The sequence below is a fragment of the Salvelinus fontinalis genome, chromosome 13 (genome assembly GCF_029448725.1).
Source record: "Salvelinus fontinalis isolate EN_2023a chromosome 13, ASM2944872v1, whole genome shotgun sequence".
Lineage (NCBI taxonomy): Eukaryota > Metazoa > Chordata > Actinopteri > Salmoniformes > Salmonidae > Salvelinus > Salvelinus fontinalis.
Window position 1 is genome coordinate 49,415,105 of NC_074677.1, and position 122,929 is coordinate 49,538,033.

Below are 122,929 nucleotides of genomic sequence, written 5' to 3' on the forward strand. Positions count from 1 at the left end.
AGAAGAGGACAGTGTGTGGGGAGAAGAGTAGAGAAGAGGACAGTGTGTGGGGAGAGGTGGAGAGAAGAGGACGGTGTGTGGGGAGAAGAGTAGAGAAGATGACAGTTGTGGAGAGAAGAGGACAGTGTGTGGGGAGAAGAGTAGAGAAGAGGACAGTGTGTGGGGAGAGGTGGAGAGAAGAGGACGGTGTGTGGGGAGAAGAGTAGAGAAGGTGACAGTTGTGGGGAGAAGTGGAGAGAAGAGGACAGTGTGTGGGGAGAAGAGTAGAGAAGAGGACAGTGACAGTGAAAAGATCCTAATAGTCAACCCTAGCACTTAAGTAGATCCACTGTAGATTATTTCACATTGATATCACAGTAGCAGTAATTTGGATCAGGTTTTGAGCCATTAAAAAGTAAATCAGGGCCCTTATTCATAAAGCGTGTTAAGGATGACTGCTCTGAGATGCTTTGAGAGTACGAGCGGTGGGAGGTGGGGAGAAGAGGACGGTGTGTGGGGAGAAGAGTAGAGAAGAGGACAGTTGTGGGGAGAAGTGGAGAGAAGAGGACAGTGTGTGGGGAGAAGTGGAGAGAAGAGAACAGTGTGTGTGGAAATAAGTGGAGAGAAGAGGACAGTGTGTGGGGAGAAGAGTAGAGAAGAAGACAGTGTGTGGGGAGAAGTGAAGAGAAGAGAACAGTGTGTGTGGAAATAAGTGGAGAGAAGAGGACAGTGTGTGGGGAGAAGTGGAGAGAAGAGGACAGTGTGTGGGGAGAAGTGGAGAGAAGAGGACAGTGTGTGGGGAGAAGAGTAGAGAAGAGGACAGTGTGTGGGGAGAAGAGTAGAGAAGAGGACAGTGTGTGGGGAGAAGAGTAGAGAAGAGGACAGTTTGTGGGGAGAGGTGGAGAGAAGAGGATGGTGTGTGGGGAGAGGTGGAGAGAAGAGGACGCTGTGTGGGGAGAAGAGTAGAGAAGAGGACATTGTGTGGGGAGAAGAGTAGAGAAGAGGACAGTGTGTGGGGAGTTGAGTAGAGAAGAGGACAGTGTGTGGGGAGAGGTGGAGAGAAGAGGACGGTGTGTGGGGAGAAGTGGAGAGAAGAGGACAGTGTGTGGGGAGAAGAGTAGAGAAGAGGACAGTGTGTGGGGAGAGGTGGAGAGAAGAGGACGGTGTGTGGGGAGAAGAGTAGAGAAGATGACAGTTGTGGAGAGAAGAGGACAGTGTGTGGGGAGAAGAGTAGAGAAGAGGACAGTGTGTGGGGAGAGGTGGAGAGAAGAGGACGGTGTGTGGGGAGAAGAGTAGAGAAGGTGACAGTTGTGGGGAGAAGTGGAGAGAAGAGGACAGTGTGTGGGGAGAAGAGTAGAGAAGAGGACAGTGACAGTGAAAAGATCCTAATAGTCAACCCTAGCACTTAAGTAGATCCACTGTAGATTATTTCACATTGATATCACAGTAGCAGTAATTTGGATCAGGTTTTGAGCCATTAAAAAGTAAATCAGGGCCCTTATTCATAAAGCGTGTTAAGGATGACTGCTCTGAGATGCTTTGAGAGTACGAGCGGTGGGAGGTGGGGAGAAGAGGACGGTGTGTGGGGAGAAGAGTAGAGAAGAGGACAGTTGTGGGGAGAAGTGGAGAGAAGAGGACAGTGTGTGGGGAGAAGTGGAGAGAAGAAGATAGTGTGTGAGACTAGAAGGTAAATACAAATAGAAGAGAGCAGGAAAACAAACATGACAAAAACATGATAAAGAGATGAAAGGTGAGAAGAGGGATAAAAGAGAAGAAGATAAAGAAAGTAGAGAGAGAGAAAAAGAGCCGTGTGAGTTTACAGCGAGGTCCCAGTCCTGTGCTGAGTGAGAGAGAGAGAGCTGAGGAGTGGGCTCATTTTCACAGAAGGGCTTTGCAGCTAGCCCAGGCGTGAATCCCTGAGGAGCAGTTCGTGAGCCCAATGCTCATCTTTTCCCATTCTCTCTGCTTCTTTCATTCGGTCTCTCTTTGCTCTCTCACTCACCAAGCTGGCTTCAGCTCTGCATGGAAAGAGAAAACAGCCCTTTAAACTCTGACTCACATATGCATAATGCATGGTGAATGTGCATAATCACCAGGTGTCTCAATTATCACCCCCATGCATTTAACCGTTTTCATTATTCTTCCTCCTCCCTTCCCACAGCAGCTCCTGTATCCTCCTCCCTCTCTCCCTCTCTCTCTCCATTCCTCCCTCCCTCTGTCTCTCTCTCTTCTCTCTTCATGCTAATGGACAAGCCCCCAGTGATACCACCCACGTTGTCTGCCACTGCCCAACAAGGGCCAGTCAGCTCGCACACACAGCCAGTCTCCCAGCCATACTGGAGAGGTAGATTTAGATGTATTGGCCCCCGGGGGCCGGAGTTTACCCTTATCAGCTGCTCCTCGCAGGCCTTTGCTCGGGCACTCTCTGTCCCTACCAGCTGTAGAGCCTCATTAAATCATCCGCATGATTAAACCAAACTAATAAATGAGAGGACACCAGTTCACTGAGCAATGGGACGATCTTAGCTGGGTAAATTAGAAGAGAGTGTCTTCAGACGTGAGTTCTACTGGATGAACTCCTGGCCCTGTGGATTAGACTAATATCTTCGTCAGGGCGACTCTCAGCATAGAGACGCATTACTGTAAAGCATATGGACCAAATCTGTGATGTAAACTTAAAAAAGGGATGCATATATAAAGTGTTGAAAACAGAACTGAAAATAACCTTGGTTATTTTCTATAGTAAAAAGTTTAAATATTGCCAGATCCTCTCTCTGTCACGCCCTGATCTATATCACCTGTCTTTGTGCTTGTCTCCACCCCCCTCCAGTGTTCACTCATCTTCCCCATTATCTCCTGTGTACTTATACCTGTGGTTTCTGTTTGTCTGTTGCCAGTTCGCCTTGTTTGTCATGCTTACCGGCGTTTGTCCTGTTTTTCTCGCCCTCCTGGTTTTTGACCTCTGCCTGACCTGACAATGACCCTGCCTGCCGTCCTGTGCCTTGCCTCTGTTGTTGTAATAAACATTGTTACTTCGACACGGTCTGCATCTGGGTCTTACCATATCCTGATAGTAAGAATTGGCCATGACTGACCCAGTAGACCCGGGCCAGCTACGCGACGCAATCTCCTCCAAAGGTCCCACCATCGGGAGGCATGAGAAACTGCTTCGTGGCCTTATGGAGGGGGTCCAAACGTTGGCTGAATGCCATGACCAGGCATTGGACGGTTTGCTGGAGCAATTCCATAGGTTGTCTGGGAGGCAGCCTACCACGGTGGTAACCCCAGAGCCCCTCAGTAACCCAGCTGCTAGCAGCGCCGTCTCATCGGCCACTCCACCTTCTTGGGAGCCCCGTTTAACCCCCCCCCCCCCCCCCCCCCCCCGGAATGCTTCAATGGAGAGTCGAGCCCCTGTCGGACGTTTCTAGCTCAGTGTGCCCTCATTTCCGAGCTTCTGCCATCCTCCTTCCCCTCGGATCTCATCACGCTGATGTCCGGGAGGGCTCTCACCTGGTCTACTGCTGTATGGGAACAGCAGCCAACCACATGTGTTAGTCTGGAGGGATTCAGGGCAGAGGTGAAGAAGGTTTTTCACCCCCCGTTCTCCAGGAGAGAAGCTTCCCGGAGGCTAATCCAGCTTTGGCAGGGCTCCTGCAGTGTGGCTGACTATGCGGTCGATTTCCGCACGTTGGCAGCAGAGAGTGCTTGGAACCAGGAAGCACTGTTCGATATGTTCCTGCATGGCGTCTCGGAGGAGGTCAAGGACGAGCTTGCTGCTCGGGAGTTACCTGCAGATCTCGATTCCCTCATCGCTTTGATCATCCGAATCGATGTGTGACTATGGGAACGACAGAGGGAGAGGAAATTAAATTTCGTTCGCACTCCCAGGGATCCCACCTTGCCTCCGAGTCAAGCCGGAGCTCCCGGTGGTCTCATTGCTGAGAGGACCCAAGGATTCCCCACCTGCCCCAAAGGCTGCCGGAGCCTATGCCACTAGGCAGAGCTGGGCTGTCGCCAGCGGAATGGAAATACAGGATCCACACGAAGAGTTGTCTGTATTGCGGGACTCTTGGACATTTCGTGTCCCCTTGTCCTCTAAAGAAGCCAGGCTCACCGGTAAGAGCAAGGACTCTGGTGGGCCATATGGAGAACATTTCTGCTTCCCTTGCTCGCACCCCTTTTCATGCCATTCTGCTGTGGGGAAACCAGTCCAAATCTCTCCGGGTTCTCATTGACTCTGGGGCCGACGAGAGTTTTTTGGACGCTACCCTGGCTTCCGAGCTGAACATCCCCACTCAGCCTCTCTCCACTCCCATGGATGTTAGAGCGCTGGACAGGCGCTCTATAGGCCGAGTCACCCACAACACCACTCCCATCCACCTACAGGAGTCAGGGAACCACAGCGAGGCTATCCAGTTCCTGCTCATCAAGTCCCCTCTGATTCCCGTTGTATTGGGATTCTATTGGCTCCAACGACACAATCCCCTCATTAACTGGTCTACCGGTGCCATCATGGGCTGGAGCCCGTTCTATCATGCCCATAAACTGAAGTCAGCACAATCTGACGTCTTCCTGGAGGCTCGGAAGGTGCCCCGGGCATCTCCGCCATTCTGCAGAGTACCAGGACCACCAGGAGGTGTTCAGCAAGGCCCGGGCCAAGTCGATTCCGCCGCACCGACCCTATGACTGCCGGATTGACATTCTCCCTAGCATCACGCCGCCCCAGGGACATCTGTACTCTCTGTCGGGACCGGAGACCAAGGCAATGGAGGACTACATTGGGGACTCCCTAGCTGCTGGATTTATCCGTCCCTCTTCCTCTCCTGTCGGCACAGGCTTCTTCTTCGTGGAGAAAAGGACATGACCCTGCACCTGTGCATTGACTACTGGGGACTCAACAACATTATGGTAAAGAACTGTTACCCGCTCCAGGGGGCCACTGTGTTTTCTAAACTGGATCTACGGAACGCCTCCCACCTGGTGCGTATGCGAGAGGGGGACGAGTGGAAGACCGCCTTCAACACGACCAGTGGCCATGTACAAGCGTTTGTCCTTGGATTTTGACCTCTGTCTGACCTGACCCTGCCTGCCGTCCTGTACCTTGCCTCTGTTGCTGTAATAAACATTGTTACGTCGACACGGTCTGCATCTGGGTCTTACCATATCCTGATACTCTCAGTGGTTACAGTCAGAGTAAGGTGGGTGGCCAAATTCATTTTAACTGGTATGATTCATGTTTTGACCTTTTCAAGGGAAAAGTCTGCCAATTGCACATCCTGTTGAACATATCGTTTGTAACCCATTATGCAGATAATAGAGAGAATAAGAGAATTACACATTGTATCTGAGAGCCTTAATCACTTAGTCACTAATATCTGGTGGGTAATGCTTGGGTCCATTGTGATCACTGAAGCCTCACTGTGGAATTTTTAGTCTCCTAACATTTGCATTTTTGCAGACACTCTTATACAGAGCATCTAAGGTTAAGTGCCTTGCTCAAGGGCCCATTGGTAGATTTTTCACCTAGTCATCATAGGGATTTGAACCAACAGCCTTTTGGTTATTAGTCCAATGCTCTTAACCACTAGGCTACCTGCCACCCATTCAGGACAGAGCCTAGCAGCCAGCCAGTAATCCCCCTTCCCAACCCCAATTCTGTTCTCTCACCTGTGGTAGAGGACAACCCTCGGTTCACACCATTCAGCCTTCATCTATCAACTCGCTAAGCCCGTCTGTCAACAGATGCCCTGGCAGCGCCTGCAATGCAGATATTAATATGATACATTCTAATCTACCTAGTGGACACATAAATAAGCCTACAGATGCCCCTCACATGCCATGTGGATGTGGGTGTTGGGCTGCCGGGGGAGACCACTGCAGTGTGAAGAGGGAGGGGGGAGGGAGGCAGGAGGGAGAGTGTGAGTATCTCCTCTCCTCTGTCTCTCACTGTCACCTGTCTGTTAGATCTGTGAATATGATGCGACGCGATGTCCCATCCAGCTTCTCTCACACACATGTTTCATGGAGAGATACAGCCAATGAGAGAAGAGACACACACGCTTCAGGATAATCCGCCTGTGTGTCCTCAACTGCTCTTTACAGTACTTGAGTGTTCTCATGTATCTGAGAAATCTTGATCAGATACTCAGGCACTGGAGTGTGTGGGTAGACAGAGAGAAATTAAATTAATCACTCCCCACTGGGCACAGACGTCAATTCAACGTCTATTCCACGTCGGCGCCACGTCATTTCATTGAAACAACGTTGATTCAACCAGTGTGTGAGCAGTGGGTCATCAAATGTCCTGATGAATTCATTATGGACCTCTGACTCCAGACCATTTACTCAAACACACATTGATTTCAGATGGAGCTACTCAATCATGATGGTGCACAATGGCCGTGCTTTTAGGGAAAAGTTGCGTTACCATAGCCTAAGGATAATGAAACCACATTTCTATGAAAGTAAATGAAGTGGTTCTAAGACCATTCCACTTGCAGTCCCTTCTCTGTGTATTGGAATGGGTCAGTGCTCATCCCTATTCAGTTATTTGGCAGTCAATACTCATGGGCCTGTCACATGCTGCTAGCTTGAGGGATGAGTTGTGAGTGACTGTAACCTTTACATTCCCAGACTAGGCCAGCTACTGTCATATGATTCTCCTCCTACATCTTCTGTCTCAACTCGCTCGCCCATCTAGACTGGTAGAGGGTGGCTCTTCTCATTTCGGTCCTCTGTTGGACTGGAGCCCATCTCCAGAGGCATGGCTCACAGAGCACTTAGTCACACCGCCACTCACTGGGCTGTGGGTGTGCAGGATGCATGACACTGATACGGCAAAGGACGATTCAAAGTTTAACCAGCGAACTTGGTTTACAGATGGAGGTTTGCTTTTCGAGCTTATGTCGGTTACTATTCAACCAAAGGTTTGGGCTAGCGTTAATGTTTGGTTAAAGAGCTGGTGCTGGCTTTGGGTTTATGATTAAAGTAGGTTGGAAATTAATTTGAGCTACAGGCAGAGTTAGAGTTGGTGCTATGATCATGTAGTATACCATATCTTCCAAAGATGTAACGTGAAGCTTGTTGCCGATCTATTGAGGAATGGTATTAAAATAATAACAGTAAAATAGCAATGTGTTGATCTGCGTTTTTCAAGAAGGGGGTTAAAAAAAAAATGCGGTCTTGAACTGTACTTTTATCTGAGCGTGACAGGCTAGCTGCAGAATGGGCCTCCCAACCTGACATTGAGCTGGAAGTGCAGCAACGGAGTGAGATCTGATTGTTCTTTAAATGGCAATGTGGAGGGGGACAATGTAAGAGATTGGGATGCTCGCCTGACAGAGCAGCTTAGACTGGAAGAATAGAGGAAAGAGTGCATTTGAGTGAGGGAGAGAGAGGAAGAGAAAGTGAGGGGGGGAGAGGAAGAGGAGAGAGGAATGACTGATTTCCCCCATCGACTCTTAATCCAGTTTTCAATTGTCAACTTCACCGAAGCAATTTCACTTCAAAGGCTTTGAGACATGGCCAATTACGTCGCATCCAAGATTTCCTTTTGGAATTCAAAAATATATCATTAAAGAGAATTTTAATTAATATGGAGTCACGGGCAGAAAATACATCTTTTAGCTGTCTCGGTGTTCATATGAGGACACAGAATGGATCCCATTCATCAAGGCTCTTTCACAACCATTAAGTCGCTCCTCCAGAAACCATGAACAAATGAAAGTGACAGATCCATTGTAGCATAGAGTGACTTGCTGGGACCCACTCTAGTGAATGTGTGAATCTTATTTAGACTACCAATTCTAGTGAGCCAGTGAATCTGACGCACCTACTCCAATATGCACAAGAGAATTAACATACCCAATCTGGTGAGGCCGAAAATCTTGCTAGCATGTTTTTTGGGGGGGTTCCTTTGAACAGAGATGAGAGAGAGAGGATATGGGGATGAGGGACTAGTGGGGTTGGGAGGGGGAAAGACACATGTGCAGACTGATAAATGTGGAGAGATGACAGGGGAGAGGGAGGATAGAGACACAGAAAATACCCAGTTAATGGAAAGGGATAATAGAGACACAGAAAATACCCAGTTCATAGAGAGAGAGGATAGAGACACAGAAAATACCCAGTTCATAGAGAGAGAGGCTAGAGACACAGAAAATACCCAGGTAATAGAGAGAGAGGACAGAGACACAGAAAATACCCAGTTCATAGAGAGAGAGGATAGAGACACAGAAAATACCCAGGTAATAGAGAGAGAGGACAGAGACACAGAAAATACCCAGTTCATAGAGAGAGAGGATAGAGACACAGAAAATACCCAGTTCATAGAGAGAGAGGATAGAGACACAGAAAATACCCAGTTCATAGAGAGAGAGGATAGAGACACAGAAAATACCCAGTTCATAGAGAGAGAGGATAGAGACACAGAAAATACCCAGTTCATAGAGAGAGAGGATAGAGACACAGAAAATACCCAGTTCATAGAGAGAGAGGATAGAGACACAGAAAATACCCAGTTCATAGAGAGAGAGGATAGAGACACAGAAAATACCCAGGTAATAGAGAGAGAGGATAGAGACACAGAAAATACCCAGTTCATAGAGAGAGAGGATAGAGACACAGAAAATACCCAGTTCATAGAGAGAGAGGACAGAGACACAGAAAATACCCAGTTAATGGACACGATTTATTCCTCAGCAAATCCTACACCCCCACCCCCACCCCCACCCCCACCCCCACCCCTCCAAACTCCAGCAGCCATATCCATTCTGTTTCGCCCCAGAAACTATGAATTCTTTCACTCTGTTAATGGAGATTAATGGACACAGGCAACAATATTACACAGAAAGGGAAGGAGAGAGAGAGAGAGAGAGAGAGAGAGAGAGAGAGAGAGAGAGAGAGAGAGAGAGAGAGAGAGAGAGAGAGAGAGAGAGAGAGAGAGAGAGAGAGAGAGAGAGAGAGAGAGAGAGAGAGAGAGAGAGAGAGAGAGAGAGAGGGAGATAGGGGGAGGCAGAGAGAAATAGGGAATGGGGGTTGGTAGAAACAAGAGCAAAGTGAAATATAGATGTCATTAGGGAGAGAAGAAGGGAACACTGACTTCCGCTTTGAAAAACACCTTATCACAGCGGCTCTAAAAAGGCCCTCCGTCGGAGCAAGGTGTTCCCCTAAGGATTGCAGCTTATTTTCCCTGCCATGCTCAATGAGAGAGCTATAGGGGGTTAGTCACACACACACACACACACACACACACACACACACACACACACACACACACACACACACACACACACACAACACATAGTCCAGCATGGCGCAGCATGACCCAGTTTGGCCCAGCATGGCGCAGAATGGCCCAGTTTGTCCCAGCATGGCTCAGCACAGCCCAACATGGCGTAGCATGACGCAGCATGGCCCAGCATGGCTCAGCTTGGCCCAGCATGACCCAGCAATATAGTAACACTATCACCAAGCCCATTGTCTCTGCTCAACATGGAAACATGTTACAGCACAGCAGAACACAGTAGAGCACAGAGGAGTCAGGCAGAGCACAGTAAGACAGGGCATGGCACAGGATAGGACAGTTCACAGTAGCACAGGATAGGACAGTTCACAGTAGCACAGGTAAGGCCAGCTAATTGTATATGAATATGTAACTAGCCAGGAGTCACGCTGCTTCAGACAGCTGCCAAGAGTTCCCATTATCTGAGACCGTGTCAAACGGCCAGACTGTTTCAGACGGTGTCCGACCGCTGCAGACTATTGACAGTAAACAGTCAGAGTGCTGCAGGCTGTTTGGGACAGTGTGTGTGTGTGCTAAAGTAGAGAGTCTGAGTTAGTGAGGCTTGCAGGCGGCCAGGCAGCTGAGGGGCTGTGGGGCCGTAGTTTAGTTGGTTACATAACCAGAGCTGTGACAGACTGGGGCGTCCAACATTGAGAGAGAGGGGGCTACAGCAGAGTAGTTTCCAGGAAACTCAAAGGGCCTTAATCTTCTTATCCATGGCAGATTGGTGCATGTGTTTGTGTGTGTGTTGTGTGTGTGTGTGTGTGTGTGTGTGTGTGTGTGTGTGTGTGTGTGTGTGTGTGTGTGTGTGTGTGTGTGTGTGTGTGTGTGTGTGTGTGTGTGTGTGTGTGTGTGTGTGTGTGTGTGTGTGTGTTGTGCAGTTTGTTTGTCCTAGCATCCCTCCCACTCATAGTCTATTCTTCATCCCTCAATATCCTACGTGCTTTTCATCTGTTTAACCCCAATCTTCTCCACCTCTGTCTGTCATCCGTATCTATCCCTTTATCTCCCACATTCCCACAATCCCTTCATCTCTTTGTTTCATCCTCTCTATCCCTCCTTCTCTGTCTGTCCTATCCTCTGTGATCAGAAGATGAAAGATCCCCTCGGAGGAGAGAAATAGAGGGTGTTCTCTCTCTGCCCACTGAGACGGCTAGGGATTCTCTCTGCCTCTGGCCATGGGGCAAATGAAGGGGTGGAGGGGTGAAGTGGAGAGGCAAGGAGGGTGAGGGAGGCAGGGTGAGGGAGAGGGGCTATGGACTGGATTCTGCTGGTTGTGGGAAATGATACCCACCAACTCCTCCTGCAACTCCAACAGAGACAAGCCTTGAGGAGAGAATAGGAGGAGGAAGTGGAAAGGGGGTGGGGGGGGCAGAGAATGGAGAGTTAGAACAAGCGGTTGAACGAGATCCAACAAGGAGAAGACAGAGGAAAAGAAGACATGAACAGAGACAGACTCTTAGAGGGGGGAAAGAGGTACTTCTAAATCTAACCATGTCCTTAAGGAGAGCTCTTCCATTCCCCCAATTACACACACACACGCGCATACCAGAGGAGGCTGGTGGGAGGAGCTATAGGAGGACAGGCTCAGTGTAACGGCTGGAATGGAATACATGGAAAGGAGTCAAACATGTGGGTTCCATATGTGTTTGATACCGTTCCATTGATTCTATTCCAGCCATTACACTGAGCCTGTCCTCCTATAGTTCCTCCCACCAGCCTCCACTGAAACATACATATACACACACACACACACACACACACACACACACACACACACACACACACACACACACACACACACACTTGTCCAGTGCTCTCATATTTTTGACTCCCCAGCACCACCTTCATCAATCCTCCTCTCCCTCTGTCCTCTACTTCCCTCATTTCCTCTCTTCCTGGTCTCCCTCTCCTCCTTGATGGTCTTTCTCACACACCATGACTATCTCTCACAAACAGAGCAGCCACCGGATTAAGAAAGAAGAAGAAAGTTAGTGTAGGCAGCCAGCCCCTCCTGCTGGCCACAGCCAGAACAGATCCAGCCATGGTGTCCTTCTTGAGAAGCAGAGCAAGGGTAGTGTGTTATTGATTCAGTGATTCAGTGATTCATTGTGGTGGAGGAATTAATCTATGATTACAGGACTAATCAAATTCATCGGATTCATTTGTCTTGCTAAAGGTCGCTCCATCTTTGTGGCTAAAATATGGGTGACTCTGCTCATTCATTTGTGTTAATAGGCGTGTTTACATGTAATACATTCTAAGCTCTATTGGACTCAAACAGAGGCAACTTCAGCTGAGCAACATAGAATGAGGTATGTCATGTTCTAATTGATCGAGAGTGCTTAACTGAATGAGGCATCATACCTCAACATGCTGAATATTGATGCTGACTGTAATACTCTGATTTCCAACATAATTTATAAATGACTAAATATCTTCTAATGCTTTAACTGTGTTTAATCTCAGAGGAGATTCGTATTGATGTGAAGGCAATGATGCCTGACTGAAGGGTGCCATGCCTCACTGTCTGCCACTTCAACTGAGAAGGGGGTCTGATCAGAACAAGGGGGAGAGGAGAGATGACACAGTGATGATGAATATCTGTTTGTTCCTGTTTCATCAGTACCAAACACCAACCAAGAATTTACGGTGCATTCAATTCAAGCACAATTGGAGCCATTTGACATTGTGCTATTTAAATTAGAATGACCTTTCATCTTCAGAATACGACACTTCAAGTTGGATATGGAAATGAATCAGTGGGAACAACGTTGTTTCTATGTTTTGAAATGAAATTACGTTGAACCAATGTGGAATAGAAGTTGAAGTCTGTGCCCAGTGAGAAAAGGCTGTGAAGCTACAACCTTCTCATTGTGGATCTGGTAGGACAAAAAAGCATGGCCAATTTTGTTTCCCCTCCATGTTGTCCATCAGGTTCTACTGGTGACAGGGCGACATGTTGTGTGGACTAAAACACGTCAAACCGGGTGTATCACAAAGCATGATGAAATTATGAAATGAATTAGCCAGCTACAGTACATTTGAGAAACATTGAGAAGTCATTTTTTGTCAAATTAACCAGTTATCTATCTTTGATAAGCAGCCAGCTAGCTAGCAATAGCTAGCTGTTAGCTTGCTAGCTAGCTGGCTCCAATGCCAATTTCAAGTCTTTCTAAACTAAGTTATTTCAGAATGAAAGTTACTTGGTTAGCTTATCATGCTGTGGCATTATGTTAGCTAGCTATCCACAGCTAGATCATGTGATCATGTGAACATGCTTGTTGCGTTGGTTTCCACTAGTTACCACAGCCACAAAGTCATAACTGACTATGTTGTAAAAATTCATCAGAATCTTAATTTAAGGTTAGGCGTAAGCATAAGGTTAGCAGTGTGGTAAATGTTAGGTTAAAGGTTTAGGTTTAAAATCCAAATGTACGCTTTTTTTTTTTAGAAATAGGCTGGCTTTATAGCTGTGGTAACTAGTGACTACTGTTCTCCCTGGTGCACTTGTTCGTTGGTGAGCTGGCTGCTCGTTCTAAATAGTATAATCTAATCTGTTCAAAACAGTGGCAGCGTGTGCAGTAGTGGTCATCGGTTTTTGTCATGCAAAAGAGAAATAGGTGTATTTATGCTTCTGTTCAAATGCACAGATCTCTTTATATATATTTTCAAATAAACTAGCGGTAGTTTGAAAACGTGGCAGTATTCTGTCATGCTGCTTTAGTTGATAACTCCCACCATCTCTTGCCCTGGGTATTCAGCCAATCAGCTTCCTCAGCTGACAGAGACACACACACTCTATCTCATGCTAGCTTCTTTCTCTCTCTCTCTGTGTATCCGTCCCTCTCTTTCTCTCTTCATCTCTTCTTCAGCCTGAGGCCTCTCATTAAACCTGGCTCATCAAAATTGGTGAGTAACAAGTGTGTTCACTCCTTGTCATCAAGGGGTGAGGTATTGTAATGTTAAGGAGCCCTTTTATCTCTAAAAGGTCTGAGTTTATTATTTTTTACCTTTATTTAACAAGGCAAGCCAGTTAAGAACAAATTCTTATTTACAATGAAGGCCTACCCCTGCCAAACCCTAACCCAGATGACACTGGTGCAATTGTATGCACTGTAAGAAATTGTAATAGGGACTGGAAACTAGTAATAACTACATTTCAACATAAGTCATCTTTTATACAAAATACACATACTCCTCATTTCTCTTGGACATATGCTGGACTTATTAAGACACCAACTACAGACACACATAATTCCCCTCCCCCATGATAACCACAGACACACACAACTCAGGGTTGGAGCTCAAGACAAAGAACTATCTCAGGAACCAATGGAACGTGGACACCAGGCCTGTTCAGGACTACCCAAGACCCAGATCGACCAATCGGAAGGCCAGACTCGCAGATCTACCTACTTTGCTTGTTGTCTATATAATACTGTACAATTGTTGAAACTATCTCTTTTCCGGACGGTTCAATAAGAATCAGACAGAAAGAGCCTTGCTGCAAGATTTTACTAAGATATCTTTACATGTGATTAAACGGCCTTATTATAAAATTATCCACCTCGTCCTATTGTCTCCTCTTGTTCTCCTGTCAACAGTAAACGTTTTACTAACAGCACCCTATGGAACTGATACAGCCTGGAATTGAACCAGGGTCTGTAGTGACACCTCTAACACTGAGATGCAGTGCCTTAGATCGCTGCGCCACTCAGGAGCCCCAAGTGTATACAACCTCACCTTACGTAACTATCAATTACTACAGTCCTTATCTGTATCAGAGACAACCCTTCTCACAGCACAGCAGTGCCTCTGACTGGGGTTTGGAGATAGTGGAGGAGAGGGGAGGGAGAAACACAAACTTTTATTCCTTTTCTCTGGATTTCTGCCTTTGTCATTGTCCTTATGTGACCCCATGCGGTTAGTCAGAAGTCTGGGGGAGTGACAGTGTGTGACAGAATTAAGTGACTGGAAGAGAAAGGAGAGGGGGAAGAGAGAAGGGGAAACAGAATGAGAGAGAGAGATTTGGACCCCTACACGGCTTCACAGCAGAGGTTTAAATCCTTTAACACGATTTCCCTCATCCTATTACAGACATGGTTATGGGAAGTGAGACTGTTAAATACGTGCGTGTGTGATGCTAATGGTAGCATAAAACATTTAATCAACATTCACATCAAAACCGCATTCACCAACTCATTATCTGTCTTTGAATTTCCTTCATCTTCCCTTTTCACCCTCTCCTCTCAGCATCAGTAAAAGGTCAAATGAAGGTGAAGCTTCAATCTTTCCTTCTAACAGAGAGACAGGGGACTTAGATGTATCGATGAGGTATAAGACGGAGACATGTCAGTGAGATCAAAGAAACTCATTACAACTCAGATCCCCCCTGCATGGTTCACACACCCACACCTCTCTTTCTTACACTCCTTCCCTCCTTCCTTCCTTGCTGACTCTCTCTCTCTATCTCTCATTCTCTCATACACACTATGTTTCTCTCACTCTCTCTCTCTCTCTCTCTCTCTCTTTATCTATCTCTTTCTTCCAGCCTACAGCTGACAATCATGTGACAGTCAATAGAAATACGAGTTGTATGAAAAGGGAAGGGAGGTAAAGTGTTAAAAGCCTTGGGAGCATGGTGGTCATTGAGGGGGACACTGTCAGTAGGATAGAGACACATTGCACTTTAATTATACATGCAACAACTTGTGTAGTCTACTGTAACTAAACAGAGATTTGTCCAGTTTAATCCTAAAAGGATTGTCCCACTCTTGGTTTCTGTCACTGTTAACTGTGAGCCATGCTCCATCCCACTGACTTTCACTGCAGGACCTGCTGCTGAGGAGATGATGGGTGCAGTAGGTGAGGAAACAGCGACACCCTCTGTGTAACTGGTGTAAATACACTGTACCAGGCGTTACTACAATGTCTTCTAAAGACAAACCCGTTTCATACGTAGTTACATACACTCCTATTTTTGCTATTTTTGTACTGCACGGTGAACAGAACAGAACTAAATAGAACTGCAGTGAATTTTCTCCAAGCCTGAAATACTTTCGCATGTAACTTCCCTTAACCATACCTATTTTGGAACCAATTATAAGTTGAAATGCATACACAGTTATTCCAAATGCCTCATATCAGAGTAACTACCATTATAATTTAGTTCACTCAATGTGTCCATTTCTCTATCCAACCTTTCCAAGACAGGAAATAAAGTTGAGATTCTGACAATCTTGGGAGGAAACATCATTTATTGAGCTCCTGTGTCCGTCCCTTTAAAGAATCCCCTTCCCCACTGCAGTATCACCTTGAAATGTGTCCTCTTTGAAGTGTCTGCAGGGACTCTGACAAGGCAGATAATTGGAATGGTGGAGGTTGTGACAAGGGGCAGGTCCAGAACCCACAGCACCTGGACAGATTACAGGAAACCCTATCAGTATTCCCAAAGGGCTTCAGAGGTGCAGGCGTGTATAGGACAAGGCTTTGGAGAGAGAGAAGCTGTGATAGAGTGAGAGCTAAGGTCTCTGTGTGTGTGTGTGTGTGTGTGTGTGTGTGTGTGTGTGTGTGTGTGTGTGTGTGTGTGTGTGTGTGTGTGTGTGTGTGTGTGTGTGTGTGTGTGTGTGTGTGTGTGTGTGTGTGTGTGTGTGTGTGTGTGTGTGTGTGTGTGTGTGTGTGTGTGTGTGTGTGTGTGTGTGTGTGTGTGTGTGTGTGTGTGCGTGTGCGTGTGTGTGGACCACAATTAGCTCTCACAGCCTCACTGCAGAATTAGACGTTTATCCACGTTTCAAATACATTTTAGAATGTTAAGGGTTAAGGTTTTTGATAGGGTTAAAACAGGAATAGGCACTCATTCAGAATAGTTAAGGTAAGGGTTAAGGTTTGGGATAGGGTTAAAACAGGAAGTGTAGGCACTCATTCAGAATAGTTAAGGTAAGGGTTAAGGTTTGGGATAGGGTACAAAAATAAAAAATAATTAAGTATCCACTACTAGGATTGAACACGCAGCCTTCTGATCCAGAATCATTTGATTACGCACATCCACAACATCCAAAACCCCCAAAACCCAAGCCTGCTTGATGGTAATAACAGTTACTGTTGCCCCTAGTGGCCGGCATTTCCCGACGACGTCAGGACATGGATAGACGTCCAATTTCAAAGTCACTCTTGAGCGATCTGCTTGGGTTTATGATACTCTATGTAGGCTATGTTGGCAGTCCATTGCTTTACAATGGGAGGAGAGTGTAAGAGTTTCGATTTTAGGAGGACCATCATTTTAGAAGCACTCGTGTGTGTAATGTGTTCAAACCCAAATTGATTGAACACACCTCTCATCAGAGAAAACCGACGGTGAAAAACTATAACACTCCAGGAGATGAGGTGCGGTGAAATAATCAAGCATTCAGTGGGAGTGTGAAATGACAAGGATAGAGGAACATAAATCACACAGCCTTACGAGACGACACAGACATCACACCTGCTCCTGACACACAGACATAGCAGCCGTGTCTGGATCATTACCAGTGGTGTAAAGCAATTAAGTAAAAATACTTTGAGTATCTGTATTGTACTATTGATGTTTTGGACTACTTTTACTTCACTACATTTCTAAAGAAAATAATGTCCATGCATTTTCCCTGACACACAAAAGTACTTTGGACATTTTGAATGCTTAGCAGGACAGGAAAATGGTCCAATTCACACACTTTTCAAAAGAACATCCCTGGTCATCCCTACTGTCTCTGATCTGACGGACTCACTAAACACACATGCTTCGTTTGTAAATTATATCTGAGTTTTGGAGTGTGGCCCTGGCTATCTGTAAATCAATTTTGAATAATAAAATTGTGCTGTCTGGTTTATACTTTTACTTTTGATACTTAAGTATATTTTATCAGTGGCGCAGTGGTCTGAGGGACTGCATCATAGTGCTAGCTGTGCTGCTAGAGATTCTGGGTTCGAGTCCAGTCTCTGTTGTGACCGGGAGACCCATAGGGTGGCTAACAATTGGCCCAGTGTTGTCTGGGTTAGGGGAGCGTTTGGCCGGCGGGGATGCCCTTGTTCCATCAAGCACTTGTGACTCCTGTGGCGGGCCGGGGACAGTGCATGTTGACACGGTCGCTAGATGTACAGTGTTTCCACCAGCACATTGGTGCTGCTGGCTTCCGGGTTAAGTGCGCATTGTGTCAAGAAGCAGTGCGCCTTGGTTGAGATGTGTTTCAGAGGATGCACGGCCTTCGCCTCTCCCGAGTCCGTACAGGAGTTGCAGCAACGAGACAAGACTATAAATACTAATTGGATACCACGAAATTGAGGAGAAAAGGGGTTAAAAAAAAGTATATTTAAAACCAAATACTTTTAGACTTTTACTCAAGTAGTCTTTTACTAGGTGACTTTCACTTTTACTTGAGTCATTTTCTATTAAGATATCTTTACTTTTACTCAAGTATGACGATTGAGTACTTTTCCCGCCACTGATCATTACTTGACATCAGGTAGAATTTAATATAGTCTTACCCTCTAGTCATTCGACTGAAACATATGGTTTGGTGACAGCTGGTGTACTCAGGGGCCTTGTACCCTGCTTATGAATCAACTTTCATACCTGGAGATTGGTTATCGGGATGTGTTCCCCAATAGATAACATTATCCTTAGGTCCTTTGAAAGAGGCCTACATCATCCCATTTAACAGACTAAACCTACTCACTATGTTTACTCTTTTCCATTGTCACACACTTTGTATCAAAGGTATGAATGGCCATGTGACTTGTCACATAACCGAAAGATGTGAAGTATGTAGAATGTAACAAATCAAGCTAATAGCGGTGATTTTAGCACCATGGACAGCGGCGATAAATGCGTTCCGGAAGTTCAGAATTTCAGCACCACATAGCAGTTTATACCGACCTTCACTCAGGTACTCTACTATTGCTTCACAACTATCTACTGGGATAACCCCAATTTACTCGAACAAGAGGCCTACACACGCCATAGACTGGTGAGCCATATTTGATTCTAAACATTTAGGCCTACCTTAAAGGTAGAATCAGTGATATGACGTAGATGCAGAACGTAAACAGCATAGTGGGTCAATTTCCGCAAAACAATTAAGAGTATTGAAGGGAGAATCTCAACTTCTCCGCTGTTTTGGTCCCGTGACTGCCACGATGTTAACAGCGTGAAAAGAACACGTGCACATGCGCAGATACTGTGTGTGACAGTGTGAGACAAAAGTGTTGCATCTCGCTCATCTCAATATCTCCGGTGCTGCTCGTGGCAACGTCACTTCGCTGAGCTTACTTTTAGAAATGGTGACTAATAGGGAATTAATCTGCAAATAATTGAAATAGACAATGATTTATTAATTGACACGACATCTACAGAGTATAGACTAAATAGGATGTAAGCTCAAATCTATTCCTGTGTGTGGGTACAATCACAAGTTATGTCCACCAGAGAGCACTATTCTACTGCGCCATGTTGAATGTCCTAAACTTCTCTCCCCTCACACACAACCATGGAGGGATGCACTCACAGTGGAGTCATTTACTGAGAGAGAAAAACACCACCTCGCAAATACACTGCACATAAAGCTGAAGCTCTGTATAGAGCCCAATAATATACACTGAGTGGACAAAACATGAAGAACACCTGCTCTTTCCATGACATAGACTGACCAGGTGAATCCAGGTGAAAACTATGACCCCTTATTGATGTCACTTGTTAAATCCACTTCAAGCAGTGTTAATGAAGGGGAAGGGACAGGTTAAATAAGAATTTGTAAGCCTTGAGACAATTGAGACATGGATTGTGTATGTGTGCCATTTAGAGAGTGAACGGGCAAGACAAAAGATTGAAGTGCCTCTGATCGGGTTATGGTAGTAGGTGCCAGACTGTGTTTTTCACTATCAACAGTTTCCCGTGTGTATCAAGAATGGTCCACCACCCAAAGGACATCCAGCCAACTGGACACAACTGTGGGAAGAATTGGAGGCAACATGGGCCAGCATCCCTGTGGAATGCTTTCGACACCTTCTAGAGTCCATGCCACGATGAATTGATGCTGTTCTGAGGGAAAAGGGGGTGAAACTCAATATTAGGAAGGTGTTCCCAATGTTTAGTATACTCAGTGTATATTGTATCTGTCTGTCTCTGTGTGTGTGTGTGTGTGTGTGTGTGTGTGTGTGTGTGTGTGTGTGTGTGTGTGTGTGTGTGTGTGTGTGTGTGTGTGTGTGTGTGTGTGTGTGTGTGTGTGTGTGTGTGTGTGTGTGTGTGTGTGTGTGTGTGTGTAACAGCATTGTCCTGTCTTGTGGTCTTGGCTATAGAGAGAGTGGTCAGTATAATTAGGTGCTCATTAGAGTGCTTTGTGCTCCTGCCTTAAAGTCGATGGAAACAGACTGATGGGGTTTGCCACTGGCTCCAATTAGCACCTGGTCAGAGAAGACTGTACGCAGAGACCTGGCTACAAAACACACCCAATACAACACTTTGTATGCATCACACGAATGCTCCGGCATTACCGTGTAGCACAGCGGCACATGGAACGCCATCCTGCTACCAACACACGTACATTCACAATCACCTGTACCTATTTAACCCAGTCCTCACACAAATGTATACTGTAAGCATACAGTTGATTATGACACAGTGTATTACACAGACAGCGTTCTAAAACGCAGTGCCTCACCAAATCCTGCTCTTATTTTGTCCGTTTAGTTTTTCTCCCACTCACTCCCCTCATCCTTTCCCATCTCTCTTCTCCCTCCCTCACCTTATTTGATGATGTGTACGGTGATGACTACTGTCTGTGAGACCATGGCCCAGACTGAGATGAATATAGATGAACAACATTATATGTCTGAAATAAAAGGTTTGATTCAAGCCTTATGGCAGAAGTTCCGCACTATAGCACGATTGAAATGTAAAGCCAATGTTCCTGCTTTCGCAGAGACTCTGCATCCACGGTAAACAGCTCAATCTGAAATTACTTTTACGTTTCAGTCGCGCTATAGCGCTGAACTTTCGCGATGCTGATTTAATCAAGCCCAAAGTTGTTGACATACACAGGCGTGGTGGGCTAGGGGTTGATGTGTGTGTGTATGTGTGTGTGTGTGTGTGTGTGTGTGTGTGTGTATGTGTGTGTGTGTGTGTGTGTGTGTGTGTGTGTGTGTGTGTGTGTGTGTGTGTGTGTGTGTGTGTGTGTGTGTGTGTGTGTGTGTGTGTGTGTGTGTGTGTGTGTGTGTGTGTGTGTGTGTGTGTGTGTGTGTGTGTGTGTGTGACGTTTCTTAGCATTTCAACCTCGGATGTAGAAACCTGCAAGCTATCATCTACATAACCAGGCAACAAACCCATACATTTACAACTTCATATGGACAGCTGTGTATGAACAGTCGATTCACGATTGAAACTCATAGAACTGTAGCACATTATTGACCCATGTCCTAACCTAAAGAATATGATCTCCTGGTACACACACATGCATAGGACACACGGCATGCACACAAACACACACACACACACACACACAAACGCAGAGTTGCTGAGTAAAACCCCTGGGGCTGGTTTGGGCAGCTCTTCTACTTTGTTGTTGTGGTTAATCACACGGACTCACAGAGCGGATGATGCGCCTGCAGCCGCCAGCTCTCTTCTCTGTCAGTCCTCTGCTCTCCCCTTACCTGTGATGAGTGGTCACAGACCCCCCTGGGGCACCAGCACCCAACAACCCACCCCCTTTCTCATTTTAACATGACATCTGAGTTTTGCTTGCTACAGAATAACAGCACACTGAAACACCAGCCAATAATCATATCCCTTTCCTCAGCCCATTGAATACCAAGGCTATACAGTATATATTTTACTCAGACTGAGCAAGACAGGGCCCACACAAGGGAAAGGGGGATACCTAGCCAGTTGTACAACTGAATGCCTTCAACTGAAATGTGTCTTCCACATTTAACCCAACCCCTCTGAATCAGAGAGGTGCGGGGGGCTGCCTTAATCGACATCCACGCCTTCGGCGCCATAAACCTCAATTGCATACTCCTCGCGTCCTCTCTTCTCACCTCCTTCTCAAAACTTATTGGATGAGAAAGTCAGAGAAACTCCTCCTCCAATAGGTTTTGAGAAGGAGGCGAGGAGAGAGGATGTGAGGAGTCTGCAATTGAGATTCTCCCAAGGTGCCACAGAAGTGAACCTCTGGCATCATAGGCTACTCTGGCATCGCCTATACCTATAACACATTTTGTAGGACTGAATGCAACGTCACAGTAGCGTGGTTCATTGAAGTCATCGGATACTGAATACAGATGCTTTATTTCAAGATTTCCCGAGACCCGGTGCAACATAGGCTATCTACTGTATCTCAGATGGGTTATCTGTCGACGAGGGAGAAGGAAAATGTTCCTAGCGCTTTAACATTGTATGACGTCACCCAGATGCAGATCTCCATCTGAAAATATACTTTATTCAATAGAGTTAAAACTGCTCCGAGTGTGGACAAAACAACATTTATGTCAATATTATTTCACAGATACAGAGTGGCTTCGGCAGATAATAAGACATCCTTATTGTGGCAAAAATGGGAACCGCACTCAATCTGCAGTAGCTTTGAGTGAATTCGAGTGAGCGTGTGTCAGTTTTAAAAAGAGAGAAAGAGAGAAAAATGTAAAAAGAGAGAGAGAAAAAGAGAGAGAGAGCGAAAAAGAGAGAGAGAGATGAAACACACAAGCAGATCTTCTAAGGCAGCAGCCGAAGAATATTCACGAGCGAGAGGCTGCAAAATAATGAACATCGTTAGGCAACAGTCCTGTAAAAGTAATTATGATATGCCAAACGAAGCCACAACGGAACGGAAGATCCATTCATAGCTCCCCTGTGTAGCCAATATAAAACATCAACGACGAAACGCAAGTAGGCTAAGCAAAGGAGAGGTCTGAAACCCTGTTTGGGGAGTCTTTATTTGATTCATTTAAATAATTCGCTAATGTTGGCCTTCTCGCAACAGAGGGAGGCGCGGTGGAAATGTATCACCATGGAGAGACGGAGAGAAGACGAGCACCCTTTGCGTTGAGTTAGCCGCTAATGCGTTATACGCATTTGTTTTTATTATTGTTTTATTTTCTCTGCTTTCTCTTACGGTATCAAACATGTGGTGAGCTATCTGTCGACTAGAGAGAGAGAAGGGTGTTGTCAGAAAGAGGAAAGACAGAAGGAGGGGTCATTAGGTGTTTTTTGGGGGGGAAAGGGGGAGACAGACCGACACCGAGAAGGTGAATTGATGTGCGAAAGCCTGCGACACGTCACTTTCCTGAGAAATAATCATGCAAAAGAAAGAAATGGCGTAAACCATAACCCCATAAAACAAGAGAGCGAACAAGACGCATCTTCAAGGGAGACCCTCGCGTTCTCACGCTTATTGGGAATCTTTTGGGTAAGCCTATTCCTACCTTTTTGAAACATAATTGTCATGATTTCCTATAGCTTTTATGTGTGCGCAAGCATCTGGGTGATGCGGTTGCTCTATAGGTTCTTCCCATGTATCGATCCTGGCGCAATGTCACTGTTGGGAAATGAGATGTCAATTGGCAAATCTTCATGTGAATTTGTAACGTTTTCCTTCAACGGTGGGCTATATCAGTGGCCTTTGCCTGTTGATAAACTGTCGCCTCCTGACGTTTTGACTGTAACATTATGGCTGGCTATTATCCGCAGAACAACCCACGATGCCGAGTTGTCTTTCCGTCTTACCCAATAATAAAATGGAACCAAGACGGTCGGTATCAGATTTGATTTGAATCGGGACATGCCTATGAGTCGGACCGGGAGTGCTGCTGACCAACCGAGGAGCCATTTAGGGGCTTAATTGCGCCCATCGCTAGCCCCGTTGGCTACGTAGGGATTTATTTATTTTTTCACTTGATAAGATAATGGTTGTAGGCTTTGGGCTCTTAGAGTGCGCGCGTGCCAGATCCCTCCACCATAGGTTAAATAGATTGCCGTGTGTTTGATGGCATTTGTGATTTATTTTAACGTCCTGCAGCGACTTTTTTGTTTTACTTTTCCTGTTGAAAGCGATATCCCAAGTATAAATACAGTAAAGTACACACACAAAAAGGTTAAACATTTTTTGTGTTTTTTTTAATACACAACTGGTAACTTCAAGGAGTAGGGCATTCAACGAGTTGGTCTGATGGGAAGTCGTGATGTCATCGGCCCTCTTACTTGAGGAGCACCCCCCACACACACTTGTGCCATGTCATGACTTACCTGGACCTCCTATTGAGATGTACCTTTTGCAAAAAAGTAAATCAGGTGTTAAATGAGGTGAAAAGGAGACTGGAGTGCCACTTTAAAGGCCATTTTTAATATTGATCACTGTCATCAACATATGCCCTAACAGTCACACATGTAAAAACACACACCCGCACAAACACTCCCACACAGGTATGATCAGATGCACATCACAGGAGAATGCATTGTGACTATACAAGTGAATGCACACACTCTCGTCTAAGGAGAGGCACATTTATATTCATTGCTGGTTGGGCAGTACTCAGTCAATGGCAGAATTCAGCTCAGACAAGAGGACCTCTGTTCAGATGGAGGTCCTGGGTACGTTTATACTCTGGCCTTCTTAATGATAGCAGATCAGTCTCTGCCCACTGATCTGAATGATGGGCTCCTAATCAGCTAGTGCTCCTAACTACACTAATGACTCCGGGTACGTCTGCGATGTGTACATGATGTATGGATGGAGAAGGAGCCTATCAGTCCAATGATTTGGACGGTTATGAGGAAAAAGTGTGAGCTACAAGTTCGAGCCCTGGACTACGGAACTTGCGGAGCCCTCTTGAGTTGTGCTGGTTTTTAATGTACAGCCTTCTGGATCTGTCGTCTGGGGGGAAAAAGGGCATCAACATGATTGATTTACTTAAAGTGAGAACTCACAAGGGGGTTTTCCACTGACTAAAACCAACATGCTGAGTCTAAGTCTATGGCCTGTACCCTGGCCCCATGCCTGGAGCGGCACTCGCTGTGTCACAACGCTGCCATCAAATCAAACACTACATGCAAAGGAGGGTGTAGGGCTAAGGGTCTGCACTCACCTATGAGGCATACTCATTATTCACACTTTGACATGCTCACTGCACAAACATAGCATTTTCATATATAACAGATGCATTGAATCTACCATACACTTTTTGGGGGGCAGAGTAGAGAGAGTTTATCTTTACTGTAGCCTGTTGGAGTAGAGAGATTCACCTAGTAGACCTATACTGCATCATCTCTGTGTGGAGACTGGTGAAGTCTCGTGTGGCTGTCTGGAGCAGGCCAGGTCCAGGGAAGAGAAGGGGCTATAGGGATTAGGGATGTAGCCTAGCAGTGAGTTCATCATGGATGCATGCATGGGGCCTTTCCTCAGAGCGGATGAATAATGAAGGGTACGGCGATGTTCAGTTTGCACCAACCCCTGAGTATGCACTTCTTCTCTGGTGCCTGACACAACTAATGTGTGTTCTGTTTTACACGGGGCCAGCTTGTAGGCATCTACTGCAGCTGGATTAACATTTAAACCATCATCAGGGGGGGTGGAGCCTGCTTCCTTCACACTCAGATATTAACTTTAAGACAGTTGGCTCGGTTTTGTGCTTTTATTTTCATGTTCTGTTCTTTTTTAAGTTGTCGGCTTCTTGTCCTAAGTGAAACTTTATAACCATGCCATATCATATGCAACTTCTATGGCAATATGTAGTGAAATGTCAGGCAGGTAGAAATGTGTGGATGTAGACATTTTTTCCTGGTAGAATGAATAGGGTTGTTTACAGAAAACGCTGCATTTTGCAGGTGTGTGGCCAGTGCAGCCATCTTTTTCATGTCTTCACCGTGTATAACAAGGTCATTTTTAGTGCTGGTTCATTTCCCATCTAGGTGACCCTTAGTCCTCTCTCACACATTTATCAGGCTGATATCAGTACAACCCTGTCTTACGCTGACTTCCGTACAGTTCCCTCAGAGGACAGGAAATCTCAGAGTACACTTGCCTATTGCGCATACAAATGATGTCGGTACGGTCCTTTCTCACATACAGCTGATCTCAGTGCACTACTTTGGTTGACCCATTCACCACCTCAATGTACTGTAGCCAGCTGTCATTGTTTTGTTCTTCATCATTTGCTACATTCACAGGCTTCACACCAAACAGACCAGTGTAGCGTGTGAATCATCGGCTGGACTCAACACTTTTCTCAAGGCAAGATCTATATTTCAGCAGCTGCCTATGATGGTGCCAGGCTCCAAAAAGCTCTCAACATGGCCCAATGAACCGTGGTTATTTGCCCAGATGGGTGATGTGATGTGCCTAACCCCAAATCCCCAAATGTGGCCTAGTGAACCAGGCTAATGATGCCTGCCGGGTCGCAGAGCAACACTGGCTGTACTGAGAGGAGTGGCTGGTCCCCCCTGCCCTGCATCCGCTGCAGCTGCTGACTAAGGAGATTCCGTCGTTGTGTTCCATCGTGAGCTACGACTGACAGGCTATGGAGGCCTGATGGAAAGTGCTAGTGTTATTTAGAATATGAAGACTAAAGTTTGAGCTTTTACTGTATTAGAAGGAAAAGAAAATGGGGAACTGTGGTCAAACATGCCACATTTGTTGCAAGCTTGTGACCTTCCGACCAGTAATGTAGAGATGATTCAAAACAACATTGTAAATGATGGAGCGGAACTCTTCCTGGTTAAACCCTGTGTTGTCCAATTAGCTTCTAGATCAGTGGCCACCAACCTTTTCTGAGTCAAGATCACTTTCTAAGTCAAAATCCAAGCTGAGATCTACCGCTCAGACTTTAAAAAAAGTAAAAAAACGTTAACCTATGCAACATTAACCTATTAAAAACTGTTCTGTAGGAATAAGGTTTGTGCAGTAGGCCTAATACATTATCACAGCATATTGGCTATGCTTTGCCTGGCAATATTGTTCTTCTCAGACCATATTATATTTCAAAACTTGCACTAAATAGATCTGTTGTATTACTTGGGGCACAGCTGAGCATAAATTGACCTCATTTGCTTTTTTGTTTTTCTGGATTTTTCTGATGGTCAGTCTCAGTGGAGGGAGGGAGAGCGCAGCAGAGGGTCCGCCTCTTACGTTCCCGGCTCTCTCCCTTCCTCCGGTGAGACTGACCAGAGAGAGGGGACACCGTCTTCCACCTGATGGTGGAACTCGAGTCGCACTGCATTATTTCTGCCTCATGCACAAATTCATATTGTTCCTATGACCATAGAAAGTCAAATATTCCTTGATATTAAACTGGAAACAACAAGCCGGGTATAATAACAACGCAGGCTACATTTGGCTACTCATTCATTGCAGTTGTAGTGCTGGTTGGTTGGTTGTAGCGAGAGTGGAAGTAGGGAGAGGCACGTTTTATGGTTTGTAAAAGTGTTTCATCAAAACCAATGTTAACAGTGCTGAATAAAAACGTAAACATGAACTCACTCATAAAAACAGGAGTTCTTCGCTGCATTCTTTGACAGTCTCTTTCTGGTGTTGGTTTTAACAGTTCGGAAATCGCACTTAGTATCAAACTTTGCGGTGGTGTCTTGGAAGTTCCTGGCACCGTGATTTGAGCTATCTGACCGGCCAGCAATGGGCACACTTGAGTTAGCACTCGGTGCCAACAGCGCGAGACGAATTTAAAACAAATACGAGTGCAAGGGTTTATCTTTGGCTGTTCTACAGAAATGTTTGGCGATCGACTAGGACTGCCTTGAAGATAGACCGGTTGGTGACCACTGCTCTAGATACTGTCTCCAGCCTGTCCCTTTGTCAAGGCCCGGGAGCAATTATTTCCTGAGCATTCCTCTGCTACGTGTCACTATCAAGTCACATCCCAACAACATGACACAGGGCTGCTTATGTCCCATTTCTTAATTTCACATTCCAGACCTCTTATTGCATTCACCCTGTCACATTACAGGGATAATCAAGGATTATGAGAAGAGAGAATCTCTTTTTAACAGAGCTGGAAAATAGCTTCTATGTGTGTTAAAGTGTGTCAAATCTTGGTTCCCTCTGTGTTTCAGGGGCCAGGGATTAGTATGTAAGCGGCTCCTGTGGGTGTTAGGCCCTGATGTCACAGGACATAGAGCTCCTTCGCTTGAGGGGTGAACCTGAAGGGAAAACACAAGTAAACACAGAGGCATAATGGGAGGAGTTTCCGTTTGTGGAGTCAGTGGACTGCCAGTGGGTTTTTGCGGAATAAATGCACTTTCAGGTGAAAGCCCCACTATCACTTTGCTGGGGAATAGGGATTTATACCGCTGGGGGAAAAAACAGCAATGCAGTTTATTCCTGCTTTTCTGAAAACTGCCTTAAATGATTCATTTGTTTAGAAACTCAGATCCCAGCTGGACTACATTGCTGCGTCAGTTCAGGGACTAGGTTTCAGCAGCGGTGGAGGGGACAATCCAAACAAACAAACACGCGCAAACCAGATGGTAAGGAGATAGCCAAATAGACAGAGGCAGGCCCCGAGTCAGAGCAGACAGAGGTGTTGTAGTACTGGCCCTAAAGTTCATTTGTACCATTCCTTACAAAAAACAACGTGAAAAAAATATGCTTTTCGAACACGTGTGTTCAAATCCCATTTGAAATGTTCTGAGTAAGATGTGTTTTTTTTCTTCACATTTACATTTTTCACCCTTTTCCCTCATGAAAAAATAAATTCCCCGGGTGAACTTTTTTCATCACTTCCAGCTACATCTGGTCTCCCATCCAGGGACCGACCAATACCAACCCTGCTTAGCTTTGTTGCTGGAATGAATGGGCCAGAACTTGCAAATGGAAAAAAGAAAGCGAAAGCAAAGGCCAGGGTAATAACCAAAGACAGGGGAAATTGTAGGAAAGAGGGAGGCGTTCTATTTTTTTTTTTTTTTGAAAACTATTGTTTTGCATCCATATACAATTCATTTGCTCTCGCAATAGAACATTGTTTCCTTGCAATATTTTGTTTTGCTATCAATACTTTCCTATTTATGTTTTGCTTTCAATATCATTATTTTTGTTTGCAATAATATACAGTATATTAATGGAACAAAAGTAACTCACTCCCTTGAGGATTCCACTATATAATAACACTATGACTCTATTAAAGTAACTCACTTCCTAGAGGATTCCACTATATAATAACACTATGACTCTATTAAAGTAACTCACTCCCTAGAGGATTCCACTATATAATAACACTATGACTCTATTAAAGTAACTCACTCCCTAGAGGATTCCACAGTATAATAACACTATGACTCTATTAAAGTAACTCACTCCCTAGAGGATTCCACTATATAATAACACTGTGACTCTATTAAAGTAACTCACTTCCTAGAGGATTCCACAGTATAATAACACTATGACTCTATTAAAGTAACTCACTCCCTAGAGGATTCCACAGTATAATAACACTATGACTCTATTAAAGTAACTCACTCCCTAGAGGATTCCACAGTATAATAACACTATGACTCTATTAAAGTAACTCACTCCCTAGAGGATTCCACTCTAAAATAACACTATGACTCTATTAAAGTAACTCACTCCCTAGAGGATTCCACTCTAAAATAACACTATGACTCTATTAAAGTAACTCACTCCCTAGAGGATTCCACTATATAATAACACTATGACTCTATTAAAGTAACTCACTTCCTAGAGGATTCCACTATATAATAACACTATGACTCTATTAAAGTAACTCACTTCCTAGAGGATTCCACTATATAATAACACTGTGACTCTATTAAAGTAACTCACTTCCTAGAGGATTCCACTATATAATAACACTATGACTCTATTAAAGTAACTCACTCCCTAGAGGATTCCACTATATAATAACACTATGACTCTATTAAAGTAACTCACTCCCTAGAGGATTCCACAGTATAATAACACTATGACTCTATTAAAGTAACTCACTCCCTAGAGGATTCCACTATATAGTAACACTATGACTCTATTAAAGTAACTCACTTCCTAGAGGATTCCACAGTATAATAACACTATGACTCTATTAAAGTAACTCACTCCCTAGAGGATTCCACTCTAAAATAACACTATGACTCTATTAAAGTAACTCACTCCCTAGAGGATTCCACTATATAATAACACTTTGACTATTAAAGTAACTCACTCCCTAGAGGATTCCACTATATAATAACACTATGACTCTATTAAAGTAACTCACTCCCTAGAGGATTCCACAGTATAATAACACTATGACTCTATTAAAGTAACTCACTCCCTAGAGGATTCCACTCTAAAATAACACTATGACTCTATTAAAGTAACTCACTCCCTAGAGGATTCCACTATATAATAACACTTTGACTATTAAAGTAACTCACTTCCTAGAGGATTCCACTCTAAAATAACACTATGACTCTATTAAAGTAACTCACTTCCTAGAGGATTCCACTATATAATAACACTATGACTCTATTAAAGTAACTCACTCCCTAGAGGATTCCACTATATAATAACACTGTGACTCTATTAAAGTAACTCACTTCCTAGAGGATTCCACTATATAATAACACTATGACTCTATTAAAGTAACTCACTTCCTAGAGGATTCCACTATATAATAACACTATGACTCTATTAAAGTAACTCACTTCCTAGAGGATTCCACTATATAATAACACTATGACTCTATTAAATGTGTTTAAAGCTGCAATCCTTAATTGAAACATTAACAAAGGCGTCTCACTGCCACAGTTTTGGTAAAAAGCTGAGGTATGAGGCTGGACCATCCATGATATCAAAATGATATACTGTAAATTATGCTTTTTAGGCTAAACAGTGTTTGTTTACTTTTACTTTGTTTATAAACATTGTAGTTAATGTGGAGTTTAATGTGGCTATGCAGTGAAATTGCACATTAGATTTTCACTTTCACGTGAAATTGAAAGTTCATATGAAAGTTTATGTGAAAAACAGTCACATAGAAGTTTTTCACATATGAAACTGCTAATTTTATTTTTACATTTGATTGATTGTTTTTCACATGTGAACTTGCAATTCCACATGTGAAAGTGAGATTTTCACATGTTGAGTTTTCTTACATGTGAACCTGCAAATGAGATTGTTTCACATGTGGAATGGCAAATGTGTTTTTCACCTGTGAAAGTTTTTAACATGTGAAACCACAAATTTCATGTAAAACTGCAATTCACATGTGAGATTAAAAACCATGTTATTCTCCTCACATGTGAAAAGGTGGTGTGAACATGAACTCTACATTTAATACATGTAAAAATATGGTTTCACATGTGACATTTTTAAGCTCAACATTTGAAAACAGCTATTTCGCATGTCAAATTTGCATTTTCATATGTGAAAATCGTATTTTCACTTGTGAAACTGCAAATCCCTTGTGAACTGCTAATTTCACATGTGTTTTTTTTGCAAGGGTGTAGCAGTCCTCCAGACATTATTCATCACAAAGGTTGGGTTTGCCACCTGGCCACACATTTGTTTCACCTCAAGTTGAGTAACGTCCGTGTCCCCATTTATAAGTGATGTACCTAGTTTTTAACGCCAAGTGCTAGTGTACAGTGCTGTGTAATGAAACATTCTGGAATGTGCTCTGTTTTAAAGCATGCAAGGCTCCCTGAAGGTGAGCATCTGGCCTTTCAAATTATGATACATCACATAACAAGCATCTTAACTAATGCAGGATATTAACCATTTATCAAAAGGAAGCTTTGTATGTCTGCTGAGGCTGATCAAGGCTTGGTTCATTCTACAGCTCTCACATGGCCCCGTCATCAAACGCTCTATTGATATTCTACAAGTTCATTTCTAACCAAATATGTATTGCGTGTCACGTGATGATTGTAAAATTGTATATTGATTGTTTATTTTAGAGCAACACGGGGTGCCCTTGAGACAAATGATTATGATTGGTTGACCCCCGACCCGCCTCATAACTCATATCTAATCACTCCCTGTCACATCCTACTCTAAACAGTATCACATAACCATCTCCACATCATCCTATGTCACTGTCCATATTATCCTTCCTGAATACCCTGTATCACTCTACCTCCCCTATGTCATTCTACACCACCCGTTGTCTGTCCCCATCCATTTTACCTGGTTATTCCCGACATGCTCTGCATTAGTCTTCAAACCTCATTACTCCCATATCACTCTCAATATTCCTGTATCACTCCACATCCCTATGGCTCTCCATCATCCTCCAAACCACTCCATCTGGGTCCAACATCATGGGTTCCCATTTTGGTATAGTACCTACCTACTACCTAGAGCGTCTCTGCTGCTGTTCTCTCCTGCATTTATCCCCTGACTGCACAGCTGTGTGTGTGCGTGCGTGCTGCGCCGCCTGCCGCCCAGGGTTTCTTTGCACTCTTAGGCTCTTATGTAAGACGGAGGCAGGTGGTGCAGACACGGTTCACTCTGGACATGGGGAGAGAGAGAGCTGTGAATCACAGTTGGCTCTAGGGAAGCTAGCTATAGCAGCAACTGAGCCACTGAAAGGTAAAAATGGCGACATCAAAACCAAACATTTGCTGAAACCGTGACCAGACACAATAGACTGGTGGTTTTATATCATAATCAGCATAAAACCAATCTATTAGACAGTTAAAAATATATATAATCTGATTTATCTTGTGGCAATTATTACCGTTTCACATATGTATATGATTAGATCAATGTTCATACATTATGTCCCATATTGTAGTGTATATGACATATGGCTTGCACTTCTGCTCTTCTCAGCATCCTGTGTCTCAGAGGACATAGATCACGGCTCTGCTCTCATATATAAGCTATGGTGATATTTATGGTTTGAGCCCTTGTAGGTTGGCATTTATGATTCTTGCCTTGGAGGCAGCTCTGCAGAGTGGTCACTAGCTGGTACAGCCACAGTCATAAAATCTGATTTTAAAACTAACCTTAGCCTTAATCTTAACCACACTGCTAAGCCGTATGCCTAACCCTAACCTTAAAGACCAAAAAGCTCATTTTTGTTTTCGTAAATCTTTACGATATATATAATTTTGACTTTGCAGCTGGCCCAACTATCAGAAATTGCTCAGTTCTGCCTCCAGGGCAAGATTCATGACAATAACAACCTGTTGAGCCCTCTGGAAGTTCCTCGTACTGTTAGCCAAACCTGTATGGTGGACAGATATATTGATGGACAGGTGAAATTAGGTGTATGGAGATTACAAGGCCAACTAGAAATGTCCTAGAACTCTTCTTCATTTTGTCCACCAGTAACGTCATTAAAAAAATCCATTGCATGCAGCAATATGACTCCGCGTAGCCGTTTGCATATTTCATTTCGTACCCCCCCTAGAAGCAGCTGATATGAATATTGAGAAACAACTACCGCATACATAAATCGTTTGAAGGAGCTGCTGCTAAAACAAAGGAAAGCAAAAAGAGATCCCTTTTTGACATTATTGAACAACCAAATTGAAAGCATAGCGGTTAAGAGTGCTGGGCCAGTAACCGAAAGGTTGCTGGTTCGAATCCCCGAGCCAACTTGGTGAAAAGTATGTTGATGTGCCCTTGAGTGAAAAATATGTTGATATGCCCTTGAGCAAGGCGCTTGATCTTAATTGCTCCTGGTTAAGAGCGTCTGCTAAGTGAGAAGTATTCTGCGGCCTGAGAGACTCGAGAGCACCGCTGTAGGGACACATGAGGGATGCCTTCCCACTGACGAGTTTGGCAGCATGCACCTGTAGTCTTTTAGTGACAGATTGAAGAGTTTCAGACGCGCCAAATCCGGATATCAATTTAAACTTTAATTTCGCATTGTTCTGGTTCTCGGCCAAAACCGGCATAGACAATTATTCCAGCCTTTAAAAACAAACGTTCCCGACTATCAGCAATAAAATGAATACAAATATTGCATGTCTTATCTATCGGTGTAGAAGTGATACAATGCCAGCCTACCGCCAAATAGGTCAATGATTTCATTATTTTTCAATGCGCATAGTTGCACATTTTGTTGATCCTATGGTTCACCTCAAGGTGTTCTGTATCTGACATTGCTAAAAAGAGAGCCAGACATCACCAACTCTGACCAACTAAAAATAAGATCATTTGAACTCTTTGTGAACTCTAAGCTACAGACAACATAGACGGTATGGAGTAATTAAGACATCTCAAACGCCAAAAGGCATGGAACTATGATATTGTGTTTGAGTCAAGGGATAGTCAATCTCGTATCTGCTGCAATTTATCCCCTAGGCCAGTAGCACGCCTGAGTGACATGTAGCTCGGTCCTCGGGGGAAACATATCAAGCCAGACCAACCTTCCGACCCCCGATCTATATATATATGCCAAGACAACTAGCCCTAACACAGCTTATCATTCTGTCCATGTTAGGGTCGGGGTAAAGGGAGAGGATAACTTGGCTGTGAACGTGCTAATGCTAGCTAAGTCCACTTTAAGACAGGCCGTGACTCTGGGGGATGTGATTGCTGCCCCTAAAGACAGAGTGAAGAGGATGGCAACCCCATTGAAGACACATTTAGTCATTCTTGTCCCGAGAGAGAGGGAGGCAGGGTGAAAGAGAGAGTGCCTCTGTGCTTACATGTGTTTTGTGCGTGATCTCTCTGTCAAATACATACATTGCTTCTATCTTTGCAATCTATTGTTTATTAATGTTGCTAAAGCAGGTTATAACAATCCATAGCTAGTTAACTAAATTAAGTACAATATAATTTTTTTTTGACCAAGACTCAGACCTGCAAAGCTGTGAAGATAAAGAAGTTAGTAAAGCCTGAACCATTACAATGTCTTTCATGCTATAGCTCCCACTCTCCTTGCACTTTCCCCAAATTCTAAATTGGCTTTTTAAGGTGTGACAGCAGTGTTTTACAGTCTTTTTTACAAAGTCTGAAATATAATAGGACCCTCTAAGCCTCCATCTCCCTCTAGTTTCTAGTGAGAGAATGTGATTTACAAAGCTATTGAGATCCCCCAGCTGCCCCCCCTCCTCCCTCCAATGGAAACGCTCGTAGCGTAATTACTTTACAAGATGGATGGAGACCATCCAGGGCGCCCTGGACCCCCAGCTAAATCAAAGCCCTCTTTCCGTCGGGTCGAGAACCGCTCGCAAGAACGGCTCACGCGTCAGAAATGAGTGCACCTCCCATTCCCCCAGCATCTCTCACACATCCTCCTCTCGCCTCTTCTCATCTGTACATTGCCACTCCGTGCCATAGATCAGGCCCCTGCAGCACCTATGAGCGAGAGAGGGATGGCGGTAGAGAGAGAGAAGGGGGAGACTGAGATGCAGGTGTGTGCCACAGTAGAGGACACTGCACGACTCTGCCCTCTCATTCAGAGACATATGAAAAGGTTTCCATCTTTTAGAAATGAAATGCCACACTCTGAGCCTGTGTGTGTCATACACTCACATCAATGGGCCCGGCCGGCACCCGGTCCAGTCACACACATTGTTTGTCTCTGGCATGCGCAGCGGCATACTCCCAAACTCGCACATTCACATGCACATGCACACCCACACACACCCTGACGGACACATGAGAGTACACAAACAGGATTTAGTCCTTGCTCTGCTCTCCCTCCCTCCATTCCTCTCTCTGTCTCTTTCTTCCTGTTTCTGTCTCTCTCTCTTCCTCTATCTATCTGTCTCTTCCTCCCTCTCTCTCGTTCCCACCCTCTCTCCCTTCCACCCTTTCTCTCTATCTCTCTGTCTTTATTCCTCTCTCTCTGTATTCCACTCTCTCTCTATCTCTGACAATCTCTCTCTCCTGAGCCTGGCTGTAACTCCCAGCTCCCCTGCCTAGCTCCCAGGTCTTGCCCCTAGGCATGGACCAATTTGCTGGAACTTGTGTGTGTGTGTGTGTGCGTGCGTGCGTGTGTGCGTGCGTGCGTGTGTGTGTGTGTCTGTGTGTGTGTGGGGGGGGGGGGGGTTGTTTGGCAAGTGAAGGTATGCGAGGGCTGTATCTGTTTTAATCCATGATGAAGTGTAGCTGTTGCATTTGATATGGCTCAGAGTGATTACCCCTCCTTAGACCACCCCTCATCCCTTTGTTCTACAGGTACATCACTTTCCCCCATACACAGGCCACCTCCCATGTTACACCAGCCAGCATACAACCTGCAATATTCAGTCATATTCATCATCTCTCCGCTGGAATCCTTTTTTAACATGTCCACGTCGTGTTTTAAGTGATTCCATATACATTTAGAAAGATACGAGTACAGCTCAAATCTATTACAAATGTTGAATATCCTTCAATCAATTGGAACATTAAACATCACCAGTCATTAAGCAGTCATAGAAGAGCCGACATGACATTTGAACGCAGTTGACATGACTTGGCGCAGACACAATGGGTCAGCTAGATTGGGCTTTGCTGCGCTCTGTGTTATCGGGGCCACTTGGGTTCATTATTCAACCTTTCAGGCCATTCTTCTCAGTCAGGATCGCTCTTCTTAAATTAGCCGTGGCTAGAGGGGAAGCAGCTGTCAAACTGCTCACACTCCCCCAATATACACACACACACACCTAGTTTGCTGCCTCGATAAATAGTAATTAGTGTGTGGCCAGATTGTTTACACCAGTGTACCTCAGTAACACGCAGACTGGCACTCACGAATGCCAGCCAAGACATAAGCTGTGTTCGAATACCCATACTAACATACTGTATACTACATACTAATGTACTATTAGTTAATTTTTGTATACTGTAAACAAATGGTATCCTTTCAGTTGAACGTACTACCGGAATTTGATGATGTTGCTATGCAACCTCTTGCTAGCTTGTTAGCATAACAAATGACTAGCTAGACACTTCGGAGTGTTCGTAAATTCAGAGAGTTGCCAGATTGTCAGTTTGTAAATTCAGAGCGTTTCCCTCTGGTAGCGTTCAGAATGCATACTGGACACTCTGGCTGAGGAGTAGGGATTGTTCCAGGCATTCTGACCACAACCTCCCCAGCAGAGCTGGTTTTCCAGAGCGTTGGTGACTGTATCTGTGATGCTGGCAACAATTTCATTACGGGTTTTTTTGCCAACGTTTACTGACACGGGCCATATTCAACGGGTGTTGAGCGTTCGTAAATTCATCAGTTATTCTGCGCTCTGGCACACTCAGATGAGAGTGCTCTGAAATCGGAGTAGATGGGCAGAGTGATTTTATGACCATTGAGGCTGAGAACGCACGACTATACCACTTAGCTAAGATTGACCTGAATAATCAAGTCAATAAACGTTGGGTAGTTAAGTTAGCATATAGCTAATATACTGGCAAGTTCGATGAATTGCGTTATGGGCCCTAAAAGTATGGAAATAGTGTCCACTGCGTGTAGTCTTCGTATTTTGGCGAATGTAGTACGACATCCAGGACCTTTTGGCATACTAACTCTATCCATACTATGACCAATAAGCATCTACATACTCAATTTACATCACAAATAGTATGGTTAGTGCGGTTAGTATGAGTATTCGAACACAGCTCTACTGTACATACATACAAAACATAATGTAGAAATCTATAGAATTTTATCTGGGCAATAATTCTTGTGTGCGGACATGCTTCTGTGTTTTTGTGTATGTGTGTGGAGGGTAGTCAGATGAAGGGTCACTGGCTGGTATGTGTGCTACTAGCATTAAGATTAAAGACTAGTGGTCACCGTGGGCAACACATTAATTGTCCGGCCTAACAGAAGCGGAGAGCCTTTTTTTTGTCTCACCTTCCCTTCTGCCCGCTGTTTTATGTCCCTAGTCTCTTTCCCTGACTCGTTAACAACCTTCACTTCTGCTTCGTTAGAGGCCCCTTAATTTACTTTTATTTGATTATTCATAAGCTTGTTTATCTGATTGGTTCTCTCATGCTGTGACTTGTAGGAATGCATCCTGGGAGAAATAAAGACAAATAAAATCTCAAATGAACTCAACGGTCTTCTGTCTCCTTCTCACTGGCCCCTCTAGGATTCCCCTAGCCAGAAACTTTAAAAATAATAATACTATTTTGAAGACATGGTTGAACTTTGGGTTAATTAATATCATAACTTTAAGTTGGGAACTTTGTTTAGTTGTAATCTAAATTCCCCTGGCTGGAGTGAGATGGGGTTTGAGGGTGGTGGTCGGGTACTCTGTAGTGTTTGACTGAGCACTACTCAGAGTGGAGCCTCTTGGAGAGAAAGAGAGCTCACACTGAACAGAGGGATTTCTGGGATGAAGCTCCCAGCCTTCATGAAGGATGACAGCCCAGGGGTTCAGTGTGATTATGAGGTCACCCTGAAATTAACACTGGAACAAGAAATAACATGCTAAAATGATTATTTTCTCAGACAGATTAACCTTCAGTGGGATATTGCTGTCCAGAACAGATTTGCTAAAAATAGATTAAACGAAGAATCAGAAGAGATTCAGTCAGAGTGGGAGAGGAGAGGGGATATTACCCTCCACTGTATATTAACCAGGAATAGATTAACTAAGAATAACATTAGAGTTGAATTATCCAGCTTTCAGTTTTACTGTACTTTCAGTAAATCCGCTGTGTGTGTGTGTGTGTGTGTGTGTGTGTGTGTGTGTGTGTGTGTGTGTGTGTGTGTGTGTGTGTGTGTGTGTGCGTGCGTGCGTGGGCGGGTGCCATTTCTGCTCATAGAAACGGACACCTGAGTTGCTGTGTATTGAAACATAAATTTGTTCTCCCAGAGACGTTGGCATTCTGTTTTTTGGCGTTATAAACTGCTTGACATCCACAGGAGTACACTAGCACAGGAGTACAGAACAGCTTGATAGTTGAAACAGTGCATGTGTTTTTTAGCACCGGCGGCAGAGACAAAGAAGCTTATGACACGCTGTTTGTTCAAACGGCACCATTCTGCAGGGTTTTCACGGTTCACTTTGACCAGTTGTCCACTTAAACACACCCTTAAAACTGTCCTGGAGGCAGAAGGTATTACTACATCAAACGGCTTCACCTGACAAAGCCACAATGACTGTTACAGATGTAGGATCTTAATTTGAGCCAGTTTGCTACAGCAGGAAAATAATCCTGCAGCAACAGGAAATTTTTATTTTTATTTTTATTTCACATTTATTTAACCTTTCTAGGACAGGCGTTCCGCTAGCGGAACCCCTCGACAACATTCCTCTGAAAAGGCAGCGCAGGAAATTCAAAAATATTTTTCAGAAATATGTAACTTTCACACATTAACAAGTCCAATACAGCAAATGAACCCATCGTGTCCGATTTCAAAAATGCTTTACAGCAAAGCACAACATATGATTGTTAGATCACCGCCAAGTCAAAAAAAAACACAGCCATTTTTCCAGCCAAAGATAGGAGTCACAAAAAGCAGAAATAGAGATAAAATTAATCATTAACCTTTGATGATTTTCATCAGATGACACTCATTCATGTTACACAATACATATATGTTTTGTTCGATAAAGTTAATATTTATATCCAAAAACCTCAGTTTACATTGGCGCCATGTTCAGAAATGCCTCCAAAATATCCGGAGAAATTGCAGAGAGCCACGTCAAATAACATAAATACTCATCATAAACTTTGATGAAAGATACATGTTTTACATAGAATTAAAGATACACTTGTTCTTAATGCAACCGCTGTGTCAGATTTCAAAAAACTTTACGGAAAAAGCAAACCATGCAATAATCTGAGACGGCGCTCAGAAAATAAATAAAAATTCTGCCATGTTGGAGTCAACAGAAATCAGAAATTACATTATAAATATTCCCTTACCTTTGATGATCTTCATCAGAATGCACTACCAGGAATCCTAGTTCCACAATAAATTGTTGTTTTGTTCGATAATGTCCATTATTTATGTCCAAGTAGCTACTTTTGTTAGCACGTTTAGTACACATATCCAAACGCTCGTGCAGGTCCAGCCGAACGTTGGACGAAAACTTCAAAAACTTATATTACAGGTCGAAGAAACTTGTCAAACTAAGTATAGAATCAATCTTTAGGATGTTGTTATCATAAATATTCAATAACGTTCCAACCTGAGAATTCCTTTGTCTGTAGAGAAGCAATGGAACGCAGGTCGCTATCATGTGAAATGCGTGTGACCAGGACCTGGCTCTCTGCCAGACCACTGACTCAAACAGCTCCCATCTGGCTCTACATCACAGTAGAAGCCTCATTCAAGGTTCTACAGACTCTTGACATCTAGTGGAAGCCGTAGGAAGTACAAACAGATCCATATCCTACTGTGCATTCAATAGGGGCTGAGTTGAAAATCGACCAACCTCAGATATCCCACTTCCTGGTTGGATTTTTCTCAGGTTTTTGCCTGCCATATGAGTTCTGTTATACTCACAGACATCATTCAAACAGTTTTAGAAACTTCAGAGTGTTTTCTATCCAATAGTAATAATACTATGCATATATCAGCATCTGGGACAGAGTAGGTGTCAGTTCACTCTGGGCACGCTATTCATCCAAAAGTGAAAATGCTGCCCCCTATCCCCAAAAAGTTTTAACCAGGTAGGCTAGTTGAGAACAAGTTCTCATTTACAACTGCAACCTGGCCAAGATAAAGCAAAGCAGTTCGACACATACAACACAGAGTTACACATGGAATAAACAAACATACAGTCAATTATTACATACATGTGGATTATATTTCATGGATATTTTTCATAGGGGTTGATACGTTTCACATTAGGGCAAATCAAGTCTGACATTTTAAAGGTGAAGTTACAACCTTTAGAAGCCTTTTTAAACCTTGAATACACTACAAGTTTGCATTTCCTGCTGTGGATGAAAAATCTCATCAACAAAAGAGTGATCAAATTAAGATCCTACATTTGTAGGCCTTTTACACAACCCTACACACTTCTGCTGGTGCTGGTACTATCTGACCCTATTTCAACACATATTGTAGGCCAATGTGGTGGAACTGAACAATATGTCAATGGTTAAATCATTTTTTGGCTGGTTTCATTGCTTCCCCTTGCCATTCCTTAGAGATATAGCTAGTGTTGTCTTTCTCATTGTGTGAGCTGATAATGGAATAATTAGAGATTTGTGCACTAGCCCCTCCCCCTGCAGTCAATACTCCACATCTTGTGTGAGAGTGTGTATGTATCTGTAGCTCGTACACACTCAGGGAGCTGGACAGGCAGTGGGGAGGAAGTCTGTCAGACTGCAGGCCCTGTAGAATGTGACCCTAACCCACGCTAAGCTAATCAATAAGGGCCCACTTGTGGGATTCCTCCCCGTGAGCTAAACGCTAATGCTAGCACTCTGTTGGGCCAGAACACACAACACCTCCCTGACTGAGAGACATCTGCATACACACACATATACTGCATCACGAAGAGAGAAATATTATCTGTGAGTGATTTATGAGCTGACCTTATCATGCTGATATATAAATAAACCTGTCTCTCAGAGACTCGGCTGTATTTTCGGCTGAAGTTAAGGCGGCGCTAGTTTCAAACGCATGCTCTTTTGCAATTTCGACTTGCACTTCTCTGGCACTCCGCTATTTTCCAACCCTGGCGCCTTATTATTAGAGCTTGCTTGCGCTGAGGTGGGAGTAGTGGAAATAACTGAGGTGTATTCTTACCAACGTGCCCCAATGTTCAAGCAGCGCTAATAGCTAAATGTCTCCAAATGAATTCAGAGTTCATTTTGATGTTTCTGGTGGGTGTTAGGGTGCCTTTTGCTCATGGAATGAGCGATGTGATTTCTAATATCATGCTTCTGACCATATCCTATTTTAACTAACAGATTGATTGTTTTTCATTTATTTTGATGAAAAAACTAAGTTATTAGAATGATTCACCGTCCATGAGTTTGTTGAGAACGTGGCTCGAATGCGATACAATTTTGTCTGCTATTTCTGTAGAAGTCCAAATACGGTCTCTAAGATGGTTCCATGATGTTTATAAAGCATTACATTTGGGAGCAGTGTCACGGTGAGTGGACATTCCCCATTCTCTTCATACTGGATCTTTGTCCAGCTCCTGTGAAAAGTTTGGGTGCGTGTAAAACCCTCCATAGTCTTCAGTTTCCTTGTCTATAGGCCTATAATACGCCCACGGGGAGCAATTATGCTGCTTGTAACTGTTTAGACAGCCTATTTAAAACATATTGTTGTTTTTCATTATATACTGTCTTTTTGGGCCTTATCAATAGCCTAGTGAATTTAACTATGCTTGGCATGCCTATGTCCAGACTGCAATTTACAGTGTGTGTGTGTGTGTCTGTGTGTGTGTGTGTGTGTGTGTGTGTGTGTGTGTGTGTGTGTGTGTGTGTGTGTGTGTGTGTGTGTGTGTGTGTGTGTGTGTGTGTGTGTGTGTGTGTGTGTGTGTGTGTGTGTGTGTGTGTGTGTGTGTGTGTGTGTGTGTGTGTGTGTGTGTGTGTGAGCTTGTACCTGTACCTAGACTTGTTTAAAATATATATATATATATTAGAAAATGGTGGTGGATCCATTTTCATAAAATCAATAATATTATGCGTATGGCTGGGGGGTTTCTGGTAGTAATGCCCTCCAGGTGTGTTGCCCGCATTAATGATAGCGCACAATTTGCGGTGGTTGGCCAACACTGTACTGTCATCTGCATAACTACCTTCACTCCTCTTCTCCTGCTCTCTAATCTGTGGGAGTGAAAACAGGGTGGAAATGTGGTGTTTATGACAGTTTGGTCGATGCAGCCATAGCTATGTCTCCCTATTGTTGTTTAGTGTGTCATATTCCTTTCATTTCCTTCTCTTTGTTTAGTCTTGTTTTTCGGGGGGTGGGGGGGTGGGGTCAAAAAAACAAATGCATATTTATGAAATCTAATTTCAGCCCACTTGCCAAATGCGATATGCAGCAGGCCCTAATTATATCTGATAAATATGCATGACTAACGACATTTGAGGATCTCCAATAATCAGAGCAAAGAGATCTCATTAAAACACGAGGGTGACTCATATCTGGATGCAGTCATGAGGTCTATACACCCTGAGAAACCATTACAGTCTAGCATTACATCAACAGCAATACCACAACATCATAATGTTGAGAAACAGATCAACAATTGGATAAACACAGATCTATACATCCTTAGTCATCAAGTATAGGAATTCCAATCGTCCACAATCACATCTCAAAAACCAATGGGCATTTCAAGGTAGAAATGTATCATGCTTTATCTTAATCTCTGTCCTATTACCCTCATATACAATGTGACACAGGAAGTTGTGCTCTGGCTTTTACACCTGCCAAACTGGGATCATAATCATCATTGTCGTACTTCATTGTTTTAATGGGCCATATTTAAAACAGGACGGGTAGTTGTTGGCTGGCAAACCGATGGCATATCGGTCAGAAGAGGTCTCTCATCTGGGTGTAAATCTCTGGGTGTAAATCTCTGTGAGATGGGTTGGCATCTGACTTCTTCCTCTGCCTCTCCACTTGGCGGTCTGAGATACCAACCTAGGAATGTCTTTTCAAATCACACATTCTCACTCCATTACGACCCACACAATGTTTAACCTTTTAAAGAACAGACACTGAGTGTCATATCTCACTTTTTCCAATTATCTCCAGTAATGAAATGTACAATTTCACACCATTGCTCTTATTGTTAAATATATATATTTTCTTTTTTTGATTACATAGATTCAAATAAGGTGTGAATCTTAAAATTACAGACATTTAGAGTAAGAGTGACACTTTTTCCCCAGCTTTAATATTGCAGAAAGATTGCGGCTTCTATAAATGTAATTGTCTGCATCATTTCCAATCCCCCATATATATTTTTGGGAAATATACAGTACCAGTCAAAAGTCTGGATACACCTACTCATTCAAGAGGTTTTTCTTTATTTTGACTATTTTCTACATTGTAGAATAATAGTGAAGACATCAAAACTATGAAATAACACATATGAAATCATGTAGTGTTAAACAAATCAAAATATATTTTATATTTGAGATTCTTCAAAGTAGCCACCCTTTGTTTGATGAAAGCTTTGCACAATCTTGGCATTCTCTCAACCAGCTTCATGAGGTAGTCAGCTGGAAGGTATTTCAATTAACAGGTGTGCTGTGTTAAAAGTTTATTTGTGGAATTTCTTTCCTTATTAATGTGTTTGAGCCAATCAGTTGTGTTGTGACAAGGTAGGGGTGGTATACAGAAGATAGCCCTATTTGGTAAAAGACCAAGTCCATATTATGGCAAGAACAGCTCAAATAAGCAAAGAGAAACGACAGGCCATCAATACTTTAAGACATGAAGGTTAGTCAATCAGGAACATTTCAAGAACTTTTAAAGTTTCTTCAAGTGCGGTCGCAAAAACCATCACGCGCTATGATGAAACTGGCTCTCAAAAGGACTCTGCTGCAAAGGATAAGTTCATTAGAGTTAACCGCACCTCAGAAATTGCAGCCCAAATAAATGCTTCACAGAGTTTAGGTAACAGACACATCTCAACATCAACTGTTCAGAGGAGACTTCGTGAATCAGGCCTTCGTAGTCTAATTGCTGCGAAGAAACCACTACTAAAGAACACCAATAAGAAGAAGGGCCAAGAAGCACGAGCAATGGACATTAGACCGGTGGAAATCTGTCCTTTGGGCTGATGAGTCCAAATTTTTGATTTTTGGTTGCAAACGCTGTATCTTTGTGAGACGCAGAGTAGGTGAACAGATCATCTATGCATGTGTGGTTCCCACCATGAAGCATGGAGGAGGAGGTGTGATGGTGTGGGGGTGCTTTGCTGGTGACACTGTCTGTGATTTATTTAGAATTAAAGGCATACTTAACCAGCAAGGCTACCACAGCATTCTGCAGCGATACTCCATCCCATCTGGAATAGCGCTGAGTGGGACTATCATTTGTTCTTAAACAGGACAATGACCCAAAACACACCTCCAGGCTGTGTTAGGGCTATTTGATCAAGAAGGATATTGATGGAGTGCTGAGTGCTGCTTCCACAATCCCCCTAGTTCAACCCAACTGAGATGGTTTGGGATGAGTTGGACCGCAGAGTGAAGGAAAAGCAGCCAACAAGTGATTAGCATATGTGGGAACTCCTACAAAACTGTTGAAAAAGCAGTCCTCATGAAGCTGGTTGAGAGAATGCCAAGAGTGTGCAAAGCCGTCATCGAGGAAAAGCATGGCTATTTTGAAGAATTATATAAATATTATTTTTGTTTAACAATTTTTGGTGGTTATGATTCCATATGTGTTATGTAGTAGTTTTGATGTCTTCACTATTATTCTACAATGTAGAAAATTGTAAAAATACAAATAAAATAAAAACTTGGAATGAGTAGGTGTGTCCAAACTTTTGACTGGTACTGTATATATTTTAAATATATATTTTATTTGATTATTTTACCCTAACCCAACCATCCCTCCCCTAATTGGAGTAATAACTAATTGACAATTATACTTAGGCTTCTACTTCCAGCTTATACATACTATATACATTTTACAGACACAATATATTTTACATTAGTTGTCTTTTTTTGTTTGTTTGTTTTTAGTCCTAGCTATTCTCAACCCCTCCCATCTATCTCTGAAGGCCATCCAGTTTTGATTTCTAATTACCATATATTCTTCAACTGTGCTGTGATGTTTCACAAAGGTTCTGAACCTTGCTATTCTCATAGTTTCTACAGATATACATTTTTGCTAAGACTATTATCACCCAGCAGTGCTATTTGCAGAGTTCGCGCAAGGTAAATATTGCAATTCTCTAGCCTTGAACCTGTGACCAAATACAAGCTACATATGGGCAGTACCAAAACAAATGATGTAATGATTCTGTCTCTTCACAGCAAAATCTGCAGAGCTGGGATGGTTGTAGCCCCCAGATACAGTGCATTCGGAAACTTTTCAGACCCCTTGACTTTTTTCACATTTTGTTACGTTACAGCCTTTTTCTAAAATGGATTAAATAAGTAAATTCCTCATGAATCTACACACAATACACTACACACATAATGACAAAGTGAAAATCTGTTTTTTAGAAATGTTGCAAATGTATAAAAAACACAAAATTAACACATACCTTATTTACATAAGTATTCAGACCCTTTGCTATGAGACTTGCAATTGAGCTCAGGTGTATCATGTTTCCATTGATCCTCCTTGATGTTTCTACAGATTGATTAGAGTCCACCCGTGGTAAATTCAATTGATTGGACATGCTTTGTTAAGGCACACACCTGTATATATAAGGTCCCACAGTTGACAGTGCATGTCAGAGCAAAAACCGAGCCATGAGGTCAAAGAAATTGTCCGTAGAGCTCCGAGACAGGATTGTGTCAAGACACAGATCTAGGGAACGGTAACAAAACATTTCTGCAGCATTGAAGTTCCCCAAGAACAAAGTGGCCTCCATCATTCTTAAATGGAAGAAGTTTGGAACCACCAAGACTCTCCCTAGAGCTGGCCGTCCGTCCAAACTGAGCAATCGGGGGAGAAGGGCCTTGGTCAGGGAGGTGACCAAGAACCGGGTGGTCGCTCTGACAAAGCTCTTGAGTTCCTCTATGGAGATGGGAGAACCTTTCAGAAGGACAACCATCTCTGCAGTACTCCACCAATCAGGCCTTTATGGTAGAGTGGCCAGACGGAAGCCACTTTTAGTAAAAGGCACATGACAGCCCACCTAAAGGACTCTGACCATGAGAAACAAGATTCTCTGGTCTGATGAAAACAAGATTGAACTCTTTGGCCTGAATGTCAAGCGTCACATCTGGAGGAAACTTGGCACCATCCTTACGGTGAAGCATCATGCAGTGGGAATGTTTTTCAACGGCAGGGACTGGCAGACAAGTCAGGATCGAGGGAAGGATGAACGGAGCAAAGTACAGAGAGATCCTTGATGAAAACCTGCTCCAGAGAGCTCAGGACCTCAGACTGGAGAGAAGGTTCACCTTCCAACAGGACAACGACCCTAAGCCCACAGCCAAGACAATGCAGGAGTGGCATCGGGACAAGTCTCTGAATTTCCTTGAGTGGCCCAGAACCCGATCTAAGAGAGACATGGAAATAGCTGTGCCGCAATGCTCCACATCCAACCTGACAGAGCTTGAGGATCTGCTGAGAAGAATGGGATAAACTCCCCAAATACAGGTGTGCCAAGCTTCATACCCAATAAGCGCCACACCCAAGAAGACTCGAGGCTGTAATCGCTGCCAAAGATGCTTCAACAAAGTTCTAAGTAAACGGTATGAATACTTATGTAAATGTGTAAACGGTATGAATACTTATGTCATTTTGTTTTTTAATACATTTGCAAAAATGTAAAAAAAAAAACTGTTTTTACTTTGTCCTTATGGGCAATTGAGTGTAGATTGATGAAGGGGAAAACTATTTAATCAATTTTAGAATAATGCACATGACATTATTATGCACATGTAACAAAATGTGGGAAAAGTCAAGGGGTCTGAATACTTTCCGAATGTACCGTATATAACATTCTATTGGGTGCAAGGATATTGTATAATTTAATTGAAAAACGTTGTTTTATGTAACAGTTCATAAACCATGTGCCATGGAATCGGTACCTCGAAAATCTCTTACCAACTATTTTGCAACCTGTGTTTCTCAGCTGTTAATGGTTTGGTGCTTAAATGAAACTGGTATACTTTTTTATTCATCACAACTTTCTTTAACCAATTTTGGTCTTAAATGCAAGGCCAACAGAAATGTTCCTTACCTTCTCTGGCTTCCACTTGCCTCCTCCATTTTTGCGGTAATGCTGCAATCAGTTGGTTGTAATTTTGGATAGAGAAGGCGTTTCCATATTTTTGATAACTGCATGTGTGACAACTCCACCAGTCCTATTTATGATATTTTTTTCAAAGATTATACAGTTTAAAAAAATATTTCTCAACAAATATATATTTTTTAAGCAATTAGTATATTTGAGTTTAGCCATAATTGTTGTTGTAATATTTGTTCTGTCCTTTCCGGTAGATTAAACTGAAATTACAACCAGCTTTCTATGGCTTGTTTAAAAAAATAGTGATATTTTGGAAACACTATATCCCTGACTATGTTGAATGTGTAGGCTACAGCATAGTCATTAACATCCATTCAGTATAGCTGTGTCATTTCCATGACATTTACAGAGAGCCTAGCCTGCCGGTCTTAAAATGGAGTCAGATGCTTGTTAATGAATTGTTGTCTTTACAGGCAGCTAGCTGGCTCCTTTCTCCTTTCCCTCAGCCTGATAGGGCTCACATCCTCGTCTTGTCATAGCGTGTTGTAGCATCATATGCCATCACTGTAGCGTGTTAGTCTGTCATCAGGTGGAGTGGCTGCAGCAGGGGAGGTGAGGGGCGGTGTGGAGGTGGGGTGGGAGGTATTCAGCAGACAGTGAGAGCTAGCCACATAAAGCCTTTATCACGCCTAAACGGCTCCATCTCCCAAAGCCAGGGCCAGATTAGCGCCGCCCATTCGAGTGGAACCATGAGAAGGCAGGAACCAACTAAACAAAGCTGTGAGGGGGAAGCCAACATAGACGCACCGGAGGGGGGGAGAGAGGTGTCACGCTTTTTTTAGTCTTCCTGATTGATGTGTCAATAGGCTTTTATTGCTGTTGTGTTCTCTGAGGAGTCAAGTCGATTACATGGAGAGCAGTTTACACTTCAAAGTACCGTAGCATGGATGGATATACAGTATCCAAGATGTGAACATGTGAATGGGAACATGTCTTAGTTGTGGCAGCTCAAGTGCACAATGTGCACGATGTAATGCAAATCTTACGTGCATATGTAACTGATGTAGGACTGCCGTGTTTACATAATACTAAAAACGGCTATAGTTAATGACACTCGATGTGTGTGTGTGTGTGTCTCTCCAAACACAGACCCACTAATGAAACATGACCTCTGACCCTTGTGTGTACCCAGGTGTGGCGTGTTGGCCGTGGGAGCTGTCAGTCTGCAGCTGGCCTACCAGGAGCTCTCAGGAGAATGGACCAGAGCAGACAGTCTAGCTGAGGATGCCCCCGTCCCTCCCCATCTCTACACCTGCTCTCTCACTTCTCACACCATGCTAGGAAGACACACTCTGCACCTCTGCTTTTGACCAACCCCCCCACCCCTCCCAATACCTTATTTCTCCCAGTATCTCCAATAACCTACTAATTTGAGGTTATTTGGAGGTCCTTTCTATACCCATTTCTGCCCACGAGTGAACTCCTGGTCATAATTTGTTTTTCTGGCTAGAAGACTGGAGGACATGTCCTTCTTCTCAGAGAGTGGTCCCAGACGGCAGGGTTCCGGTGGGACGCGGCGCTCCAGCCCCCGCAGGATGTCTGACCCGTGTCTGGTGTGTCTCCTGAGCCTGGCCCTCTGTCTGACACTGTCTTCCTGCCAGCGGGCCGACCTCAGCGGGAAACACCCCATGGTCACCACGGGCTACGGCAAGCTGCGCGGCGTCAGGAAGGAGCTCAACAACGAGATCCTGGGGCCCGTGGAGCAGTACCTGGGCGTGCCCTATGCCACCCCGCCCATCGGCGAGCGTCGCTTTCAGCCCCCTGAGGCGCCAGGTTCCTGGCAGGAGATCCGCAACGCCACCCAGTTTGCCCCCGTGTGCCCACAGAACGTACACGGGGTGCTGCCTGAGATCATGCTGCCGGTGTGGTTCACTGACAACCTGGACGCTGCAGCAGGCTACGTTCAGAACCAGAGTGAGGACTGTCTGTACCTCAATGTCTACGTGCCCACTGAGGATGGTGAGTCCAGCTCCTGTTCCATCTATCAGGCCAGAGTACACTTCCAGTCAGGCAGGCTCAGGCTAGGACAGACTGTCTAGGGCTTCTACTGCTGGGGATGAAGAGATCTCCTCAGTTTTGGTCAGATAGAACTGGATGTGAATGAACTAACTGGTGTGGAGTAGGTTAGGTTCATTTAAGGTTAGGAGTAAGCTACCACATTTACACCTCTGAGGTATCACTACTAACCTTGTGTGTGTTTCGTCTCCGGTTGAGAAGCAGGTCCTTCTTGGCTATCTCACTCCAGAGTAAGACGGCAGTGTGAAAATGACCAGGATGCATTACATGTGTCGTCCTCCTCGGCCTTTTTATGTCACAGTGCAACTGTTATTTGGTCCCAGCAAGAGGGAACGCTATAGAAGCATCTTTATAGAGTGGTATCATTTGGATCATTCTTTCAGGAGATTGTAATCAGAGACACAAGGGCTCTTAAGCTGAACCAATAGACACCCATGAGATTACCAAAGAATAGCAGCACTTACACTCATGTCAGCCTCGATTACTGTTTAGTCTGTTGTTCAGGCAGGGTTTCCTTGATATGCATACTGTACCCTAGTCCTGTCAAAGCAAGGGATTTTTAGCTTCAGTGTATAGTAGAGCTGGAAATTGCCCAGGACCTCACAATAGGATATTTTATTTATTTTAACAGGGAGTCATGCTGAGACCAAGGTCTCTTTCACAAATGAGCCCTTTATACTCATCAATACACACCAAACAATGTGTCAATCAATATACACTATATTTTCACGATACTTAGGTGCCAATACGATATTTATTGGGATTTTCACGATTCCATATGCATTGCGATATGATGTTCCAAACATATTTCTCACTATATGTCTGCTGCAGAGAGATGAGAGAGAGCATGAGAAAAGGAGTGTTGATCAACCATAAAAGTGCTCAAAACATGTTGGCTCACTATTTAAAAAGAAGATGGATAACATGCTATAGGATGAAAAATACTGGAGTCTTGGCACAGGTAGAGCCGACTAGAGCTAGCTAGCAACAAAAAACAACAACCTTGGAGTCAAAGTACTGATATAATATCCTCCAAAATGATACACAACTGTCAAACCCCCATCACTAGTGTATAGTGATGCTTCATGCTTTATTGAAGTATAGGCTCGGTCAAAAGGTCAGTGTTTGTTAGCTATGCTACTCCCTCACTCTGCGTCCAAATTTGTTGAGGAAGTATATTTACCCATGGCTTGAGGATTGAGACATTTCAATGACAAAATTGACTAAATAACATAAACTTAAAATATTTTAATTCTTGGCGAGGGACAACAGTAAATCTAGACCACAGTATTGAGAGGGAAAAATATGTCCCTCTAATGAAACAAATAGATGAATTGTATGTTTACACCAGATCATCTTTATTGTCTGACCCAACTGAACTGTGTTTGTTTCCCCACTGTGTGCTCGGAAAACAATATTTTGCACATACTTGTGAGACTTCTAGGTTTAGCATTTACATATACGGGATTTGTATCTCCATTTTAGGCTGCCCAGCGGGCTTGCTTGTATCGAGGGCATTCGGTTCTGAGAATTTCAGCTGTGCTCCTGAAATCCTTTGTGGACTGAATCTCATTGGAGTTGAGCATTAGCTATAATCAGATTTCAGGCGGTGTTACCAGTCCGTTTGGGGTTAAGCCATTTATAGCACTCATATTGAATTATTTTCAAGACCAGCACACCAATAAATACACACACACACACACACACACACACACACACACACACACACACACACACACACACACACACACACACACACACACACACACACACACACACACACACACACACACACACACACACACACACACACACACACACACACACACACACACACACACACACACAGAAGGTAAATTCCTTTCCTGAAGATAATAATGTAGGTATGACATGTTAACATGCTCAGCTCAGTAACCAGTAAGCACAGGGAACCTATGATCAGGTTGAGAGACTTCATATGCTACAGATGATAGCTCATCTCCTTGGTTGTCATGGAGGTCAACCTCTATACATTAGCTTGTCATAATTGGTTGACCCAAAGCATCACTGCAATAGAGGGCCTGAGAATCCTAGCCTCATTGGTTCCCACTATCGGCCACGAACCAATCATTTCAATAAGAAGTGCTTGCCTCAGCAGATCAGCCTGCTTCCATCTGCATCAAGCAGTGTTCTGACGGGGGTCTGCTTATCTCTGATTATATTCAATGTGACAGAAATCTACTGCTGAAGATTGACGTAATAATTTAAATGCACAATCTGTAAGATTTCCTGCTGTTTCATGTTTTTTATATTTGTATTATTGATATACCGTAGCATAGCCCGAACCAGAGTTGGGGCTGCCGTTGGGTTGAAGTACAGACTCTGGAGTGTGGCTTTAAGGAGAGGGATAAAAAGTATTTTGCTATTTTCTTTTGACAGGTTCTGCCCCCTTGTAGTTGATTAGTTATCCAAGCATTGATTTATTTTCACTTAATAAAAGCATAATGGAACATAACAGTGTAACTTCAATATTCTCTTCAATCAGGACCAATTAAACACATTTGGAGAGGGAAGGATTTTTTTTCAAAGATTGTTCTGTATTCAGTAAAGCTAATTAGCAGGTAGTTTTTAACATAAGCCACATTCACTCTCACTCTCACACACACACACACACACACACACACACACACACACACACACACACACACACACACACACACACACACACACACACACACACACACACACACACACACACACACACACACACACACACACACACACACACACACACACACACACACACAGTACTGACTCACAAAACTCACTCCACACAGAATTGTAGTATGTCGATCCCCCTGGACTATGGATATGAAGTACTGTTAGACTGACCTCACAATAGAGACCCTTTTTATAGACATAAGTAAACGTCTAGGCTCTATAGTGTTACTGTAGTAACATATTGGGCTTTGCTTCACCCCATGATATATGTCAAAACCCAGCTCACACAGTATACCAGATGTAATGGGCTTAGGCTGCAGTCTACATTTAGCCGACATGCATATTTCACTGTGTATGAGGCGTTGTAACAGAGAGTTAGAGTGTTGCAATCCCATTGTGATGTCTACTCAGCAGCAATACACTGCGAAGGATGTGACATCACAATCCACCAGGCCACGTCTTGGCAGCGTGCCAAATTAATTTCCGTTTTAATCCGATCAATATGTTCCACAGCCAAACAAAAAGATGGTACGTGCTCAAGAGTCATTTCAAGCTTCAGAGTATAATATACATGAAGACTGGTAGGGTGATGATGATTGGTGGGGGAGGGGAAACTGATATGAATGTATAAATAAATGAATAAATAACAATTGACACTGCAGAAGAACTACCGTGTGAATTGCCTCTGATGCAAGAACAAACCTCAAACAAATTATTCTATTTTTGCTATCGCAGCAGCCCTTGATCTGGTGAAAATTGGATCAGGATTGTTCTTCGGGGGAAATGAGAAATCGTTGTGTACTGTATTGTAGCAGTCGCACCTCTGCTAGCTCCTACCTAGTGCACAACTCCACAGCTAATTAGCCCAGAAACTGAAGGTTTATCTAATTCCATGTACACAAAAGAGGGATGCCTTTGAAAGTGAGCTTTGGGCTGGGATGGGAAACGAGGGGCACCAGAAACACTGCTGGATTGTAGCTCGACCTGGCCAACAGACATTTTTCATCCTGTTGATTAATTGCGTTTAATCATTTTGTTAAGTGAGGCAGCACCTTGAACACTAAATAGTGTATGAATAGGGTAGTGAGTTATGTTGTAAATCTTTTCTAAATACTGTCTAAGTACTGGAGAGAAGGGGAGATTACTGTAATTGGGAAGCCTGCGATTGGCTTGTGATTGGCTGAAATCATATTCTATGTCAAGTTGCTATGGGTTATGCTGCTTGGGAGGAAAACGGATTGTGTGTGATTTGGTTATTCCCAAGGGTACAGGAGTGCCTGTCTGTGAATGAAAGTGTGTTTTTTACATGTGGCTTGTGTTCTTGTCATATTCTGTCACATATTGTTAGGGGTCACTGCTCACACAGGCCTGTCGCTGTCCTCATCTATTACTTCCTGTGTGTGAAACAATTGAGTGTTCTTGAAAGTCAAAATATCAATGTTCCATGTTCATACAGCAGATATAGTTCATACAGTATTGACATATTTTGATTTGCTTAGGGTATATGGATTATTACAGTTTCCACACATCACATTTCAATATCCCACACGCCCAAGGCCTGTTTAGTGCACCACTCTATGTATCCCCCTTATTGACTGTCCCTCTAATGGATCCTCATCTGCTACCTGAATCTGAGGCCTCAGAATGACCCAACACTCACAGACCACAGAGGAAACCACACATCACACCCTTTTGCCCAATTTTAAGAGTAGTACCGTGAAAGGAGGAAATACTCAGACAGAACCCCCTCTGCTCTCAGCCTCTGAGCTCCTCCCTCGCTCTCTCTTTGTTTCCCCCCTCCCTCGTCCTCTCTATGCGGGCTGTGGTAGAGGAGGTCACAGGCTCTGAATGCAAATCAGTTCCATGTCCTTCCCCACCAGGCCGCTATGTAGCCTGCTGCGCCCTCAACTCCAATGAAATTTGAATAGCTTTTTAGAATAATGAAAACAAAGCTGACCTAATGTCAGAGACAAACACACACAGGGGCTCTGTTTAGTCCAGCTGTGCCTGGGTTCCTCACGTGGCGAATCCCCTGTACTGTATTAGCCGTCAGCCTGCTCGGCGAGAGCACTGTGTCATTGCATTCCTATTTCCTCCAGACGGTCGGATCGGCCGTTTTACCGTCCATATTTCAGCAGGCGGGGCCACAGAGCTAGGGATGGACGGAGGGAGGGGTATGGGAATGGCACTGTGAACACTGTGAGCCGCTGGAGAAGCACGGTGGGGGCATGATGCTGTGTCTCACACCTCGTCAAACACACAGCACAGTACGGTCATGACACACTGGGGAAATGGAGAAGGACAGCAGACAGCAGCTTGTGTTCAGGCCGCTCCACGCTCACTCAACCGTGGAGAAACAGTGTTGACTGGGAGGAGGGGGACAGGAGCTGAGCTAAATGATCATCTGTGGACCACTGGATTTCACTGAACGCCAGCCCATTACATCATGTGTCAGTCAGTTTGCTGCCCAGCTCCTAATTGGAGCACATGTAAGGGCTGAAATAGATACTCTGTTCCTCTGTTGACCCAGCAACATTTCAACTGCACATATATTCAAATCAAGCGTGTTAAAATTCTTTAGACGTGTTTTTTTCATCGGTGTGGTTGATTATTATGCGTAAGATGTGTTTGTTTATTTTCTCACTCTTTTGGTTGCATGACTGATCCTGGCTGCATCTTCCTGCCAATTTCACTTCATAAAAGGTGTTAGAATCAGAGGCCAAACTGCAGAAGAATTCTCCAAGGTAAAATAATGGGAATGAAAATGTATTTGTGCCCTTATTGACCTGTCTAGAAACCAAAAGCTTTCACATCTAGTAACACTGTTCTTGCTCAGTAGTATGCAGACAAACGAGGTGTCTACCGTTCTTTACCAAACTTGTTGTGCCGCCATCCTTTTCCTGGAAGTGTAACAATGAGTTCATTGGAGTGAGAGGGATGGCTGAGAGATGAGGTAAAGTGGCAATGAGGTTGTCCCTTCAAATGAGGCATGTACCGTGTGTAAATACTGCAGTATGGTATACGTGTTTATGACGTACGTCCGGTGGAGTATTTGTGACTGTTTCAAGGATGGATGTGTGTATTAAGGTGTTCTTGGCCATTCTCAGACCTCTTGTTCAATGTCAAGCCATTGAAGCAGGCGTGTAGGTGCTGTAACTATTTCCTACTCTAAGTGGCTGTCCACGTGGAGCTGACAACTCCGTAGAACTGGCTCTGTCAATTAGCTGTGAGAGAAGGCCCCAGCTACAGCCCCATGCAGCACCACTGCACATGCTGACATCGTCGCTGAACACAAAGACAAACCTGTTTGTTTCTCTCCCCACAGAGCAATGTCTCTGTTAGGAAACAACGCTATCATACCTGCTTGTCGCATCCCAAAATGCACTGCAGAAAATGTCCCAAAGTGCGCTCCAGCACATTACATTTTCTCCTCCAACACGACAAAAAAAAACTCCTTTGACAGCACAACAGATCCCAACAAAACACATCCAACAATCATCTCGGATTGAGCCTCCTCTCCCATCAGAGACAGAATTGGGCTTCCAGGAAGCATTACGCCCATGCAAAGTCTTTAACTGAAGTCTGCCACTCTATTTCAAAGGGAGACGGGTTCCATTTCAGCAGAGCTGCTCTCTGTATGCAGCTTAAGCTTTTTAATGGGTATTAGAGCAGGTATGAAATCACTGTGCTCTCCATTAAGCAGTTAGGTGTGGTATTAAAGTGCTGCTGGGAAAGTGCTGACTGGGAAGGGGCTAATCTTCCTTCCCCTCCATTTACAGGCTGTCTACCTGTCGTCTCTCACCCCCACCCTCTTACTGGAACTGCCCTTACACCAGGGGGACTGGGGGCGGAAGGGAATCAGGTCAACATTGATCACTCCCCGTATAAAAAAGCACTTGCATATGAGGATTGAGGAAGCACTATAGTAATGACGAGAGAAAGCAGAGAGAGAGCGAGAGAGCAGTGCTGGTGCTCTGGGTGTGTCCCTGTTCCAGCAGCCATTCATCCAGCAGTGCAGAGTGTTGGCCATGCATTTTGCCAATAGATCTGTCTTTGCGGCACAGTGTGACAGAGGCTGTTGTTAGCACCTTATGAGGGAGCCATCAGAAGACAATGGGAGAGATGTAGTTAGCACACTGTGAGACTGATAAAGCTGCTGGCTCACCAACAGAGAGTATACTGTGTCTGTTAGACGAGAGAGTGTATCGCCAACACACAAGGAGAGAGGCCCCACTGGACACAGACGTCTATTCAACATCTATTCCACGTTGGTGCGACTTCATTTCATTGAAATGATTCAACCATTGTGTGCCCAGTAAGGAGTGTGTTAGCACCCTAAAGGGAGAGTGTGTTGTTAGCATAGCTAGCATGCCAGGTGGCACTATGTTATTAGCACACTGTTTGTGTGTGTGTGTGTGTGTGTGTGTGTGTGTGTGTGTGTGTGTGTGTGTGTGTGTGTGTGTGTGTGTGTGTGTGTGTGTGTGTGTGTGTGTGTGTGTGTGTGTGTGTGTGTGTGCGTGTGTGTGGACAGGCTAGCGTGCTAAATGCTAACAGTGATTGAGAGGAACGATAAAAGCTGTGTAGTGATTGGGCTGGCCATGTAGCGCTCCGCTGACAGATGGAGACAATAAACAAATGAACAGGATCCATATTGGCCAGGCTTACAGAGAGCGGCGTTATTGTCTTTCCCCTATGGAGCGTTTAACTGCCGTCACCATTAAAACGGAATGTGGACCTCTGTGACCTTGGCATAGGGGAGCCCTGTCAGACGTCCTCACATGGCTGCGTAAATACTGAACCACCACTCCCTGGTCAGCTTCTTGTATGGTTACACTGGAGGAGGGAGAGACACTCATCATGTGCATTAACATCGCTGGAGTGTGCGTGTGTGTCCCTGGTCATCCCCTCCAGTGTAGTTGTGTATAGTGGCAGACCAGTCCCCATGGACGTGGTGTAGAGGGCCCAGATACCCTGTAGCCTGAGGGCTGCAGCGCTGGGCTAAGGGGCTAAGTGGGCACATGCTTCATGATGGGTTGGCATTCCCCTGTCTGCCTTCTGACGGCAAAGAATGATGGCTTGATTCTCTTCATTGATTTTCCTCTACAAAGCACTAACGTGTAGGGAATAAATGGGAAGAGAAAAACAATGAGATGTTCTCTGGGGTCGTTGACCAGGCAGCTCTTGGCTAGGTACTGTGCAGGGGAACAGGCTAGTTGTCTCCACAGGACAAGCTGTATCTGTAATTCTCTCTTACTTTTGGCTTTCGGTTGTTTCGGAGACTTTTGAAAATGAGATAGAGGTTGCTCTTCCTGCTTTGTCATTTTTCTCCTCTTGTTTTCTTGTTCACTTTTTAGTTTTTGCTTTTTCAGCAAAGTGCAATCTTTTTGAATTTTCTCTTTTCTCTTTTCCCTCCCTTTTTCCTGAACCTTAGGTCCGCTCACAAAAAAACACGATGAGTCTACAATGAACAAACCGAGGGATGAAGGTATTTTTGTTGCATGTTTTACCCTTTTGTTGTCTTTTTCAAACTTTTGGAGGGGATGGTTCAATTGAATAACAAACTGATATTATTAGTTTGTGTATAAGTGTAATCACTTATTCTTTTTCTCTGTAATTGTAATCGTCTCACAATAATATAATACGTCTAATAATATACACAATTATATATTATTTTATACCATATACTTAAAACTAGCTACACTAGTTAATGGTGTGAAGTAGACTGATATAGACTCTCACTCTCAGTCTCTCTCACACACACACACACACACCTCAATTGTTCCACACACCCTTGCCACAAAGCAGTTTTCTCCTTTTTCGCTATATGGTTAATCAACCAATAAACAGAATTTGATTTGCATAGAATGTTTTACAAAGTCATGCTGTTTTGACTGTATTCTGTCTTGCGCCAGTGAATATTTAACCTTGTGTAATATTCTTTACCTTCATCATTTGGATTGGGTCATTCGATTGATCCACTTTACCATTTCTTTATTAACTTATTTGTTGGGGAATAGGTGAGGATTTTTACAGTAAAAGCATTATAGTTTGGGTGGGTGGTGGTGGTGGGGGGGCTTGTAGGCTGTCATTTGAATGGATTCCAAGCAGTGGAGCTTGCTAACTGACATGCATTACACATGCAAATACTCAGGTAATCAGTTGATAAAACTAGACAGGAAAAGATGCATTGACTTTATGTAATCAAGAGGTTTGAAAGATCAGACGGTTACCATAGTGTTTTTTGTGTGCGTGCATCTTTGTGTGTGCATCCGATCAGGTGTTTGTGTGTCTGATTTGTATATATGTGCGTGTGATGATGTGGGCGTGCATGTGTTAGAGTGTGTATGCTGTTTACGTGTTAAGTTGTCCCATTCTGCCGTCTCTAATTGCTATGGTTTAAAAGGAGACAGAGCTTGCTAATCCATTTGGAGAGGGAGAGAGGGAGAGAGGGAGAATATTTTAGGGGCTGTTTTGAAGCAGGCAGTACAGTGAGGGCATTGTTGGCCCTGTAGGCCTGGGATTCAGGCTGAGTGAGACTGCTCCTGTCATCTCCCCATCTGGACACAGCCTCATCCCCAACTGTCACTGCAAGGTTAGAGAGGAAAATGATACACACGTTCTCACACTCAAATGCACTCTTATCATGCACTAACACATGCACTCTTATCATGCACTAACACATGCACTCTTATCATGCACTAACACATGCACTCTTATCATGCACTAACACTTGCACTCTTATCATGCATGAAAACACACACATATGACTTCCAAGCACTCTCACATACACATGAATCCAGACACTCAATCACACTTCATCACTTTTTTTTCACACACACATCCTACAGCAACACACACTCCATCACATACAAACATGGGCAGCAAAACCCACACAAACATAGGCAAGTGGGAAGTCTTGACAAACCCCTGGTCCCCTTGCTCCTAAGGATGAACCAGTCTGACTGGGTCAGTCCAGACCACTGCTGCCATGTTTGCTCCGGTGCTGAAGCTTAGCAACACCTCCATGAGAATGAATTAATTATATATATTGTACAAAGGGATGTACAGCTACATAAATATGATGTACAGTTCCTTCAGAAAGTATTCACACCCCTTTACTTTTTCTACATTTTGTTGTGTCACTGCCTGAATTTAAAATGGATTAAATTGAGATTTTGTGCCACTGGTCTACACACAATACCCCATAATGTCAGTGGAATTTTGTTTGTAGAAAATCTTTGAAATTAATAAAAGTTCCCTCAGTCGAGCAGTGAATTTCAAGCACAGATTCAACCACAAAGACCAGGGGTTTTTCAATGCCTTGGAAAGAAGGGCACCGATTGGTTGATGTGTAAAGAAAGAGAAAAAAAAGACGCTGAATATCCCTTTGAGCACGGCAAAGTTATTAATTATCACTACAGAGATACAGGCGTCCTTCCTAACTCAGTTGCCAGAGAGGAAGGAAACTGCTCAGGGATTTCACCATGAGGCCAATGGTGATTTTAAAACAGCTAATTAGAGTTTAATAGTGGTGAAATGAGAACTGAGGATGGATCAACAACATTGTAGTTACTCCCCAATACTAACCTAAATGACAGAGTGAAAAGAAGGAAGCCTGCACAGAATCAAAATATTCCAATACGTGCATCATGTTTGCAACAAGCCACTAATGTAGTACTGCAAAAATTGTGGCAAAGAAATCAACCGAATACAAAGCGTTGTTGGGGGCAAATCCAACACATCACAGAGTACCACTCTTCATATTTTCAAGCATGGTGGTGGCTGCATCATGTTATAGGTATGCTTGTTATTGGCAAAGACTAGGGAATTTTTTTTTATTAAAAAAATGGAATACAGCTAAGCACAGGCAAAATCCTAGAGGAAAACCTGGTTCAGTTTTCTTTCCTACAGACACTGGGAGACAAATTCACCTTTCAGCAGAACAATAACCTAAAACACAAGGCCAAATATACACTGGAGTTGCTTACCAAGATGACATAGAAAAAGTGGCATAGTTACAGTTTTGAGTTTAAATATTATATACATATGCATATTACATGCATGCCACATACATGGGGCAGTGTCTAAAAGCTGTTCCCGTGACTAGGTATGTTACTAACATTGTTAATAGTTTAATGAAATGCTGTCTGACAAGATGTGAGTCAATCACATAGGGAGATGTCTCTCTGAGGAGACAAGTACACCTGGAGACTGCTGCAGGTGGCTCAAAGACACATTTACTCACCATGAACAGACATACTCCAACATGTGCATCATCATGTTAGACATGTATGCACATACAGTGGGGAGAACAAGTATTTGACACACTGACGATTTTGCAGGTTTTCCTACTTACAAAGCATGTAGAGGTCTGCAATTTGTATCATAGGTACACTTCAACTGTGAGAGACGGAATCTAAAACAAAAATCCAGAAAATAACATTGCATGATTTTTAAGTAATTCATTTGCATTTTATTGGATGACATAAGTATTTGATATTTAGAAAAGCAGAACTTAATATTTGGTACAGAAACCTTTGTTTGTAATTACAGAGATCATACGTTTCCTGTAGTTCTTGACCAGGTTTGCACACACTGCAGCAGATTTTGGCCCACTCCTCCATACAGACCTTCTCCAGATCCTTCAGGTTTCGGGGCTGTCGCTGGGCAATACGGACTTTCAGCTCCCTCCAAAGATTTTCTATTGGGTTCAGGTCTGGAGACTGGCTAGGCCACTCCAGGACCTTGAGATGCTTCTTACGGAGCCACTCCTTAGTTGCCCTGGCTGTGTGTTTTGGGTCGTTGTCATGCTGGAAGACCCAGCCACGACCCATCTTCAATGCTCTTACTGAGGGAAGGAGGTTGTTGGCCAAGATCTCGTGATACATGGCCCCATCCATCATCCCCTCAATATGGTGCAGTCGTCCTGTCCCCTTTGCAGAAAAGCATCCCCAACGAATGATGTTTCCACCTCCATGCTTCACGGTTGGGATGGTGTTCTTGGGGTTGTACTCATCCTTCTTCTTCCTCCAAACACGGCGAGTGGAGTTTAGACCAAAAAGCTCTATTTTTGTCTCATCAGGCCACATGACCTTCTCCCATTCCTCCTCTGGATCATCCAGATGGTCATTGGCAAACTTCAGACGGGCCTGGACATGCGCTGGCTTGAGCAGGGGGACCTTGCGTGCGCTGCAGGATTTTAATCCATGACGGCGTAGTGTGTTACTAATGGTTTTCTTTGAGACTGTGGTCCCAGCTCTCTTCACGTCATTGACCAGGTCCTGCCGTGTAATTCTGGGCTGATCCCTCACCTTCCTCATGATCATTGATGCCCCACGAGGTGAGATCTTGCATGGAGCCCCAGACCGAGGGTGATTGACCGTCACCTTGAACTTCTTCCATTTTCTAATAATTGCGCCAACAGTTGTTGCCTTCTCACCAAGCTGCTTGCCTATTGTCCTGTAGCCCATCCCAGCCTTGTGCAGGTCTACAATTATACCCCTGATGTCCTTACACATCTCTCTGGTCTTGGCCATTGTGGATAGGTTGGAGTCTGTTTGATTGAGTGTGTGGACAGGTGTCTTTTATACAGGTAACGAGTTCAAACAGGTGCAGTTAATACAGGTAATGAGTGGAGAACAGGAGGGCTTCTTAAAGAAAAACTAACAGGTCTGTGAGAGACGGATTTCTTACTGGTTGGTAGGTGATCAAATACTTATGTCATGCAATAAAATGCAAATTAATTACTTAAAAATCATACAATGTGATTTTCTGGATTTTTGTAAGTAGGAACACCTGCAAAATCGGCAGTGTATCAAATACTTGTTCTCCCCATTGTACATGCAATCAACTTCAAACGCACATGTACAGTGCATTCGGAAAGTATTCAGACCCCTTGACTTTTTCCACATTTTGTTACGTTACAGCCTTATTCTAAAATGTATTAAATTGTTTGTTTTCTCGTCATCAATCTATACACAATACCCCATAATGACAAAGCAAAAACATTTTTTATTTTACATTTACATAAGGATTCAGTACTTTGTTGAAGCACCTTTGGCAGTGATTATAGCTTTGAGTCTTCTTGGGTATGACGCTACAAGCTTGGCACACCTGTATTTAGGGAGTTTCTTCCATTCTTCTCTGTAGATCCTCTCAAGCTCTTGCAGGTTGGATGGGGAGCGTTGCTGCAAAGCTATTTTCAGGTCTCTGGGCTCTGGCTGAGCCACAAAAGGACATTCACGACCACAGCCACGACTCCTGCGTTGTCGTGGCTGTGGGCTTAGAGTTGTTGTCCTGTTGGAAGGTGAACCTTCGCACCAGTCATCAGACCAGATAATCTTGTTTCTCATGGTCTGAGAGTCCTTTAGGTGGTGCCTTTTGGCCAAATCCAAGCGGGCTGTCATATGCCTTTTTCTGAGGAGTGGCTTCCGTCTGGCCACTCTACCATAAAGGCTTGATTGGTGGAGTGCTGCAGAGACGGTTGTCCTTTTGAAAGGTTTTCCCATCTCCTCAGAGGAACTCTGGAGCTCTGTCAGCATGACCATCAGGTTCTTGGTCACCTCCCTGACCAAGGCCCTTCTCCTCCAATTGCTGTGCTTGGCCTGGCGGCCAGCACTAGGAAGAGTCTTGGTGGTTCTAAACTTTTTCCATTTAAGAATGATGGAGGCCACTGTGTTCTTGGGGACCTTTAATGCTGCAGAAAATTTATGGTACCCTTCCCCAGATCTTTACATCGACACAATCCTGTCTCGATGCTCTATGGACTATTCCTTCAACCTTATATAGGTGTGTGCCTTTCCAAATCATGTACAATCAGTTAGATTTAACACAGTTGGACTCCAATCAAGTTGTAGAAACATCTCAAGGATGATCAATGAAGACAGAATGCACCTGCACCTATTTCTGTTTTCTATTCTTAAATGATCTGAAATTTCTAAAAAACAAGTTTTCGTTTTGTCATTAGGGTGTATTGTGTGTAGATTGATGAGGAAAATAATGTATTTAACCCATTTTAGAACGAGGCTGTAACATAACAACATGTGGAAGAAGTCCAGGGATCTGAATAATTTCAGAATGCACATTCTTGATACACACAGGGAAACTGTTGAGTGTGAAAACCCCAGCAGTGTTGCAGTTCTTGACAAACTCAAACCGGTGCGCCTGGTACCTACTACCATACCCCGTTCAAAGGCACTTAAATCGTTTGTCTTGCCCATTCACTCTCTGAATGGCACACATACAGAATCCATGTTGCTATTGTCTCAAGGAAAATCCTTCTTTAACCTGTCTCCTCCCCTTCATCTACACTGATTGAAGTGGATTTAACAAGTGACATCTATAAAGGATCATAGCTTTCAACTGGTTTCACCTAGTCAGTCTATGTCATGGAAAGAGCAGTTCCTAATGTTTTGTACAGTCAGTGTACTTTAATTTAGCTCTTATTCACACAGAGATAATTGAAGGCTTTATGTGGGTATACAATGAGATATATTGTCTTGCATCCTTTGGAGGTCACACATACACACAACAGTCATACAACGACAGTCTCAGAGACAAAGGGCTCGGTTCAAGCCTGATCGCAGAAGTTCAGCGCTGTAGGGCGAATGTCATTTAAAGGCAATGTGCGCGGAGACGGTGTTCACAGTAAACTATGCTTTACATTTCAATCGCGCCATGGATGCTGAACATCCGTGAAACGGGAAACGTATTTCCTGCTCCAGGTATTCCAAGTGTCCTAACTCTGCTCTAGGTGTGTGTGTGTGTGTGTGTGTGTGTGTGTGTGTGTGTGTGTGTGTGTGTGTGTGTGTGTGTGTGCGTGTGCGTGTGCGTGTGCGTGTGTGTCATTTGTCATGTGCAAGTGGAGTGTGACTGCCTGGTGACAGAGAGGAGAGCTGATCCATTAGCCAGGCATCACACCCAGGGCTCTGCTGGCCTGGTAATGCTGGGATAATTGAACTTGTTTACATCTCCTCTGGGAAATCACCAGAGGCTCACAACACACTGGAGAGAGGGGGAAAGGGAATGGAGGGTGGGAGAGTGTGTGTGAACTCCTCCGCTGAGTGTGTGCATATGCAATGTTGGTTGCATAAGTGTGAATGTCGGAGAGATGGGAAAAGAGTGCGTGTGTGTGTGTGTGTGTGTGTGTGTGTGTGTGTGTCAGGGCTTTAATGTATTGTGTGTGAATGTTCATGTCTCTCGAGTGCACTGTATGTTCTATAAAAGGTGACTGCATGTGTGCGTATTGATAAATTGTACATTGTTGCAGTGGTGTGTGAGTGATGCGTTCTGGTGCATGTGTAACCTGAGATTCAGGTTGTGATGCAGGCGGGTGTGCAAATACGTGAGTAGAATTTGTTACCACGGCAACAGGCTCCGAGTGAGTCAATGCAATGGAATGGCTGGTGCGGTTCTATTAGAGAGAGAGGAGGCAGTTTCCATAGCGACTCAGCATCGCAGCTGCCTGCCTGTGTCTCTGTGTGTCTCTGTGTGTCTGTGTGTGCGCGTTTGTACATTTTCCTACATGCATCTCTGTGTCCGTGAAGAGACCTTGCCATGTACAACTTTGTAACGGTTTGTTTAATCTCATCCCATCCCACCATTTTCTTGTGACATTACTCTTTCTCCTTCTCTTGCTCACTCCCTCTCTCTCTGTCTCTGTTCAGGGGCCATGTATCTTTCTTTCTATCTCTCCTCTTCTCTTCTCTCTCTTTTCTTTCTCTCGCTCTCCTTCCTGTCTCTTTTCCCATCGTTCTCTAAGTTACAGTATGTATTTTCTCATCTCTCTCTCTCTCTCTCTATTTTCCCATCTTTCTCCCTCTGTCCCTTTCCCATCTCCTTCCAGAAAGTCATCAGGGTAAACAGATGATGTGGCTCTTATTTATGTTTCCACTTGGTCTGGCTCTCATATGAATTATCCACAGGGCAGACGCTAGGCTAACTGGGAACCACTGGCAGCTCTGCCTTATTAAAGACACGCAGACCGTACCACAGTACCTCACAGAGAGGGGGGACCCAGAAAACCCCAGATCGTACCATTATACTGCAGTAGGAGAGACAGTGGCAGACTGTACCAAAACTAACCAGAGGGGACAGTGAGAGTTACAGACTGTACCATAATACCACAGAGAGAGGGGATGCAGGGAAATGTACAGATAGGACCACGACACTACAAGAGGGGACAGAAAAATACAGACTGCCATGACAACACTAAGACGATGTTCCAATATCTAAAATGGCTAACCATTGATAAGAGACAATACTGGATAGGTTCCAACCTTATAGCTTTCAACACTATTGCTTCAACCTATAATGTCACCTCAGTTCAGTATGAAGAGCAGGAATGAGGAGAAGAAGTGTATGTTTCAGACTTTGGGGATATAGTTAAAGATGAGGGAGATCAAAAGGCACGTACAGATGTAGGATCTTCATTTGTACCAGTTTGCTACATCAGGTAAATAATCCTGCAGCAACAGGGAATGTGTATTATTATGTTGATTATAATGAATGGACATTATTTGTAGGGGTTGATACATTTTTCCTTTAGGGCCAGTGGAAATTAAACTTTAGAAGCCATTTTACACCTGTGCAGGAAAAATCTCAGCAACGAAAGAGTTATCCAGTTAAGATCCTACATCTGTATGCAGAAGGGGATATACACTGCTCAAAAAAATAAAGGGAACACTTAAACAACACAATGTAACTCCAAGTCAATCACACTTCTGTGAAATCAAACTGTCCACTTAGGAAGCAACACTGATTGACAATAAATTTCACATGCTGTTGTGCAAATGGAATAGACAAAAGGTGGAAATTAAAGGCAATTAGCAAGACACCCTCAATAAAGGAGTGATTCTGCAGGTGGTGACCACAGACCACTTCTCAGTTCCTATGCTTCCTGGCTGATGTTTTGGTCACTTTTGAATGCTGGCGGTGCTCTCACTCTAGTGGTAGCATGAGATGGAGTCTACAACTCACACAAGTGGCTCAGGTAGTGCAGCTCATCCAGGATGGCACATCAATGCGAGCTGTGGCAAGAAGGTTTGCTGTGTCTGTCAGCGTAGTGTCCAGAGCATGGAGGCGCTACCAGGAGACAGGCCAGTACATCAGGAGACGTGGAGGAGGCCGTAGGAGGGCAACAACCCAGCAGCAGGACCGCTACCTCCGCCTTTGAGCAGGAGGAGCACTGCCAGAGCCTTGCAAAATGACCTCCAGCAGGCCACAAATGTGCATGTGTCTGCTCAAACGGTCAGAAACAGACTCCTTGAGGGTGGTATGAGGGCCCGACGTCCACAGGTGGGGGTTGTGCTTACAGCCCAACACCGTGCAGGACGTTTGGCATTTGCCAGAGAACACCAAGATTGGAAAATTCGCCACTGGCGCCCTGTGCCCTTCACAGATGAAAGCAGGTTCACACTGAGCACATGAGCACATGTGACAGACGTGACAGAGTCTGGAGACGCCGTGGAGAACGTTCTGCTGCCTGCAACATCCTCCAGCATGACCGGTTTGGCGGTGGGTCAGTCATGATGTGGGGTGGAATTTCTTTGTGGGGCCGCACAGCCCTCCATGTGCTCGCCAGAGGTAGCCTGACTGCCATTAGGTACCGAGATGAGATCCTCAGAGCCCTTGTGAGACCATATGCTGACACATGCACATTTGTGGCCTGCTGGAGGTCATTTTGCAGGGCTCTGGCAGTGCTCCTCCTGCTCAAAGGCGGAGGTAGCGGTCCTGCTGCTGGGTTGTTGCCCTCCTACAGCCTCCTCCACGTCTCCTGATGTACGGGCCTGTCTCCTGGTAGCGCCTCCATGCTCTGGACACTACGCTGACAGACACAGCAAACCTTCTTGCCACAGCTCGCATTGATGTGCCATCCTGGATGAGCTGCACTACCTGAGCCACTTGTGTGGGTTGTAGACTCCGTCTCATGCTACCACTAGAGTGAGAGCACCGCCAGCATTCAAAAGTGACCAAAACATCAGCCAGGAAGCATAGGAACTGAGAAGTGGTCTGTGGTCACCACCTGCAGAATCACTCCTTTATTGGGGGTGTCTTGCTAATTGCCTATAATTTCCACCTTTTGTCTATTCCATTTGCACAACAGCATGTGAAATTTATTGTCAATCAGTGTTGCTTCCTAAGTGGACAGTTTGATTTCACAGAAGTGTGATTGACTTGGAGTTACATTGTGTTGTTTAAGTGTTCCCTTTATTTTTTGGAGCAGTGTATGATTTTTTGTGAATGGCTCTGTGGACATTCCTGTGGATAGTTTTTTTGTAGATAGGCCAAAAGTTGTCTTCTCTTTCTCAGAATCTAAAGTGTTTCTACTCTCTTTCTCATCTTTTGTGTTTGTGCATACTTCTGTGTATGTCCATATCCCGCTCTTCGCCACAGATATCCGTGACCGTCGGAAGAAGCCGGTGATGCTGTTCATCCATGGCGGCTCCTACATGGAGGGGGCGGGAAACATGTTCGACGCCAGCATCCTCGCAGCCTACGGCAACGTCATCGTGGTCACCATGAACTACCGTCTGGGCGTGCTCGGTGAGTCTGTCTGTCTGCATACTATGACATCACTTCCTGCTTGCACCATCAGGTCCCAGAACTCGTATTCTATGGTTTCACTCTCCTTAATTAGATGCCTTACAATTATACAGAACGAGGCACTTTTCCTAATGATGTGAACTGACCAGGAAGATATCTGGGTCCTAGTTATAGTCTACAGCTAGGTCGTGGAGTTGGTCCTGATCACATGACCAGAACAGTAGAACTGGCCCTAGCTGCACCATGTGACCTGACTTTTGTGTGCTCTGCCCTGTCCCTGTGTACAGACTCTGAGCCAGTGGATATGAGTTTAGTCAGCTGCTCTGAGGGGCTGACTGCCTGTTTGTTTCTACAGCTGTTTGTTTGTGTACTGTACACCACAGAGCATCCACAGTCTCCATTGTGGTTGCCAGGTTGGGTAATGGGATCTGGTTTATTGTATCAAGCCTGTCTCAACACATCAGAGTATTCATAAAGAGAGAAATGGGAGTATTTTAGGATACAGTCCAAGCTTTACCACTAGTGTAAACACAGTGGAACATGATCCACACAGTCATTGACAGACGGGGCCAGCCAGTAGAGGGAACATACTGAGAGTTTGAGGTACACCTGGCAGCAGCTCTGTCCTGCCTGCTAGATTTGGGCCTGCCTGTTTTGTGGTGCATGTTTCATGTGCTGTTATGCTTTTCTACATCTGTCTGACAAACTGGAAACATTAGCGAGTGGAGCGTGAGAACAATCCGCCGTGTGAACTTAAGTTTCCTTAATGCACGATCTAATCCTTGCTCTGCATGCCTCTAATTCACTGATCCAAACAGTCCTCAATGGAGTCCATGTTTGCATCATTCTCAAGCCAAATAGTAGTCTTTGTCTGTGTGATTTACATACTGTATGTGTGCTGTGTGTAGTTCACCCGTGTGTAGTGTACAGTATTTATGCACCACACACACAGTGACATACAGAGGTAGGGAGAGATCCTGCTGAGCGATGCAGAGAGATGATGCAGTGCCCTCGATTCCTCTAACATGGTTGAACATTTTGGTACGTAGGCGAGTAGACTAACCTCTCTCTCTCTCTCTCTCTCTCTCTCTCTCTCTCTATTTCCTCTTTCTCGCTCCCTCTGTTCTGCTTTTAATGGGTTACTCTACTGTACTGAAGGGATTATGTGTGTGTGTGTGTGTGTTTGTTTGTGTGTGTGTTAGGGAGTTTGTATGTGTGTGTGTACGTGCATGTGGGTGTGTCCGTACATGGAAGTGTGTGTGTGTGTGTGTGTGTGTGTGTGTGTGTTTGTATGTGTTTGCATACGTGTGTGTATGTTTGAATATGTAACAGTACAATGTGCCATCCATCCTCACCACCTCTCTCAATGGACAAAAACGTTTTTGGCCTGAAAAGAGAAAGACAACTGCTCCACATTTCTACAATGGGTTTAGCACATAATCACATAATATTATCCTATACTTATGCACACGCACACTCACATATGCCAACCTTATTTCAGCCTGTGCCTTTAACAGAGAGATGGGGGTAGGGAGGGAGGGGACGACAGAGAAGGGGGATAGAGACAGATGAGAGAGGGAGAAACAGAGAGAGACATAGCTAAAGAGAGGAAAGGAGCAACAGAAGGGGGAGATGGGAACAATCTAAAAATAAACCATCAGAAGTGCTTTTTAAATCTGCAGCGAAGCAAAAAAAATTCATTCAAACAAATGTAATGCAATATGGCCACGGCACACACACACACACACACACACACATATATATAGGCTTACACACATCTCTATATACTCACATACAATTACATAAGGGGTTTCTCTTTTTTTAACGTTTGGTGGATGTTAAGTTAATTCATGATATGCTTGTGATTTGTGAAAGGGGAGAATATGTCTAAAAGAAAATCCTAAATGTCTGCCATGTACAGTCCAGGAGTGTTAAGCATGGTGAAGTTAGGAGTGTGTATACTAGTACCTACCTACAGTAGAGCTCCACCCCAACGCTGCTGCCTGCTCACCTTGCCCCTACCTTCCTCGTGGCTGCTCCAGGCCCATGCAGCCTCCTGATTTGTGCTGCAAAGCCATCTGTTCTGACTAATTAACTAATTAACTAATTAATGAACTCTGGGAAAGGGCCCACCGTCACTGGGCTGTGGGAGAGAGAGAGGCTTTCTCACATCAAGAAGAGAGATGAAACACTCCGCTCTCCTTCTTCTCCTTCTTCTTCTCCTTCTTTTTCTCCTTCTTTTTCTCCTTCTTTTTCTCCTTCTTTTTCTCCTTCCTCCTTCTTCTTCTCCTCCTTCTTCTTCTCCTTCTTCTTTTTCTCCTTCCTCCTTCTTCTTCTCCTCCTTCTTCTTCTCCTTCTTCTCTTTCTCCTTCTTCTCCTGAGTAGAATTCTACTCCTTCTCCTCCTTCTTCTTCTCCTTCTCCTTCCTCCTTCTTCTCCTTCTCTTCCTTCTCCTTCTTCTCCTTCTTCTTCTTCTCCTTCTTCTTCTCCTCCTTCTTCTTCTCCTTCTTCTTCCTCTTCCTCCTCATTCTTCTTCTTCTTTTTGTTCATCTCGTCCCCGTTCTCTCCATCAGATCAGTCCCATCTGATTGACAGAATCGGATGACTCTTAATGAGTTAATCTCATGTGTTTGTTTCTCTCCCTCTGCAACCAACAAACACCAAATCACAGAATTATAATTCCCAGCGCTCTCCTGATGCACCCAAGGAGTTATTAATACTTCAGCATACATTCTATTGGTTTGGATGTACAGTATAATTACAACCCTGGCTCAGACTGAATAAATAGAGACAGTATTGGGATTTGAGTATTATGAGAAATAACATGTTCCCGGTTATAATGAGGCGATCATATGGTTATTGTTGCATGGGGCTGACAGGAGAGAGTGAATTTGCCTGCACAAATTAACCGAGTGGAGGAAGCATGAAATGAAAAGAGAAAGGGTTGTAATGTGACTGTATGGAATCATCATTTAGATGGTCAAACGACACACTAGAATAGAATATACCACAACCCAATACTGCATACCACAACAGGATAACATTGTAGAGGGCACAACAGCCCAATAGCAGAATACAGTGCCATAGTGGTTTCTATAAAACCCACAGATACTGATGAAGGCCATGGTGGATACAGTTGATCTCAAAGGTTACCTTACAATGCACAATGAGCAATTTCACTTATGAGTCCAATTTTACGCTGTTGGACACAGGCTCGTGTTTACAACAATATTAAAAAGAACAAACCGTCCGTGAACAATTTAGTCTGAAAACACAGCACTTCTCTTTGAGCACAGCCTCATCTGTGGAGGACAAACAGCTTACAGTGATACTCCATCTGTAAAGAACAAACACAGGAAATTTGACGTGTACATCTGTGGATTTACCTCCAATATGTCCCATAAACATCACAAATGGTCCTTTTGTTCGATTAATTCGTCGATATATGTCCAAAATGTCCATTTATTTGGCGCGTTTGATCCAGAAAAACACCGGTTCCAACTTGCTCAAACATGACGACAAAATATCTCAAAAATTACCTCTAAACTTTGCCAAAAAAAGTCAAACTACTTATGTAATACAACTTTAGGTCTTTTTTTACGTTAATAATCGATAAAATTGAAGACGGGGTGATATGTGTTCAATACAGGATTAAAACGATATGTAGCATGCCTTCTGTTTGATTGAAACGCATGTCTAGGACACCAGGAGTGCCTCGACTTCAAGATGGCGGTATTTTTTCATTCACAAAGGAATAACCTCAACCTAGTTCTCACGACTGTTGACATCTAGTGGAAGCCGTAGGAACTGCAAGCAAGCTGCTTAGAAATTTGGTTTCCCAATGAAAGCTCATTGAAAAGACAGTGACCTCAAAAATAAAAAAATCTGACTGGTTTATCCTCGGGGTTTCGCCTGCTAAATAAGTTATGTTATTCTCACAGACATGATTCAAACAGTTTTAGAAACTTCAGAGTGTTTTCTATCCAAATCTACTAATAATATGCATATCTTATCTCCTGGCAATGAGTAACTGGCAGTTGAATTTGGGTATGTTTTTCATCCAAACGTGAAAATGCTGCCCCCTACCCTAGAGAAGTTAAGTGATTTTTGCAATTTGTTCCAGTCATTGGCAGCAGAGAACTGGAAGGAAAGGCAGCCAAATGAGGTGTTAGCTTTGGAGATGACCAGTGAAATATACCTGCTGGAGCGCGTGCTACGGGTGGCTGTTGCTATGGTGACCAGTGAGCTGAGATAAGGCAGAGCTTTACCTAGCAAAGACTTATAGATGACCTGGATTCAGTGGGTTTGGCAACGAATATGTAGCGAGGGCCAGCCAACGAGAGCATACAGGTCGCAGTGGTGGGTAGTATATGGGGCTTTGGTAACAAAACGGATGGCTCTGTGATACATCCAATTTTCTGAGTAGAGTGTTGGCGACTATTTTGTAAATGACGTCGTCGAAGTCAAGGATCGGTAGGCTAGTCAGTTTTACGACGGTATGTTTGGCAGCATGAGTGAAGGCTTTGTTTCGAAATAGGAAACCGATTCTAGATTTCATTTTGTATTGGAGATGATTAATGTGAGTCTGGAAGGAGAGTTCACAGTCTAACCAGACACCTTGGTATTTGTAGTGGTCCACATATAAGTCAGAACCGTCCAGAGTTGTGATGCTAGTTGGGCGGGCGCGGGCAGCAATCGGTTGAAGAGCACGCATTTAGTTTTACTAGCATTTATAAGCGGTTGGAGGCCACGGAAGGAGAGTTGTATGGCATTGAAGCTCGTTTGGAGGTTTGTTAACAGTGTCCAAAGAAGGGCCAGATGTATACAGAATTGTGTCGTCTGCGTAGAGGTGGATCAGAGAGTCACCAGCAACAAGAGCGACATCATTGATATATACAGAGAAAATTGTCGACCTGAGAATTAACCTTGTGGCACCTCCATAGAGACTGCCAGAGGTCCGGACAACAGGCCCCCCGATTTGACACACTGAACTGTCTGAGAAGTAGTTGGTGAACCAGGCGAGGCAGTCATTTGAGAAACCAAGGCTATTGAATCTGCCGATAAGAATGCGGTGATTGACAGAGTCGAAATACTTGGCCAGGTCGATGAATACGGCTGCACAGTACTGTCTTTTATCGATGGCAGTTATGATATCGTTTAGGACCTTGAGCGTGGCTGAGGTGCACCCATGACCAGCTCGGAAACCAGATTGCATAGTGGAGAAGGTACGGTGGGATTCGAAATGATCGGTGATCTGTTTGTTAACTTGGCTTTCGAAGATTTTAGAAAGGCAGGACAGTTTGGGTCTAGAGTGTCTCCCCCTTTGAAGAGGGGGATGACCGCGGCAGCTTTCCAATCTTTGGGGATCTCAGACGATACGAAAGAGAGGTTTAACAGGCTAGTAATAGGGGTTGCAACAATTTTGGCGGATAAATTTAGAAAGAGAGTGTCCAGATTGTCTAGCCCAGCTGATTTGTAGGGATCCAGATTTTGCAGCTCTTTCAGAACATCAGCTGTCTGGATTTTGGTGAAGGAGAAGCGGGGGGGACTTGGAAATGTTTCTGCGTGGGATGCAGAGCTGTTGTCCGGGGTAGTGGTAGCCAGGTGGAAGGCATGGCCAGCTGTAGAAAAATGCTTGATTATCGTAGAGTTATCGGTGGTGACAGTGTTTCCTAGCCTCAGTGCAGTGGGCAGCTGCGAGGAATGCTCTAATTATCCATGGACTTTAGTGTCCCAGAACTTTTGGGAATTAGTTCTACAGGATGCAAATTTCTGTTTGAAAAGCTAGCCTTAGCTTTCCTAACTGACTGTGTATATTGGTTCCTGACTTCCCTGAAATTTGTATATCGCAGGGGCTATTCGATGCTAATGCAGTACGCCACAGGATGTTTTGTGCTGGTCAAGGTCAGTCAAGTCTGGGTGAACCAAGGGCTATATCTGATCTTAGTTCTACATTTTTGAAATTGGGCATGCTTATTTAAAATGGTGAGGAAAGCACTTTAAAGAGCAACCAGGATACCCGGGCCAGGTCGATTAGAAAGGCCTGCTCCGTGAAGTGTTTTAGGGAGCGTTTGACAGTGATGAGCGGTGGTCGTTTGACCGCGGACCCATTACAGACGCAGGCAATGAGGCAGTGATCACTGAGATCCTGGTTGAAGACAGCGGAGGTGTATTTAGAGGGCAAGTTGGTCAGGATGATATCTAAGAGGGTGCCCATGGTTACAGATTTAGGGTTGTACCTGGTAGGTTCCTTGATCATTTGTGTGAGATTGAGGGCATCTAGCTTAGATTGTATGACGCCCGGGGTGTTAAGCATATCCCAGTTAGGTCACCTAACAGTACGAACTCTGAAGATAGATGGGGGGCAATCAATTCACATATGGTGTCCAGGGCACAGCTGGGGGCTGAGGGGGGTCTATAACAAGTGGCAACGGTGAGAGACTTTTTTCTGGAAAGGTGGATTTTTAAAAGTAGACCCAGATATTTCAGCAGTCTATTGTACACCATGCTATAATTCAAAATGGTAGCACAGTGACTCTTTCCACTTTGTTCTATGATGTATTTACATCCATATGTGATTTGGTTTTACCTTCAACATAAATTGATGTCAAATTGATAGATTTACAGTGTTCAGCCGTTATAAAACTATTTACATTAACTAGGCATTACATAATTTTGAGTCAGTACTTAAGTAACGGCTATCGTCATATTCTTCCTCCTCCTCGGACGAGGAGAGGCGAGACGGATCGGACCAACACGCAGAGTGGTTAGGGTTCATAATGATTTATTATAACGAAACTGACTTACAAAACAAATAAACGAAGTGCATAAACCGATACAGTACCGTGTGGTGCAACAAACACAGACACGGAAACAAACACCCACAAAACACACGTGAAACTCAGGCTGCCTAAGTATGATTCTCAATCAGGGACAACGATTGACAGCTGTCTCTGATTGAGAATCATACCCGGCCGAACACAAACATCCCAACATAGAAAATCAAACATAGACAAACCCACCCAACTCACGCCCTGACCAACTAAATAAATACAAGAAAAAGGAAAACAGGTCAGGAACGTGACATAACCCCCCCCCCCCCCTTAAGGTGCGAACTCCGGGCGCACCAGCATAAACTCTAGGGGAGGGTCTGGGTGGGTGTCTGTCCACGGTGGCGGCTCTGGCGCTGGTCGTGGTCCCCACCCCACCATAGTCAAACCCTGCTTCCGTGGCCTCCTCCCAATGGCCACCCTCCATGTCAATCCCACTATACCAAAGGGCAGCACCGGACTGAGGGGCAGCTCCGGACTGAGGGGCAGCTCCGGACTGAGGGGCGGATCCTGGCTCTGGCGGATCCTGGCTGGACGGCTCTGGCTGGTCCTGGCTGGACGGCTCTGGCTGGTCCTGGCTGGACGGCTCTGGCGGCTCGGGACAAACGGACAGCGCTGGGCAGGCAGACAGTTCAGACAGCGCTGGGCAGGCAGACAGCCCAGACAGCGCTGGGAAGGCAGGCAGCCCAGACAGCGCTGGGAAGGCAGGCAGTTCAGACTCAGGCTGCGCTGGAGAGGAGGAAGGCTCTGACAGCGCTGGACAGGTGGGAGAAGCTGGAGAGAGAACCCGGAGAGACAGCCTGGTGCGGGGGGCTGCCACCGGAGGACTGGTACGTGGAGGTGGCACCGGGTATACCAGACTGTGAAGGAGGACACGCGCTCTTGAGCACCGAGCCTCCCCAACCCTACCAGGTTGAATGGTCCCCGTAGCCCTGCCAGTGCGGCGAGGTGGAATAGCCCGCACTGGGCTATGCTGGCGAACCGGGGACACCATCTGTAAGGCTGGTGCCATGTACGCCGGCCCGAGGAGACGTACTGGAGGCCAGATATGTTGGGCCGGCTTCATGGCACCCGGCTCGATGCCCAACCTAGCCCTACCAGTGCAGCGAGGTGGAATAGCCCGCACTGGGCTAAGCACGCATACTGGGGACACCGTGCGCTTTACCGCATAACACGGTGTCTGACCAGTACGACGCCCTCTCACTCCACGATAAGCACAGGGAGTTGGCTCAGGTATCCTACCCGGCTTTGCCACACTCCGCGTGTACCCCCCCAAGAAATTTTTGGGTCTGACTCTCGGGCTCCCAACCGCGTCGCCGCGCTGCCTCCTCATACCAGCGCCTCTCTGCCTTCGCTGCCTCCAACTCCGCCTTGGGACGGCGATATTCCCCTAGGCCCAGGGTCCTTTGCCGTCCAGGATCTCCTCCCAAGTCCACGAGTCCTGTGTCCTCGGTCTCTGCTGCTGCTGCTGTCTGTTCCCACTCTGCTTGATCCTTTTGGGGGTAGGTGTTTCTGTAACGGCTATCGTCATATTCTTCCTCCTCCTCGGACGAGGAGAGGCGAGACGGATCGGACCAACACGCAGAGTGGTTAGGGTTCATAATGATTTATTATAACGAAACTGAAACTGACTTACAAAACAAATAAACAAAGTGCATAAACCGATACAGTACCGTGTGGTGCAACAAACACAGACACGGAAACAAACACCCACAAAACTTATCAGTTTTGAGCAGTTTGATTGTAATAGTTTTCAAAGTGATAGTTAATTGTATTGTTATCAAATCACATGAAAATCCTAGAAAAAAATTATTAAATATTACATTTGGAAAAGCAGATACTTAGATTGAATGTGTATCCAAATTGAAAAAGTGATTTGGTGCAGTGAACAAGTGACTAAATGAGTGTGTTGTACTCAGTCAATTGAAAATGTGTTTAGAGTTTTGAAACATGAGCCATTTTTATGATTTGATTTGATTCTTGTGCTTAGAGTTGTGAAAAAGTTTCACATAAAAATTGTGCCTAAGTGATAAAACAACAACGGTAACTTCCAAGGCTCTGTGTAGTCCAGCCAACTGCTTGTTGATTCCCCACTGGTCCAGGTGTGGGGACAACCAGTCTAACCACAACCAGTTTGATTACAATATTGGATTTCAACCTAGACCCCAAAACACACCCCATTCAAAACAGTTTCAACAGGCCCCCCCAACCAAAATCCTACCCTCAACACCAAAACAGTTTCAACAGGCACCCCCAACCAAAATCCTACCCTCAACACCAAAACAGTTTCAACAGGCCCCCCCAACCAAAATCCTACCCTCAACACCAAAACAGTTTCAACAGGCCCCCCCAACCAAAATCATACCCTCAACACCAAAACAGTTTCAACAGCCCCCCCCCAACCAAAATCTTACCCTCAACACCAAAAGTTTCAACAGGCCCCCCAAACAAAATCCTACCCTCAACACCAAAACAGTTTCAACAGGCCCCCCCAACCAAAATCCTACCCTCAACACCAAAACAGTTTCAACAGGCCCCCCCAACCAAAATCTTACCCTCAACACCAAAAGTTTCAACAGGCCCCCCAAACCAAAATCCTACCCTCAACACCAAAACTGTTTCAACATCCCCAAAGATTGGAAAGCTGCCGCGGTCATCCCCCTCTTCAAAGGGGGAGACACTCTAGACCCAAACTATTATAGACCTATGTCCATCCTGCCCTGCCTTTCTAAAATCTTCAAAAGCCAAGTTAACAAACAGATTATTATAGTATGAAGAATACAAAGCTGAATAAAATAGAAAGGATATTTTCTCCAAACGAGTTGAAGGGAGTGCGCACACTATTCTGTGTTGAGCGGTTAAAAAATAAATAGGTTCTCCTATATGCTTAATTTAGAGTTATTCATGTAACTTTAGTTGATCTACAAACGTTGGGATAATGTTTTGATTTTGAATACATTGTAAGGCTGCATGATGCGACTCTAATGAAAAAAGTAGCTTGAAAGGCATGAGCTCTGCTTAGTTTTGTTTCACAGGCTGTACACACGTCATCAGTCTCTTATTCAGAATTTGACAAGCACTTGGTAATGCTTTGAATTTTCCGGCGGCATCCCCTTTGTGTCGCGAGTAAATCCCCCTAAAAAAATACATGTTTTTTGCGGCCAGTGGCCGTTGTGCCCTTGGGCTAAATATAATAATTTGAATTCTATTCTCCCAGAATGCTGCTTGCTCCGAAGCACCTCTCACTCACATGGCTCTCCATGTGATTGGGTCTTTCTCACAGGCTACAAGTGAAGACAGACACATTGGGGACGCAACTGCGCACGTCCTTATCCAATTCCGAGGTGCATATTGAAGATATTGGAAGAACTGTTCACATTTACTTTTCGTCAGCCAACAACATGAGTAGGCCTAACGAACAGCAAAAGCATTAGCCTATGTCAATCTACTATCCCCATGGTAGAAAAGTTGACCTACTCTGTGCAATAAATAAATATTCCAAACATACTGTAGTATGGGACAGTTGTGGGATGCGATAGATCCCAAATTAATACAACCACTAGCATCAAAAACCTTTTTTTACACAATGAGGCTGATGTAGCAGATCAGACCATTTAGCTCAAAATGTTGATAAATTATTAGGCTATTTCTTCACATTATAAGCACAGCAATGCGTACACAGCAGAAGGCTATAAGCGCGAATGGCCAATTAGCGGGAATACACAATTATCAAAAGTGACCGATTTTATTTTTTTTATGGTGAAAAATATTCCCCCAAACTTGAAACTCGTTGCATATGTATGCCAGTTAGGCTCTATACCCCTTGTAAAGTGGATTAATGTGCTTCATTTTAAGAAGTTATTTGGCCACTTCAGTTGTGATTCAAACCTTATCAAAAAGTATAGACCTATAGGCTAGGCTATTTGAGGTGTGCAAAAAATGCACTTAAATTGCTATGCACTTAAATAGCAAATGGAGGATGATTTTCCCGTGGTTAATTTTCATGCCAACCAGGAAGGCTATACTCCTGTTGTAAAGATAAGCAATATGCTTAATATTAGGAAGGTTAAGAAATAAATATAGTAGGTCTGTAGAAATCTGATGGGATCCTCCTCTTTTTAATAGAGGCCATCACTCTGTTTTCTCACATAATTGCATAGCCAATAGAAATGTTGCGCAACATGGGCTCATGGGCTCTCATGAAGTGTTTGATTAGATTTTTGATTACATTTCCATTGATGTCAGAGTGATTAGAGGGACAATAGAGTGCTGAGTACCAGACAGTTAGCAAGTTTGGTAGGCTACTAATGACGAGCAGCAGCATCAGTGCTTGGAGAAGCCTAATTACCGTAACTAAACGGTCACGTGGAATTTGACTGCCTTCATGACTCGTGACTGCCAGTGTGGTGGCAATACGGTCACCTTAACAGCCCCAGTCATGAGTGCATTCAGATTCGTGTTCGGCGGCAAACTTTCTTCACAATAGACAAACGGGCTCATTCTATTCAGAACCACCCAGTGTTATGAGGTAATTTCATCTTGTAACTGTACATCAAGCATAATCATCAAAAACAACACTGTAAATTACATGAGTTTTATGATATGGAAATGTGAAGTGCACATTTGGACCGATGGGTGTTCGGCTTGCTTGTTTGACATCACAGCAGTATTTATTATAATCCTCAACGTCTCATCTTTCAAAATACACAGTCCTCATAATTTTCAGCATTTCCCTCAATCGGGCAACAAAATGTGCACAAGTTGGCCCATTAGCAGGAGGGATGGGGGTAACTTCTTGTCACGTGCGGTGCTCAAGTTCAGAATGGCTGTCAGTCAAAACCCATACAGAGCTATGAAGCGCAGAGCCTGAGCTCTGACGTCATTTATATAATCTTACTTTCAGCCACTGCGTTCCAGTTTGTGCTTATCAGTACCCAAATCTGCCATTTTCAACCCGTATATGGGTATGAGTGTAAAAGGTTACCATCTTAGAAAGTAGTACAGTAGCAGTGTGTTACAATGTAGTATTAGTGTAGTAGTACAGTACTGACATCTTGATAACTAAAATATATATTATAACATCCTTTAAAAGTATACAGCTACAGTGCCTTGCAAAAGTATTCATCCCCCTTGGCATTTTTCCTATTTTGTTGCATTACAACCTGTAATTTAAATAGATTTTTATTTGGATTTCATGTAATGAACATACACATAATAGTCCAAATTGGGGAAGTGAAATTTTAAAAATTACTTGTTAAAAAAAATAAAAATAAAAATTCATTGAAAAGTGGTGCATGCATATGTATTCACCCCCTTTGCTACGAAGCCCCTAAATAAGATCTGGCGCAACCAATTACTTTCAGAAGTCACATAATTAGTTTAATAAAGTCCACCTGTGTGCAGTGTCACATGATCTGTCACATGATCTCACCTGTTCTGAAAGGACCCAGAGTCTGCAACACCACTAAACAAGGGGCACTACCAAGTAAGCGGCACCATGAAGACCAAGGAGCTCTCCAAACAGGTTAGTGACAAAGTTGTGGAGAAGTACAGATCAGAGTTGGGTTATAAAAAAATATCTGAAACTTTGAACATCCCACAGAGCACCATTAAATCCATTATTAAAAAATGGAAAGAATATAGCACCACAACAAACCTGCCAAGAGCGGACCACCCACCAAAAGTCACGGACCAGGCAAGGAGGACATTAATCAGAGAGGCAACAAAGAGACCAAAAATAACCCTGAAGGAGCTGCAAAGCTCCACAGCGGAGATTGCAGTATCTGTCTATAGGACCACTTTAAGCCGTACACTCCACAGAGCTGGGCTTTATGGAAGAGTGGCCAGAAAAAAAGCCATTGCTTAAAGAAAAGACTAAGCAAACACGTTTGGTGTTCGCCAAAAGGCATGTGGGAGACTCCCCAAACATATGGAAGAATGTACTCTGGTCAGATGAGACAAAATGTTTGTTTTTTGGCCATCAAGGAAAACGCTATGTCTGGCGCAAACCCAACACCTCTCATCACCCTGAGAACACCATCCCCACAGTGGAGCATGGTGGTGGCAGCATCATGCTGTGGGGATGTTTTTCATCGGCAGGGACTGGGAAACTGGTCAAAATTGATGGAATGATGGATGGCGCTAAATACAGGGATATTCTGGAGGGAAACCTGTTTCAGTCTTCCAGAGATTTGTGACTGGGACGGAGGTTCACCTTCCAGCAGGACAATGGCCCTAAGCATACTGCTTAAGCAACACTTGAGTGGTTTAAGGGGAAACATTTAAATGTCTTGTAATGGCCTATTCAAAGCCCACATCTCAATCCAATTGAGAATCTGTGGTATGACTTAAAGAATACTATACATCAGTGGAACCCATCCAACTTGAAGAAGCTGGAGCAGTTTTGCCTTGAAGAATGGGCAAAAATTCCAGTCGCTAGATGTGCCAAGCTTATCCAAGAGACTTGCAGCTGTAATTGCTGGGGGGGTGGGGGGTGAATAGTTCAAGCATGCTCAAGTTTTCAGTAATTTTCAGTAATTTTTCAGTAATTTTTTTCTTATTCCTTGTTCTTCCACAATAAAACATATTTTGCATCTTCAAAGTAGTAGGCATGTTGTATAAATGAAATGATACAAAGCCCCAAAAACATCTATTTTAATTCCAGGTTGTAAGGCAACAAATAAGGAATAATTCCAAGGGGGGTGAATACTTTCGCAAGCCACTGTACTTGTTTATGAGCCTTCTGGATATGTATAGTACATAAAACATTAGTGTCTTCCTGTTTCACCATAGGTTCCTTATTCTCAACAGTTTAGCATATAAACAATATTTCACTACACTGTAAAAACATATTTTTGAAGTATAAACATGTGAAATGGGGCTGTCAATGTCATGTCGTATCTGTCACGATCGTCTATGGGTGAGAGAGAGGACCAAGGCGCAGCGTGTGCAAAATACATTTTCTTTTATTGAGAGAAGGGAAAACACGAAACGAACACTGAATACAAACTAAACAAAACAACAAACGACCGTGAAGCTAAGTGACGTAAGTGCATAGACAAGCAACAAACGTTCAACATCGACAATTACCCACAAAACCCCAATGCCTATGACTGCCTTAAATATGGCCCTCAATCAGAGACAATAAACCACAGCTGCCTCTAATTGAGAACCAATCTAGGCAGCCATAGACATACAAACACCTAGAAAAGACACTGACCCATTAAACGTACAAACCCCTAGACAAACCAAAACACATACATTCCCCATGTCACACCCTGACCTAACTAAAAAACATAAAGAAAACAAAGAATACTAAGGCCAGGACGTGACAGTATCCATCAAAATCCAAGGGTGTTTAAAAATTATTCCCAAGATTTGGTACAGAAAACCTTTAGTATCAAGACACTGGAGGGAATGTTAAATAAAATAACTTGGCCATGAAGTTTCAGTAGATTAGGAACTTATTCCATTGTAAATTCATACCACACAGTTATTGTTAGTATACTCACTCTCCGGCCTCTAGGTCGTCAGGCTGCTGATTATCCCGCACACCTGTCACCATCGTCTCACGCACCTGCGCCTCATGAAACTCACCTGGACTCCATCACCTCCTTGATTATCTTCCCTATATCTGTCACTCCCCTTGGTTCTTTCCTCAGGTGTTATTGACTCTGTTTTCTTGTCGGTGCGTTGTTTGTGTTTCGTGTTCATGGTTTCTTTTATTTATTAAAACACTCACTCCCTGAACTTGCTTCACAACTCTCAGCGCACATCGTTACAGTTATATTACTTCTTATTGACGTTCAACTTGTGAATGACAAAAGAAAGTATAAATGAAAGCATGCTGAAAACAAATCTTTAAAAAATGCAACTGTAACAGATGCTACAAACAAAATCCATATCTAGACAACCTGAGACTAACTGATTTCTGGAAAAACACAAATATAAACACTTGTGTGTTTTGTCTGAATGCTTGTTCAGTTGTCAATAGGACATTCAGCAATATGATAAAGCACCTGAAAAAACATCAACTAGATAGTTGTATTATGTTTGTGTGAACATTGAAATGTGTGATGGAGACATATGGAAAATCCATCCAATACAGCAGATAATGATATACTCACCATTTGTTGTCTTATTAACTACCATTTAACCCAATAGCAAAAATATAACATACACATTTCAAAACTGTTCTTTTTGAAGTGCTGAATAGAAAGAATAGTAGATGCTAAATATAATATTCCATGTAGTATTTGACTGTAACTTGACATGCAATTGTTTTTATTTCTATCCTTGGCAGGTTGTGAGCATGTTGAGAAATATTCCAGTCTTACAATCTCATTATCCTTGTAAAGAAAAGTATTGTAAAGCATTTGGCTACTTTAAAAACGTTGCACGGTGTTGTATGCCATTTCTGCCCTCCATGCAACACTACAAGATCGCCTTTTCTTACATGACTTGTCAACTGATACAGTATCGCCTGTCTCGCTCCTTGAAATCCATCAGCTTACAATGTACCAATGGTATTCAGATAATGAGTGGAATATATTGTTAGATATAACCCTGTAACGGTTCTCGTCGGCTGAAGGAAGAGTGGACCAAGGTGCAGCGTTTAAAGTGTTCATGATTTAATCCCAAAAAACAAATCGAACAAAAACAACAAACAGGAGAATGAAAGCGAAACAGTTCTGTCTGGTGCAGACACAAAACAGAAAACAACTACCCACAAAACACAGGTGGGAAAAGGCTACCTAAGTATGGTTCTCAATCAGAGACAACGGTAGACAGCTGCCCCTGGTTGAGAACCACACCCGGCCAAACATATAGAAATAGAAAACATAGAACAAAAACATAGAATGCCCACCCCAACTCATGCCCTGACCAACCAAAATAGAGACATAAAAAGGATCTCTAAGGTCAGGGCGTGACAAACCCAGGTATTTCCGCAGTGCACTGTACACTGTAATTCCAAATTGTAGCACGTAGTGACTCTTTCTACTTTGTCCTATGATGTAGTATTTGAAGCCACATCCACACATGATTTGGTTTTACCTTCCAACATAAATTTACTCAAATTGATACATTTATGAGGTAAAAATATAGAAATGTACGGTGTACAGCCATTATCCAACTATATTCGTTAACTAGGCATTACATACTTTTGGTTCGTTACTTATCAGTTTTGATCAGTTTGATTAACTGATAGTAAATAATATCAAAAGTAAAGTGAATATTTCATTTTGAAAAGCAGACACTTAGATTGAATGTGTATCCAAATTGAACGAGTTATTTGGTGCAGTGAATGTGTTTGTTGTACTCCGTCAATTGAAAATGTGCTTAGAGTTTTGAAACATGAGACATTTTGATGATCTGATTTAAGATTTTTGTGCTCAAGGTTGTGAAAATATTTCATATAAAAATTGCACCAAAGTGAACTTCCATGGCTCTGTGAAGTCCAGCCAACTGCTTGTTGATTCCCCACTGGGCCAGGTGTGAATGCTCTGGGCGGCCTAACACCGTACCCAAACCGACCGCGCGCAAATTGATTTTGTCCCCCCACACCAAACGCGATTATGACACGCAGGTTGAAATATCAAAACACACTCTGAACCAATTATATTAATTTGGGGACAGGTCGAAAAGCATTAAACATTTATGGCAATTTAGCTAGCTAGCTTGCTGTTGCTAGCTAATTTGTCCTGGGATATAAACGTTGAGTTGTTATTTTACCTGAAATACACAAGATGCTCTACTCCGACAATTAATCCACACAGAAAACGATCAATCAAATAATTTCTAGTCATTGCTCCTCCTTCCAGGCTATTTCTTCTTTGGACTTTATATGGCGATTGGCATCTAACTTTCATAATTACCATGACGACCGACCAAACTCAGTTCAACTTTCAATCACCCACGTGTGTATAACCAATGAAGAGATGGCACGTGGGTATCTGCTTCTTTAACCATTGAGGAGATAGGAGAGGCAGGACTTGCACCACGTTCAGCGTCACAAATAGAACTGACTTCTATTTTAGCGCTTGGCAACGCAGACACTCGTTGGCCCTCTCGAGCAGTGTGGGTGCAATAATTGAAAAACATGTATGTTTCAATTTATTTTGCCATGCTCGCACACGCGACGCAAGCGGTGTGGTCAGCATGTAAGCCTCGCCCCAACCGGTTTGATAACAATGCTGGATTTCAGCCCAGAACCCAAAACGCACCTCATTCAAAACAGTTTCAACTGGCCCCCCAGCCAAAACCTTACCCTCAACACCAGAACCGTTTCAACATGGCCAACCAACACCCCCCCCCCCCCCCCCCCCCCCATCTTGTTTCCACCCTACAAAATGTATCAAAAGGCACAATAGACCTTAGTTCCTCAAATAGTCTAATACACTGCCCTTGATCAACGGCATAACACATCTTTGTCCCACAACTGACCAAGGACTCTACTTGATTAAAAGTACCAAGTCTTTTGTCTTACATATAGCCCAAAACACTACCCCCAGGATCACAACAAGCCCCTCACACCTGGGTACACACACACACACACACACACACACACACACACACACACACACACACACACACACACACACACACACACACACACACACACACACACACATACACACATACGCGGCAGCAGAACGTACATCAAAGTAATCCATATCAAAGTAGTCAGATCAAAGGTGTTTACATACAACATGTGGCGACCACGTGCTTATCTAATTTAATGACCTGATTTGATCACCGCCAGCCACGCCCACCTCAAGAACAAATCTTACATCAACTATTCACACACTGACAGCTCTCTCCTTGGAACAGTGAACACTACAGGCTTTTACTGAGCCACAGTACTGGCGAACAGCATATCACTACTCCTAATTGGCACTCATACCTCTGACTCCACTCATAGCCAACTGTTTCATGGGTTGTGTGTGTGCGTGCGTGCGTGCGACTCATTGCTCATAGTTCATGATTAGAACACACAATTCAATACCACCCATACCAGGTATGTATGATTATAAAGTTGCCTATTTAAGATATGCAAGCTACAATTAAATAATGATAATGGTTTCTCACTGTCTCCCCTAAAGAAGAAACATCAATCATTCACAATATAAGACTTGAGAATTTTAAACAACCATCCTATTGGTATGTGTGGTAGGGTATTACAAGCAGCTGTGACGGTATTACCATGGTTCCAGTAGCGGGAAGGGGTAGTTTTTCATGAAGTGTTGTCTGGTGGATGCTTAGAGAGCTCTTCGTCTCATATTTTTCATTTCTGTTCAAATCACTCTCAATCTAGTGCTCTCTAGCCTTCATTTATGTCTCTCTCCCCTTTCTTTCTCTCTGCCAGATCTCTCCTTCTCTCGCTCTCCGAGGTTGAAAACTCTCCTCACAGTTCCTTGGCCATTACCTAAAGCGAGTATTGAATATGCATGAGTTCGGCCTCGTAAACTGCTGCTCTCAGCGCTAAAGTCGGCAGGAAGCCCAACTCAGCAGACAGGAAGAGTATGGAAAAGAAAACAGAGAGAGCGAGAGGAGAGAGAGAGAGAGCGAGAGGAGAGAGAGCGGCGAGGGGAGGAGAGAGTCTGACTTATCTTAAATATTGGCAGATAACCATATTCCCTCTCCCTCTTACCCAATCAAAGACAGTGGGGAGAAGCTCATGTGAGCATGCAAGTGTCTCTGACTCTAAGTCCATGTGTGTGTGTCATGATCTCTGTGACTGTAGCTCTGGCTGGTTGCCAGGCAACAGAGGCAGGCAGACAGCTCAGCACATGGATGCTATGAGAGCGGACACATCTTCACACCTCTGGCTCGGGCCAGCAGCACGGGTCACAGTTTAAGGGTAGTAGGATCACTGAGTCACAGGAGGCCAAGAGCCTGTCCCTGACCACAATGATCCAAATCATTATGACACAGAGACACCACTCTGTCATCACTCTATAAACTGTCCAATCACCGGGCGAGCATTTACCAGTCAGCCAATCAGAGTGGGGCCACTGGGTGAAGACCGCCCAATCCTCATCTGTTTAATCCATTCACCTCTCTCTCTCTCTTTCTTTTTATTTCTTTCTTTCTTTTTCTCTCTCTCGCTCTCTGCCTCCCTCTCTCTCCAGCTTTCGCTCGCTCAGGGGTTAGAGGTCAGATTGCTTTTGTGTTTAGTCTTATTTTGGTCTCTTTTCTTTGACTTTGGTGCTGGGGGCAGTTAAGCAGCAGTGGATGAGTGAATAGCTGCATTTCATATGTCTTTGACCCTCTGTCTCTCCCCAGGCCTCTCTCTCCCTCTCTCTGCCATTTGCTCCTTACAAACAGGGCTACCGAGAATACAAAACCCTCTCCTGGAGCCATGGAAGGATTTCACCATATTTGCCCATGTAGTTCCTTGTACTGCAGCTCCTGGAGTGGTGCTTTCCTTGACCTGCATGGTGTGGAATCATAGAGCCAGGATGGCATGCTCTGCTCAAGGACAATCAATTACACAACACGCTTAGCTAGGATTCTGTTACTGACACATCATGATCCATTTAATCTGACTGTCAAGGTCATTATTCAGGCAATAATACAGTCTTTGGCAAAACGCTGTATAATATGTATAATCACCATTCACAGAATGCCACTTCCTAGCTATCAATTCCCTTTTCATAAAGTCATGTGGCACACATGTCAGTTCACACGTGTGCTCCTCTCCTGGTACAGTTGTAGCATGTCAGTACCACAGGTATTAATCACTGCCGGCATTGTTTACAGTCCACCCAGTAACTATCAAGTCCAAACTAGCAATTAACCAGCAGACCGCGAGGCAGGCAGACAGGCAGACAGACAGGCAGAGAGCTAGGCCTCAGAGGCACAGATAACAGAGTGCTGCTCTGCTACCAGTGTGCACAGGGTTTTATGTGAAAACACCAGCAACACCAATTAGCTGTCCAACACTTATATGGTGAAGGAGATAATGGGTTTATGAAGTGGTAACAGGTTTTAGCATGTAAATGTATATATATTTGTTGCATTATATATATATGCTAAAACCTGTTACCACTTCATAGACCAATTATCTCCTTCACCATATCAGTGTATATATATACATTTACATTTACATTTATTTACATTTATATATATAAACTGTTTGTGTGCATGTATGTAGGTGCCTATGTTTTTTTGTGTTTTTTGTATTTTTCCTATTTTGTTGCATTACAACCTGTAATTTAAATATGTTTTTATTTGGATTTCATGTAATGGACATACACAAAATAGTCCAAATTGGTGAAGTAAAATGAAAAATGTACTTATTTAAAAACGGAAAAATGGTGCGTGCATATGTATTCATCCCCTTTGCTATGAAGCCCCTAAATAAGATTTGGTGCAACCAATTACCTTCAGAAGTCACATAATTAGTTAAATAAGGTCCACCTGTGTGCAATCTAAGTGTCACATGATCTGTTACATGATCTGTCACATGATCTTAGTATATTTACACCTGTTCTGAAAGGCACCAGAGTCTGGAACACCACTAAACAAGGGGCAGCACCAAGCAAGTGGCACCATGAAGACCAAGGCAGTCTCCAAACAGGTCAGGGACAAAGTTGTGGAGAAGTACAGATCAGGGTTGGGTTATAAAAAAATATCTGAAACTTTGAACATCCCACGGTGCACCATTAAATCCATTATTAAAAAATGGAAAGAATATGGCACCACAACAAACCTGCCAAGAGAGGGCCGCCCACCAAAAGTCACAGACCAGGCATGGAGGGCATTAATCAGAGAGGCAACAAAGAGACCAAAGATAACCCTGAAGGAGCTGCAAAGCTCCACGGCGAAGATTGGAGTATCTGTCTATAGGACCACTTTAAGCCGTACACTCCACAGAGCTGGGCTTTACGGAAGAGTGGCCAGAAAAAGCCATTGCTTAAAGAAAAGAATAAGCAAACATGGTTGGTGTTTGCCGAAAGGCATGTGGGAGACTCCCCAAACATATGGAAGAATGTACTCTGGTCAGATGAGACAAAATGTTAGTTTTTTGGCCATCAAGGAAAACACTATGTCTGGCGCAAATCCAACACCTCTCATCACCCTGAGAACACCATCCCCACAGTGAAGCATGGTGGTGGCAGCATCATGCTGTGGGGATGTTTTTCATCGGCAGGAACTGGGAAACTGGTCAAAATTGATGGAATGATGGATGCCGCTAAATACAGGGAAATTCTGGAGGGAAACCTGTTTCAGTCTTCCAGAGATTTGAGACTGGGACGGAGGTTCACCTTCCAGCAGGACAATGGCCCTAAGCATACTGCTAAAGCAACACTTGAGTGGTTTAAGGGGAAACATTTAAATGTCTTGTAATGGCCTATTCAAAGCCCAGACCTCAATCCAATGGAGAATCTGTGGTATGACTTACAGATTGCTGTACACAAGGGGAACTCATCCAACTTGAAGCGGTGTTGCCTTGAAGAATGGGCAAAAATTCTAGTGGCTAGATGTGCCAAGTTTATAGAGACATACCCCAAGAGACATGCAGCTATTAAAAGGTGGCTCTACAAAGTATTGACTTTGGGGGGGTGAATAGTTCAAGCACGCTCAAGTTTTCATGTTTTTCTCTCTTATTTCTTGTTTGTTTCACAATAAAATATAGTTTGCATTTTCACAGTGGTAGACATGTTGTGTAAATCAAATGATACAACATAATAGGAAAAATGCCAAAGGGCGTGAATACTTTCGCAAGCCACTGTATGTGTCTATATTGGAAGCATATGAAACATGTGTCTCCTGTGCCTCTCCTAACGAGCTCTCTTTACTGCGTTCATTTAACGACATGGGTATTAAAAATGAGTGTCATTGCTTTTATCAGATAATACAGTGCTTGACTAATTTGGCAAAGTTTCTGTTAAAGCACTTGAGGCTGCTAACGAGCTGTGGCCTCGTAAATACCCAGGCCACTGTCACCGGATGCTGCTGCCATCTTTGTTTGTGGAGAACAGAAAAAGACCAGGATGAAATATTTAATTATTTGGTATTCTCTCCTTGAATCTCTTCCTACTCTGCCTTCTCATTTCTTCCTCGCTCTCATTCTGCTCTCTTTCTTCTCTCATTAATATTCCCTCTGTCATCGTATCACCCTTGCGTACCTCTCTCACTCTCCTATTCCTCGAATCACTCTTTACTTCTGTCTCACATGCCTCATCCCTCCCTCCACCCCCCACCCCCCCTCTCTCTCTCTCTCTCTCTCTCTCTCTCTCTCTCTCTCTCTTTCTCTGTCCTGCAGGGTTTCTGAGTACTGGGGACCAGTCAGCCAAGGGGAACTATGGTCTGTTGGACCAGATCCAGGCTCTGCGCTGGCTCAATGAGAACATTGGCCACTTTGGAGGAGACCCAGAGAGGATCACCATCTTTGGCTCCGGCGCCGGAGCCTCCTGTGTCAATCTGCTCATCCTCTCCCACCACTCTGAGGGTAAGGACCTGTCATCATCGTTTTAGTCATTAGCAACAACAGCAGCATAATCGTCATCGCCAACATCATCAAAAATATTCATCAGTCATCCTCTATAATGACAGCGATCTCATCATCACCGTCGTTGCTTTTAAAGTGCCTTGAGATGTATTTACTTGTATGTGACGTGTACTGACATTCAACGTTTAGCTGCAAAGTACGGCCTACATGTAAACATGTAATAAACTGCTACTAAAACGAATCTAGGACAACAATCCCCACCGTCACTGTCAAACCTGTCATCATTATCACAACTGTCATTTTCATCCTCACTACCATAGCCTGTCATCATTATCACAACTGTCATTTTCATCCTCACTACCATAGCCTGTCATCATTATCACAACTGTCATTTTCATCCTCACTACCATAGCAACATCCAAGATTATTTAAATGTACTTCAGGTGTGTGTCAGAAAGGAAACCCAGAAAGGTGTTCTTAAAGACAATCGTCCCTCTTGCCTCAGTTCCATAGTGTCTAACTGAGCAACAAGGTAGTATGGCATTGAACCCTGGGATGATGTGTGAATTTGAATGAGGTAAAGTATTATTGGGTAGAACTTTCGGCCCGTGTCTATACGACTATCAGAAGCATAGAATAGGTTTCGTAGAATCAGATCAATATGCACCAGACAGCCGTATGAATTTGACTTTGGCATAGGAAATAGGAATAGGAGTCTTGGTGTGTGTAGCTATCTAAGGGAGAGACTGGCGTGTGAGTCAGGACTTTGGGACTGCGTTAATATGGATGTGTGTCTGTGTATGTGAGACAGGTGTTTGACAGAACTCTAATGAGGACTGAAAATATGGATGTCTGTCTGAGCAGGAGAGAGCAGAGCTGAGCTGAGCTCAGGACTTGAGCCGCAGCTGAGACAAGTCTTAATTGATTTCACAGGGAGAGGAGCAGGGGAGGGGGCACTTGCAGAGGATGGGGGATGGAATGGAGGGGAGGGGGTCTTAATTATTAATGACAGAATCTGCAGATGAAAACAGGGGGACAACAAGGCACTTTACATAACAGTGCAGCAGTGCTCTCTTTATCTCCCTCTCTCTCTCTCTCTCCGTTTAACACAGCCACCAGTCAGTGTTAACGCCAACACGGCTGTGTGCCGGGCCTGTCGCCATTTTCTTGTCGCTGCCTCCGTATGTGATGTGAGGAAACCAGCGGATTTGCCAAGCCTAATGTTTACAATGATTTAGTGGGGCTTTGGAGAGAGGCAGTGTACCTGGAACAGTGCTCCCTCCATATGTAATACTTCACGGTGCCACGGTGGTGGCTCCTCCTCTGACGCATCATTTAAAGCACTCCCTCTGTACTGCCTTAAAGGCCTCGTGAACCGCTAGTAACTGAGTCAGAGGGATAAAAAGACAGTTTTATTGGAAAGAGTGAATGCTTTCTCTTTTTCCACATTTTTTACAGTACATCCTTACTCTAAAATTGATTAAATAAATAAAAAATTATCATCAATCCACGCACAATACCCCATAATAACAAAGCGAAAACAAATATTTTTTGTTTGTTGTAAATGTATTAAAAATAAAAAACAGAAATACCTTGTTTACATAAGTATTCAGACCCTTTACTATGAGACTCGAAATTGAACTCAGGTGCATCCTGTTTCCATCGATCATCCTTAAGATGTTTCTAAAACTTGATTGGACATGATTTGGAAAGGCACACACCTGTCTATAAAAGGTCCCACTGTTGACAGTGTATGTCAGAGCAAAGACCAAGCCGTGGCCGTGGAGCTCTGAGACAGCATTGAAGGTCCCAAAGAACACGGTGGCCTCCGTTATTCTTAAATTGAAGAAGTTTGGAAACACCAAGTCTCTTCCTAGAGCTGGCCGCCCGGCCAAACTGAGCAATCTGGGGAGAAGGGCCTTGGTCAGGGAGGTGACAGAGCTCGAGAGTTACTCTGTGGAGATGGAAGAACCTTCCAGAAGAACAACCATCTCTGCAGCACTCCACCAATCAGGCCTTTATGGAAGAGTGGCCAGACGGAAGCCACTCCTCAGTAAAAGGCACATGACAGCACTCTTGGAGTTTGTCAAAAGGCTCCTAAAGGACTCTCAGACCATGAAAACCAAGATTGCACTCTTTGCCCTGAATGCTAAGCGTCACATCTGGAGGAAACCAGGCACTGCTCATCACCTGGCCTATACCATCCCTACAGTGAAGCATGGTGGTGGCAACATCATGCTGTGGGGATGTTTTTCAGCAGCAGGGCCTGGGAGACTAGTCAGGTTTGAGGGAAAGAGGAACGGAGCAAAGTACAGAGAGATCCTTAATGAAAACATGCTCCAGAGCGCTCAGGACCTCAGACTGGGGTGAAGATTCACCTTCCAACAGGACAACGACCCTAAGCACACAGCCAAGACAACGCAAGTGTGCCCTGAGTCCCTGAATGTCCTTGAGTGGCCCAGCCAGAGCCCGGGCTTGAACCCGATCGAACATCTCTGGAAAAACCTCAAAATAGCTGTGCAGCGACACTCCCCATCAAACATGACAGAGCTTGAGAGGATCTGCAGAGAAGAATGAGAGAAACTCCCCAAATACAGGTATGCCAAGCTTGTAGCGTCATACATAAGAAGACTTGAGGCTGTAATCGCTGCCAAAGGTGCTTCAACAAAGTACTGATCAAAGGGTCTGAATACTTATGTAAATGTGATATTTCATTATTATTATTAATATATAGATTTACAAAGATTTAGAAACATGTTTTTGCTTTGTCATTATGGGTTATTGTGTGTAGATTGAGGGGGGGGGGACTATTTAATCCACTTTGGAATAAGGCTGTAACGTAACAAAATGTGGAAAAAGTGAAGGGGTCTGAATACTTTCCGAATGCACTGTATATTCTACACTACACTAAGTCCTCTGACCCTCTTGTGGCCCCCAGGGCTGTTCCAGAGGGCCATAGCCCAGAGCGGCTCAGCCATCTCCAGCTGGTCGGTCAACTACCGGCCCCTTATGTACACCAAGATCCTGGCTAAGAAGGTAGGCTGCAGCTACGGGGACACAGGCGACCTGGTGGAGTGTCTGAGGAGGAAGAGCTTCAGGGAGCTGGTGGACCAGGACATCCAGCCGGCCAGGTATCACATTGCCTTCGGCCCCGTGGTGGATGGAGACGTGGTTCCCGACGACCCCGAGATTCTCATGCAACAGGTCAGACTCAGCCTCTGGCTCCAGTCACCATTAAAATATACAAATATCTGGAATCCTCACAGTCTCTTATGTTAATGCAATTACTGTTGCTATAGCAGTGTCTTTTTCTTCCTCCATATTCTGTGATGATATGTGTGTGTGTTGCCACCAGGGGGAGTTCCTGAACTATGACATCCTGCTAGGGGTGAACCAGGGAGAAGGGCTGAAGTTTGTGGACGACAGTGAGGGGGATGATGGGATCTCTGCAGCTTCCTTCGACTACACCATCTCCAACTTTGTGGACAACCTGTATGGATACCCTGAGGGTGAGAGTTTGTTATAAATGTCCTCATCCACACAAACATGTTAGCAGTGGTGGAAACAATACTCAATAGTCATACTTGAGTAAAAGTAAAGATACCTTAATAGAAAATGATTCAGAAGTAGAAGTAGAAGTACAATTTGGCAAAAATAGAAAAAGTAAAGTACAGATACCCCAAAAAACTACTTAAGTAGTACGTTGAAGTATTTTTACTCAAGTACTTTACACCACTGCATGATAGACACCCCTATAGGAGCAGAAGTAATACTCCAGTCACCCATGTTAAGAGTAGATGTATATTTTATTTTACTATGGTTTAGTATTTCATTGCTGGCTATTCAAGGTCTCTCTGTCCCATCTCCTCCCCGTCTCTTGTTGCTCTCTTTCTATCCCCCTCTCTCTTTCTCTCCTCTCTGTCTTTCTCTCCCTTCTGTCTCCCCCCTATCTATCTCTCTCTCCCCCCTCTCTCTCTCCTCTCTCTGTGTGTCGCTCTCTCTGTCTCTCTCTCTCTGTCTCTCTCCCCCTCTCTAGCTCTCTCTCTCCCCCCTCTCTCTCTCTCTCTCTCGCTCTCTCTCTCCTCTATGTCTCTCCTCCCCTCTCCCCCTCCCCTCTATATGTCTCCCCCCTCTCTCTGTCTCTCCCCTCTCTCGCTCTGTTTCTCCCCCCTTTCTCTCTCTGTCTCTTTCTCCCACCCTCGTTCTGTGTCTCTCTCTAATCTCTTTTGCTTGCTCTCTCTATTGCTCTCGGTCTGTCTCTGTCTCCAGGTAAGGACATCCTGAGGGAGACCATAAAGTTCATGTACACAGACTGGGCCGACAGGGACAACGGAGACATGAGGAGGAAGACCCTGCTGGCACTGTTCACAGATCACCAGTGGGTGGCGCCAGCGGTGGCCACAGCCAAGCTGCACGCTGAGTTCCAGTCTCCTGTCTACTTCTACACCTTCCACCACCATTGTCAGACGGAGGCCCGGCCAGAGTGGGCAGACGCGGCCCACGGGGATGAGCTGCCCTACGTGTTTGGGGTCCCAATGGTGGGAGCCACCGACCTGTTCCCCTGTAACTTCTCCAAGAACGACGTCATGCTCAGCGCTGTGGTCATGACGTACTGGACCAACTTTGCCAAGACCGGGTCAGTACTGGACTTAGACAGGACCTAGACACAGCATTGAGATATCAAATTAGAAACATGCTTTATCAGATGCATACAGTACATGCTCAATACTTGTGATAATCTTTTCGTCTCTCTCTCTCTCTCTCTCACTCCCTCCCATAAGGGATCCCAACCTGCCTGTACCCCAGGACACTAAGTTCATCCACACCAAGCCCAACCGCTTTGAGGAGGTCATCTGGACCAAGTTCAGCTCCAAGGACAAGCAGTACCTCCACATCGGCCTGAAGCCCCGCGTCAGGGACAACTACCGGGCCAACAAAGTGGCCTTCTGGCTGGAGCTGGTGCCTCACCTGCACTCCATGCATGAGGACATCTACCCCATCACCACCCGCCTGCCGCCTGGAGGAGGAGGTCCCCGCGTCCACCGGCCTGGTCCCCCTGGGGCACGCTCCACCCGCCACCCTGTCATATCCACCAACCCCCCCGAACCCGAGCCAGACCCCTCCGAGCCGCCCCGCCGCAACCCGTTTCCCGACGAGATAAGGGACTACTCCACGGAGCTGAGTGTGACAGTGGCGGTGGGCGCCTCGCTGCTCTTCCTCAACGTGCTGGCCTTCGCAGCCCTCTACTACAAGCGGGACAAACGCCACGAGCTGCTGCAGAGACGCCACCGCCGCTTGTCCCCACAGCGCGGCATAGGCACCACCATGGGCATGGGAATGGTGGGCGCCCCGTCCCACAACGACCTGGCATTGAGCCAGGAGGAAGAGCTCATGTCCCTGCAGATGAAGCAGCAGAGGGTGGAGATGGAGCACGGCATCGGCACGCCCCTCCCTTCCCGGGGTCTCCACGGTGACCTGGACCCTCTACGGGCACAGGTGGGCCCACCAGACTACACGCTGGCCCTGCGGCGGGCACCGGAGGACGTGCCGCTGATGACGGCCAACACCATTACCATGATCCCAAGCACCATCAGCGGCATGCAGCCCCTCCACCCTTTCAACACCTACCCCCCCGCCCCGGCCCCCTCCACCACCCCAACCCCTGGCCACAGCAACAACGCCCTGCCACACCAACACTCCACCACCCGCGTATAGGACGAGGCACAACCTCTGGTTCAGCAGAGATACAAACAAACACCACAGATGGATCCCCCCTGTTCTTTCTCTCTCTCACTGGGATTATCCTCCAGCTTTTTCCTGGGACTCTTTTTCTGTGTTGTTTTTTTCTTTTTTTCTCTCTGTTGTTCTGTTCTCTGTCAATCTCCCCATGAGGCTGTGCTGTCACCCCCTACCGTTGGGACACATGGCTCAGTCTAACTCAGGCTGTGGACTGCTGGGACAAAGACCCATCATTACAACTAACACATCTCTATCACACATCCTCCAACCTGTTCATATGTCTGTACAATCTGGGTGTTTCACTCTCTTCCTCTCTCTCACTCTGTCTATCTTCCTCTCTCTCTCTCTCTCTCAACCCATATTACTGCTTCTCTTCTTCTCTGCCTCCCACTCACTTTCTCTTCCTGTCTGTTCCTGTAGCTCTTGATCACAACGTTCACACAATCCTCCCAGTCTCATTTTCATCCTCCTTTCTCTCTCAAATAAACCACTTCATGACTCCTTTTTTTCCTCTGTGGAGTCTTTTATACAAACACATAAATGTAAATTATGTATTATTGATAAATTGTAAGGATATGAATGAAAAAAGTGATATTCTGATATCTCGTTTTTACCAGCATTCTTGGTGCCAAGAACTGTGATAACGCTCCTCTCTCAATGAGGGTCCAATGGACCACCAAGAGAGGCCCATCCTGACTTGATCTTACACAAGGAATTACCATCAAAAAAGTGCCAAATGTTTCATCTTTCTTTTTGATCTATCGCACTTTGTTTTGTTTTTTCATGCATTCAGTGTTGCACTGTGGCTGGGCTTTACTCAAAGGGGGAAAAGACTGAATATATCCTTGTAAAAATATAAAGAGAATATTAAGATTCATAACTGGTTTGCTGTCTGGGATCTTTTGCATGATTTTTTTTCTTCTAAACGGAGCACGGACATCGGAGTGGAAAGCTTGTTTATTTTTATGTTTGGCCTTGTTTTCTTATTGTTGTTTTCTTTTCTTCTTGAAAAGTAATTTCTTTTAGTTTTTTATATCTGCTGAACTTTGTGCACTTCATGAAGAAAACTGTTCTATTCTGTAGGTACTTCAAAAGAGGAATCAGGGGATGAATATTGATCAGAACAAGAAGAACAAATATGTCCTTTATTTTTTCATTTCTTATCACTGAGGCCGTGCCACAAGCACCTGCCGCCCTGAGAGACTGTTTGAAGCCCCGTCTCCCCCACCTCTCTTTTTAGTTCACTCTTTCTCTCATTACTTCAGCTGTGAAGTGTTGCACGGTCATCGCGTTACCGTCTCAACTGAAGATTGTCTTTGATCATTCCTCTGTAAAAAATGTTGGTGGACTTTACCACTCCATCAGCTTGCAGTGTTTATCCATGATAGGCTAATACTAGTTTTTCAATCGTGAAAATGTCATATTTCACGTGAATTGCCTCAATGGTAAAAATGGATATAATTCTAAATATTTTCCTGGAAATGAGGGTTGTCTTTGAACAATTATCTTAGTTTTAAGCACTCTTATCCTCTCCTCAGTGGACTTTTAGCTGCGTGCTACAGGTTTCTGGATACTGGATATGTCAGTCTTTTCATCTCTTCTGTTGTTCTGAGATTCTCTCTGTTGTTGAGGGGCAGGGGGTATGAAGGGGGCTCAGACTGACATACTGTAGGTCAAAGGTGAAAAAACCTTGTACGCACGTTTCAGATCTTTCAACTGCACAACTGAACACAGGGACACGACAAACTCTGGACATTCATGAGAAAAAAAACTGTTACCGAAGTTGAGACAACGTTAGGAAAACATTGACATTGAAAACAACAATGGAGACGAATCTTCAGCAGGCACCTGACATGTCGACGATGCACAGAGGATGCATTCTACAACTTGAGTAGAAAAACATTTGATAAACATTACTCACATATAACACAAACAACAAAACTAGCGGGATGTTTTTCCTGTTTTATTTCCTGTCTTGTTTTGGGATGATGATGATCACACTCCGGGGTTATAGACTGGGGTCCATCACAGGGGACTGGACAGAGAACCGGGACTCAGAAAAAGAACAAAACACACATGGGAAACAAACTGTACATTTTTTTAAAGTCTAAGAGAACAAACTGGTATTTGTAAATATTATGTTTATGGTTTGGTTTATGAGTGAAGGGCCAAATCTTTCCTTTGTGACAACAGGTGCAAGTTCAGACGGCTGATTTGAGCTCTTGTTGTTTGATTTTCTTTCATATCTTAGATTTTCAAGGTCAAAGTGCAACAAGTTATGGGCACATATAGACAGTTATTAACATACATGAATGATCTGTGAATGAAAACTACATCTAAAATCATAGCATGGTTGAGTTCAACATAAATAGCAGTAGGGACAGGGATATGGCTCAGGTTTCTCTAGGGTAGAAGGAACATACTGGACGTGGGTGGGGTTCTGGGGGAGGTCGGCATTACTTGCACATTTTGTCAACTGCCACATCAATCATGAAGACAGCTTTTGTCTGGAATGACAATTCATTTAAGATGAGTTATTTTGCATCTGTTAGGTGGCCAATGGTAAGAGCTGCATAGATAGCAGCTTTAGAGAGAGAATATGGATACAGAGAGAAAGATAAAGGGAGAGCGATAGAGAGAGAGACTGAAGAGGAAGGCAGGGATAATGGTAGAGGAAGGCAGTGATAATGGTAGAGGAAGGCAGTGATAATGGTAGAGGAAGGCAGTGATAATGGTAGAGGTAGAGGAAGGTAGTGATAATGGTAGAGATAGGCATGGTTTGAAACTGCTCAACCCAAACCTACAAAACAAGGGAACTTGAATCTTGATGGTGGTGCTGTTGGTAATTGTTAGTGACCATCACTGTCCTGAGAAGTGACATAGTATTACCGAATAGCTTAGAGCAGGTACAGTATGTTGTCAACACCTTAGTACTCTTCAGTCTTGTTTCAGACTGACGGTTGTGGTTGCTTTGCTATCCTTTACTATTATGTCTGCAATGCACACTGTTTAAGTCATTTTCTGGAATATCAGCTCACCTGTTTGCTGTCCATTTGAGATGCCGGGGATATGACAGCCAACAGACTGGAAGCACACTCTCACCTGTTTACACGGTGACACTACAGTCTGGCGTTGGCTCAATGTTACAAACAAAAAAACATTGCAAAGATGCAAATCTCTACTTTTCCAAGGTTCGCGCTGGGTTGCCGAAAAAGACTTGCACCTGTTTGTGTCTATTTTCATTTAGTCTGGAATCCGTAACCTACTGGAGGATTGAGACACTGTAAGGAAGCATAACGAACGGGTTTAAAGAATGACGTTAATATTTCATATAGAGGCTATGACACACTGTATGTTGTGTGTCTGAACTGGAGAACATTAAAAAGATATCCTTAAACAAATTATCATATTTGCCTCCCTATTTTCTATTAACACACAATATCCAATGATTTATCATCGCTAATCTGTGAGTGGTTGCTAATCTGATTAATGATTACCCAAGTTGACATTACTGATCTTCTTTGATTGGTGTTCTTTTGTTTAGTTTTTTGCGAAAATGACTAGGTCTATATACACATGAGATGATTTCACGATGATATTTTAAGAGCCATAGAGCCGGTTCTGTTCTTTGTATAACCAGGGCATAAGTAGGGCAGCGATGCCAAGGTCTATCCAGCAGAGGGCAGCAGAGTCCAGAACGGTCTCCACTAGGAACTGATCTCAGACTCAGTGCTCTGCTTGCTAGGCCAGAGAGCTGTGCGTGCTGCATGGTGGTGAAATTACAATGCCTACTCTGACCCCAAAGACAGTGTAAGTCGGAGGGAGGGCCACGCAGACAGTCTGAGTGCAGAGAGCACACAGTGAGAAGTGACTAATACATTGTCTGAATTATAACAGTACTGACAAGCATATTACATGAACACACAAACACTGACTACAGTATGTTAGAGCATCATTCATAAAATATGGTTCAAAGACTTCAAAGGACACACTCGTTTATGAAAATAGAGATTTATAACACAAAAGTTATACAAAAAGACATTTTAAGACAATGTATAAATAAAATGAAAAATCGAATCATTGGATTTAGGACTTTATATATCATCTTCTCATATGATCTGTACCCACTGGGCACAAACTGGTTGAATCGATGTTGTTTCCACATCATTTCAATGAAATGAAGTTGAACCAACGTGGAATAGATGTTGAATTGACGTCTGTGCCTAGCGGGTACTGTCTGTAGCTTATTCCCGCTGCATGCATCAGAGCTCATTGTGGTACTGACAGGTAGTACTAGGAACCGATGAGGTCAATGAGTTGTAGAAGTGACGTTTTTTTCTCTCTCACTCGTTCATGGTTTCTCATCAGCTCCAACCACATCAACTGACTTTCCCACCAGTTTCTATCCAGTCAACAACAACCTTGTCTACACATTCCATACTTGGAAGTCCATTCAGAGATTTCAGCAGAAGTCCAATGATCTCATCCTCTCTCTAAAGAACGGTCCAATCACAGCCTCTGTCTTCAGGGAAAGCTCCAATCACGTGCTGTTCTGTTGACAGGCAGGTGCGTTGGTGAGCAGCAGGCGAACCTTCCCCCGTAGGAAGTTGGTGTGGACACGGAGGAGCTCAGATAGGGACGACACCTTCCTGGTCCCTGAGTCACCTACTGCTGGCACTTGAGAGAGAGACAGGTCCTGTTCAATGGATGAGAGGAAGGACAAGGGTTAACATACAAACCCTAAAAAGAAAGCACCACTCATCTGTTCTGTGGAAGGGGTTCTATTCCAGGTTTTCTTCCCGCCCCGCTACTCCATGCCAAAACGGTATGCAGCCAAATAGAAGCCACATTCTGTTCCCTTTCCATAACCCCCACTGCTATGTCTGGCCTGCTCAATGCCGTCTCAGTCACTGAACTGCCCTACCCTGAAAAGTTACTGGCTTCTGAGTGAGAAGCAAACAGAGCACAGCAGGCAGCTGGTGGCATGCTGAGGGGAGAGGAACGTCTGACTGTACCCATGGTCCATGATCTTTCCAAGAACTCCAGTCTATAACTAGGCTCTCTGCTGTGGAGGAACAGTATGTGCACACTGAGACACATCCAATAAAAAGGAACAGGAGTTTTTCCCTGGTCAATTGATCAGACCAGGAACATCTCCTGGTCTTACATAACAAACTGTTTACATATTAGTAAACACTCTTACAGCAGTGAGTGCATACTTTTTCCATACCGGTCCCCCGTGGGAATCGAAACCACAACCCTGGCATTACAAGCACCATGCTCTACCAACTGAGCCACACGGAACCCCTGTTCACACCACAGTCCCATCCACTGGTCATGCTGTAGACGAGACACTCACAGTCCTCAGTGAGTCACCTTGATGTGGAGGCTGCGCAGCACCTGGCCCAGGCTGTGGATGTTGCTCTTGTTGCTGTCGATGAGGCTCTTTACGGCAGCACGGCTCACTGACTCCCTCACAGCACCCAGGGCCTGGCCAAACAGAGACAGCCCTGACTGGACCTCCAGAGCCTGCTCCTCAGTCTGGGAATACACACACAAATTACACATTACATAAACACATACGATAAAACAAAGCTCCCTGAATATGGCATTATACATTTGCCATATATAGCAAAAGAACCATGCACATTTGGGCCAATGTATTCCAGTATTAATGGGTACACTGTACGGAAATAAATGTATTGGCAGAGAGAGCTCAATGGACTCAATGTAAGTTCATACAGGACTTTTCCTTTATTCAGATTACAACCTCTCACTTTTGGTCATTTGAAAATGAAATCATCTCCAAAATATTGCTTTTTTTAAAACAAGCCGTAGACAGCTGGTTGCAATTTCAGTTTAATCCACCGGGAAAAAACAACACAAATATTACAACAAATACTATGGTTCAACTCAAATATACAAATTGATTTTAAAAAATGTTGGGCGACGAAATGTTTAAAAACGGTTTAATCTTTGATAATGATATCATAAAAATGAATGCTGGAGTTATGTCACACATGCAGCTAACAGAAATATATGGAAATGTCTGCTCTACCCAAAAGAGCAGACATCTACCCCCTTTTAGCAAAAAAAATTATATTTCATTTACAATCTGTAAAACTGTGAGAATAGAACATTTCAGAATGTTTGTGAAAAATTACAGCACAGTTAAAAAATATATGGCAAATAGAACTAGATGGTGTTAAGAGGTAGATGGGAGGGTTTGAGGGTAGCTGAAGGATTAAAAAATGATGAAATAGATAACTATTGTAAAATACATTGTGTCCGTAAAATGAATATAGTATGTATAAGCTGGAAGTAGAAGCCTAATAAGTGTTGTTGTCCATTAGTTAACTCCAATTAGGGGATAGGGTGGTAGAATTAAGGAAAAATAATAAAGGAAAAAATAGATCTTTAAAAAAATATATATATACAGTCCCAGTCAAAACTTTGGCCACACCTACTCATTCAAGGGTTTTTCTTTATTTTTACTATTTTATACATTTCTACATCAAAACTATGAAATAACACACATGGAATCATGTAGTAACCAAAAAGTATTTAACAAATCAAAATATATTTCAGATTTGAGATTCTTCAAAGTAGCCACCTTTTGCCTTGATGACAGCTTTGCACACTCTTGGCATAGTTTTAATGTCTTCACTATTAGTCTACAATGTAGAAAATAGTAAAAATAACAACAACTTTTGAATGGTACTGTATTATTATTGACAATAATATATGGGGGATTGGAAATAATGCAGACAATTACATTGATAGAAGCCACAATCTATCAATATTAAAGCTGATCTACCCCCTAAATATAGTTCATACAGGACACACAAATGCGGTCGTCAACACAGATCTGTCTGAACCAGAGCTCTTTCCATGACAGACTGAGCAGGCTCTTTCCATGACAGACTGACCAGGCTCTTTCCATGACAGACTGAGCAGGCTCTTTCCATGACAGACTGACCAGGCTCTTTCCATGACAGACTGAGCAGGCTCTTTCCATGACAGACTGAGCAGGCTCTTTCCATGACAGACTGAGCAGGCTCTTTCCATGACAGACTGAGCAGGCTCTTTCCATGACAGACTGACCAGGCTCTTTCCATGACAGACTGAGCAGGCTCTTTCCATGACAGACTGACCAGGCTCTTTCCATGACAGACTGACCAGGCTCTTTCCATGACAGACTGACCAGGCTCTTTCCATGACAGACTGAGCAGGCTCTTTCCATGACAGACTGAGCAGGCTCTTTCCATGACAGACTGAGCAGGCTCTTTCCATGACAGACTGAGCAGGCTCTTTTCATGACAGAGTGACCAGGCTCTTTCCATGACAGACTGACCAGGCTCTTTCCATGACAGACTGAGCAGGCTCTTTCCATGACAGACTGACCAGGCTCTTTCCATGACAGACTGAGCAGGCTCTTTCCATGACAGACTGACCAGGCTCTTTCCATGACAGACTGACCAGGCTCTTTCCATGACAGACTGACCAGGCTCTTTCCATGACAGACTGACCAGGCTCTTTCCATGACAGACTGACCAGGCTCTTTCCATGACAGACTGACCAGGCTCTTCCCATGACAGACTGACCAGGCTCTTTCCATGACAGACTGACCATGTGAAAGCCAATATCCCTTATTGATTTCAGATGAAGGGAGGAGTCAGGTTAAAGAAGGATTTTGAGCCTTGAGACAATTGAGATATGGATTGTGTATGTGTGCCATTCAGAGGGTGAATGGGCAAGACAAAAGATTGAACCGTAGACAACGTGTATGGCGTTGTGTGTGCGAGCGGTTTGCTGATGTCAATGTGAACCGTGTCCCATAGTGAAGGTGGGGTTACGGTATGGGCAGATTGAAGATTTGAGTGTGTCAAGAACTGGGTTTTTCCACACTCAACAGTTTATCGTGTGTCTCAAGAATGGTCCACCACCCAAAATAGATCCAGTCAACTTGACACAACTGTGGGAAGCATTGGAGTCAACATGGGCCAGCATCCCTGTGAAACACTTTCGACATCTCGTAGAGTCCATACCATGACAAATTGAGGCTGTTCTGCAAAAGGAGTTGCAGCTCTTATTAGGAAGGTGTTCTTAATGTTTTGTTTACTCAGTGTAGAGAAACCAGAGGAAATGGGCCAAACGCTTCTCTCTATACTATATGACCCTGGCTTGTGCTATTCATGTACAGTAGGTATTTAACTGATAGACAGGTACTCACATCCTTTGTCTCCAATACCACAAAGTCAACGTTGGTCAGTGGAACCACGAAGCTGCCTGTTACGCCACACCCTGCCTTGCAACCTCGCTGCGTGAGGGAAAGAAGGCAAGACAGATTGACAGTTAGAGCAAGATCAGACACACAAATAAAGATGAATTGTCTCCATACATAATACACTGTAATAATATCCTCATCCATTTCACTTCTAATGTGACATTTTCCAGACATGTAAAAGTTGCCCAGGTCCATCTAGTGGTGGTTACTCCCAGTCAGTCAGTGTCTCACCAGAGCGATCTCTGTGTCGCGGGCCTCCATGATGAAGCGGTCCAGAACGCGGGGGTCACAGATGGGCCTGACAGGAGAAGGGAGGCCTCGCCCTGCCCACTGGAGTACAGTCAGCAGTACCGCCACCAGCCCTGGGGGAACAACACACATCCTCAGGCAGACGCTGGAAATGGTGGCTGAGAGCAGATACAGACGGGCAGCAATTGCAGCTATACATAACAGACAGTCATACAACAGACCGTTATGTCAACCAGTTCCAGAGAACAGAGGATGTCAGCTAGCGAAATCCCTTAAGCAGATTTACTGGAAGTACTGTAGAGGAACTGACTGCCGACTGTTCGGCTGTCCAAACAGTTCTGCGTTTAGTTTAAGTGGTTTCTATTTTGCTTTCTAATGCAAGAACTCATTGGAAGGGTAGATTGTCCTGATAGTCCTACCGAAGTTGGGAGTGACAGGAGACATTGCATACTTTACGCACCATAGAGGTCGGTGCAGGTCTAGCTCCATTCCTCACCCATGGACTACATTAGCCCTAGTTCAAACACTGCTCTATCTCCGCATCAAACAAACAAATACGCCACTTTCACTTTGGAAGATCGGGGATAGAGTGCCGTCTGAAACTCCGTCTGCCTTATTCTTTTTAGGGTGAGGGTATTGATATTGCAGATAGATTGTACCTTCCATCAATGTTATTGGCTGCATCATTTCCAATCCCCCATATATATTTGTTGTAAACAGTTGAAGTCGGAAGTTTACATACACCTTAGCCAAATATATTTAAACTCGGTTTTCATTTGATCCTAGTAAAAATTCCCTGTCTTAGGTCAGTTAGGATCCCCACTTTATTTTAAGAATGTGAAATGTCAGAATAATAGTAGAAAGAATGATTTATTTCAGCTTTTATTTCTTTCATCTAATTCCCAGTTGGTCAGAAGTTTACATACACTCAATTAGTATTTGATAGCATTGCCCTTTAAATTGTTTAACTTGGGTCAAACGTTTCAGGTAGCCTTCCACTAGCTTCCCACAATAAGTTGGGTGTATTTTGGCCCATTCCTCCTGACAGAGATGGTGTAACTGAGTCAGGTTTGTAGGCCTCCTTGCTCGCACACGCTTTTTCATTTCTGCCCAAACATTTTCTATAGGATTGAGGTCAGGGCTTTGTGATGGCCACTCCAATACCTTGACTTTGTTGTCCTTAAGCCGTTTGCCACAACTTTGGAAGTATGCTTGGGGTCATTGTCCATTTGGAAGATCCATTTGCGATCAAGCTTTAAGTCCTGACTGATGTCTTGAGATGTTGCTTCAATATATCCACATAATTTTCCTCCCTCATGATGCCATCTATTTTGTGAAGTGCACCAGTCCCTCCTGCAGCAAAGCACCCCCACAACATGATGCTGCCACCCCCGTGCTTCACAGTTGGGATGGTGTTCTTCGGCTTGCAAGCCTCCCCCTTTATCCTCATAACATAATGATGGTCATTATGACCAAACAGTTCTATTTTTGTTTCATCAGACCAGAGGACATTTCTCCAAAAAGTGAAATCTTTGTCCCCATGTGCAGTTGCAAACAGTAGTCTAGCTTTTTTATGGTGGTTTTGGAGCAGTGGCATCTTCCTTGCTAAGCGGTCTTTCAGGTTATGTCGATATACGACTCATTTTACTGTGGATATAGATACTTTTGTACCTGTTTCCTTCAGCATCTTCACAAGGTCCTTTGCTGTTGTTTTGGGATTGATTTGCACTTTTCGCACCAAAGTATGTTCATCTCTAGGAGACAAAACGCGTCTCCTTCCTGAGCGGTATGACGGCTGTGTGGTCCCATGGTGTTTATACTTGCGTACTATTGTTTGTACAGATGAGCGTGGTACCTTCAGGCATTTGGAAATTGCTCCCAAGGATGAACCAGACTTGTGGAGGTTTACAATTTGTTTTCTGAGACTGAGGTTGATTTCTTTTGATTTTCCCATGATGTCATGCAAAGAGGCACTGAGTTTGAAGGTAGGCCCTGAAATACATCCACAGGTACACCTCCAACCGACTCAAATGATGTCAATTAGCCTATCAGAATATTCTAAAGCCATGACATAATTTCTGGAATGTTCCAAGCTGTTTAAAGGCACAGTCAACTTAGTGTATGTAACCAAAAAAGTGTTAAACAGATCAGAATATATTTTATATTTATAAAGTAACCACCCTTTGCCTTAGAATTCAAGGCACACGTAACCAGCAAGGCTACCACAGCATTCTGCAGCGATACGCCATCCCATCTGGTTTGTGATTAGTGGGACTATCATTTGACATGCAACTATCCATAGACAAGATCCCACAACGCACAAAGGGGAAATGGCTGCCTAAATAAGATCCCCAATCAGAGACAACGATAAACAGCTGCCTCTGATTGGGAACCATAACATGCCAACATAGACACACAAACACCTAGATGGCACACCCTAGTCACACCCCGACCCAACCAACATAGTGAATAAAAAGCTTCCAAACAGTGTCACCAGCAATGCACCTCCACACCATCACACCTCTTCCTCCATGCTTCACGGTGGGAACCACACACATGGAGATCATCCGTTCACCTATCTGCATCTCACAAAGACCCGGAAGTTGGAACCAAAAATCAGAAATGTCCACCAGAGCTGTGGCCAGAGAATTGAATGTTAATTTCCCTACCATAAGCCGCTTCCAACATCGTTTTAGGGAATTTGGTAGTACGTCCAACTGGCCTCACAACGTATATGGCATTGAGTGGGCGAGCGGTTTCCTGATGTCAACGTTGTGAACAGAGTGCCCCATGGTGGCGGTGGGGTTATGGTATGGGCAGGCATAAGCTGCAGACAACGAAAACATTTCATTTTGTCGATGGCCCATTGTCGTGCCATTCATGCACCGCCGTCACCTCATGTTTCAGCATGATAATGCACGGCCCCATGTCGCAAGGATCTGTAAACAATTCATGGAAGCTGAAAATGTCCCAGTTCTTCCATGGCCTGCACACTCACTAGACATGGCACCCATTGAGCATGTTTGGGATGCTCTGGAACTACGTGTACGACAGCGTGTTCCAGTTGCCGTCAATATCCAGCAACTTCGCACAGCCATTGAAGAGGAGTGGGATAACATTCCACAGGCCATAATGAACAGCCTGATCAACGCAATGCGAAGGAAATGTGTCACGGTGCATGAGGCAAATGGTGGTGATACCAGATACTGACAGGTTTTCTGATCCAGACCCCTACATTGTTTTTAAGGTATCTGTGACCAACAGATACAAATCTGTATTCCCAGTCATGTAAAATCCATAGATTAGGGCCTAATGAATTTATTTAAATTGACTGATTTCCTTATATGAACTATAACTCAGTAAAATCTTGGAAATTATTACATGTTGCAATAATATTTTTGTTCAATATATTTAACAAAGATTGATATTGAAAGTGTAACCAGTATGAAATGGCTAGCTAGTTAGCGTTGCGCGCTAGAAGCGTTTCAATAGATGACATCATATGTATACTTTTACATTGATGCTAACAGATAACTCAATTGGGCTCTGCCCAGCTGCTGAGGTGGCTGCGGAGAAGGAGGTCAAAGGGAGGTAAGTGTAACCGGTGTGAAATGGCTGGCTAGTTAGTGCTGTGTGCTAGTAGCGTTTCAGTTGGTGACGTCACTCGCTATGAGAGCTTGAAGTAGTTCTGCAAGGGCTGTGGCTTTTGTGGATAGGTAACAATGCTTAGTGGGAGGCAGTTGTTGATGTGTTCAGATGATTGCCGGTTCGAGCCCAGGTTGGGGCAAAAGATGGATGGAAGCAAAACTGTTATGTGCGTAGCACACTGATGCCCTGGAACACGTTGCGAGTTCAGGTTGGGCACACATACCAATTGAGATACAAAAATATCATCTGAGGCGCATGCGCTTTACGATTCGCAGACCAGGCGGCATCAGGGTGCATAATCTGCAGGTGGAGGCTCCTGCCTCCTCCCGCCTGCCTTCCATATTTGAAGACATATATTTCCATTGCTAGAGCGGTCACTCGACTATCTTGTCAATATAATTGATCATCTTTGGTGCAGACAATATTGAAAGAATGTCATGATGGCTGTGTTCGAAAGGGTCCAAATTGTAATGTATAATGGGTAAATTGTGACTGACTGATCTACACATAATAATGAGTAGTTATTTATGATGCAAGGTTCTTTGTAGATCAGTCAGTCGGCCGTCGACTGCACTGTCGGCTGCAATGTTGAACAATCCCAATGTTTCTGTCTCTTAATTTGTCCTGTTGTAAAAAGTCTTAAAGATGCAGTCGGGATCTTAAGTACAACAAATATGTAACGGTTGTCCTCCTCCTCTTCGTCCGAAGACGAGGAGTAGGGATTGGACCAAAGCGCAGCATGACATGATATTTATTAAACAAGACGAAAACTAAACACACTTGAGAATTTACAAAATAATAAACGAAGTCAACAGACCTGAACAAACGAACTTACATATACACGAAGAACGCATGACAGGTACAGACTACACAAACGAACAAACAAAACAGTCCCGTGTGGTGCTCAGACACAGACACGGAAGACAACCACCCACAAACAAACAGTGTGAACAGCCTACCTTTATATGGTTCTCAATCAGAGGAAACGTCAAACACCTGTCCCTGATTGAGAACCATATAAGGCTAATTACCAATGACCTAAACATAGAAACACAAAACATAGAATGCCCACCCCAACTAAACACATACAAAAACAAGAGAAAACAGGTCAGGAACGTGACAAAATATGTAACATATTGTACGAATTTGATTCGTAACATATCATATGAAATTGCAGAAATGTTTTAAATACTTAACATATTATACGAAATTGATGATGTAGTAGGCAATTGGATGACGAAGTACACAAAATACGGGGGCCCGTTTTGGCTTGTGATCACCACTTTCAAAACTACTGGTTGAAATTTTACAATAGTTCCAGAACATCACTTTCAAATTATGAGATAGCCACCATTGTTAACTAAATATTTGATGAGTTTTAAGTGTTGACATTGCCAGGGCAAGGGCTTAGCTAGCAGCTAGCTACATTAGTGAACAATGGGGAAATGCTAGCTACTAGCTTTACCACCCTGTGTTAGTATGTTTTACTCACTTAAATAGTTAATGCTATGAGTCTGAAATGGGGAATTTAATTGTAATGCTTTGAATGTGAATCTTTGTTAAATCTATTCAAGAAAAAGTAAACCTATAAAATGTCAATAGTAGGATTCTTCAGCGAAGTCCTCAGCAATTGTTTAATATGCTTCATCTAGAAAATGTTCATGTTTCCTTTAGGCTTAAAATTTTGTGTTGTGTCTTTTTTTTTTTGATAAGTGAGGTATGTTTATATGAATGGAAAAATAGAAATGGCATTAATTCTAACATTGACCTTTAATGTTGGTGTTATAGATCAGAGTGGCAAACTGCACCATTAATTACCATGATGTGCTTAGCTATAAATGCTTTATGAATGGGAAAATAGATGACATTACTTTGACTTCATAGAATTCATACATAGACCTTTCGTGTGTGCGTTATAGACCAGCATGACCAACTTGATTGTGATGTGGAGGGCTATAAATTAGTTACGAAATAGTTTTTACCCTCAACTACACGATTTGATCCGTAAAATGTGCCTTGGGGATTCAACCCTGAGGTGTTCTTCACGCACCATTGACCTTCAGTGAGAAGAAGTTAAGTCACTGGCCTATTCTGGCCACCGGCCTATTCTGGCCAGTGGGGGAAATGGAGCTGGTACAGGCCAGCTATATCAGCATAGTTTTCAAAACGTGGTTTAGCCTTTTGGCATATTCACTAACTGGTATGGCAGAAGCACAAGTTTGAGAACAGCCTAATGATGATCCGTTGTAATAGTGCATATATTAAGATACCTAAATATGAGATATTGCATAGTATGCTATGAATGCGATATAGATATATTTAATTAACCTTTGGGACCTTCATGAAATGCTTATAGATGTGTAATGCATGCGGTATGGATATGTAGTCCAAGTAAATCGTTCCCCATAACTTTTCTAATGTTTAAACCCTCAAAACTGGTGGTGCGATGCAAATAACCATAACATACGGATACCACCGAAGGCACCGTAGGCACGTCCCTCTGAAAATATAGGGTACTTTGGAAACCTTCAAGAATGCGTTTGGAACTTTGCGCACTAAAGTTCATGGGTAGATATATTCTCCTGAATATGTTTGCCTCGGTTTTAAGCTATATCACCAACACAGTATGGTTATCAAATTAAGAATTGTTTCAATCGTGTGCTATAGATATCTTACCTGAAATGGAAGACATTCGCAAAATGGTCCAACATTTTTAGAATGCATTGCTAAACAAAGTAAATGTGTAATATACACAGTATAAAAAAAACACATCCGTGACCGAATTGCCTATTTTGTAGGCCTAAACTGCAGTAGCCTATATGAAATTCTCTCGAAATTCGTCTATGTTTTCTCCACCTGTATCCTTGTCCATTGTTCCGAGCGCAAAGAAATGCCGCGTGCGCACCGGAGCAAGTACCCGTCGCTGCAGCACATGTAACGAGGAGGGTTCGGCCCGTGCCGGCCCCGCCCACGAAAAGTTTTCATTGGTTGAGGCGTATTCCCATTCCAACACGCTCAACACAAAGTAGCCTTCGTGGTGATAAATCAGCACGTACTTGTAACAGATCATCTAAGTTAGCTGACTGTGCAATTGTATGATTATAGGTTTACAGAGTCACGTCTAACAATAACAAATCAATGTTTTCTAATCTCATTTTGAGTTAATAATTTATCTTGCCTTTAAATACTTTTTATGAATGCTTATGGTGTTATAACTATTCACTTTATTCACATGTTGAATTTTTTTGTTTATTTCGTTGCTATGGTCACCGCAGTTGTGGCGCATGAGTGAAGTCACTGAGGAAGCCAAGCCAGGGAAAAAACATATTACAACCGATGTGTTGTGATACTTGCGTTGTTTGCTCTATATAACCGGCTCGTTCATATGACTTGCCACGTGACTTGCACGAGGCCAAGACAATAAGAAAACACAGAATAGATTCAATGACTCTGTTACGCAGTGCACACTTTTAGTGTTTGTTGTCCTAGGCTACCTGGCTAAAATGCTTGATCGCTAGCCTAACTTCCTTTCATGGGAAACGATTAGCCAGCTACTTAAAACTTATTTGGGATAGGGGGCAGCATTTTCACTTTTGTATGAATAGCGTGCCCAATTTCAACTTCCTTCTACTCATCCCCAGAATATAAGATATGCATATTATTAGTAGATTTGGATAAACACTCTGAAGTTTCTAAAACTGTTTGAATCATGTCTGTGAGCATAACATAACTTATGTAGCAGACAAAACCTAGAGGACAAACCTTTCAGAATTTTTATTTTTTTGAGGTCACTGTCTTTTCAATGAATTTTCATTGGGACACCAGATTTCTAAGAGACTTGGTTGCAGTTCCTACCGCTTCCACTGGATGTCACCAGTCTTTGGAAATTGGTTGAGGTTATTATTTTGTGTAATGAAGAAGTACGGCCATCGTAAAGGAGGGTCACTTGAAGTAAATTGTTTGAGAGAGGCACATTACCAAAAAAGTTGCATCAGTTTGCTTTCTTTTTGTATTGAACACAGATCATCCCGTCTTCAAATTGATCGATTATTAACGTTTAAAAATACCTAACGTTGTATTACAAAAGTAGTTTGAAATGTTTTGGTAAAGTTTACATGTAACTTTTGATATATTTTGTAGTGACGTTGCGCAAGTTGGAAGCTGTGTTTTTCTGGATGAAACGCGCCAAATAAATTGACATTTTGGATATATATCGATGGAATTAATAGAACAAAAGGACCATTTTTGATGTTTATGGGACATATTGGAGTGCCAACAAAATCATTTCGTCAAAGGTAAGGCATGAATCATATTTTTATTTCTGCGTTTTGTGTCGTGCCTGCAGTGTTGAAATATGCTACTCTCTTTGTTTACTGTTGCGCTATCATCAGATAATAGCATCTTATGCTTTCGCCGAAAAGCCTTTTTGAAATCTGACATGTTGGCTGGAATCACAACGAGTGTAGCTTTAATTTGGTATCTTACATGTGTGATTTAATGAAAGTTAGATTTTTATATAATTTTATTTGAATATGGCGCTCTGTATTTTCCCTGGCTATTGGCCAGGTGGGACGATTGCGTCCCACCTACCCCAGAGAGGTTTAACATTTGCCTCCTACATCTAGCTACATTTTGAACTTCAATTGTCTCAGGCCAGAGGCACAATGTATGAATTTATGGTTGGATCAGAATTAACATCATAATCATTGGCCAGTACGGATAATTAAGCAAAACCACAAGTCCAAATCCCTATCTCAGTCCATGGCTAATTTATGAAAGGGACAATTTTAGCTAGTCACCTGAGGACAACAACACAACAAGATGACACAATTCACATGTTTTTTCTGTCAATTACATTTGTCTTGATGTGGTGTCATTGGTGTGAAGCAAAATATAAACTGGCTTCCCTTGACACTTTTTTTTGGTGTGCCAGGACCGTTCACAGTTTAGCTCACTCAGTTTAGCTCAAAGCTGTTTGGATATTATTGTATTTTCTTTTAAATATCAAGGGAGGCCAAATGCTCGCTGGCTCCCCTTGCATTCAATGCAAAGGGCAGCAACAACATCATACTCTTTTTGACCAGACAGCATCAGATAGATGGGCTACACATACAGAGACAGAGGGGCGCTGTTTCGCTTGCCCGGATGCTTTCTCCATTGAGATACATTCAGCCTCTTGCAAATGGAAGGACAATTATGAAACCTCAGAGAGACAAAAGATAAATTATTTAGTATTGGTCATTTTTTCTTGGTAAATGTTTTGTGGAAGCCTGGCTTCCCTTGGCCTCCATGAATACATGCCACTGGGTCACCGGGATCTGTTGTTCTCCATCTCGAGAAGGGTGCATTTGCGCCCAGCAATTCGGGGTGTTCCTGCATGTTGCCCTTCCTACATTCCATCGGAACCCCTCTTTATACTACAATTAGTCCATTTTTAAGCTAGGACTCTGGTAGACAGGCGGGAAGCGGGGCGATCCAGTCAGAGTGTGAATTCAACTGTGACATTCGGGGGTCTTTAAAAAAAAAGAAGTTATGGGCCTAATAACAAATACATAATTTAACGGTAAACGTATGACCTTTTTGGCATGAACACAACCAGTCATAATTGTCAAACAAATCACTTCAAAAAGTAGGTTACCTGTTATGCATGTTTGTCTACTCCAAAATAATTCCAGCATCCAAACTGCATGTATACTCACACCATTTGATGAATGGAAATCAACATCTGTTTACAAAACACCAAAAAGTGAGTCTAATGACATTCGGTGATTGCCATTGATTACGTCTACGTTAATTGATGCATCATGCTGACAAATTGACCTTATTTGTAGCCTGAAAAGTCGGAACACCTGAAATGGGTCTGAAACTGTCCCTGGAAAAACGTGATGGTCACCCTAACACACAGTTAATTTACTTGTATAGGCTATTGTGTATTACCATGAACGTCAAATAGACCTACCAGTAGCAAGTGATGTAGTGGTAAAAAAAAATAGTTGGGTAAACTCTGATTGCCGGTCGCGGTGAAAAAAAGTAGCACTCTAAAACATTGAACTTAAACTCTGTACGATACCTGAATCTTGGAGATCTCAGAAAATCCACTGTAAGTGTTACTATACCAACGTAACATTTCATTATGTTTCACCGTGAAAACTGTTTTCATGAGCACACAAAATAATGTAGGCCTGTGGCATTGCAAAATCAAATGCGTCTAACCAAAAGAGTCAACTATAGGCCTACTGTCATTAACGTATACTTGTTGGATGGATTGGATGCATATTGGTGTCTAGCTATAGGCTAGTTGTCTACTGATATTGTCGATCATCATCAGCTGTTCCGGGGAAGACAACAAATATTGATAGAAAATAATAAAGCTAAATAAATGGGCTACTCTTCTGACCACAGACAGCAAGGAGAGCTCCAATACCCGCGCACACCTGAAAAACAAAGCAGTGAGTTCTCTGAACAGCTGACTGACAAAAGCAACGATGATGAATCAACTGATACAGCTAATGCATTGGAATCAAGGCTATTTTTATCAAGGATGCATGGCAAACAAATGGCGGAAATGAGAAAGTACAAAGGAAATCTATATGTTTAAACGTTAGATGGGGCGGGGCCACAGTGTCTCCCGTCCCCTCCTGTCTCTGCCTCCAGTATTTATGCTGCAATAGTTTATGTGTCGGGTGGATAGGGTCAGTCAGTTATATCTGTAGTATTTCTCCTGTCTTATCCGGTGTCCTGTGTGAATTTAAGTATGCTCTCTCTAATTATCTCTCACTTTTTCTCTCTTTCTTTCTCTCTTTCTTTCTTTCTTTCTTTCTCTCTTTCGGAGGAACTGAGCTCTAGGACCATGCCTCAGGACTACCTGGCCTGATGACTCCTTGCTGTCCCCAGTCCACCTGGTCATGCTGCTGCTCCAGTTCCAACTGTTCTGCCTGCGGCTATGGAACCCTGACCTGTTCACCGGACGTGCTACTTGTCCCAGACCTGCTGTTTTCAACTCTCTAGAGACAGCAGGAGCGGTAGAGATACTCTGAATGATTGGCTATGAAAAGCCAACTGACATTTACTCCTAAGATGCTGACCTGTTGCACCCTCTACAACCACTGTGATTATTATTATTTGACCCTGCTGGTCATCTATGAATATTTGAACATCTTGTCCATGTTATAATCTCCACCCGGCACAGCCAGAAGAGGACTGGCCACCCCTCATAGCCTGGTTCCTCTCTATGTTTCTTCCTAGGGTCTTGCCTTTCTAGGGAGTTTTTCCTAGCCACCATGCTTCTACACCTGCATTCCTTGCTGTTTGGGGTTTTAGGCTGGGTTTCTGTACAGCACTTTGTGACATCAGCTGATGTAAGAAGGGCTTTAGAAATACATTTGATTGATTTAAAGAAGCTCAGCTGAGGCTGAAATTCAGCACTACTGAGTAAACAGCGCCACTAGAATTCTCCAACACCATTTGATTTATTTACATTTTTGTCTCCGTAATCTAGCATGGGTAGGATGGTCAACTATATCAGGGTTAGTTTAGCAGCTTGGGTGAGAGAGGAGCGATTACGATAGAGGAAACCAGGTCTAGATTGAACTTTAGCCTGCAGCTTTGATATGTGCTGAGAGAAGGACAGTGCACCGTCTAGCCATACTCCCAAGTACTTGTACAAGGTGACTACCTCAAGCTCTAAACCCTCAGAGTTAGTAATAACACCTGTGGGGAGAGGGGCATTCAAACCACATGACCTTTGTTTTGGAGGTGTTCAGAACAAGGTTAAGGTTGGAGAAAGCTTGTTGGACCCTAAGAAAGCTTTGTTGTAGAGCATTTAACACAAAATCCGGGGAGAGGCCAGCTGAGTATAAGACTGTATCATCTGCATATAAGTGTATGAGAGAGCTTCTTACTACCTGAGCTATGTTGTTGATGTAAATTGAGAAGAGCGTGGGGCCTAGGATTGAGCCTTGGGGTACTCCCTTGGTAACAGGCAGTGGCTGAGACAGCAGATTTTATGACATTATACAATGCACACTTTGAGAGAGGTAGTTAGCAAATCAGGCCAAAGAACCTTTAGAGACACCAATAGTACTTAGCCGGCCCACAAGATTGGAATGGTCTACCGTATCAAAAGCTTTGGCCAAGTTAATAAAAATAGCAACATAACATTGCTTAGAATCTCAGGCAATGGTGACATCATTGAGGACCTTTAAGGTTGCAGTGACACATCCATAACCTGAGCGGAAAACAGATTGCATAACCGAGAGAATACTATAGACATCAAGAAAGCCAGTCAGTTGATTATTGACAAGTTTTTCCAACACTTTTGATAAACAGGGCAAAATATAAATCGGCCTATAACAGTTAGGATCAGCTTGATCTCCCCCTTTAAATTAAGGACAATTTGTGGCTGCCTTTCAAGCCATGGGAACCTCCCTAGAAAGGAGGGGGTCAAGTTGAAGGAGCTCCTTTAGCACCTCGGACTCAGTGACTGCCTGCAGGGAGAAACTTTGTAGTGGGGCAGGGGAAAAAGAGGGACACACATCGGGGATAATTGCATTAGAAGGGGTGGGAGATGAGGAAATGTTGGATGGGCAGGGAGGCATTAGTCGACAGTTAGTGAACCATTAGTGGACAGCTAGACCGTGCAGCCATGTGCAGCTATGTAGAAATATACGGTTTAAACCATGACATAGAGGTGGGGATGTTTGTTTAATTTGTAAGCTTTTATTTTCATATTTACCATAGCATTTTTGAACAAATAGAAGAATAGTTAAATTAGCATTATTTAGAGACCCCTCCAAAGTTTGTTGTTTGTTACATTTAGGGGGGCTAATCTCTCATTCATGCTATGGATGTATCAGACTGCAGAATTGCATTGGGGTCAAACTCTTGAGAATTGTGTTCTGTCGGTTTCACTGAGTAGCCTGATACCCCATTTCATGGGTGCAGTCCATAGGGAAGGCTGTACAGTGCATATAAGTATGTCCCCAATGCAATTATTCTGTCTGATACGTCCATAGTGGGATTTTAACAGATTTTCCTGTTTATTGTCAAACAAATTAATATTGTATTAAACTAATTAATATTGTATTTAATCTTGAATTATGTAAAAAAAAATTCCAACCCTGTTTAACATTATCTAGGCCAAATATGGCGTGATTCCACTATTTGTATCCATATGCATCACTTTCAATGAGGGATTTTTATTTTATAGGCAAACTGCAAATTCCACTATTGTGGCTAATCGTTATGGTGGCAAGCTTCACATAGGTAGGGACAATTCGAGGTACGAGGGACACTGGGAACCAGGGCCGCGTTCAGCAAAAGGACGGACACTGACACAACGTTGGTGAATGTTAAGATACAAATGTATTACGTAGAACAAACATGCCTCTCTGATTCAAAGCAGTCATGTCAGTTACGTTCATGGATTTCCATCTGTACCGTTCCCCAAAAAGTTTTTGTACTGAGCATGCCCAGGCCAGGAGAACTATGGGGGAATACTTTCATTACAGGTTAACCGGGTCGTGGTTTGGCAAACTACTATGCACTTATGGATTTATCTCACCACTGTATTCTGAACCTGCAAATAGTGGCTGTCATTCTTCAGCGGTCTTTTCTAAATGAGATGGCAGTAATGTAGGCCTTCTCGGTAACCAGCACCGGGCTACTGCGTTTGGGGCCACAGGGCACCGACTTTGGGGGGTTTTTGGAGTGGGGAATCAGCTAACTTACTGCATTTCAACACATTGTGCCATGGTGCATAAAGAAAAGTGTGCTGTTTAGTAATGCTATTCTACACATTTTTGTCATGAGGCAGAGATCTTTATTTGCTGTTTTATAGCTCATCGTCTGATTTTGTTCACAATTTGCCATGAGGCTGAGCTAAATATTTAGCAGTTTAAAAACAAATTTCTTGTAATTCTACACATTTTCCTATCTGGGGGGCCCTGAGGTTACCAGCCCTGTGGTTTGAATGAACATTGATTCAAAGACCTAATTTATTATTGAGCTGAAGATATTTTCTCAGTTGTTTTATGTGTGTAAGGTAATTTAGCACAGACAGGCCTACACAAGGAGTTTATACATATATACAAGGGATGTGTAGCCTATAGTCTGTGCTTTCTGGGATGACTTGCAGTTTTTTCTATTTAACTAAGCAAGTCAGTTAAGAACAAAGTCTTATTTACAAAGACGGTCTAGGAACAGTGGGTTAACTGCCTTGTTCAGTGGCAGAACGACAGATGTTTACCTTGTCAGCTCTGGGATTTGACCTAGCAACCTTTCAGTTACTGACCCAACACTCCAACCACTAGACTACCTGCCGCTACCTGCAGTTCTAGGAATACAGATCTTTAAATATAGCTGATTTGTATAGACCAAAAAAGACTACATGTGCCAACAAGGACAGAGGAACCACAGAGGAACCACTCAGCTGTGCTTTAGCAATGAAAAGAAGAGACAGATGCATCTAAAAGCCTTTTATGACTGGTCAATTCTGCCAATGAAGTGCATTTAACCCCTTCTGGTCCTCTGACCTACATTCCTAATGGTTCTGGTTTTCTGTCACAGCCAGCGGCTTAAGGCGTAATGTTTCAGCAGTGATGTAATGCTGCATTACAGCATTGTCTAGAACCCCAATTTTAATGTTACGTTTACTCTGATGTAATCATAGACGGTATAACAAAAATAGACGAAGCCATCGATGACGTCATTTCATTGTTTCCGATGAGAATGCTCAGTTGCGCAAGAATATCAGGAAGTGTCACCATCTTGCTTCGTGGAGGAGTTGTTGGAAACATTAGATACACAATTTGAGCTACTCTAGGAAGTGACGTTGCAGAGTAGCTCAGTATTGTGCCCTCTTATTGACTTTCTCAAGTTGAAGGCTGACGAGGTACTGAGGCTGAGGGATTTTAAAGTAATCGGTTCAAGAACATACATCTGGTGAAAGACATCTGGTGAAATTGAAGCAATTACTGGTACCATGATTGTGTTTGCTGATTTTTTTATACAGTGCATTCAGAACGTATTCAGACCCCTTGATTTTTTCCACATTCTGTTTAGTTACAGCTTTATTCTAAAATGGATTGAATTGGGGTTTTTTCTTCATCAATCTACACACAATACCCCATAATGTCAAAGCATAAGTATTCAGACCCTTTGTTGACGCACCTTTGACAGCGATTACAGCCTGGACTCTTCTTGGGTATGACGCTACAAGCTCGAAACCCCTGTATTTGGGGAGTTTCTCCCGTTCTTCTCTGCAGATCCTCTCAAGCTTTGTCAGGGTGGATGAGGAGCGTCGTGGCAAAGCTATTTTCAGGTTTCTCAAGAAGTGTTTGATCGGGTTCAAGTCTGGGCTCTGGCTTGGCCACTTAAGGACATTCAGAGACTTGTCCTGAAGCCACTCCTGCGTTGTCTTGGCTGTGTGCTTAGGGTCGTTGACCTGTTGGAAGGTGAACCTTCGCCCCAGTCTGAGGTCTTGAGCTCTCTGGAGCAGGTTTTCATCAAGGATCTCTCTGTACTTTGCTCCGTTCATCATTCCCTCGATCCTGACTAGTCTCCCAGTCCCTGCCGCTGAAAAACATCCCCACAGCATGATGTTGCCACCACCATGCTTATCCGTAGGGATAGTGCCAGGTTTCCTCCAGACTTGATTCTCGTCATTCAGGCCAAAGAGTTCAATCTTGATTTCATCAGACCAGAGAATCTTGTTTCTTATGGTCTGACAATTCTTTAGATGCCTTTAAGCAAACTCCAAGAGGGCTGCCATGTGCCTTTTACTGAGGAGTGGCTTCCGTCTGGCCATTGGTGGAGTGCTGCAGAGATGGTTGTCCTTCTGGAAGGTTCTCCCATCTCCAGAGAGGAACTCTGGATCTCTCAGAGTGACCATCGTGTTCTTGGTCACCTCCTGAACAAGGCCCTTCTCCCCCAATTGCTCAGTTTGGCTGGGCGACCAGCTCTAGGAAGAGTCTTGGTGGTTCCAAACTTATTCCATTTAATAAAGATGGAGGCCACTGTGTTCTTGGGGACCTTCAAAGCTGCAGACATTTTTTGGTGCCCTTGCCCAGATCTGTGCCTCAACACAATCCTGTCTCGGAGCTCTACGGACAATTCCTTCGACCTCGTGGCTTTGTTTTTGCTCTGACATGCACTGTCAACTGTGGGACCTTATATAGACAGGTGTGTGCTTTTCCAAGTCATGTCCAATCAATTGAAATTACCACAGATGGACTCCACTCAAGTTGAAGAAACATCTCAAAGATGATCAGTGGAAACAGGATGCACCTGATCTCAATTTCGAGTCTTATAGCAAGGGATCTGAATATTTATGTAAATAAGATATTTCTGTCATTATGAGGTATTGTGTGTAGATTTGATGAGGATTTTTGATTTATTTAATCAATTTTAGAATATGGCTGTAACGTAACAAAATGTGGAAAAAGTCAAGGGATCTGAATAATTTCCGAGTGCACTGTATACCATGAATATTGACCACGGAGATCGCCATTTCCCAATTCTGTGTAATGGGTATCCTGTTTTCTGGAAACAATACCTGCAGTACCGCGGTCTGTCAACTTGTGAGGAGCAGTCATTCTCCCCTGGATGTAATAGATGAATGTTACACCAAGCACAGCACGATTCTCCCTCCCGGCTCTTTGTCAATCAACACAAATGAAATTACATTGTTGCATCAGTCTTTTGCGTTTCTTCACAATCACATTTAAAAACCTTTAAAAGGTCGCTTCAAAGCAGATTAAAGAAACATTAAGAAACATTTGACCACAGACGTTTGACAGAAGCGCCCTCTAGTGTATGTATGAATAAATGCATCCACACCACAATACTACAACCTTGCTTTTATGGGCTTTTCCAGGGGCTCAGACTGGTGCTGGTCTGGGTTCAGGTGGCCTCTCTTGTTCTGGGTCACGTCTGCAAAGTCATCCAGCACCGCCTGACTGTCCATGAGACGCATGTGCATCTAGGCCGACTGGGGGAAGGGCTCCATATTACTACTGGCTTTACTGGAGGCCAGCTAGAAGGAGGAAGAGAGGCAGAGAGAGAACTAGAGAGAAAGAGAGGCAGAGAGATATTGGCAGAGAGAGAGAGAGTGAGTGAGAGGCAGAGAGACAGGGAGAGAGGCAGAGAGAGAGAAAGAGGCAGAGAGAGAGGTCATCAATTTGATTATCGGCGAGGCAGGTGCCTATTGATACAGATTGTTTTGTACAAGGTGTGCAGATTTAACATTTCAGGAATGATGAAAACTCAGTGTTTCAATAATCTTTTTTTTTTCCAAAGCCAAAGATTTTATTTATCAGACTGTATACTGTGTGACATTTTCTGTTTCTTTAACAAAAGGGCTTCTTGATTTAATTCCCATCTGTTCGGAATTACTAGCTGAGAAACCCCATGCACCTGCTTACCAGAGCAACTTACAATCTGTACCCGAACACCTGCTCTTGCCGTCGTTAGCAGAACTGCGGGAAAGCAGTGCCCGACTGTCTACCGATCTACTAACTATCTTTTAAATTATAACCTACTGTTGTAATTAGGTGAAATGAAAGATCTCTATATTTACTGTGGTGATTCATGCTATTACTAAAGGAAGATAGTGAGTTATGGAATGTGTGGGCGAAACAAAGGCTCACACATTCTCTGATCAAGACAGTGAGCTTAGGTTTATACTGTATATAAGTCAATTTCTAAGGGACCAGAACAGTCTTCTTCATATAAGAACACAATTTAAGTTGTAGAAATGTGAATTGTCATAAACAATGATCAGCTTCCCTTTCCTTCCCTCTGTGCACAGACCTTAACTCACCTCAGGGCTGATCCTTGCACTTCTCCCCGTCAGACCATTTGAAGGTGTAGGCAGATTAGAGGGGCATGTGTCTGCGGGGGTCATAGAGGGTGACAAATCAGCGCTTGTCCTCCAGGCGCTGGCATATCTTCTTCAGGTTGCTGCCCCCCCAGGTAGCCCCGTGGTGGGCTGAGCATGTAGAGAGTCCTTACAGTGCTCCACATGGTTGAAGTCCTCCACCACACCAGGCCCAGAGCACCAAGAGGAAAATGCACACAGCAGCACTCCAAGGCTGCCACCATATAGACCCCATGCTAAGTCTATAGAAATAGACCCATATTTAATACTGCTCTGGTACCTTCACACTCGTCTGTCACTTTTTCTGTGTCAGCACCATTCAGCAGTACGGTATGTCAGCATTACGGCATTTCCTTCACTAAACTTATTCATGACTCCCCCCTATGCAAATCAGTGTTATATATGATTGGCCAGGAATCACCTGTAACCTTGATACTCACAGTTCTTGTCATTCCCACATCACATGAGTCACATGTTCAAATGCTCATGTTTAATTGCACTGAGAACAGTAGGCAGCCTAATAAATAGTTATTCCTCATCATCAGATATGAGTGGCTGTAGTTTACCAGAAGTTTTATGCAATAATTGTTGTACTGCACACACTCACACACCATTCATTCAAATTTGACCATGCACATGTATAACACTTTGTTTAATGACCAGAGCTCAACGTGTTCTGAGTTATGGGGACATTTTGAGGGATGACTTTATGTCAGTCAAAGTCATCTTTGACTTGTGGAAGGTTCTCCCATCTCCATAAATCAGGCCTTTATGGTAGAGTGGCCTGACAGAAGCCACTCCTCGGTAAAAGGCACACGGCAGCCCGCTTGGAGTTTGCCAAAAGGCACCTAAAGGACTCTAAAATCATGAGAAACAATATTCTCTGGTCTGATGAAACCAAGATCGAACTCTGTGGCCTGAATTCCAAGCATCACTTCTGGAGGAAACCTGGCACTATCCCTACGGCGAAGCATGGTGGTGGCAGCATAGTGCTGTGGTTTTTTAGCGATAGGGAATGGGAGACTAGTCAGGATCGAGGGAAAGATGAAAGGAGCAATGTGCAGAGAGATCCTTGATTAAAACATGCTCCAGAGCACTCAGGACCTCAGACTGGGGCAAAGGTTTACCTTCCAACAGGACAACGACCCTAAGAATACAGCCAAGACAACTCAGAAGTGGCTTCAGGACAAGTCTCTGAATGTCATTGAGTGGCCCAGCCGGGGCCTGGACTTGAACCCAATCAAACATATCTGGAGAGACCTGAAAATAGCTGTGCAGTGACAATCCCCATCCAACCTGACAGAGCTTATGAGGATCTGCAGAGAAGAATGGGAGAAACTCCCCAGATACATGTGTGCCAAACTTCTAGCTTCATACCCAAGAAGACTAAAGGCTGTAATCGCTGCCAAAGATGCCTCAACAAAGTACTGAGTAAAGGGTCTGAATATTGTGGTAAATGTGATATTTCAGTTTTACATTTCAGTCAATGCATTTGCAAGAATTTCTAATGCATTTGCAAGAATTTCTAAACAC

The 122,929-nt window shown here is 43.7% G+C and overlaps 2 protein-coding genes across 3 annotated transcripts; one reads left to right on the forward strand and one right to left on the reverse strand.

Moving 5' to 3' along the window:
• The first annotated feature begins 21,427 nt into the window (after window positions 1–21,427).
• On the forward strand, window positions 21,428–98,737 carry LOC129868859 (neuroligin-2-like). Of its 2 annotated transcripts, XM_055943171.1 has the most exons (9): window positions 21,429–22,698; window positions 48,184–49,010; window positions 57,199–57,252; window positions 67,161–67,310; window positions 89,412–89,597; window positions 92,536–92,801; window positions 92,953–93,106; window positions 93,867–94,233; window positions 94,379–98,737. In XM_055943171.1, exons 2-9 carry the CDS (start codon window positions 48,515–48,517, stop codon window positions 95,310–95,312), a joined length of 2,607 nt encoding a protein of 868 aa, XP_055799146.1. In that variant the 5' UTR covers window positions 21,429–22,698; window positions 48,184–48,514; the 3' UTR covers window positions 95,313–98,737. The 2 variants fall into 2 exon arrangements, with proteins under 2 accessions (XP_055799148.1, XP_055799146.1); XM_055943173.1 differs by lacking the exon at window positions 57,199–57,252 and having other exon boundaries at window positions 21,428–22,698.
• Window positions 98,738–99,331: 594 nt separating this feature from the next.
• On the reverse strand, window positions 99,332–110,431 carry LOC129868860 (erythropoietin-like). The gene is made up of 5 exons (XM_055943174.1): window positions 110,197–110,431; window positions 103,855–103,985; window positions 103,570–103,656; window positions 100,713–100,877; window positions 99,332–100,032 (listed from the first exon to the last, which is right to left on the reverse strand). The coding sequence occupies exons 1-5, from the start codon at window positions 110,210–110,212 to the stop codon at window positions 99,877–99,879; spliced, it is 555 nt and encodes a 184-aa protein (XP_055799149.1). The 5' UTR covers window positions 110,213–110,431; the 3' UTR covers window positions 99,332–99,876.
• Window positions 110,432–122,929: the final 12,498 nt, after the last annotated feature.

Excerpts from the sequence above, each read along its gene's own strand:
- LOC129868859 (XM_055943171.1), top strand. The coding sequence starts at position 48,515 with ATGTCCTTCTTCTCAGAGAGTGGTCCCAGACGGCAGGGTTCCGGTGGG. Across the intron at positions 57,253-67,160 it reads GAACAAACCGAGGGATGAAG|ATATCCGTGACCGTCGGAAG; the intron begins GTATTTTTGTTG and ends TCTTCGCCACAG. Across the intron at positions 67,311-89,411 it reads CTACCGTCTGGGCGTGCTCG|GGTTTCTGAGTACTGGGGAC; the intron begins GTGAGTCTGTCT and ends TCTGTCCTGCAG.
- LOC129868860 (XM_055943174.1), bottom strand. Across the intron at positions 103,657-103,854 it reads GCGACACAGAGATCGCTCTG|CGAGGTTGCAAGGCAGGGTG; the intron begins GTGAGACACTGA and ends TCCCTCACGCAG. Across the intron at positions 100,878-103,569 it reads TGGTATTGGAGACAAAGGAT|ACTGAGGAGCAGGCTCTGGA; the intron begins GTGAGTACCTGT and ends GTGTATTCCCAG.